This window comes from Lissotriton helveticus, chromosome 6 (genome assembly GCF_964261635.1).
Source record: "Lissotriton helveticus chromosome 6, aLisHel1.1, whole genome shotgun sequence".
Taxonomy (NCBI): domain Eukaryota; kingdom Metazoa; phylum Chordata; class Amphibia; order Caudata; family Salamandridae; genus Lissotriton; species Lissotriton helveticus.
The window spans coordinates 712187603-712331781 of record NC_136067.1 but is presented as its reverse complement, the minus strand read 5'-3'; the positions used below and the strand labels follow the sequence as shown (position 1 = coordinate 712331781).

The following is a 144179-nucleotide window of genomic DNA, read 5'->3' as shown; positions in this document are numbered from 1 at the left end:
CGCGGTCCAGAGGCTGGAGGCTTAAAGCCCAGTTGCACAGCCCATAATGGGGGGGACCATAATTGGTCATCCCAGGGCAAGCTTGGCCCCCTTCAATTCGGTGGACAAGTGGACGAGCAGCGAGGGGGATAAATAAGGGCAACAAGCCCAAGAAGAGCACAAACCCCCCCTTACAGAAGACTAAAGAGAATCCCACCCACCTATACCAGAAGGAAGCAGGCGTCGCAGCCGCAAGGGTAGAGGTGAAGCAGAAGAAACACAAGAAAGGTAGAAAAGAGAGATAAATTACTAAAGGTGGAGGGAAGGCTCACACAATGTCCTTGGGATGCCTCACGGCAGGGGCACTGAGGGAATGAAGGGTGGCTTACCGCCATTGAAAGAGTAGATGTGATGCTCCCGCAGGGCCCTTTGGATGCCTAATGGCAGGGATACAGACGGAGTGAGCTACCATTGCATTATATATCAACAGGCAATATGTGCCAAGGAAATCGCGTTTGATCATGTGATGACTCCTGTTGGTAAAATTATTAACTCATTTCATGCTAAGGCCAAGCAGCACCATTCCTTTAAGAAATGCCAGCCAAGTTTGGCCACCTTCTTGCGTACTCACATCCAATGGCTTTGCATGGTAAAACACTTTTAGATTCCTTTCACTATTGCTAGAAGTCAAAGTTTTCATGGAGTCTAGAAACAAAGGCCCACATGCATCAAGCATTTTTGCAGTCGCAGACGGTGCGATTCCTTAAAATCGGCCGTTTGCGAATGCAAAAGTGCTTGTTGGGATGCATCATGCCATTTTAGAAGTCGCATCTTTTTTACGATTTCTAAAATTGCATTAGCATTTAAGAAATCGCAATTGTGCGATTTCTTAAATGCTATGCATCATTGTAGAAAAATATGCTTTTTTTAAAATTGGAAGTGCAAATTACCACGAAGTTCAACTTCGTGGTAAATTGCGAAATTGATTAAATATGCACAAAAATGCATTTTTTAAACTGTAAAGTTACACACACACATGTCCTTAGGACATGTGTGTATGTAACTTATGCTGAAAAGTACATTTCAGGGGTGCATGGGGGGGTCCTTTGGACCCCCCCCTGCACCCATGAAATTTTCTAAGTGCCACTCGCAATTTCCATTGACTCCTATGGGCCTTTTGGCCCATAGGAATCAATGGAAATTGCGAAAATTAAGTTAAGAAATCGGTATTTCTTTGGGATTCGGTAAAAAATGCGATTTTTACCGAATCCCACAAGAATACCGAAAATATTGATGCATATCATTTTGCATTTCTTAATTTGCGATTCCTTATTTTTCGCAAATTAAGAAATGCAAAAAGACACAATGATGCATGTGGGCCAAAGCTACCACACATTTATCAAACACTGAGTTGTTGCTCGACTTAGCATTTTTGACAGGTGTGACAACAAAATTAAATGTCTTGAACCGCAAATTGCAAGGAAAAAACAAGACAATCATCAACATCATTAGATCTGTTAAAGCATTCAAATCAAAATGTAACCTTTTCTTACAGTATGTACAGAAAAGAAAGATGCAGAACTTTCCCTCTGTGCTCCAAATCCTTTCAGAAAACAAAGCTGAGACTGAGCTCCTGGACATTAAAAAATACAGTAGCCTCCTGATGAAGCTTAATCAAGAGTTCATTGACAGATTTAGTGATTTTGAGCAATTGGATGTTTACTCTAAACCTCTTCAAGGACGCAGATGTTAGTGACATTTCTGAGAAAATTTGTGTGCTTTTTAACCTTGACTTTGCCACCATGGAAATAGAAATTATCACACTTCAAAATGACATTGGATTGAAAGCAAGGCAATCTGACATTAATTTCTGGAGTCTTGTGGATGCTGAAAAATACAAGACCATCCACACAGCTGCAATTAAATGTTTTTTCCCTGTTTTGCTCTACTTTTCATTACGAAACAGTGTTCTCTGATATGAACTTTGTAAAATCTAAGTTTCGAACACATCTGACTGATGGACATTTAAATGACTCAATTAGAGTTGCCTTCTCAGTCTATACCGCAGATTATAATGGATTAATAGACACCAAGCAGTGTCAAGCCCCTCACTGAATTGGTTTGTATGTAGTTGAAATGAATACATTCTCAATGAGAGTTACTGGTGAAATCCCAAATTCAAGTATCTATTACGTTACTGAAACCAAGAAAAAAGTAACCGCAGAGAAGATGCTACAGCATCCTACAAATGTTTTATTAGTTGAACAAAAACAAAGGAATGTGCACAGCAGGCCTGCTTTACTAACATCAAGTAAAAGTAGCTGGAGAGAAGAATATTCAGCACCTTTCTAATGTTGTATTAACTGCACAAGATAAGAACAAAGAAGTGTTTATTGCAAGCTTAGTTTCTTGACATCAAAAAAAAACTGTAATAGAGAAGACTCTTCAGCATCTTTCAAAGTTTTTTATTAGTTGAACAAGAACAAAGCAATGCGTACAGCCAGCCTGGTTTATTGACACCAAAAAAGTAAAGAGAACATTGAGAATATCATTGCCAATATGACTGGTGCCATAAAAACCTTAAATTCAAAGCTTAACCTTTCCAAATAATTCAGAGTAGAAAATAAATTCAGTACTTTCCTTCATGCTCCCAATATCAGCATAAATCAAAGCTGAATTTCAGCTGACTTGGACATTGAAAAACACAGCAATCTTGTCACCGCTGCAACCATAGAGTAATATCTCTTTGAATCCATCTATACTTGTGATTCAGCAAAGCTTTGCATCAGGTGACTGCGACACGCTGTATCTCTTTAATGATTTCTTCGTAATTTCCCTCCAAGGTTTCCCGATTACACAATAGCAGTCAGGGTGAAAAACTCTGCATAGAAAAAGATAGGACAGGCCTATATTTTTATGTGTGGAGTTCCCCGCCCTGACCAGGGAGTTTCCTCCCTTGTAAACTTACTTTTGAAAATCAATTCTGAGAGTACTGAAAAACATATACGTAAACAAATGTGTAAGTTTACCTTTGTGAATAAGACCCTCAAAGTATACATATAAAAGATTAATTTTGCCTTGAAGGTGAAGAAAACAGAAGAAATGCTCAGGAAGCTCCATGCAAATGAATAAACAATGAGTCCTTAGATGTTTTATTTTTCATTCATTCTTGAACGTTTCTTGTTTTTAAATCCTTCTTCACACAAAATATCTGCTACCTAAATAGAAAACCTGGGGAAAACATGAAAGCTCTTCAATTATACATTAAAATGTGTTAGTACACATTGCTATACTATACTATAACAAAATGCATACACATTTTACATATTTCTTTGAAATACAACCCATCGCAAACCTTATATAACTTTTCACCTTTTGCCTTGATTTTCATGATTCCAAAAACAAGATAAAAACAATACAGAGATTTTCTTCGATCTTAACTTGCATTCTTTATTGTAACTGAGTGTGCACCCTTTGTATATATAGAGCCTCATTTATGACAAGTGGCACATCATTGGGCAAAAACAGCAATACGTTACTTTTCATAGTGCCATCCTTACAACACTATGGATGCGCTTCATTTACAATACGGTGCTCCATGGTGTGAGGATTTACAGATGCGTTAGGAATCCTGACATATCTGGTTGCGCAAAAATGACACATTGCTAGAGTGTGTCAGATAACTGATGCAACTCCAGTAATGTGTAAATACACTTGGGCGAGACCCATGTGAAAAGCTCTGCGTCACTTATTATGCCTGCTTGATGCAGGTGTAAGGATGTGACACAGTAAAGTGATAGAAGTAGCACAGTGAAATCACATAAATTTCACTGTGCCTCTTATGCAAGGCTTTTTTCATGGGGGAACGCCCACCCTGCATACATTATACCCGATGGTTATTAAAATGTGACAGATCTGCCTAGATGCATAACTTTGTAAATATGGGGCAGTGCCGGGCATTGTTTACGCCACCGCTTCGCCAATCTTCGGGATGTCACGCCAAACTCATTTCCATTGGGAGGATGCAATGTCGGCGCCAAGAAGAGATTGCCACCGCTGTTGGTAAGGATGAGGGTGAAGGCGTTGCGAGTGCTGAAGGACTTGATATATGCAAGATATTAATCTCCTAGTTATCAAATGTACAGGCCAGCCGTTTGAACGGAGTGAAAGGTCGTGTAGCCGCTTGTGATAGGGAGGACGCCTGCTCTCAGTGCCGGAGTTGTACATATTGAAATCTCGTCCTCTTCGATAATTGGAATTCCTGTTTGCATTGGTCAAAAGTTCTGGTGTTATCCCCTATGAATAAATCTCATATCGTTCTACAACCCCTGTCCGTCCATTCTGAGAAGTAAGGAGGGCAAAGAGCGGGGAAACTGTGGGTTGTGAGCAATTGGAGTATGCGGATACGGGAAAGAGGTGAGACCCCTACGGTTGGCCAGTTGGTCCCAAATTTTGTGTACAGTACTGGTAGGGTCGGCCATGTAAGCACTGCGGGAGTGTGCTTCACGAGAGAGCCACGAATGGTCCCAGACAGGGCGACAGGTGACCACCCTGTCCATATGGAACCACACCTTCTTGCTTTCCCAGGCTGCCACTCTGGTATAAAGCAGAGATGTGATGGCCAGTAATACTCTAACAGATTAGGGCAGGCGAGCCCGCCTCTATCTCGCGGAAGCATAAGGATTTTGCTGGAGAATCGTGGTCTCTTTCCTCCTCATATGAACCCAACGAGTTCACGTTGGAGGCCCTGGATTTGGTGTTCTGGGATGGGCGTGGGCAGGGTCTGGGATAGGTAGAGTATCTTTGGGAGGATGGACATTTTGACTGTATTGAGGCACCACAGCCAAGAAAGTGGCAGAGACCTCCATGCCCTTAAGTCAGCTACGACTGCAGTTTTATATTCTTGCCAGTTAGCTTAGGACCAGGTGGCCAAATCAGGGGTCAGGTTAAGTCCCAGGTATCTAATAGAGCTGGTTGCCCATTGGTAAGGGACAAGAGCTTGCAGGGCCACAATTTAGTTCGTCGGAATCGTGGGGTTGAGAGCCAATGATTTCGTATGATTGATTTTAATCACTGAAACTCGCACCAAGAGCTTTTGATTAAGTCGCATACCAAAAGAGATCTATATCTATAAATGCAATTTATTTTAGAAGGCATTAATTTAATTGAGTCCTGAGGCATGGCTATAATTATCCCACTTTTTAAAAAGGGTAACCAGAATTCTGCAGCCTGTTACCACCCAAAATCACTCATAGACATGACAGGCAAAATTCTGGGGCAGAAAGTTTTAGAAAAATTGGAGGATTGGGCAGATTCAACCTTTTTTTTCACCTTTCCAATTCGGTTTCTGACCACGTTTAGGGGATGATAGAACAAGTTATAAACTTAAATCTTATTTGGGGAAAGTATGTCAAAACCAGGTGAGGTACCCTTTCCATGGCATTTATGGACCTCTCCTGTGCTTTTGATTTAGTTGATAGGGATTAACCGTGAATTTTAATGGAGCAGGCTGGTGTGGATTCCTCTTTACTAGAGCTAATTAAGCATATGTATTGTGATAGAACTATTAAAGTACCCTACACACTGAAATGGGATAGTACAATACCAATAAGGGTGAATAGAGGAGTGAGGCAAGGATGTATAATGGCTCCATTCCTGTTTTAATCTTTCATTAATGCTCTTGATACATGAGCGGCCTGTAGCAAAGACATCCAGTGAATCGGCTCTCATGTAGTGCTAGTTCTCTTGTATGCAGATAATGCAGTTCTTCTAGGGCTAACTGAAAATGGTCTACAAAGCTTATTAAAGGGTTTTTAATCATCTTGTGGATAATTTAAATTTTAAGGTAAATCACCAGAATTCTTGTATAATGGCTTGTGGTCCCAAAGGAATGAAGACTAAGTATTTAAATATTGGAGGAATCCCAGAGGAAAAAGTATCCCCTTTTATTCACTTGGGTCTCCTGATTGATATTAAGGGCTTCTGGGATAGTTTGATTAACCAAAGCTCACAAAAGATTAAAGTAGCTGGGGATGCGATCTTGAGGTTTGCCCAAAAATTGGGCAAAAACCAATCAGGGAGATGACTCATCTATATAAACTCAAGTGCTTATCTCTATTGGGGAGCTGTGCGAGGTTAGACAGCTGCAAGGAAGCAACAGATAGTAGAAAATACGTTTTTATGCTGACTTTTAGCATTACCTAAAACTACCCCAAAATTGTATCACACATGCAGAATTTGGGATGGGATTTCTGGAAGACTCTATTGGCATAGCACCTCAATTATTATGTGTTAAAATATGGAGCACTCATCAGGCTGGTTTCTCAAGGCAAGTTTTGAGGGACTGTTTGAACCTTGATAACATTAATGCCATTTCATGGATGGCCTGCATAAAGAAGGGTTTTAATAAACTTGAGTGCCCATTTTATTTCCCCAGAAGACATCGGCCGTCAGACAAAAGGAAGGGTTCAAGAGATTTCTTTCTCCTACAGAGAAGAAAACAGAATTGAAAAGTCTTTTACCTCCAGTGCTATTAATAATTATATGCACATTTTTACTGCTCCTCAAACTGACTCCTATTTATCCTTGATAAGCATCCCACAGCACAGATTTTATTGGGCAAGGCTAAGATTAAATCAAATCCATCATCTAGTTGCCTTCCCTCTGGCTGGTTCTAGGGTAGACCTGGATATGAAGTGTCCATGTGATGCCTGTTCCAATCAGTCTACTGCACACTTTCTGCTGTTTTGCACATTGTACGGCTCGATAAGAGCTTGATTCCTATGCCCAGTCCTTTTGCAAGTCACTTTACTTCATACAAAGAGGGATTAAGATGTTTACAATCCCTGGCTACCCTAGAGATCTGCCATGCAACACTGAGGGGCACAAGCATCAAGCTGTTTTGCGATCACAAACTTTGCGAATCGCAAAACTTGGCAGTTTGTGATTGCAAAAAAGCCATAAGCAATGCATGAAGGAAAACATGCAGAATCTTCCTTAAATTCACAAAATTTAGCGATTACCGATTCTCAAATAGCAAATCCGTAATTGTAATCGCTAACCTATGCATGAAAAATTCGCAAAATTGCAAATCAACTGGGAATTGCAAATTGCATTTGCTAAATACTATCAAGTGAAATCATGTGGTAACCATTTCAAAGTTAACAGCTCAGGTAGCAACCATTCGCAAACTACTTAAGCAGGCCCAGAAGGCCTTAGAATGTTTCACAATGGCAGCACATTTTCAGAGTGCGTGTTACATTGTTGGGCAGACAGAGGAAGAGATATATGACAAATATAGGTTGAATGCAAACATGATCTATGATCTCATAGCTGAATTAAATCCACAACTGCAGCGTCAGACTCGCAGGACACATGCCATCCCAACTCATGTGCAGGTCCTATGTTGTCTGCACCTCCTAGCGTCAGGTAGCTTCCTGGGAGTAATAGCTGCAGCTGTCTCCCAAAGTGCCCTATTGTGCTTTTTCAACTGATTCCTTGACGCCATGTTGCAGAGGATACACTACCACATAAGGTTTCCACAACACCACAGGAATTGCAGCAAACCAAATGTGATTTCGATCAGGTAGCCTATTCTGCCCATGTAATTGGTTGCATTGATGGGACACATGTAGCCACTTTTCCACCCTCAGTGAATGAACACATTTACAGGAACAGGAAATCGGGCCATTCATTGAACATACAAGTCATCTGCAATTCCAAAAACATCATCACAGACATAGTGGCTAGTTACCCTGGCAGTACACATGACTCCTACATCTACAGACACAGTGGCATACACACACGTCTCCTTGCGGGTGAATTTGGCGAACGATACTGTCTTGCAGACTCTTTGGCCACGGTGACACAGAGCAGTGAGTAATCTTTTTGCTTTACACACTGTAGGTGATAGCGCATACGCTGTGGGCTCCTTCATAATGATGCCATACCTAAATCCAAGTACCCCAAGTGAGCAGCGATATAATGAGGACCATATTTCCACCTGCAACTTGATTGAGAGGACATTTGGATTACTGAAATATAGGTTCCGCAGCCTCCACAAAACTGGTGGTGCATTACAGTACAGGTCCGATACCTGCTGCAAAATTGTGGCCACTTGTGCCATGTGGCACAACACTGCTACTACTAGAGGCATACCCCTGGAACTCTCTGACAGCAAGCCTGAGGAAGACAATAAGCTAGGACAACCATCACAAGCAGCACGCAGTCCAAGCACAGCAGAGGGGAGACAGAGATGTGCAGAAATCACACAGCATTATTTTAAGGTGGGTAATGATGAAACAACACACTACATGCTCAATTGTTTAATTAAGCAAAATGTGGTAGTGTTAACGCACACATACCAGGTGGAAACTTGCATTGTGTTTCATAAACTTAAACAGCACAACATTGCCATGGTACTTTAATGTCAGCCCAGACAATTTGCATGCTACTGGTTACCTCACCAGATTTCACTTGGCCCCTCTCTTACCTCCTGCGGCCACGCACTCCTGGGGGCCTTTCTCTGGGCTCTGCCACATCCCTTGTGGAGCCTTCCGAGCCAGTGGTGCTCTGAGTACTGCGCCTCCTGATTGTGGTTACAGGTGCCAGGAGACTACTTAGTCTGGAGGCCTCCTCACTCCCCTACACCCAGTTCATTGTTGGCACCAACTGCAGCATTCTGAAATTGCTCTACCACTTCGGTGACCTGTATAAGGCCCCTGGCCACATCCCCACAGCAATGGGTCATCTCCTCCTGGATCCCCACAGCATGTCGGGACAGCTGGGCTGTGGTTGTGCTCAGGCGATTGAGGCCCTGGTGTACTCATCTAGGCGCAGCATCAAATTATGTTGCCTTTTACGTTGTGATGCATGGTCATCCTGCATCACCCTGCACAATTCATGCATGGCTTTGGTGACATTAGTGAAATTGTTGTTTGTGGCCGTCTGTCCTTCTTTAACTGCAGTGGTGAGCTCCTTCATGCTGTCCCTGATTTCTGCCATGTTTGTGGTCAATGTACCAAGTTGGGCCTGCATTAAGTGCATGTTCTTACATTGTAGGCGCTGAACTTTCAACATCTGTCCCTCCAGGCCACCCCAGACAGCAGACCCATCATCTTCCACAGCTGCCATGTTTGCCCTTGTCCTGCGCCTATGAAAATGGACGTTTCTGCGCCACATTGGTACCTTTGCTCTTGTTGTGGGGGTATTGCTAGCCTGTGATGTTGGAGGGTCAGGTTGGCTCCCCTCTTCAGTTTCAAAATCTGGCAGTGGTGGCACTGTGGTCCTACGTCTATTGGATGTTGGTATCAATGTTGCTGGGGCCACTTGTGTATCCTCTTCTGACTGGGCCTCAGTATCCTGGGTGTCATGGACTTCACCAACATCAGACTCCTACGCAGCTGCATCTGTGATGTTAAACAGTGCAAGTTCAGTATTTTTGCATGTCACATTGCGCATGGCATTGTTTAATAAAGTTATTTAGTTACACAAAATGTCTAGTTTATTCACTTGCTTGTTGTACTATGATGCAAAATTCTGTTTTGATCCCTCCTTGCCTTTCATATTGTAGTTGCTGTCTGCTAATACCGTAATGCATTTAGGTGTGGCAAGTAAAATGTGGACTGGAGTCAGATTTGCTACACTAAACCTGATCTGCATAGAGGGGACATTGAGCCTGACCCTCTGCATTAAGTTGCGACAACAAAGCCTCTACCCCCCAACTCAGAAACATCTGTTTGGACAATACATTGCTTGGAGTAGTCAGGACTCTGCAGAATGGGAGCAGTGCACATGGCCTGCCTGAGATCAACAAATGCCTTCTGACAGCTAACTGTCCACTGAGTCTTCTTGGGCATTCTTTTTGATGTGAGATCATTCAAGGGAGTCAGTATGGACACATATCCTTTTACAAATCTTCTGTAGTACCAAGTCAGGCCCAAGAAAGCTCTCACCTGAGTCTTAGTAGTTGGAGCAACCCAGTCCACCATGGTCTGGATTTTTCTCTGTAATGGTTGAACCTGGCCTCCACCCACAAGGTGGCCCAGGTACACAGCCTTGATCTGCCCTATCTGGCACTTAGTAGCCTTAATTGTGAGACCTGCTTTCTGCAGAGCCTCCAAATAATTCTTCAGGTGGACCAGGTGATCCTCCCATGTGGAGCTAAAGACAGCTATATCATGAAGATATGCTGCACTCTAGGCTTCCAGGCATGTCAGGAGCCTTTGGAATGTGACAGGTCCATTCTTCAAAGTAAAGGACATCACAATAAATTGATAATACCCACTAGGGGTTGAAAATGCAGTTTTTGGTTTGGCATCTTAAGCTAGTATGATTTGCCAAAAGCCAGCAGTGAGGTCAAATGTGCTCAAGAACTTGGCGGAGGCTAAAGTATCAATAATCTCATCTGCCATAGGAATTGGAAGGGCATCAGTCCTAGTGACTGCATTGAGTCCCATTTATCAACATAAGACTTCATCTCTTTTACCACCCTGGGTGTGAGGTTTTGGTACCACACCCATTGGGCTGGCCCAAGGGCTATCTAAGGGCTCAATAACTCCCAACTCTAGCATCATTTGGACCTCAATCGTGATGCAATCTCTGACATGGTCAGACTGCCTGTAAATCTTATTTTTAACCGGTAGACTCCCACCTGTGTCCACTTCATGGGTACACCAGGTGGTCTGACTAGGAGTCAGAGAGAAAATGTGTCTATATTGATTGACACTTTTCTGCAATCAATCTGCTGTTCAGTGAGGCTGCCTGTCAAGGCTACACCATCAACTGACCCATCATCAGGGTTCTAAGAGAGGAGATCCGGGAGAGGGTCACTCTCTTCATCCTGTTCCTCATTAGTTGCCATGAGCAAGCCCATGACAACCCTGTCCACAAAAGGCTTGAGCCTGTTCACATGGAGCACCCTGTGTGGGCTCCTAGGAGTGCCAAGGTCCACCAAGAGGGTGACCTCACCTTTCTGTTCAGTTAAGGTATGGGGTGCACTCCACTTGTCTTGGAGGTCTGCTGGGGCCACAGGATCCAACACCCATACCTTCTGCCCTGGCTGATAAATAGTCAGAAAAGCCCTTTGGTCATGCCAATCTTTCTGTAATTCTTGCCTCTAGGTTTTCAAGGCCTTCTCCATTTACTCAGCCATCCTGGAGCAGAGACCAAGTACATAGTCCACAATGTCTTGTTTAGGAGTTTTGAGAGGTTCTCCCATCTCTCCTTCACAAACCCAGGGGACCCCTAACTAGATCCCCAAACAGAAGTTCAAAAGGGCTGTAGCCAACCCCCTTCTGTAGGACCTCTCATTAGGCAAAGAGAAGGCAGGGCAATAAAACATCCCATTTTCGCCTAAGCGTTTCTGGGAGGCCCATGATCTTGCCCTTGAGGGTTTTGTTGAACCTTTCAACTAATCCTTTGCATTGTGGTCGATAGGGTGTGGTGAATTTGTAGTTCACTCCACACTCCTTCTACATTGCAGTGATATAACTTGACATGAAGTTTGTACCTCTGTCACTAAAGACCTCCTTAAAGGGAAACCCACTCTGGTCTGGAAAAGGTGCACAGGAGGGCCTTGGCCACCACAGGGGCTGTGGTGGTTCTAAGGGGTATTGCTTCTGGATAACTAGTGGCATGGCTCACCACCACTAGACCATAAGTGTGTCTAAAAGCTGTTGGAGGGTTCATTAGACCAATGAGATCAATCCCATTCTTTGTGGTACCACCTGACTTACGACTGGCTTTAAAGGTGGTACAGGAGCGACAAAACTACTTGGTGTCCTCAGACATGTGAGGCTAGCGAAAGTGAGGGACAAGCCTGTCCCAAGTCTTACTTTGGCCTATGTGTCCTGCTAAGGGAATATCATGTGCCAAGGCAAGTAGGAAGACCCTACACTTTAGAGGTATGGCCAACCTCCTGGTGCCACCAGGTGGGGTCTCTACCCTCTGAGTAAAGGAGTTCCTCATCCCAATAGATCCTGTTGTATCCACTGACACTCTCAGCAGCCTCAGCAGCAGCTTGCTATCTGAGGGGGTCCAAGAGAGGGGAAGGTTTGCTGCTCCAAACTCAGTTCTGCCCTTGAAGGGCCCCCTGTCCCCAAGAACTCAACCTGATCAGGTTCAAGTTCATCTGAGACAGTTCCTTCACTGGGACTAAGACCATCTCCCTCAAGAGACTGATCCTCAATCTGAGTCTGGGGGGAAGACACAGTCTTACACCTCCTACTCCTTCTCTTGGAAGACCCTTGGTCCATTGTGACAGGATCCAGGGCCTGTTCAGTGTTTGTCAGTTTGGCCGGGGCCTGTATAAGGCCCCTGGCCACATCCCCACAGCAATGGGTCATCTCCTCCTGGATCCCCACAGCATGTCGGGACAGCTGGGCTGTGGTTGTGCTCAGGCGATTGAGGCCCTGGTGTACTCATCTAGGCGCAGCATCAAATTATGTTGCCTTTTACGTTGTGATGCATGGTCATCCTGCATCACCCTGCACAATTCATGCATGGCTTTGGTGACATTAGTGAAATTGTTGTTTGTGGCCGTCTGTCCTTCTTTAACTGCAGTGGTGAGCTCCTTCATGCTGTCCCTGATTTCTGCCATGTTTGTGGTCAATGTACCAAGTTGGGCCTGCATTAAGTGCATGTTCTTACATTGTAGGCGCTGAACTTTCAACATCTGTCCCTCCAGGCCACCCCAGACAGCAGACCCATCATCTTCCACAGCTGCCATGTTTGCCCTTGTCCTGCGCCTATGAAAATGGACGTTTCTGCGCCACATTGGTACCTTTGCTCTTGTTGTGGGGGTATTGCTAGCCTGTGATGTTGGAGGGTCAGGTTGGCTCCCCTCTTCAGTTTCAAAATCTGGCAGTGGTGGCACTGTGGTCCTACGTCTATTGGATGTTGGTATCAATGTTGCTGGGGCCACTTGTGTATCCTCTTCTGACTGGGCCTCAGTATCCTGGGTGACATGGACTTCACCAACATCAGACTCCTACGCAGCTGCATCTGTGATGTTAAACAGTGCAAGTTCAGTATTTTTGCATGTCACATTGCGCATGGCATTGTTTAATAAAGTTATTTAGTTACACAAAATGTCTAGTTTATTCACTTGCTTGTTGTACTATGATGCAAAATTCTGTTTTGATCCCTCCTTGCCTTTCATATTGTAGTTGCTGTCTGCTAATACCGTAATGCATTTAGGTGTGGCAAGTAAAATGTGGACTGGAGTCAGATTTGCTACACTAAACCTGATCTGCATAGAGGGGACATTGAGCCTGACCCTCTGCATTAAGTTGCGACAACAAAGCCTCTACCCCCCAACTCAGAAACATCTGTTTGGACAATACATTGCTTGGAGTAGTCAGGACTCTGCAGAATGGGAGCAGTGCACATGGCCTGCCTGAGATCAACAAATGCCTTCTGACAGCTAACTGTCCACTGAGTCTTCTTGGGCATTCTTTTTGATGTGAGATCATTCAAGGGAGTCAGTATGGACACATATCCTTTTACAAATCTTCTGTAGTACCAAGTCAGGTCCAAGAAAGCTCTCACCTGAGTCTTAGTAGTTGGAGCAACCCAGTCCACCATGGTCTGGATTTTTCTCTGTAATGGTTGAACCTGGCCTCCACCCACAAGGTGGCCCAGGTACACAGCCTTGATCTGCCCTATCTGGCACTTAGTAGCCTTAATTGTGAGACCTGCTTTCTGCAGAGCCTCCAAATAATTCTTCAGGTGGACCAGGTGATCCTCCCATGTGGAGCTAAAGACAGCTATATCATGAAGATATGCTGCACTCTAGGCTTCCAGGCATGTCAGGAGCCTTTGGAATGTGACAGGTCCATTCTTCAAAGTAAAGGACATCACAATAAATTGATAATACCCACTAGGGGTTGAAAATGCAGTTTTTGGTTTGGCATCTTAAGCTAGTATGATTTGCCAAAAGCCAGCAGTGAGGTCAAATGTGCTCAAGAACTTGGCGGAGGCTAAAGTATCAATAATCTCATCTGCCATAGGAATTGGAAGGGCATCAGTCCTAGTGACTGCATTGAGTCCCATTTATCAACATAAGACTTCATCTCTTTTACCACCCTGGGTGTGAGGTTTTGGTACCACACCCATTGGGCTGGCCCAAGGGCTATCTAAGGGCTCAATAACTCCCAACTCTAGCATCATTTGGACCTCAATCGTGATGCAATCTCTGACATGGTCAGACTGCCTGTAAATCTTATTTTTAACCGGTAGACTCCCACCTGTGTCCACTTCATGGGTACACCAGGTGGTCTGACTAGGAGTCAGAGAGAAAATGTGTCTATATTGATTGACACTTTTCTGCAATCAATCTGCTGTTCAGTGAGGCTGCCTGTCAAGGCTACACCATCAACTGACCCATCATCAGGGTTCTAAGAGAGGAGATCCGGGAGAGGGTCACTCTCTTCATCCTGTTCCTCATTAGTTGCCATGAGCAAGCCCATGACAACCCTGTCCACAAAAGGCTTGAGCCTGTTCACATGGAGCACCCTGTGTGGGCTCCTAGGAGTGCCAAGGTCCACCAAGAGGGTGACCTCACCTTTCTGTTCAGTTAAGGTATGGGGTGCACTCCACTTGTCTTGGAGGTCTGCTGGGGCCACAGGATCCAACACCCATACCTTCTGCCCTGGCTGATAAATAGTCAGAAAAGCCCTTTGGTCATGCCAATCTTTCTGTAATTCTTGCCTCTAGGTTTTCAAGGCCTTCTCCATTTACTCAGCCATCCTGGAGCAGAGACCAAGTACATAGTCCACAATGTCTTGTTTAGGAGTTTTGAGAGGTTCTCCCATCTCTCCTTCACAAACCCAGGGGACCCCTAACTAGATCCCCAAACAGAAGTTCAAAAGGGCTGTAGCCAACCCCCTTCTGTAGGACCTCTCATTAGGCAAAGAGAAGGCAGGGCAATAAAACATCCCATTTTCGCCTAAGCGTTTCTGGGAGGCCCATGATCTTGCCCTTGAGGGTTTTGTTGAACCTTTCAACTAATCCTTTGCATTGTGGTCGATAGGGTGTGGTGAATTTGTAGTTCACTCCACACTCCTTCTACATTGCAGTGATATAACTTGACATGAAGTTTGTACCTCTGTCACTAAAGACCTCCTTAAAGGGAAACCCACTCTGGTCTGGAAAAGGTGCACAGGAGGGCCTTGGCCACCACAGGGGCTGTGGTGGTTCTAAGGGGTATTGCTTCTGGATAACTAGTGGCATGGCTCACCACCACTAGACCATAAGTGTGTCTAAAAGCTGTTGGAGGGTTCATTAGACCAATGAGATCAATCCCATTCTTTGTGGTACCACCTGACTTACGACTGGCTTTAAAGGTGGTACAGGAGCGACAAAACTACTTGGTGTCCTCAGACATGTGAGGCTAGCGAAAGTGAGGGACAAGCCTGTCCCAAGTCTTACTTTGGCCTATGTGTCCTGCTAAGGGAATATCATGTGCCAAGGCAAGTAGGAAGACCCTACACTTTAGAGGTATGGCCAACCTCCTGGTGCCACCAGGTGGGGTCTCTACCCTCTGAGTAAAGGAGTTCCTCATCCCAATAGATCCTGTTGTATCCACTGACACTCTCAGCAGCCTCAGCAGCAGCTTGCTATCTGAGGGGGTCCAAGAGAGGGGAAGGTTTGCTGCTCCAAACTCAGTTCTGCCCTTGAAGGGCCCCCTGTCCCCAAGAACTCAACCTGATCAGGTTCAAGTTCATCTGAGACAGTTCCTTCACTGGGACTAAGACCATCTCCCTCAAGAGACTGATCCTCAATCTGAGTCTGGGGGGAAGACACAGTCTTACACCTCCTACTCCTTCTCTTGGAAGACCCTTGGTCCATTGTGACAGGATCCAGGGCCTGTTCAGTGTTTGTCAGTTTGGCCGGGGCCTGGTCTCAGTAAACAAATCTGCAGAGATGATCTGTATTATTGCGTGAATCCTAAGTTCCACTTCAGCCCAGGCTGAAGTCTCCAAATCATTGCCCAACAAATATTCTAATGGTAGGTCTGAGCTAACCACAATATTCTTAGGGCCAGGTACGCCTCCCAAGCTGAAATTAACAACTGACAAGGAATGGTCAGTCCTGACATTGTTTGCAGTGGTCACTTGGTACATTTCTCCAAGTATGATTTGTTCAGGGGCCACAAGATCTTTTATCAGCATAGTGACACTTGCACCTGTGTCCCTGTATGCCATGGCCTCCTTACCATTGATTAAAGGCTGTTGTCTGTATTTGGGCAGATTACTGAGACTGACAAATAGGGTGTTAATATCCATACCACCATCACAGACAAGCACAGCCTGAGCTGGAGTTCTGATTAGGCCAGAATCCACCTCAAAGCCTAAGGTTAACCCTACTAATCCCTTGTACTTGTGCTAAGGGGCGCAGTTGCCTTTAAGATAGGAGGATTTTCCTTGCCTTTTGGACAATCAGCATCTTTTGTCCAATGGGTCTTTACCGTACAAAAGCAACACTAAGGTTTCTTTTTGCCTTTATCTTTGTTGGATTGTGACCCCCCCAGATGCAGGTTTCTGGGAACCTGATGAAGATTGTTTTGATATTTACCCTTGTCCCCACCCCTATCTGAAGTTTTTGAATCTTGATTCTTTTGGTCACCACCATTGTTCAGGTTGTTCTGCTTCACCCTGGTTCTGACCCACGCATATGTCTTCTTTCCCAATTCTTGGGGAGATGTCAGATCAGAGTCAACTAGGTATTGATGCAATAACTGATTTTGGCAGTTATTAAGGATCTGCTCCCACATAATCAAATTATAAAATCCATTTAAATCATTCACTTTGCTGCCAAGTAACCTGCTTTCCAGAGCCTTAATGGCACTATCCACAAAGTCTACCCAATCCTGAGTTTGTGTCTTCTGGGTGTCTCTGAACGTAATCCTGTACTGTTCAGTGGTTAAGCCAAACCCATCAATGAGAGCACTCTTCAAGATTGAGTAGTTGTCAGTATCCTTTTCTTTAACAGTGAGAAGCGTATTTCTACCTTTGTCAGCAAAGGAGAGCCTTAAATAGCTTCCCAATGCGTTTGAGCGATCCTCTGAACTTTACAAGCCCTCTCTAAAGCAGTTATTCATTTATGGATATCATCCCCAACATGGTATGGAGAAACAATCTTGCTCAGGTTCCTATTATCAAATTAATGTTCCTTAACTCTAGGGACACTGTTGCTGCCACCAAGGGACTCTAGTCCCAACTTTTTTATAGCATTCTGGACTTCTAGGGATTCTTTATCAAGGGCCAATTGCTCTTGCCTGAGCCTAAGCCTAGCTTTCTCAAGTTCAAGAAATTGGTACTCCCTATCATAAGAGTGGTCCCTCTTGCTAGATACAGAGGTCCCTATTGACTGTCCTGAGTGATTAGCCTCTGAAGAGGGTGATCTAGATCTCCTTGGTAAACTCTGCCATCTTCCAGGAGGCGTAAAGGGGGGAGCCTCATGGCCTCCTCCATTCTCCTCTTGAAGATCTGAGTTATCCGGGTGAGAACCATCAGGTTTGCCATGGTCAGGGTTAAAGTCTGGGTCATAAAAGGTGTCACCTCCTGACCTGTCTTCATTGCTTGTCCCACCCACTCTCTGGTGTTCATCTGACCAAGGGGTTTCCTTAAATAATCTAGAAGTAACACCTCTGTCAGGCGTTGAGTGTTGGCACTTCTCCCTGTCTTCAACTTTCTAGAGGCACACAGGGCTTTAAGTTCTTGGAACGAAAGCTCACTGTATCTAGAAGGCAGAGAGCCACTGGCATCTCCTTTAGCAGATATTCTAAATGCGGTGTGGTGTTGCACCTACCTAACGTAGTGGGAGCTAAACTCTCCTAGGTTGGAGAAAGGGTGTGCTAGACCCTTGATTTACCTAACCCCAAAGTCTGTAGAACTTACTTATTCTAAGCTTGTATTATATGTACCTAGTGGACCCAATGGAGGACTTCGAAGGAGAGCTGTTGCTGGAAGGAAGAAAAGTGTGGATTCTTGTCGAAGAGTACCTGAAAGCAGAGGGGACAGAGTCTGGGTCACTCAGGAGTGACCAGGGGCTCGGTAGACGAACGCCCACCAATGTTTGGTGCTTCATGTGCATTGATGGAGTTCTTGACACTGCAGCTACGGGGACTAGGAGATGTTGAGGATGACCAGGAACCAGATACGCTGACCCACAAAGGATGCCAAGTACTGAGGGGTTGGTGTCTGGTGGGAGCACCAACAAGCCTTGGCAACTTAAACCCAAGCAGTAGGTTAAGGATGTGTACGGTTTGGACCAGCAAGGTCCAGGAGACTAACCACAGCAGGGGGAGTCAGGGCAGGCCTGGAGCAGCCAGGGGAGCCCAAGAAAAGCAAAGTTGACCCTCAAGTGGACCCACAGGATGGAGGCACAGGAGTCGCTAGAGAACCTCAAGCTATTTCACAAAACAGCAGCCCACAGAGCACTCACTGCTATAAGGCCGGAGTTCTTGGTAGGAAATGGTGCCAGAAGTTAGGGCTACCTGGAGCCGAATGCACTTGTTCAGAAAACACCAAAAAATATGTGCACTTTCAAATGTACGCGGTGCGTTAGGGTTCAGGTATTAAATCCCCCAAAAGAGATTCTGACCTCAAACTTGGTGGGAGGGCAGCTCGGCCCTCGGGAGATATGGAACCCCACCACCTGTGTTGCTGTAGCCTTCAGAGTGTGTAGGAGCTCAGGGTCAGCAGATCGGACAGCAGTGTTGCAGTGCCTGCGAATGCAGGGGAGAGACTACTTCACTCAAAGGGAGATATCTTTGGTTGTCCATGATGCGCTACAGGTCCTGCATGGATCCTGTATGGTGCATGGCCACAGATGATGCTTCAGACTGAGAGGGAGATGAAGTCGGGCCCAAATGAAGTCCATCGAAGTCCAGAGTGTCCAGATGGTCGAAGTTCGACCCTTGACCCTCGAGTAGGTCGCTCCCCCACCGCTGCAGCCCCGCCTGCCTTGACCGCTGTTCCTGATTTCATCCTGCTCCTCTGATCGGCGCTGTACTTCTGCCGCGCGATCACCGCCGTGCCCCTACTTCTATAACTCCGTGTGCCTGCCGCCCCCGTGCTCTTCTGTACCCCGAGTGACTGTCCCCGAAGTTTTTTGGGTTTTTTTGAGCTTCTTGCCCATTCGTGCCTTTCTGTTGTCTTTTTTGTAGATCTTCGCGATCCCCGCCTGGCTCCTCAGCCCTGTTTTTCGCGCCGCTGACTCCCGTGCGGCCCCGCCCCCCTACACCCATTGGCCAGCCTACCCTCCGCCTCCTGCCTCCCAGCTGACCCCTCCTCCCCTCCTACCCTCTTATGGCGCCCGCTGCGCGGCGGAGACAGCAACCCTTGACCCTCGGGTAGGTCGCTCCCCCACCGCTGCAGCCCTGCCTGCCTTGACCGCTGTTCCTGACTTCATCCTGCTCCTGTGATCGGTGCTGTACTTCTGCCGTGCGATCACCGCCGTGCCCCTGCTTCTGTGACCCCGTGTGCCTGCCTCCCCCTTTCTCTTCTGTACCAGGAGTGACTGTCCCTGAATTTTTTTGTTTTTTTTGGGCTTCTTGCCCATTCCATGCCTTTATGTTGTCTTTTTTGTGGATCTTCGCGATCCCCGCCGGGCTCCTCGGCCCCGTTTTTCCCGCCGCTGACTCACGTGCGGCCCCGCCCCCTTACACCCATTGGCCAGCCTACCCTCCCGCCTCCCGCCTCCTAGCTGACCCCTCCTTCCCTCCTACCCTCTTATGGCGGCCGCTGCGTGGCCGCGCCGCTGGCGCGTCAAAGGCAAGCCCGTCTGCGCCCGTCCGCGCCTGGACCGCGCCCAGCACCAGAACCCCTGGCCCCCACCGCTCACAAAGCACCCGACTGAGATACGACTCCGCCTCCCTCAACACACTCAACACCGGACGAACAACCGCCTGCTACCAAGCCACCCCTAAGCGAACCCATGGACCCTTCACCTGTCAAGCCTGCAAATACTCATGCCTCCGAACCTGCAGACCACCCACCGGACCCCGCAACAGCAACAACCACCTCAAGTGCATCCTCCTCAACACACGCTCCGTCCACAAGCACGCCATCGAACTATGGGACCTCCTGGACACAACAGCACCAGACGTCGCCTTCATCACGGAAACCTGGATGAACGCCTCCTCGGCCCCAGACATCGCCATAGCCATTCCCGACGGCAACAAGATCACTCGGAAAGACCACACCAACCAAACCGGAGGAGGAATCGCCATCATCTACAGGAACACCATCAACATCACGGCCACCACCAAAGACACACCCTTCGCCGCCGAACACGTACACTTCCAGATTCACACCGACCCCAAGACCACCCTCAGAGGAACACTCATCTACAGACCCCCGGGCCCACGCGCACAATTCAGCGAAACCATCGCCGAGTTCATCAGCCCGCACGCCCTAGCCTCACCAGAATACATCCTCCTCGGGGACCTGAACTTCCACCTGGAGAAAAACAACGACAACAACACCACCACCCTGCTCGACAACCTCGCCAACCTCAGACTCAAACAACTGGTGAGCACCCCCACCCACATCGCTGGCCACACACTCGACCCCATCTTCTCCGCCAGCAACCACGTCTCCTTCAGCCACTCTTCCGGACTACACTGGACCAACCACAGATGTGTCCACTTCACCTTCAAACGGGACACTCACCACCATTGCACTCAACAAATCCCCTGCAGATGCTGGAGCAAAATCACCACAGTCCAGCTCCTTTCAACACTGAACCAGAACCCACCAGCCAACATCACCGACGTCAACAACGCAGCCCTCAACCTCTCACACTGGATCACCAACTGTGCCAACAACCTTGCACCAATTAGGAACCCCCCAGGCGGGACCAGCAACAGGAAAACCCCATGGTTCACGGACGCCCTCAAAGAATCTAAGAAAGCCTGCCGTACCCTCGAAAAAACCTGGGGCAATGAACAAACCACAGAAAACATGTCATCCCTCAAGATCGCCACCCGTGAACACCACCGGCTAATCCGCTCCACCAAAAGGACATCGTTTAAAGAGCGACTAGACAACAACAACCACAACAGCAAGGAACTCTTCAACATCGTTAAAGAGCTTTCCAACCCCAGCACCAGCTCCAACGACATCACACCTACTCAAGAACTCTGCAACTCCCTCGCCTCGTTCTTCCACCGAAAGATCGCAGATCTACATGACAGCTTTGGACCCCAACCCCCGCCTCTTACCACCGAACCAGTAGCCCCCACCACTACCCTAAGCTCCTGGACCCCTATGAGCTCCGAAGAGACCATAAGCATCATGAACTCCATCCACTCCGGCTCCCCCTCGGACCCTTGCCCCCATCACATCTTCAACAAAGCCGATACCATCATCGCTCCCCATCTCCGGAACATCATCAACAGCTCGTTCGCATCAGCCACCTTCCCCGAGAGCTGGAAACACGCAGAAATCAACCCCCTCCTGAAAAAACCCACGGCAGACCCCAATGACCTGAAGAACTTTCACCCCATCTCTCTTCTTCCCTTCCCGGCCAAGGTCATCGAGAAGACCGTCAACAAACAGCTGACCGCTTTCCTCGAGGCTAACAACTCGCTCGACCCATCCCAGTCTGGATTTCGAGCCAACCACAGCACAGAAACCGCCCTCATCGCAGTCACCGACAACATCAGGACCCTGATGGACAACGGAGAAACAACCGCCCTCATCCTCCTGGACCTCTCGGCAGACTTCGATACCGTGTGCCACCGCACCCTAATAACCCGCCTCTGCACCACTGGAATCCTTAGAAAAGCCCGGGACTGGGTCATCTCGTTCCTCTCCGACAGAACCCAGAGTGTCCGCCTCCCTCCCTTCCGCTCAGAACCCACCGAGATCATCTGCGGTGTACCCCAAGGTTCGTTGCTCAGCCCAACCCTCTTCAATATCTACATGAGCCCCATCGTCGCCATCACACGCAAACACAACATCAACATCATCTCCTACGCAGATGACACCCAGCTGATACTCTCCCTCACCAAAGATCCAGCCACGGCCAAAACCAACCTTCAGGAAGGCATGAGAGACGTCGCAGAATGGATGAAGCTCAGCCGCCTTAAACTGAACTCAGACAAGACGGAGGTCCTCATCCTCGGACAAACCCCTTCAGCCTGGGGCCACGCCTGGTGGCCAACCGTGCTGGGCACCGCACCGACCCCCTCGGACCACGCAAGCAACCTCGGGTTCATCCTGGACCCCCTCCTCACGATGACCAAGCAAGTCAACGCCGTCTCGTCATCATGCTTCAACATCCTACACATGCTCCGTAAGATCTTCCGGTGGATCCCCGCCGAAACCAGAAAGACGGTCACCCAAGCCCTCGTCACAAGTCGACTGGACTACGGAAACACCCTATACACAGGAACTACCGCCAAACTTCAGAAACGACTACAACTCATTCAGAACGCCTCCGCACGCCTCATCCTCGACATTCCACGCCACAGTCACATATCCGCCCACCTGAAACACCTGCACTGGCTCCCCATCAACAAGAGGATCACCTTCAGGCTCCTCACTCATGCACACAAAGCACTCCACAACAGGGGCCCCGAATACCTCAACAGCCGCCTCTCGTTCTACAGGCCCGCCCGTCAACTCTGCTCAGCCAGCCTCGCCACCGTCCCACGGAGCCGCAGAACCACCGCCGGAGGAAGATCTTTCTCCTACTTGGCGGCCAAAACGTGGAACTCCCTCCCCACACGCCTCAGAACTACCCAGGACCATCTCGCCTTCAGGAAACGCCTCAAGACCTGGCTCTTCGAGCAGCAGTAACCCCCCCCCCTCCTCCAGCGCCTTGAGACCCTCTCGGGTGAGTAGCGCGCTCTACAAATGACCTGATTGATTGATTGATTGATTGAGTTCAGTGGTTTTTGGTTCAGAATCTTGTCCACGTTCAATCTAAGGTCTTACAGCCAGGTAAGCCCTTATGTACCAACGGAAGAGGGTTGGCAAGATTCAGGGGACCCTCCCAGGGGTGGGCCCGGATGGTGAGGAGGTTAGTCCCATGTCCATTGTCTAGTTTCACGCCAGAGCGGGAGCCACCAGCTCCCATTACTGGTTTGAACTGGGCTATGCACAGGGACACAAAATGTGCCCCTCATGCAGACTTTCAAGTGCACCCACCCAGCCCTAATACACTAAATCCTGTCTGGGAGGTGGTCACACCTCTCTGTAACAGGATGCCTATTGTTTTGCCTTACCCTGCCCAAGCTTGGCTCAGCTTCAGGAGGGCAGAAATGTGTCTCTGGGCAGCAGCAACCATTATCTGCTGCCCGGGGCTAGAACGCTTGTGCTGGGAACACCAGGGACCCCACGAAGCTCGCTTCTGAGGGGTTGAATCATACCTCCCACACCGGCTACCAGTGTGGGGGTATGATTCCTACATGTTTGAGACCAAAAATGATAGGGTTAGTTTCAGCTGTTTTAGAGTTGGTCATCATGCGGTCGCATTTTGCCATTCTATATGTCGTAAATGGCTTCCTCACTGACAATCAGGGAGAATGGACTCCACAGGCTGCAAGGGTGTTCTGCTCATGCAGTGGCACCCTCTCACTTAGAACCAAGCACCCTGCCCTCAGGATTGTAAAGGCCTGCTAGAGGGGTGACTTATAGGTTTTAAGTGCAGTGACCCTTAGATTTAGTAAACCTATATCTTAAGTAAGTGGTGCATGCACCAACTTACACAGGCTGGAATGGCAGACCTGTAGTTCCATTTTGCATGGCCTCTCATAGGTGAGATAATACATGCTTCAGCCCATGGAAGGCCTCTGTGGTACCTATGCTCTGGGTACATGGGTACCATAAACTAGGGACTGACAAGGGTACCCCAGTATCTAATCTGGAGTGTACCTAAGTACATATCATAACAGTTTAGGGAGAACGCAGCTATACTGGGGTCATTATTAGCAGGATCCCAGTCATACTAGTCAAAACAGTATCATATTTAGCAAAAAGTGGGGGTAACCATAAGAAGCAGATCCTACTTTCCTACATATATTATATATCTTTTTTGGCAATATGAGAGTGAGTTGTAACAAGATATTTTTAATTTATTTTTAATGTATTCTGATTACAGCTGCAAGTAAAAGGGTGTGTCCATGAAACACATCATCTATTTGCCCATATAAAATAAGGCAAGAGGAAAATTCTGAAAACAAGAGACACCTAAAAATAATTGAAACGAAGAATCAAATGACGACTTATTGCTATGTATTCATGTGCCTCCTGAGCTATACTTGTATTTTCTTTTCTGTTGAAATTTTGTATGAAAGCTAGCTGATTGTGGGGAGTTCACTTAATAGGCACCAGTCCATAGGTTGCCAATTTATCCAAATCATTTTATAGATGTCCTGCAGGTAAGTTCTGCTTCATGAATATCTTTTTGAGGAAATGTTTAAAAACAGAATGGATCAGGGCTTCCATGATGGCGATTGAGTTGTTTTAAAACCAAACCACAGTGCCATCAAACACATGACACCCGTGTTTGGCTATTAGAATCCATTAATTAAGGGATTGTATTGATGAGGATTAATTTATATTGAGGGACACTCTTAGAAATGGGGGTCTCTAGTTGGCAGTAGTATGCCCCCTGTCCAAGTAGGGACCCTTCCTTCTATTCAGGGTAAGGGAGTTACACACCCAAGATAATCCCTGCTCACTCTCTTGATAGCTTGTCATGAGCAGTCAGGCCTATCTTAGAGGCAATGTAAAGTATTTGTACATAAAACACAAAGTTTAAAAAAATTACAAATGGACACCAGAACAGTTTAGAAAAATAGTCAATTTTTATCTTAACAAAACAAAACCAAAATGACAAAAAATCCAACATACACAACTAAAGATAGCACTTTTTAAAAGGTTTAAACAATTCAGTCCATTGAACTCTATGAATGTGTTTATTTTAGCACTAAGTACCTTTGATGTATCAAAATCAGAGGTGAAAAACAGCTGCAGAGGAGGGAAGCATCTGAAAGCACAGCAAAGCATTGACTCTGGAGTACCAGGGGAATGGAGACGTCAGTTTTGCTGCATGCAGAAGAAGTGTTGCGTTGATTCCTTACTGCAAGGAGAAACAATGCATAGAATTCCGAATGCGATTGCGCTATGCGGTGCTCTGCACTGGACACCTTGGTGCATAGTTATGATGCGTGGGAAATCTGAATGCACTGGGGTTGATGCGGCAATTGTGAAACAAACATGCACTGGCCAGATTCTTCCAGCTGCGGGCAGGTGATGCATCAATTCCTTCAGCCTCACAGCAGAGTCTGCGTCAGAGTCGGAGCAGGCACGATGCTCTGGACTCGGGCTGTGGCAGTTCTTCCAGCAGCGAACAGGCGCTGCGTTGAATTTTCTGGTGCACTGCGATGCATTGGTTTTTCAACTGCACGGCAAGCTTGCAGCAGGAAAAACAGCACTGAAGAGTGATGCCCTGGAAGCAGCTGAACTGGAGTTGCCACCTACTTTGCAGGCCAGAACTCCTAGCAGAGGAGTTCAGGGAGCTGCAGATGAAGTCTTGGATGTCCCTGAGACTTCCAACAGCAGGCAATCACCCACAAGCCCCTGGAGAACATTGCTAAGCAGGATAAGAAAGTACAGTCCAGTCCTTCCTCTGTCCAAGACAGAAGCAGCAAACAGTAGGCCAGCATACCACAGAGACAGCAGAGTGGCAGTTCTCCTCCTACAGCTTCTCCTGCTGTTCTTCTTGCCAGAATCTTGGCATACCAGAAAGTAGGCATACTTCAAAAGATAGTCTTTGTAGTGCACAGACCCTGCCTTGCCCTGTCCGGGCTCCAGACACACTACAGGGTAGTAGCGACAACATTTTGTGAGGACAGGCACAGCCCTATTCAGGTGTCAGTAACAACTCCTCCCACCACTCTGGCTCAGGAAGGCCCATCAACCTGGTGATAGGTAATCAGGATATGAAGTGCACACCTCAGCTACCTTTGTGTGACTGTCTAAAATGAATGCGCAAACAGATCAACTGTTAATCTAAACCAGATGTAGATTTCACAGGCAGGCAGAGGCACAGGATGGTAAAGCAAGAACATGCCCACTTTCTATAAGTGACATTTTCAACCTCACAAATTAAGAAACTCCTTCACCAAAAGATGTGTTTTTAAATTCTGAGTTCAGAGAACCCAAACACCAAATATCTATCTCTTCCCACTTGAAAATTACACTTGTAAGATGTTACTAGGCAGCTTCAATGAACCTATGGGAAAGATAGTCCTTGCGATGGTGAAAAACAAAATTAGCAGTATTTCACTATCAGGACATTTAAAACACGCGACTACGTGTCCTATCTTTCACATACACTGCACCCTGCCTATGGGTCTCCCTTGGACCTATCTTAAGGGTGCCTTACATGTAATAAAAGGGAAGGTTTGGGCCTGGCAAGGAGGTGTACTTGCCAGGTTGATATGTTAGTTTAAATCTGCACTTGCAGACAATACTGTGGCAGGCCTGAGACATGTGTGCAGGGCTTCTCATGTGGGTGGCACAATCAATGCTGCAGGCCCGCTAGTAGCATGTACATCAAATGCTACTAGTGGGCCTGCATAGTGCACCTTACTAGGGACTTACACGTAAATCAAATATGCCAATCATGGATAACCAAATGCCCATGCAATTTAGACAAAGACCATATGTATTTTAGCACTAATTAGCAGTGGTAAAGCGTCCACAGTCCAAGAAACCAACAAAAATAAGTCTGAAAAAAAGAGGTAGAAGGCAAAAGGTAAAGGGATAACCCTGCAAAAAAAGCCAAATCCAGAAGATTTTCGTACTGAAGGGGAGTATAGTTAATAAGTGATATAGAGGTGCCTATAGATTTAGCCTGGATGTCTGGGATGACCGCAGTGTTCGCTGACTTGTGAAGGGGAGGACTACAGAATTTGTACTTGCTTTGTGGAGAGGGAAGTTTGCATAAGAATCGTACTTGAGGTAAGCACTTGCAAAACAAAATGCTAGTGAGTTTTCTGTGATAGCTTGAATTTCTGGCTGCTAACAGTTTGTCTGTACTTTATGTTATACTGAAAAGCTTTAAGACAACTTTTGCCATTTTTTGTATTTTTCATAAATAGTAAGAGGTCTGTGTTGGTTTTGGCTGTTTTTGTGCTGATATAACAACTTAACAATAACAACAATAAAGGTCTCTGGCTGTATTTTCAAGGGTGGCATCTTATTAGCGTACTTATAGGACACTGATTCCAGACACTTAATAAAGCAACTATTGGGACCGCCTTTGTTAAATTGACCTTTGGCTTAGTTTCAGTGGTGGGGGGATTAATATAGATACATTTAGCATGACGTGCAAGGAATTGTAGAAAGAAATATGTTTGTCTCCCACTAAATCTAACAAGTAACCTAGATTATTTGGAGTTCAATACACAGAAGGGGATCTCCATGTACATGAATAATCTCACACTCAAGGGGAATTCTGGGGCCCTGTCATCACAGATGACTTGCATTTGAAAAGAGAGAATCAGCAGCCAGTCTCACCACTGTAATGTGCTGGTTAAAAAGCCTGCACAGTGATACTATAGATTGGCTGGAAATAACTGTTAGTCATGTCATATGGATGAAACAGAGGAAACCCATGATAAAAGGAGTACCATTTTGAGTGGACCGAGGTACAACATATAAGCCAAGAAGAACAGCTTTCAGTGGACCTACAACAAGAGTATCATACACAGGCAACCATAATGGGTCAGTCATAATGGTAAACTGAGGAGCAAGATAGCATATGGTAGCATGCCTGGGACTAATGCCCCCTTAACCTACCCTCCCTGAATCGCCAGAGGCCAGTTCTGTCAAGGAGACTTTGACTCAGCTGCCTATTTTGTTGAAAGCGTCAATTAGGATTTTCTATGTAATAGCCTGGCCTTAAATTCTATGCAGACATCTAGATCTTTTTAGTATATATTTCACATAAATAATCTTAATAGTAAATATTTCACATAAATAACTGCTGTGCATGAGCCCTCAGCCATCCCAGCAGTCTGACTCAACAGCACACCGTGCCCCTTCACAAATGGTCGCAGAATCTCTTTCTTTAAATTGTCTCCCATACTTCTGTCTGGGAGAAAAGGCACTGGATGCTGTTTGCTCATGTCATTTGTTTAAGCTAGTAAGACACCAACAACCTTATCAAAGGCATTTGATTATACTATAAATGGCTTGCTGTTGTGAGGTGTCTAAAGTAGGGGGTCCTCACTAAGAGGCCTTTTAACCTGTCAAAGACTTATTAGCAAGCCAAAGTCCAATTGACATGTTTAGGTTGCTTCTTGGAAGTCAAAGCAGCTAGTGAAGCAATTATAGCCCAATCATTTTTTTGTGAGTCATAGAAATTCTTTCTCTTTGGTATGGGTCTCGGTAAACTTCCAGCTCAACACAACTTGGAGTTTCCCTCTAGAGATGGAATCTTTCTTCTGTCTAAGTGACTCCGAAGGTAGACCTCATTCTGGCACTTTTTTACCCTAATTACCAACTTCACTTTTGCACAGCCTGCAGAATCTTCTTCATGTAGACCTTCTGTTAGCACTGAAAACCACCAAGATATTCAGGTAGACAAGTTGAAAGTCTTACAGCTAGTGAGAATGCCATGCAACAACCATAAGAAAGTAGGGTAAGAAGGTTGGTCATCAATGCAAACCTGGGACTGGTAAAGCCCATTAGGTGTCCAAAATGAATTTTCTCCTTTACCCCAAGGGGGATTACAATCTGCCACTAACCAATTGTTAGATCAAAAGTTCTGAAAACTATTGTAACACCCAGCTTGTCCAAAAGCTTGATTACTGTCTCAGTACTGACTCCTATACTTCCAGAAGGGCAGGATGTTTGATCAGGAAATATATTTAGCCCCTCCTCAGAGTCACAATTGTCTCAGTGGAGCAATCTTCTTGTAGAAAGTTACGAAAGGGCTCCTTCTCACTGTATTTCTCTTCAGCTACAAGGATCACTGCTGTGGTGGCACAGATTCAATCAGTTAGGTTGCTTCTTGGAAGTCAAGGCAGCTAGTGAAGCAATTATAGCCCAATCATTTTTTTGTGAGTCATAGAAATGATTTCTCTTTGGTATGGGTTTCGGTAAACTTCTAGCTCAACACAACTTGGAGTGTCCCTCTAGAGATGGAATCTTCCTTCTGCCTAAGTGACGCTGAAGGTAGACCTCAGAGTGGTGTCTATTCGAGCACTTTTTTACACTAATTGCCAACTGCACTTTTGCACAGCCTGCAGAATCTTCCTCAGATAGACCTTCTGTTAGCACTGAAAACCACCAAGATATTCAGGTAGACAATTTGGAAGTTCTTACAACTAGTGAGAATGCCATGCAACAACCATAAGAAAGTAGGGTAAGAAGGTTGGTCATCAATGCAAACCTGGAACTGGTATAGCAAAACTGAATTTTCTCCTTCACCCCAAGGTGATTACAATCTGCCACTAACCAATGGTTAGATCAAAAGTTCTGAAAACTATTGTAACACCCGGCTTGTCTACAAGGTCATCTGCGAGGGTAAAGTGGCCACCAATTTTGGTGCCCTATTTGAGATTGTGGTAGTCCATGTAAATCCACAGTCGGTGATGATCTTTTTGGAACCAGCACAACTGAGCTTGCCCATGGATTCAGAGATATCTCAATGACTTTCAGTTTTATTATCTTTGCCATCTATTCATCATACAGTGTTACACATTACCTGACATCTGGTATATCTGCACCTTAACAGAAGGACTGTGCACTGTGTCCAAGTTGGGTATGGCAACAGTGTTAGTCTTAGGTTCAACTAGAAAAGCTTGATTACTCTCTCAGTACTGACTTCTATACTTCTAGGGCAGGATGTTTGATCAGGAAATATATCTAGCCCCTACTCAGAGCCACCATTGCCTCAGTAGAGCGATCTCGTTGTAGAAAGTTGAGAAAGAGCTCCTTCTCCTCACTGAATTTCTTTTCAGCTACACGGATCACTGTTGTGCTGGCACAGATTCAATCAGTTGATGTAATATCCAATGCGGGTCATGGCCAGCAACCGAATCAACTGAAGCTTTGAATTCATCTTCTTTGACAGAGTTCCAGTGTACTCTTCCCTGTTTCATGACAAAGACTACTTTTCCTTTGTGATACTCTACAGGTGTAGCCTTTTATGCTTACTATTCCTCCAGTATATCACTGCTAGCCTGCAAATTGCTTTAAGCTTTGTGAATTAACAGTGCCCTCTTGTACCTGAGGGCAAGCCGAATGTCAACTATGGTATTCATGCACAACCAAGGCTTTCCTTTCTGTCCAAAACCAATAAGAGAAAGCTGCAAATAGGGTGCCTGTACAAATGTTTAAACCCACATCTTCTTTGGCACTTCTTTACTGATAAGTTGTGCTACGTCCTTCTAAATGGTGTCTTCAAAACACTGTCTATATTTTTGAGCGTCCTGTTAAATCTCTCAGCACATCCTTTGGTCTTAGGGTGGCTTAAGGTTAAGACATTGCATAGTACATCACCTCTCCCCACAAGGTCTTTGTGTTTGTAGATATGAAGTCTGATGCACACTTATAAAGTACTGCTCCAGGGAATGCAAACTGAGGACATATGTCCACTCGGACGGTAATGCTTCTCAATGTAACATCCTCTGGAATTTGTAATGCTGTACTTCTTCATGGAATGTGATGCAGGGTCTAGGGGACCAATATTTTCAGCCCCTTGCAGTATCAAAAGATAAGAGTATGCCCAGACGTGGGTCCCTTGCTTGCTGCACCACTGGATTCAAGCTAGCCTGGCTGATGAGGGGTGAAACCCTGGAACCAGTTGTAGGATGCTTATTTCGAGTCCAGGGAGGACCTACCTTGGCAGTTCGACCTGGACTGTTCCCATGGGAAGAAGGGTCAAGACTGATTTGCATATGACTGGGTCCAAGCTGGGTTCTCGTGACAAGCAAAAATAAAGAGGGATTACACCCAGATCTGTGACTGGGGGTGAGTGTTTAAAAAGGTTTTCGCACTCCGTCCATCATTTTATTTTGTGATTTTGCAGTCTCAAAAGATACACTAGTAGTGGTAATAAGTGTTTGTCTTTGATAATTACCATTCATCTGCCAAGTAGGACACTAGAAGCAAATGTTCCTGAATTTATTCACCATTTGAAGGCTTTTAGAAATAAGTGAAATGCTACTCCTTAATATTTTTATCCCGGAATCCTGATAAACGAGTCTCATGGGCCATGGGCCGATGGTATTAAAACATATAATTGCACCTGGGGCCCATCAGCCATCTCTGATTCCACATTCTGGATCTAAGGGTTCACTATACTCTAGCTCACACTCACAGGCAGCTAAGTGACCTTCTATTTGACCTTGTGTGAGGACATTCTAATACACCCTTTTCAGAGAAGAATAGTCTAAATATCCTGTTGCATGCTCAGCTTTCGGCCTCCCTCATAAAGCAAGTATTGAAACTCTGGAAGGCTCCTTAAGTCCAGTATTCAGTCTGCTTTTGTGAACTCTTACTCCTCTTCCAGAGAATCTTATGCTTCTGCTGTTTAATTTTGCATACTAACCATGGGTCGGTTTCCAAAATTCCAAATTGGAGTGGCTGGCAATTCACAATACAATATTAATATTCAGTGACTCACTCTGGCAACAATCACAGGTATGGAGGCCTACAAAGGTCAGTAGAACATCATGTCAGCAATTGTGTTTGAAACTTTTTTTAAAAGCATCCTGTTTTTCCAGAAGAAATACATGTAAAAAAGAGTTTTTGGAAACAAGTTTCAATGACAATTGCTAGGAACCCCATGGACCATTGCCAGCTCTCTAGGAAACTTTTGTTAACATTCACAAAGGGAAAGAATCCCTTCTCTTTTGGAAAAGGGCTACAACCAGATCTTGGTAACTTTTCAATGGTTCGCAGCTTGGAATTATTGTTTTGTCTCATAACGTAGGCTATTTGGAAGGGAGTCCCACAACACACTCATTTGAAAAAGCGATTTGAAATGGAGCTGCAAACCTAGTAAAACTCCTAATATGCCTTTAGTTGTGACAAACATTTATAGGGTTGTAAAACAACTAATCAGACTGTTTGCAACTGTATAAATGTTTTTAAAAAATGGGAACCTAGGGCCACCTGTGTTCAAATTGTAAACTGCGATCACCTAATTGCGATTTTCTGAGAATCGCAATTAGGTCATCGCAATTTCCAATATATGAAACTCCAACAGTTTCATATACCAATTTGTAGGGGGTCGTAAATAGAGCTACCTCATTAATATTAATGAGGTAGATCGCAATTTGCGACCTCTTAGGAATCACTAAAATCAAGGGGGATGGTGGCCTGCTGGGGTCAGCAGATCACCATGTCTGTGATTGCTTATAAATAAAGCAATCTTTGTTTTAAATGCAGCTCGTTTTCCTTAAAGGAAAACGGGTTGAGTTTAGAAAAAAAAAGAATGAAAAGTTTTCTTTTCACTCTTTAAGAGCAGGCAAAGGTCCCGTTTTACAACCATTACCAAAGGGGAAGGGGTACGTGGGGATCCCTTTACATTTGCGAATGGGTTACCACCTCCTTGAAGTAGGTGGTAAAATGCAAAACATTTATACATGCCATTAGGATTCACTATTCGGAATGGACGCTCTAAACCCACCCCCTTCAACTTACTGAATCACAAACACGTTCTTTCTTTCTTTCTTTCTTTCTTTCTTTCTTTCTTTCTTTCTTTCTTTCTTTCTTTCTTTCTTTCTTTTTCCGTCTTTCATTCTTTCTTTTGGTCTTTATTCCTTCTTTCTTTTCATCTTTCTTGTGTTGCTTTTTTCTTTCCATATTTCTGTCCTTCCTGCATTCTTTCTATATTTGTGCCCTTCCTGCATTCTTTCCATCTTTCTGTCTTTGCTTTCCTTGCTAGTTTCGTACTTTCTTTCCTTTTTGCCTTCTTTCTTTCTTGCCTTTTTCCCTTTCCTGCTTGCCTTTTTCCCTTTCCTTCTTTCCTTCTTTCTTTTGTGTCTTATGTCACTTTCTTTCTTTCCTTGCCTCTTCATTTCCTTTCTTCCTTCATTCCTTCTGGTTTTCTAGCCTCTATTTCTTGCTTTCCTTCCTTCTTTCCTGTTTTCTTTCTTTCTTGCCTACTTTCTTTCCTCTTTTCCTGTTTTCTTACCTTCTTCCTTTGTTTCCTAAAGACAAGAGGCTGGCAGTCAAATTATGTAGCAGTACCATCTGTTCTATCACAGGTGGTGAGTGTAAGTGACAGACAGGTAGATTGTGAAATCCTAACCTAACCGCCCTGCGTAAACCCCAATGTCTCAGATATTGACCAGAGTAATAGTCTTGTTTACTCATCAGACTATATAACAGCTCCAGATAATTCCATCTGTGAATGGAAGGCACGCAACATGTCTCTGTCATAATATGCCCATCGTCGAACAACAGATCAATAGTAAGGATGCCAACTAAGTAATATGATTACATTGGAATTTGCAACGACTTTCTAGACACTTGAGTCCTGTGCATTCAAGGGGAAGTTCTTATCACAAATCTGGCAGCCTGGATTTGCAACATCCATAGGCAATAAAGCATTTGAGTATAAAGTGCAATATACAAGTGTTCAAAAAGTATAATTTAGCAGTTTTGTGAGACAAGTTTGGACAGTGAGATTTAATATACATTAAGCATACAGCAAAGATCCACAAGAGATAACTTTTACCACACTAAGCCTGGATACAGCATGTGGTCAAACTGAGCAATGACACATCTACACAGCTAACTCATTTGATATAATATATTCTTAGAACACCACTTAATTTGCATTCCATGAATTGTAGCTCTAACCTTACATATAGCAATTACAAACTGGTAAAACAGCCACACCAGTTCACGTCATAAGATTAGTAAGTGCCTACACTTAGGTGTGATAACAACTTTAAGCAAATATTTCAGTTCAAAGGTCACATCATGGAATTTGTTGTTCCCTTTAAATTCATTGACTTCTTTCCATCTTCTGGTCGGGAAAAAGATTGTAGCCTGGCTCACTGCCGTACCTGTCAATAAGCTCTGATTGTGTATTGAATCTAATCACAATACACACAAATTATATGGAAAAGGGTTATCAAGGAAGATATGACAAGCATTGAAGCATGGCCAAGGGCAGAAAGATTAATGCAAAAGTATTCCTTCAGTGTTTAATAAGAGAAATTGAAAATAAAGACATCTGCTGGGCCCTTCATGGTGGGAAAGGGAAAAATATAAAATTAGTAATAAATCATTTTAATGTGTTCAACCATTGTAATTTATTGAAGAACTCTATTCGAAATTGAAAGAAGGCCTGATGAACAAAATACCTTGCAGGTGGTAGGCTCTGGAGACTCACAGGGCTATTCACAAAGGTAACTTTCACTTGTGAGTAATTTACACATGTAATTTATTCTTACAATTTTGAGTAACCTTACTACTTTTGGCTATTCACAAAATCTTAGTGTAAAGTTACTCAAAAGTAGAGACTTACATATCTCCACCCCAGTTTATGGGGTTCAGTCAAAATTAAACACAATTTATGAATGTAAAGTCACTACATGTAACTTATGACTGTATTTTATGTCTCATGGAAACTGCACACTTGGGTGGAGATTTAGGCAATTGAAGACTACCACACATGGGGCAGAGACTTCTCTAAGGCAGTGAATAAGCAATCTCTGCATGGCAGTGAATAGGAAAATGATATTTACTTGCCGGAATCCAGGCACACCTGTCATAAATTCTTTTATAACCACTTTAATATAGCCACACCATAAGATCTGCTCCTTTCCTCTTCAACTTGTGGGTGCTGAAGCAACCACTGCTTCTTTCACACTCAAGAATGGTTCCTGTGTTGAAGAGGAAGAGAAATTTAATTGAGGATGAGATAGCCCTTGTAGTTAATTTAGTGATTAAATCATACAAACAAGTAGAAGAGCTGCCTCCATTCTCCCTCAGTGGAACCCAGAAGACAGTCTAATGGCAGGAGGTCACTGACTTTGTAAAGGCATTAGGGGACGAAATCTAGACCATGGGGGACCTTAAGAAAATATGAAAATATGAGAGGAATCGGGTGAGGAAGAATTTCTCCAGGAGTCAGTTGGCTCAAATTGTTCCTGGTCAGCCAACTGAAACCCATCTTCATCTCACCCTCTCCTGGAGAAGAATGTCCTCTCGACAATGCACACCAACCTGCTATATGGGATGGCACTTGAGGATAACAGTGATGTGGTGCAAGTTAGGATCATAATTACAGATGAATGTAATTCGCATAATTTCGTGTAGCATAATCATAAAGAAATACTTTAGGATTCTGCCAGATACAAAGAATCATTCAAGAAGATTAATTCTGCATTAAGTACTATTTTCTCAGCACCCAAATGCCTCCTTCTGTCCAAAATGGATGTGAGAATACTTTTGGTGTTTAGAAATAGCGCTAAATGCAACAGAATGAAAATAGCAGTGCAAGCTGCCATTCGTGCTCGATAAATATGGTCTTGGGACAAGATTTCCCCCCTACTTACGTCTGGTATTTAGCACTAGTTTCTTATCACAATATGCACTTTCACAACACATCTATAAATGGCCACGTGTATGCATTTTGCACTACGATAATAGTATTAAATGCAAAACAACACATAGAGAAGTTAAATTTGTTGTCCCTGTGCTAAATCCTCCCCCAAAATTTGTCTTATTTATGTGAGCAGGCATAATCACATAATACCGATTATGATGACGGTGGGACCGACACCGATAGCCCGTCTGAGGTGCTTCCCCCACCATTGGAACCATGTATTCCCCCTGCCATATTACCATGGCGGGCGAATGGTGGGCTGTCGGAAAGATCGATGCCACTCATCTGACGGGCTCCTTAAGCCCACCGTTGAGTCCGAGGGGAATCCAAGCCCTACAATGGTGACGGTGCCTGCCAGGCACCCCCGTATGGATTATGATGTTCCATTCTGCCTGCCTTTTCATGGCAGTTATCCATTCTGACCGCCAAAGCAACAAATTTCTCCTCTACAATTTTGTCGAACTTCTAATCGTACAAAAGAGATTTTTTCCATAGTAAATGAGCTATCTAATCCTGACAGAATCTCTATCAAACCCGTCCCCTCGCAAAATTTCTGTAATTCCTTGAACTCCTTCTTTATCGACAAAATTGCATTAATAAAGGCCAGCATTCCAGTCTATAATAATCTGCCGCTCAGCCCTACTGTCGTCCAAAACCACAGCACCTTTACGCAATTTCCAAGTATCACTGAGTATCAAGAGCTTGCTTTTGTGGACTTGCTTTCTAAGATCAAGACAGCTTCTCCTACCGACTGTTGTTTCCCCAGCATTCTGAAAGAAATTTTCACTACCCTTCCCAGTCCTGCACTCCATCTCCTGAATCAGTCACTATCCCAAGGCACTGTCCCCGCTACCTTCAAGGAGGCTATTGTCATTCCCCTCTTGAAGAAGCCGGGGGCTGACCCTCAATTGTTAACAAACTATTGCCCTATCTCTCTTCTTCCCTACCTTGCTAAAGTTCTGGAAACTTATGTCACGAGATGCCTTACTGAGTTCCTAGAAGAATCTGAATTCCTTGACTCCAACCAGGCAGGGTTTCGCCCAGCTCACTCCACCGAGGCAATGATTCTCACAGTTTTAGACACTCTTCATGACAGGGTTGACAGTGGTTCCCTGCAGGCTCTTATCCTGCTTGATCTCTCCGCGGCCTTTGACACAGTCGACCACACTATTTTGGTTGATCTTGTTAGAGACGCGGGAATCACGGGACCTGCCCTTGGCTGGATTATCTCCTTTTTGGAGAATCGATCTCAGGTAGTTAGTACAGCACCTTTTATCGCTCCCAGAGTAAGCATCTCCTGCGGAGTCCCTCAGGGCTCCTCGCTCTCTCCCCTGTTATTTAATCTGTACCTCCTCCTTCTTGTCCGAGCCTTGAAAGAACGCAAACTTCAATTATGCAGACGATTTTCAACTCATCTTTCCTATCAGTAACTCCTCGGAGTCGGTTCACACTTTCCAGTCCACCATGCTGTTCATCAGTCAGTGGATGAACAGCAATCATATTAAGCTCAATCCAGACAAGGCAGAGTTAGCTCTTACTAGTGGCATTACTAAAAACCCCTGGGGCCCTCATTTCTGGGCCAGGGAACTTGGCCAACCTCCCTCGCCATCGACTTCGGCCAAGAGCTTGGGGCTCATCATCAGCCAGGACCTCACGATGAAGGCTCAGATAGGGTCAGTGATTTCCACCTGCTTTTTCCAACTTAGGAAACTAAAAAAGATCTGCAGGTTCCTTACCTATGAAGCTCGAATCCAGGTGATTCTTGCTATGGTTATGTCTCATGTTGACTATGCCAATTCACTTTACTATGGCATTACCCTCTATCTTTCCAAACATTTACAACTGGTTCAAAACAATGCGGCTCGTTTGCTTGCTCATCAACCCAGACATCTCCACGTTACCCCCCTCCTGAAGCAGTTCCATTGGCTCCCAATAATCCAGCATTGCCCCTTCAAGGTTGGATGCCTTATCTTTAAATCCCTCAATGGGAAAAGTCCTACATTTGTAAACAATCTGATTCACAAGCACGTTCCCATGCGTAACCTTTGCTCAGCACACAAGCAACTTCTGTCTCTTCCTTCCTACAGACTAAAGCACACTGGTGGTGCCAGGTTTGCTGTCCTGGCCCCCATGTTCTGGAACTCTCTCCCCTCCGAAATACGCTTCTGTCCTACTCTTCTCAGTTTTAGAAGTTGTCTTAAAACTTGGCTATTTCATCAGGCTTTTTAATTGCGCACTCGAACTTGGGTTCTAAAAACATTGCAGCGGCAAGAAACCTGTTCGATGTATGTGCACTGTACAAATTTATTTTAACATAACATAACATAACAGTTATCCTGCCATAGAAAGGCAGGCGGAAAGGGAGTTTGGGGGCCTGTAGTGGCCCCTCTTTGACCCTAGACCTAACATGTGAGTTTTGGGGAGAACCTATGGTGCCCCCTTACACATCCCTGCACCATGTTGCAAGCACCGCATGGTGTCTGCCATGTAGAGCAGGTATATGTCAGGTGTCCCCTTTTTGCATTGCAGCATGCTGCTGCTGCAGCCAGCATCACCCACTACAATGCGAAACATGGGCATTGCGACCACCGTGGTCGCATCCTAAAACCTCTGTCGGAACCTCAGTCACCCTGTCAGGTGGTCCCGTTTACAATACGGTGGTGGGCGGACAAAAGTCCACCTGCCATTTTAATCAGCTCCAAAATTATTATTCAGCATCAAAATGTGTTGTGGAATGACCAAAATTACAAATTCTACTCCAGCATAATTAAAATTGCTCCCAGGCTGGATCACTGACAGAATATGAGAAACGCAAACATCATGTAGACAGAATATCGTGTCAAAAATATTGAGGACCAAAATATCAAGAAGGTAAGCTCAAATAGGTAAATAGAGATTTACCGTTCTTAACTCCACATCTAGATACCTTGAAGATATATATATATATATATATATATATATATATATATATATATATATATATATATATATATATATATATATATATATATATATATATATATATATATATATATAATGTTAAGGCATATATATGTGGAGCTGTATAGTTTAAAACTTCACTTACCTAAAGAAACTTGCCTTCACAATATTTTTTACCTCGATATTTTTGATATGTTATTTTGGCCCACGATATTTGTGTTTCCAATATTCTGTCTAAATACCTCCTGGCCTAATCATAATCTCCTCCTGCCTGATGTCTCCCCATGGTTGCCAATTTTCCCAGGTCCATGCTTGACTAGGTTGATTTTATATATATATAAGTGAGGTCCCAGATTTCTAGGAAAAAAAACAGGCACTGGCATACCTGATGTGGAAAAGCTTTGCAGGTTTATGTTTATGGGCATCAGTAATAATGTGTGCTATACTTTTTCACACATGATTTCACATATATGGACTGAAATAACATACTTGATTTTGAAACAAACGTCTTAGGATTTACAGAAATGGGTTTATTAATGTGTTTTAGTTAGGCTACATACTTGTGTATCATTCTATTTTGAACAAGATGGAAGCATTTTCTATCAATCACTAATTCTTCGCCACTGCGTATATCCTTTCCCCACAGGCTCCAGAAAGCACAGTCAAACTGGTGTCATATTAGTTTATTTCCGCTGCTGTTGTTGTCTTGCTGGTGTTGAATCTTCCATGGTGTGGATGTAAAATTGTAACAAATACATACATTTTTCCTTTCTTCACTAGTCCTGTTCATTCGAAGGAAGTCTATTGTTAAATGTTTCATATTTGTTCTTACATCTCTGGATTACATTAGCATGGTGGGCGTTAAGTAATATTGGAAGAAAATGGCATGGTGCTTAAGTGTTAAGATAAAGATGTTTATTTTTTTGTGTTCTGATTTGCTAAAGAAATTATACTTTTCTCACACCATGATGAAATTGCATACATGTAAATTTTCTATGCAAGAAATGTGTATGAAAACCCTTTTATTTGGGGGGGGGGGCAAGAAGACTTTCCTATTCTACTAGGAATGCTGCCCAATTTCATTGTGATTTTGCTGCTCATATTTGCTTACTGCCTCCATCATCCTTATGGCCAAGGTATGTTTTTTTGCACTCTCATCCTCGAAAGTTCTAAGATGTTCTTTGTGCATCTATTCTATTTATGGCGAAAGCATGTTATCTTGCTGTCTCTTCCTTAAATTTTGTAAGGTGTTTTGGCACATCTTTGCCATGTCTTGGAAACATTTTGCATCATCATTCAAGGCACGAATCTGCTGTCCTCCTGCACATTATTCTGTTGTTGATAAAAGGGTGACTCACTGTGGGCCAACCTCCTGCATGCATGACCATCTGTCATGGCTAACTGGTTGTCCAGCATTGGCAGGGGTGTAAACTGGAAAGCTGAGTAGGGAAGATTGGTGAATGGCGGATGTCTCCTCCACAACAGGGGTGTTATCTATTTGCGATGATTGAAAGAAGATCAGAAATGTACCTTCCTGAGATGAATGTGTAATGGTTTTACAAAGATACCTGTTAATCGAGGGCTCTGTGGAGGGGAGTGCTTCATAGGTAGATGAAGCAGCTGTGGCTTATAAGCTAATGGATTGGTACTGGCAATATCCTGAAGTGATTTGGGAGCAGCACTGTTGCTCAGCCATGAAATGGCCTTTTTCAAAATGTTCTGTGTGGGGGCAACAATGTCCTCTTACTCATTCAGGTCTTCCTCCTCTTCCTTTTCAAACAGCTTCAGCTCTTGCTCCTTCTACATCTCTTCTTGTTGAGCAGTACTGACCACTGACAATATATTTCCTGGAGAAGGATTGGTTTGTGTCCTTGGTATGCTCATAGACTTCCACTTCAGCATTTTCGTCTGATGCAATTACCCTATTGCTTGGTAGAAGATGTCACCAGCTGAGGTACATTAAACGAGTTTTGAGTCAAAGATCAACCGATTACTTAAGTAAACTTTGTTCTACAAATAATTAATTAAGTTAGTACTATAATGATAAGTTTAAGAGCATAAAACTATTGAATTAATATTTGATCAATGGATAGAATTATTACCTCTCTGATATACAAATCATAAACTCAGTCTTAGAGATTAGATTTCTGGACCTCAATGAGATCAGCTGTTTTGTCTGTGCCCTTTTATTTGGTGTTTTTCAAAATACTTATGGAATGATCTGCTATAAACATTTATCATGACCAGAAATACTTGCGTATTAAAGATACATAAAATGAAGGAAAGCATACTAAATTACTAAAAAACTTATAATATTAGATAGTCTTCAGAATTAGGATAGTTAGTGAGAGGAATAAGGATGAAATGAGGAAGTTAAGAACAGAGGTTCTAAGACTTACCAAGTGTACATTGGTAAAGTTACTTGTGGTAACTGTACTGTCATAAATTCAGTTTTCAGACTAAACCCCCTGTTTCAGGGGGTGAAGACATGTAAATGAACACATCATGAATAATTTTTTACTTGTAAATGGTGAATAGCCCAAAGTAGTAAAGTTACTAAAAAGTGTAAGAGTAAACTTACAGGTGTAAATTTCCTGATACATAAGTTTGCCTATGTGAACAGGGCCCAGTGTGTTTAGGTTGGAGTGTTCCAAAGGTTTGGTGGTAATTTGTTGTTCAATGAGCTTTGGGTTTGTTTTGGGCTTTTTTGGGTGACTAAACACCATAAGGGTTAATAACATACCTATTGACCTTCGGTTAATTTGTTTAAGTTGTTGCTGGTTATGTGGCATTTTTTAATAAAAGTGGTAGGGGCCTAGACATATTAATTCAATGTGAGCTTGTAAAAAAATGAAACCTTCTAATTTGAGGTCAGGTTGGTGGGGAGGGGGGTGGTCACAGTCTGTAAGGTAGATATTGCAACCCACTAATATTAACTGACTATGATGATTGTTGACCTTAGGGGATTTTCCAGTCTCATGTCAAACTCTATCATACTGGTTCAGGCTTGTGATGCTGCTTTCAAATATACCTGAGGATTTATTTGAGTGTTGGAGTTGTTCTTGGCTGTGGGTTGCTGGTGCTGCTAGCCCATGAAGGCTATTTTTAATTTTATCTTAGATTCGACAAGAGGCCTGAGAAAAGTTTTAAAATGTTGTTTTGCTTGGTCGTACCTTTGCAGGCTGAAGTAGAGTTTGGCACCATGATTTTTATATGTTTGCCATCTGTTTATAGTTTTTTGGGAGATCTATGTAGCTCACATTGAAGAAATCCAACATCATATAACTGGGTTACATCCCACACAGTGACTTGTCTGAATTATAGATGGTATTTTCTTCAGAATATACTTGTTTGTTAAGACCATTGACTCCGGACTTAAATTGGTGAGCAATTTAAAAAGATGTATAGAACATTATCCCTATATTTCTACTTTTTAATGTGTGGATGGTGTAGAGCCCTGGTCATTGATCATTCACAGACAAATACGCCTATTGTGATCACATCCTCCTAGTACCAGGATTTCTGCTTTCACTTTGTTTAGGTAAATGGAAATTTGACTTCATCCACTGGAACGTGAGGTCAAGGCATTACATAATGTTGAACTGACTGTCACTCCCATAGTGTCATCCTACTAAATATGTATTTGGGTGTCATCTGTATACATCTACTGGGAGGAATCAGATGGGATACCATACTACCCTTCATGTTGATGTTATGCAAACAAATGGTAGAAATGTGCTGTGCATGGGCTGATCATATCACATAACCATTTCCAAATTGTACTTTTTTACATTTGCCCAACAAATATCTTCAAATCTCAGCAGCAAGTAATAATCTTATATACATTCATTTTCTTCACTTTAGCAGCATATATGTATTAGCTAAAACACAGTAATGTGAAAGTGCAAGGGATATTTACCAGCAGCCTGTTTTTGATCCAGCCCCCAGTATGTTTGACACTTTTAGCCTCATGGCTAAAAGTGTCAAATGTTGATTTATGGTTCAATGTTTATTTTTACTAGTTTCCTGAAGTGTGACTGTATCAGATCAGTTTGGTACCCCTTGCTTCAACTTTGAGAAATTGTTAAATCATGGGTGACATAAAGAAAAAGAGAAGTGCAGGAGAGTTCAGGTGCTTTTAATACTTTACTTCAAACAAAAGAAAATGCAAATGTCAGGAGGGAACATTGGGACAGATGTATTAAACACTGGTCGCAAAATAGTGGTCTCAATTTGCGAACAGTATTGTTGCAACCAGTGTGGTATTTTCCGAAACAATCTATGTACTAATAGGTCAGGTCACAAGAAAATGAGTCACCGGAGACCCAATTTGTACTACCTTATTAATATTAATGAGGTAGGTTGCATATTGCGACCCACTACAATTCACTGCCGTCACAAGGACGTTGGCCTGCTGGGGGCCACCAAACCACCATGTCTGTGATTGCTTTTTAATAATGCAAACTGTTTAAAAAAATGCAGCCCATTTTACTTAAAGGAAACAGGATTGCGTTTAAACAAACAACAAAAAAGAAACCTTTTTGTAAAAGGAAGCAATGGTCTTGCGAACCACTAACTTCTCTTAAACAAACCCTTTTTTTTACATTCACAAGTCCCAAAGAGACCCCTGACCTTTTGCAAATGGGTTACCTCCTCCTGTGGGGTGTCCGTAATAAAAATAATGTTAAGCGACTGGATTTCCCCTGATAACAATTGATTCATGCCTTTAGAAATGGATACCAATTCAGTATTTGGTAAACACACTTAGTAATCTAGAAATACTTTTTTAAATAATTAAATTATTAATATTAATGATTTGTAAAGCTCAACATCCACCTGGCAGGCATCTTGGTGCTATCAATGTTCATCTGTAAGATCAAGGCTTGGGTAACAGTGTTATTCTTTTGAATAAGGCGCACTCTGACCTAATTTATTTAGGAAAGAGCCATGTTTTTAGGCCCTTCCTAAAACTAAGTAGATCTCTATTTGTTCTAAGGGAGATGGGCAGCTTACTCCAAGATTGTGCTGCTTTGACTTGAAAAGTTCCCCCTCCTACCCTAGTTTTCCTAAACCTCGGTACACATACAAGATTAGCTGACACTGATATCAGCCTCCTTGCCAGTTTTGTAGTAGGTGAAATTTTTTTGTAGGAGTCTGGGTCCTGAACCAAGGCTTTATGGACTATGCCCATTTTTTAAAAAATGCCACTCTCTTTTTTACTGGCAACCAGCGAAGTTCTTTTAGGGTGTTTTTTTTGCAGGATCACCCATGATTTATTAAGTGCTAGTTTGCCCGCCATTACCTGTGTTCTATGGAGTCTTTTAAGCAGATAATCTGAGATTTCCAGTAGGAGGACATTGCAATAGTCATTCCTATTTAATATTGTACTCTATACAATCATCTTTCTTGCTGGTACTTAAGCAAGAGGACAATTTTCCTCATATTTCTCATAAGGCATGCCAGGTGGCTACTATCCTATTAACCTGAGCCTCCATGGAGAGTTTCATAACGATCTGCACCCTTACATTTTTCACTGATTGAGCTGTAATTAGATCCACACATTTTGTCAACGGTTAAAAATTATTTAAAAGTTGGCATGGACCTTTCCTGGGGGACAGTACAAGAACTCTGTCTTTCTTCCATTACATTGGAATGTATTTTTGCTGAGCCACTTTGCCATTTCTGATGTGGATATCATCCAACTTGCTCTTGTTATCAAACTCCCAAGATATAATTAATGGGTATTTGTCTGCATAATTTATAAAAGACAACCCACAAGATTTGATGTGGGTTAGTATGAGGCCTAGATACACAGTGAGTAGAATAGGGCTTAATGTAGACCCTTGTGGCACTTCATGCAATGACTCTTTAAATTCTGATCAAAACGGGGGAGAGAGATAGCTTGCCATCTTTCGGATAGATAAGATATAGGAAAGTGCCTTCCACCCCTATTTTCTTTAATCTAATGTGTAAGATTCGGTGGTTGAAAGTGTCAAATGCTGCTGACAGATCTAATAAAATCAAAACTGCAGTCTGCCTACCATCAGCCCGCCTCCTTAGCTCATCTCTTGCCATAATCAAGGCTGATTCCATGACATTGGCCGTTATAAAGCCCGTCTGTTCAGGGTCCAGTAATTTATTAGATTAGAAGAAATTTACCAACATTTTGTTGGTGTGCTTTTCTACTATTTTGACCAGATAAAGGAACTGAGGGATTGGCCGAACATTTCTAGGGTCCTATTTATCAGCGTGTTATTTCTTCAGTAAGGAAGTAACCAGTGGTTTCTTTCAAGCTGCTGTTACCAACCCTGCAACGAATGATTGGTTACAGATTTTTCTTACGTCTGGGAATAATTAATTCCCTCTATCTTTCGGGATTTTATGTAGTACGGGGTCTAATACGGAACCAGAGGAGATCAGCATTGATAAAACACTGAAATCTTCCTTATTTAACCCCTTCTGCACTCATGACGAGCTGAGCTCGTCATGAGTTGTGCCGCTCGCACGCTCATGACGAGCTCAGCTCGTCATGTAACACGGCTTTTTGAAAAAGGCCGCGCAGCGCAAAAATAGCGGCCGCACGCATGCGGTTGACAGGTCTATTTGGCCCACTTCATATCTGGCTCAACTTGCTGTAGGGTCACCTAGGAACTGGAGTTGGAGGGTGAATCCATGGTTTTAGAGGGTTCCCCTTGCTCCAGTGAGTTCTCTTTGCTAATGTCTTTTAGAATTAGGCCCACTTTAATATGAAAGAGGTCTGACAATGTATTGCATAGTTCCTGTAATGGTGCGACTATTTGCTTTTTAAAATGGGCTTAGTACTTATGAAAAACAGTTCTAGCATTTAGATATCCTCTGATTTACCAAAGCTTTGATAATTGTGAATGCTCAAACCATGTGTATTCTGGCCCAAAGTACTTTAGGGATAGAGTACAAAGATAATGGTCTCAGAAAGTGTTCGCAATTTGCGACCTGACTTTTTGCAAACAGTATCCTATTTCTTTACCTGACCTAATTCCTACTATGTCAGTTCGTAACATGCTTGCAGCATATTTACTAACCTTGCATGCAATGCAGCATAGCAAGTGAAGTTACGGTTTTACATGAAAGGGAGAAAGCAGAACAGTGCCATATTTTCAAATATATGACGCAGTTCTGTTCTCTCTGTGCACTTGCGCCCTTGTGGCTGTTTAGCTCCAACGAAGGCACCCTGCATTATTGAGCAATGGTGCCTGCTTTGAGGTGTGGATAGTTTTTGTGCAGGAAAAGCATACCTTCCTGAACAAACACTATCCTTTGAGGTAATTTCTTGTTTACATGTTTGCTACATATGCAAAGGGGAAAAACAAGAAAAAATTAAGATAGTTCTCTTCATTACGCAAGCCTAAGGTAAGTGCACCCTTTTGGGGCAAACCCATGTTTACAAATCATTGCATATGGGTTTGCTTCAAAATACATGGATGATGCACAGAAATGTTCATACGCCACCCACATAATGCCTACTTGATGCAAGCCATGCAAAGCCATGCAAATCAGAACTTTCATGACTTTGTAAATCCCAATTTTGCACATTGGTTGAGCTAAAAAAATGAGGTAAGCCTGTTGCAAAATATTAGTAAATCTTGGCCTGAGCCAGAGAGATGGAAAGGCAAGGATTGCGGCCTGCAAGTGATAGCAGACCACCAGGCCTTTCTTTGCATTTGAAAACTCAAAGCTTTTTCATTTAGGCACCCTGATTTCCTTAAGGTTCTCAGTTTTCAAAAACTTCAGTGAAAGTTGCCAGTGGTCCCTTTACCAATGGCCAATCCCATGAAGCTGCTATTACAATTTCCAAGGGGTAAAAAGGCCCAAGTAGACTCCCTCCCTTTTCCGAATGAATTACCACCCCTCCTTGGAAGTCAGCCATTTATCAATGGTTTGTGGCTGGAATTACAGTCACAAACCATTGATATATTCGGTAGTTATTCAGTATTTGGAAAGGATGTCCAAAGAACGCCTCTTCTAAATGATAAATTGATAAACTTTTCTAAACCTATTTTACAAGCTTGAAAAACGTTTTTGACTCGTAAAATGGGTGTTATAAATAGGAAAATGATTTTTACCATTCACAAACCTCCTGATTAGTCAACTAGAGAGTTTATGGCTGGTAAAATGTTAAATACATCTAGTGATTTGTACTTACAAAATAGTGTGTGTGATTGTGTGTGCGTGTGTGTCTGTAAAATCTTTCAGATGTATGCACAGACTCACAGTAGTCTTGATCTCAATGTCACCCTAACCTGAGACTGTTTGCTGTTCACGTATTTACTGCAAAGTAAACACTTTCTTAATACATTAAGTGTTTGTGTTCCCTTTGTGTCTCTGGAATGGGGACCATTATTCCCTTTATATGTGGAGGGGTTTACCTTTGCCAGGTCATAATTTGAAAGACAAGGTGACTCAGATGCGGAATAAATAGCCCGATTAGCTCAAATTCTAGGAATCTCTGACGCAGGACATACAGAAATGAAACATATATAAATGTTCCTTTCTGGGTGTAATAGTTGTGAAACTTGGTCAAGCACCATAGCCTCGAGATGAAGCTCTTTCTTCTGCTGGTTCTGGCAGTCTGGCATCATGCAGGTAAAAACAACCAAGAGAGAGAGTCAGTGCACTGTTCTACTGCCACGAAGCTTGAGAAACAGGTTACTTCCATGACAACCAATAGAGCGAGGGGAGTTAGGGACATTCCTAGGTTTGAAGTAGAGTTATTTACTTGATTGGCAACCTTGCTGCTTCTTGATCATGTGTTGGGTAAGTGCAGTGTGCTTCATTTTCAGATTGTACAGGTGGACCTGACAGGAGGAGTGTGAACTAACAAGCCCTGTCTTAACAAATTAAGCATTTAAGATTTTTCCAAAATGGCAGATCATCTTGCCCCTGGATGTGAAGAGCAAGATCATAGCTAGCGAGCATAGATGGTCGACCTGTGGCGAAAAAACTCACCAAATTAGAATCTATTGTTCTGGACAGGCTGTTATTTTAGGGAGGCAACATATTTTGTGTCAATAACCTCATGAATTAGTAGTAGGTTTTGTTTCCTTGATCTCGTTTTCATGGAACGTCAGGCAGAGGACGCACACATTTGCTTTTAGACAGCTGTTGGCTTGAACATTGAGTAGTGGTATTATATTATTAAAACTACCGGTATGGTGAATGATAACTAGATCAGTGTAGTGTTGGTAATACATCTTTGAAATTCATTAAAGGAAATCCGCAATAAGGAATGGTAAATCATATCAAATCTCCATTATTATTATTATTATTATTATTATTGTTATAATTGAATTTATAAGGCGCAACAACTACCCAAAAAGGGTTTCCCAGCATGACAGGAATAATGCACCCTAATGTGCTAGGAGCAATGGTGGGTCAAAAAATGATTACCTAGAAATTGACCAGTGAGGCACGGTGCGGCTGCATCATACATGCACATCACGTCACATGCCGTTCCTTTGTGGGCAAAACAAACATAACATAGTGGACTGATTAGCACTGTTCAATATGCAAAAGGGGAAGAAGCACTTAGGTGGGACTGCCAGTACCACTTGTTGATAATTAAATGACTACAGGGGGGAACTGCCACTTTTCCTCTCTGGGGCACACTGCCCATTGATAGAGGGTGCTCAACAACCATTACACGGAGAGTAGGAGCAGTGACAGGGATTCTAAGGTCCTGAAGAAAACCAGTAACATCTTCTGGCTTGACAGTTGACCAGAAGATGTGGTGAATGGATTAGATTCCCCAATATCTAATTCTTGTTTTTTAATGGTACAAGTGGCTAGCTTATTAAAATGTATCTGACCGTCCACTAGATAATTGCAGCTTCATAATATTCTGGATTCCAGGATTTACAATATCCTGGTCTTTAAAAAGAAATGATCTCCACAAGAGCTTTTCCATGAGGAGCCCGTTCAAACAAGCATGCTGCCTTTTCTGGATGAAGACAAGACCCAATGATGAAGCATGCCACGGCTGGCGGCTTAGGGTCCTGTGTCCTAAAAAAGAGATACCTTTTGGACAGTCAGGATTCCATGAAGAACCTTCTTATTAAGGTTTGGGATACCTTTTGTTGTTAGGGCTCTGCCAAAAGTACTTGGAAGCCTGCCTGCTCGCTGAAGGAAGGAGTGTGTCTAGCCTTGTAGGAGGGGGTTACTGTCCAGAAAGAAATGCCCAGAAACTATCACTGTGTTGTCTTGCAACTGCCAAGTGCCGGAAAGACAGGTGCTGCCCCTGCTGATGTCAGGAAGAGGAGCTGAGCTACAGGCAAAGTGGGGAGTAATAATTAGCCCAGAAGCCACAACTGCTGAAGACATGACATCACAGAAGACGCGGCCTGGAGCCTCCAACTGCTAAACTTGATTACATCTGCACTTGGCCAAGGAATCCACCTTTGCCGAAGGTGTGTGCTGCTGAACAGTTCAACGATGCCAACTACTTTCACCAGTCCCTGTTCCAGTGCTGGGGCCACAGAGAAAAAGAATACACCACTATGAGGTTATATGTGTGAACAGTAACTGCTGTACTGCTAAAACTGCAATGCCAACCAGCAGATAAAAACAGGGCTTAGTCTTCAACTGGGAGGAGACACTAAACCTGTACACAAGTCTGCCACATGGACTTGCAACTTTGTCACACAAATTAATGTAGGGGTACAGAGACTTTGAGCTCAGTTGTGGAATGATAAATGGTGGTACTTGAAGTAAACCTGCACCTGTGCCTAATTGATGCCTATACCCACAGTATATTCGGGCTTTTGTAATTGGAAATTTCAGATAATAAGGAGGTAGGACACCGGAAGGGGTGTTGTAGCATCTTACTGAGAATTGTAACTTCAGGTGTAATCCTTCAAACCTGACTCTGGAAGAAAGTAGCAACTTGAAGGGTATTGGTCTTACTCCTGAGTCTTTTTTTTAGAAAGTTAATATTTATTAGGGATTTTTAAAAATTGTAAATGTCAAAATGAATACCTAACCATAAATCAGAAGAATTTTCGCACACAGAACAACCACTGGGCAGTGGTTAGAAATTAAATGAAAAAACACTTTAATTTTTTTCTTCTGGAAAATATTTTCAAAGGTAGTGGAAGGTCTCCTATTTAATGACCAGTAAATTTGGTGGCTTAGCTGTGTTTTTAACTATGAATTTTGATTGTGAATTAATTGCTCAAATTGGGTGTAAAATGTTATGGGTAAAGTATTTAAATGCTCCCAAAGTAAGACTTTGTAGGTGACTGTCACTTCCCTAACATTTACTACCAACCATCGCCACGAAACGCTCATGTTGGGTACATCCATCGCAAGATGATTCTTGCTTATATTCTTCATCCATAGCTTACTTGTGGGAAGTTAATGTTTGGAAATTCTGATTCCACGAATCACCCATAAATGGCACATTTTTACTCACTTAAGTTGAACCTAAATGCAATTAAAAAATATATAAATGAGACTCTTGAGATCAGCTGTCCCATGTCATTTCAATTTCTCTTAATTTGCATTTTACAGCTGCCTACCCGACAAAGGTCGAAGATATCAATAATATTGTCAATGGCTACAACTGTCCACGAAAAAGTAAACCTTGGCAGGTCTTCCTGAAGTTTCAGACAAAGAAAGGGAGCAGCATTTGTGGGGGATCCCTGATCAATCCGAATTGGATTATATCAGCAGCACATTGTATGGGCCGGTGAGTGTCTTTCTTCTTCTGTTCAATCCTCTTATTTGATGAAATAGACAGTGTCTTAGTATGTTTAAAAGAAGAAGTAAAAACCATCTATCTGTCACATGTTTCCATTAACATAGTTTCTGAAATGTAGCAATTATTAAAGCTCGTTCGTGGCCCGAAGATGGTAAAAGGAGCCAGTATTTAAGTCAATTGCATTGCTTGGTTATTACTGTGATTGAATAAAATGTATTTGGAGTTGTGTTATATTTTGTACAGACTTACATTGTGTGGCATACTCTAGATGTGCAACAAACTGTCCATTATCATTATGTCGAAGTTATAAGTACAACCACCAAATTAATTAAAAATCTTAAACAAAAAGGAAACATATACAATTATATAATATTAAACAATCTCCAATAACCACTGAACTTTAGTAATTTAGAAATCTGGGCTGTGAGACAAATCACGACTCCAACTTCATCTAACTCCCACCTCCCCACCAAAGGTTCAGCACCTGAGCTGAGCTAGAAAGATGGAATACTGACCCCCCCTCCTACAAAAATAGAGCTTATGAGTCCTCTCTGTCCCTGCCTCAGCTAACCCTCTACAAGGTGCAGTAGTATTTTGGGGACAGAGGGTACTCGTTGTGGACTACAATCAGTCCTAATAACACAGCATGATATGACTGCACAACCGACAGCTGTCAATAATGGCAACCAGCAATTCCTGTCACGAACCAAAATAGAAGCAAGGCCACATAATGGAGATCCTAATTCAAATATATTGACCACATGTTTGCAAACTCAGAAATGAGATGTTTTCAATATGAATTTCTTCAAAGAATGATGGCTGCTCCACTGCCTTGAACCTCACCCGGACCAACAATTCATATTAGTGTTTGACAGGCATATTTTTAGTAGTACAAATCTCACATAGATATATATGTGCTCAATAAGAAAGAAAAATATAAAAAGAGTAATTGATTCTAGAAGACTATCTTATGTGATGCCCTGTCCCACAGCAGTCTGTCAGTGCAAACTAACTGCTAGTCTTCGATAGGTGTTTTACTCTGCTTTAATAAGTCAGATTTCACCTTGAGAGTTCCTAAGTACACTAAGTATAGATTTTCATGTTGATGGTGCATTAAGGCTTTTTTGTCTGAGACTTATAATACAAACCATGGGGTTACAATACCTCTTAAACGAGCTATGCTACTATTCAGTCTGGCAACTGTGTCTTTTGTTTCCATTCTCCCCGCCCCCACATATCTTTTACGCCGCCCTTAGGGTATCTGATAGACCCCCTACGACATAGTCCACCCAGTGCGAGTGTTCTCCCTGAAACTCCTTTCTTATTCCCTGTGTTTCAAAATGCCTCTTACCTCTTGTGTGGGTAAACAAATCCCCTATTAGAAAGCCCCCCTTCCTTTTTATCCTCTCTCCCCTCCTATCCTACCAATAGGCACCCATATAATTCTCCATCATGGTTATCGAGTTCCTCCCTTACCCTCCGGCCCCCCTTCCTCATCAGTGCCATTCTCAATATGCTCCCTGGGGGCATTATTTTCTTCCCTATCATATGTAGGTTGAGGGACTTCTCAGTCTACGGATCTTCGACTGCCTCCATATTTACACGGTGGGTTCCAAAGCCTTCCCACCTCCCAAACAGCCAGCCTCCTTTTTAGCTGCCTCAATCTCTTTTTATCAGTGCCATTTTGTTCTCTTTCCTGCTATGCACCATTTGCCATTGCCTACCCTGTGCATTATTTTTCGGCTCTTCTCTTCATCGGGCTGTGGGTCGACCTGTAGCCCTAAAATTTGCTGTGCCTCCACCACCGTTTTTGCAAAAATGTTTGTTTAATTCCAGGCAAATGTGGAAGAATGTGGCGTCCCCATTGATACTAGATTTTGGGCCAGATGTATGACCCTTTTTTGCGGCTGCAAACGGGAGAACCTCTCGTTTGCAGCCGCAAAAAAAGGGCAATAGTATGTACAAATGCTATTTTGTGATTCGCTGACTCGCAAAATAGCATTTGCGACTCTCGCTATTGGGAAGTGGCGTCCCTTCCTAATAGCGAGTCAACATGTTATGTACTAGTGTTTGGCAACCGCATTTGCGGCCGCAAAACACTCACAGTTTACCACCTATTTCAAGTAGGTGGTAAACCTCTCGCAAAGGGTGAAGGGGTCCCTTTGTGAGTATGTTGGAAAATACTTTTTTAAGAGCAGGCAGTGGTCCCAGAGAGCACTGCCTGCCCTTAAAAAAATGAAACTGAAAGGTTTAATTTTTCTTTTTTAAATGCATCCCGTTTTCCTTTAAAGGAAACGGGCCGCATTTAAAAAAGAAAAAAGCAGCTTTTTTACAAAGCAGCCCCAGACATGGTGGTGTGCTGAGTCCAGCAGGTTAACATCTGTGGGAGGGCTGTCACTCCCAATGGGCTTGCAAATTGCGAGAGGTTCATTAATATTAATAAGCCTCACAATTTGCGACCCCATCGAGAATCGCAAACAGTGTGAAATACACTGTTGTACATCGGAAATTGCTCCTCGCAAATTGCGCCTCGCAAATTGCGATGCGCAATTTTCCTGGTCGTACATCTGGCACCTTGTGTTTACATGGGAGTTTTGTTAGTTTGCGACAATCCATGCATACTTTTAGTTTGAAGGGTGCTAGAACATGAGAGAAGCTCAACTTGTGCCAGCCAGATTCGATCATCTCCTTAGGTTGACAAGCACCATAGTTTTCCAGTTCTCTTCCAAGAAATATACTCTAATCTGTACATATGGGAGGACTTCTCAGCAGGGGCCCAGGTGAAACCCCTATGAATACGATGGAGCCTGTGGTTTGCCTCTAATGGGATGTATCGTTTGCTGGGATTTCATGTTACAGAAGTGGTCTATCCTGTAACTCATGAAACACTCACTAGTGCAAATACCATGGCTTTAACTAAGAAAGATTTGTTGGAGAGCCTCAACACATTCAAGGTGGAATTACGGGACAAACTACATCACAACTTCAACAAAAGTATGTCTAACATGAGAGCTGCCTACGCTCAAAAATACATAACTTACACATGGATTAAGATTCTGTGAGGCAATGCATTCTGGATGCCACCGCTAGACTGGACACTTTGCGGGAGCTAGTGTTGGGGATCAAAAGCTTAGGTCAGAGTTGGATAAGCTCTAGTGCCAGGAAGGTCGTCCTTCAAGGGAAGATTTGAGGATTCACAGCCTGATTGAAGAGGTTATTACTTCAACTTAGATGCATTTGTGACTGCCATGTTCTCGAAAACACTGGGTGAAAGTCATAGTCAAATATGCCTGCATAGCATCCATAGGGCTGGCCCTGAAAAATCTGGACAACTGCAACAGAGAGATATCCTGATCAAGTTCTATTACTTTTTGGAAAGAAAACAGGTTTTGAAAAAACTAAGAGAGCTGTACGCTCTCTCTTTTCAAGATCACACCTACTCTATATACCAGAATATCGTAGGTGAGAAGTATTTATGTCAATGTTCTCCGGCACTTGTTGTACCTGTTCCAGGCCCTTCCGGTAAGGGTGGAGAGGATATTACAACAGATTCAACAGCAACTAGTGTGGTTTGTATGGCAGGGTATGGCACCCAATGTGAAGTAGAGAAGTGGGCCAGCTGGTATTGCCTAACATCTCCTTGTATTATGCAGTACCCCAACTGAAAATATCATCGGAGGGGTCTATGGTGGAGTTTGAGAAAAATTGAAGGCACACTGATCATACTATTGTCAATACTACCTTTTGGGACCTGGTCTTGTTAGATATTAAACTTAGGCTCTTAAATGCCTACTTGAGAACCCTGGTGGGTACGGCATTTGCGGATGTGAGACACCTTTATGGATGCACACGGCATATTGTCATACCCATCCCCCGATGCTCCCACTCACTTTAATAATGACTTCACCCCAGCTGCAGAGGGCCAAGCACTTTGGAAGTGAAGAGAGGGGGTTTTCAGGATGATATCTGATACACCTGATTCCTCTATACCTAAAACATATCTATAATGTAAAACTGAATTTCCCGTCTCTAAGACCTAACTAATACTCTATGTGTAACTCAGACAGAAGATCATGACTACTACACCCCACATGTCATTTTTAGAGACAAAAGCACACTTGAGTTGCTTTTCACTAGACTGGTAGACACTAAAGGTACCATATCTATTATATATTGTGTGATGCTTTGGCAGGAGGTCCCCTGAGCATTGCCACATAACAAGAAATGAGATAGAGCTATAGGCATACAAATATCACAGTGGGAATGGCTAGGAAGAGACATGCACTCCTCCATCAAGTATGTTTTAGGCAGGGAGATCCAGCACAAAACGTGCAATGGCTGGCACTATACTCCCTCACTCCTACATCAAATGTTCCATTATGCAGATGCTAACTGTTGGAGGGGCTATAAGGATGAAGATGATGAGATGCACATTTTAATGGTCATGGCTGCTGGTTCACCCCTTGAGGGATAGAGTCTCTACCTTACTATAGGATATTTCGGGGTGCTCAATTACCTTTACTCCTGGGGAGAGTAGTTTGCCTGACGGCTAGGGCGGTCGACCTCGAATCTGTTGAACTGGGTTCAAGTCTCGGCGAGGACGCGCAACAATCTGTGATTCTGGGCAAATCACTTAATCTCCCCGTGCCTAACAAAAATTCATGTAACCTCATGTAATGCAACTGGTGCTATGTAAAGTGCTCTGATACCCGATTCAGGTCAAGTTCGCTCTATATAAAAAACTCTGTAAGTAAAATGAAATACTCTGAAAGGTATGAGGCTTAGCTTGAGACCATTGAACTTTAAATGATACCTAAAAATGATTGCCATATGATGCTCCAGTGCCAGTGGCAGGCATATTAACTATAGGTTTCCACTAGAAGAAAAAGGATACTCTACTGCTATTTCAATGGTACCACAGGCTCGGATGTATGATGTTACCACGCGATCAAAATGATTACGGTACATCACAACGCAGCTTTTACAACGCAAGTCGTTACCACGACTTGCGCTGTAGGGTGCTGGACTTAGGAATAGTATGATTTATTATTCCAACTCCAGCCTACGTACAGTAGGGAAGGTGTTGGAATAGTACATCTACTATTCCTTAGTCTAGAACGCCCTCCAGTGCAAGTCGTGGTAACGACTTGCGTTGTCAAATTTGCGTTGTGATGGCACAGCGGTGTCTTGTTGGAGCTCTTTTACTGGGGGTAGGTGAGCATATATATTGGTGAAAAGAGCTGAGTTGATGTGAGGTGGTTATGTAGCTATGCAATTCTGTAAAGTTACATGGGACAGATGATTGAGATACTGCATTCACTTGAGAGGCTGGGGGTGTGTGGAGAACTGTAACAGTTGGAAGGGGAACCCCTTAAACCCATATCCACCTTAAACCCTAAAAATTCCCTTGCCACCCAAAATCCCATAGCCACCCTAAAATGTACCCTAATACACACACGCAAATTTGCGCATCTGACGTTGTACAAGATTTTTCTGCTGTGCTATTTCAAAAACTACAACACTGCTTGGAGTGCCGCTCTGTAATTGAATGCTTGTTACGGAAGTTGTTCGCATTCTTATACGCCCGAGAGTGGGCGTCCGACAAGCACCTGGGGTGATTAGGCTGCATGTCATCTACACACATTGGATGGAGAAAATATATGTGATCAAAGCCTTGTTTGGCCGAAACGCGTAGTGGTGGTGTGGTGGAGAGCGAAATAAAAATCTAAGCACCATTACCTGGGTTTGCCTCGTCTGTGACGCTGCGTGACTGCTGCGAGACTTCCTTCTGCCTGATATATATATATATATATATATATATATATATATATATATATATATATATATATATATATATATATATATATATGATACACTTACCTTAATACTTACATATATAATACACTTACCTCTATACTTACGTTTTCCATGGTAATGGGATGCATTGTAAAGGCAGGCCATGGTAACAAGATGTGTGCTAAAGGCATGTGTGGTAAAGATGCATGTATTGTAAAGCTTTCGTTGTAGTGGCATGCATGGCTTAGACTACATGCATTTGCTGTTTCCCATCCCTGGTACAAAGGAAGTACTAACAGCCATAAATCTCCCAAACACATCATCATTTATCATTTAAAGAGCAGCTTTAAAAATATTTTGGATTTTCAATCATTTTGTTTTCAAACATCATCATATCACTTTCTCCAAGTACACATTTTTCTAACAAATATGCTCATCTCATTTTGGATAAAACACTCCAAGGGCATCTCATCCTCTTTAAATACACTGCACGACTGATAAAGTTAGCCTTTCCAAGTGACAAATCTCCATGTGACTTTTCAAATCTGAGAGTAGATACAGGTGGCCAGTATGCAAGCCCTGCAGGTTGTTACAGTATGTTTTTGTGGTCAAGCATATGGCCCTGCCATTAGTTTGTCTGGCTGCCACTATAAGGGTCCTGAGATGTGTACTGCTGCCTTATTCAATGCAGCTAGACCCTGTAAATTACATATTGTGCTAGACTGTGTTTCTGGGTCCTGGCAATCTACCAGTAGCTCCAGAGCTACTGGTTGGTGACTCCTATACTAAAACAACCATCTGATTTCAAGAGAGCAAGCAGATCTCCAGGAGAACCATTCAATAGTTGTTTTGCCCTATGTGCCATGCCACTAAAATCACCAAAACTAGCTGCAAAGCTCAATCGACTGTTTATGGAATTTCCGATGATCATTAACAGCCTGATTCATGAAGCAAAATTGCACTCGCAAAGGGCAAGATTCTCAGAATCTTGCCTTTTGCGAGTGCAATTTTGGCATTTGGGATTCACAATCCCAAATGCAAAAATCGCTAATGAGGAATTAGCAAATATGCGAGGATTAGCATTTAAGGAATCTCTATTAGAGATTCCTTAAATGCTATTCATGACACTTGCAAAAATTGCGATTTAGCAAAATTGGGCCGCTATTTACCGAGAGGTCAGACCTCTCGGTAAATAGCAAAAACATAGAAAAATGCTTTTAAAAGCATTTTTCTAAGTTGCATGTTGCACACACACATGTCCTTTGGACATGTGTGTGCGCAACACCTGTTCAAATGTGCCTTTTAGGGGTGCTACAGGGTGTCCTTTGGACACCCCTGGCACCCTTAAAATCGCTATCTGATTTGCGAGTAGCAAATTGCTACTCGCAAATAAGGGATACTCCCCATTCATTCCTATGGGCCTTTTGGCCCATAGGAATGAATGGGGAGTTATTCCTTTTTTTGCGAGTAGCAAATTGCTACTCGCAAATAGAGAACATGTAGGAATCGCTATTGATTTAGCAATTCCTTCATGAATGCCGTTTTGCGTGTCCTCAATAGCGAGTCGCTATGATTCGCTATTAGGGCCACGCAAAACGGCCCGTACATGAATCAGGCTGTATGTCCCTAAATTGCTGTAATTTTTGTATAAGTAAAACATTTTAGAGACCCTCACACGGTTTAGTACCAGTAATTCAACCATTGCCTTTCCACATGGGGTTACCAGCAGTGGTAGATAGAGGTAGCAAGGTTACGTAGCAGATCACTTTAGCCACCCAGCTTAACCAACAATGTCCTTACCCTTATCCTTTTTAAATTGTTTCTGAGGAATCTTCCTATAAAAGTATGAAGCCTATTCACAGTGGCTTTTTCCTGAAAATTCCTCATTTACACTTTCTAGGTGTTCACAAAAGGATTCCTGGCAATGGTAAATGAATAACTCCACTTCTTGTGTTGAAGAGAAACGGCTTTCTCCAAGGGGAACACGTTTTCCTCATGGAGAAACAAAAAGAAAAACATTTGGATTTGGACTGCAGTCTCTATTCCCTTCAAATCTTCCCTAGACTGCTGTCCTGCATGCAAATGTAGACGTGGCAGCCACCTTTGAATTGATTTTTTGTTTGTTTGTGGAATATCACTCAAAGATGGTGGCTGTGAACAAGCCTCCTGCCTCTTTCTGTCACAATTAATTTTGCAGAGGCTGCACACGAAGGGGGCTCAAGAGCCGGCGCCACAACGATCGCCATCCCCCCGTGAAAATACGGCTTGCTGCCAGTTTTTGGCACGCAGACGCACAAGGCGCAAAAACTGGCCTCGCCTCCACCCCCACAATGACCTCCGAACAGGCGGGCGCTGCCCCCCCCGGCCAATGGGGGCCCAAGCAACATACAAACCCCTGAATGTGGAAAAGACAGCAGCTAGGCAGAATGACCAAGGGGGCGATATAAGGCCTGCTCCCCCAGGTAAGCTCCATGTTCACGGCCGGAGCGGGGGAGCAACACCATGAAGGGGTGGAGGCGGAAGGAGGGCCCTAGGAAAGACACTAGACACCCCATAGATATAGATTTCACAAGGCTTTGTTCACTGCTCAGCACACTTGGGGACGTGATAACAGAAGAATATGAGCTACTACTGTTTAAGGCAGCGTTTTCCACCACTTTCTTAGGGGCGTTCCGCCTTAGCGAGCTAGTAGCACCAGCAAAGGTGGGACCGGCAAGGCGATGCATACAGGCAGGCGATGTGACACCCACTGTGGCGGGGGTAGAGATCCTACTAAGATGGTCAGAGACCGACCAAGCAGGGAAAGGAGCTATGGTAAGACTTCAATGAATTGAGGACCAGAGGTATTGCGCCGGTACGGCCTGCCGGGGAGGGTCCGCTGTTAAAACACAGGGACAGAACACAATTGAGCAGATTCCAAATCACGGCAGTCATGCGCCTTGCTCTTGGCAAAGCAGGGCTGCCTCCGGCAGCGTTCGGGTCCCACTTCTTCGGGATAGGAGCAGCCACGTTGGCATCACTGCACGGGATGACAGAACCAGGAATTCAGGCAATAGGGAGATGGAGGTCACGGGCCTACAAAACATATGTGAGACCCCAGCTACTCTGAACCACAAGACAGATCAAATCGGGAAAGGGTGGTTGCCTGCAACGTGTAGAACTGGGAGTGACTTGTTTTCCTTGCTTTGATAGGAAGGAGACCACGCCTGGTATGGGTGGTGGGGCATTCATTCATATTCTGGATGCAGACCTGGTGGCGGCAAGGGGATCACAAGGCAAAGGAGGGACCCGCGGATACGTACATTTGGTGGTTTGGCCGACTGGGATTGAGATGGCACCAGCTGCCGGCGACCCTCAGGGAGCTGCGGGCGGACACGGCATGGCACCCGGATGTGCTGATCATCCACCTAGAAGGCAACGACTTGGCGAGACCCGGGAGGAAACGCCCCTTCACGACATACAGAAGGAACTCACGGAAACGGCCAGGGCATTTAGGAACTCTGCGATTGGGTGGTCAGAGGCAATCAGCAGACACGAATGGCGCGGGGCAAACTCGCAGAAGGCAGGTGAAAAAATCCTGCAAAAAACGGAACCTCACGGTAAGCAAGTTCTGCAGGGCAAATGGTCTGGCGACGGTCAGGCATGGGCTCATTCACACGGGCCACCCGGAATTCTATGCCAAAGATGGTGTGCACCTGACGAATGAAGGCATGGGAATTTTCTGGTGCAACCTCTGGGGCGCCATGGCATTGGTGGGATGCAAGTGAAAGGGCACAGGGCGTAGTCGGGTTTGAGCCGCCGGGAGACGGAAGCCTCCCAGATGGCGTGGCAGAGAACTACGCAGATAATGGTTGGTAAGGAGGCACACCGGAGGGCAGTGTGCCAGATGTGGACCACTAACCTTGTCATGCCTCACGGCTGGGAGAGCTGGACTAAGGGCAGTGGGTAAGACCACTCACCTTCAGATGCCTCAAGGCTGGGTGAGGTGGCTTAACAAAGAGGAGGGATAACAAATGGAGACGGCGCTCGCTGCCCAGCCTCCGCCAGATGCAAGGGCACAACAAGGATTGGACCACAAAAGAAATGTGTACGTTGGTTCTTTTGCAGAATGAGGAATACAGTATGGGGGAAATGTGCGGATGGGGAGGTATGGGGCAAGTGCGAGGGTTATTGCAGAGGCTGCACATGAAGCGGGCTCAAGAGCTGGCACCATAACGATCGCCGTGCCTCCCCGTGACAATCCAGCTCTGGGCCAGTTTTTGGCGCGCAGTTTCCGTTCTGGGAAGGACATGGCTTTTGTAGTTCGGACTGGACTGTTCCCATGGGGCACAGGGTCAGCGCTGATTTGCATATCGCCATTGTCTAACCCAGGGTGGTGTGGAGTGGAAAAACGATGGATTTGGGCCCAGATCTTTGGACTGGGGTGAATGTGTGACATTGATCCACATTCTGTCCATCATTGTTTTGTTTGCAATTACCGCTCTAAGTGTACTGGGGATGCTCAGACGTGAGTCCCAGGCACTCCACACCACTGGAATCAAGCTAGCCGGGCTGATGAGAGGTGTTACCTCGAAACCGGGCCGGTCCTCGGATGCTTGTTTCCGTTCTGGGAAAGACATGGCTTTTGTAGTTCGGACTGGACTGTTCCCATGGGGCACAGGGTCAGCGCTGATTTGCATATCGCCATTGTCTAACCCAGGGTGGTGTGGAGTGGAAAAACGATGGATTTGGGCCCAGATCTTTGGACTGGGGTGAATGTGTGACATTGATCCACATTCTGTCCATCATTGTTTTGTTTGCAATTACCGCCCTAAGTGTACTGGGGATGCTCAGACGTGAGTCCCAGGCACTCCACACCACTGGAATCAAGCTAGCCGGGCTGATGAGAGGTGTTACCTCGAAACCGGGCCGGTCCTCGGATGCTTGTTTCCGTTCTGGGAAGGACATGGCTTTTGTAGTTCGGACTGGACTGTTCCCATGGGGCACAGGGTCAGCGCTGATTTTCATATCGCCATTGTCTAACCCAGGGTGGTGTGGAGTGGAAAAACGATGGATTTGGGACCAGATCTTTGGACTGGGGTGAATGTGTGACATTGATCCACATTCTGTCCATCATTGTTTTGTTTGCAATTACCGCTCTAAGTGTACTGGGGATGCTCAGACGTGAGTCCCAGGCACTCCACACCACTGGAATCAAGCTAGCCGGGCTGATGAGAGGTGTTACCTCGAAACCGGGCCGGTCCTCGGATGCTTGTTTCCGTTCTGGGAAGGACATGGCTTTTGTAGTTCGGACTGGACTGTTCCCATGGGGCACAGGGTCAGCGCTGATTTGCATATCGCCATTGTCTAACCCAGGGTGGTGTGGAGTGGAAAAACGATGGATTTGGGCCCAGATCTTTGGACTGGGGTGAATGTGTGACATTGATCCACATTCTGTCCATCATTGTTTTGTTTGCAATTACCGCTCTAAGTGTACTGGGGATGCTCAGACGTGAGTCCCAGGCACTCCACACCACTGGAATCAAGCTAGCCGGGCTGATGAGAGGTGTTACCTCGAAACCGGGCCGGTCCTCGGATGCTTGTTTCCGTTCTGGGAAGGACATGGCTTTTGTAGTTCGGACTGGACTGTTCCCATGGGGCACAGGGTCAGCGCTGATTTGCATATCGCCATTGTCTAACCCAGGGTGGTGTGGAGTGGAAAAACGATGGATTTGGGCCCAGATCTTTGGACTGGGGTGAATGTGTGACATTGATCCACATTCTGTCCATCATTGTTTTGTTTGCAATTACCGCTCTAAGTGTACTGGGGATGCTCAGACGTGAGTCCCAGGCACTCCACACCACTGGAATCAAGCTAGCCGGGCTGATGAGAGGTGTTACCTCGAAACCGGGCCGGTCCTCGGATGCTTGTTTCCCTTCTGGGAAGGACATGGCTTTTGTAGTTCGGACTGGACTGTTCCCATGGGGCACAGGGTCAGCGCTGATTTGCATATCACCATTGTCTAACCCAGGGTGGTGTGGAGTGGAAAAACGATGGATTTGGGCCCAGATCTTTGGACTGGGGTGAATGTGTGACATTGATCCACATTCTGTCCATCATTGTTTTGTTTGCAATTACCGCTCTAAGTGTACTGGGGATGCTCAGACGTGAGTCCCAGGCACTCCACACCACTGGAATCAAGCTAGCCGGGCTGATGAGAGGTGTTACCTCGAAACCGGGCCGGTCCTCGGATGCTTGTTTCCGTTCTGGGAAGGACATGGCTTTTGTAGTTCGGACTGGACTGTTCCCATGGGGCACAGGGTCAGCGCTGATTTGCATATCGCCATTGTCTAACCCAGGGTGGTGTGGAGTGGAAAAACGATGGATTTGGGCCCAGATCTTTGGACTGGGGTGAATGTGTGACATTGATCCACATTCTGTCCATCATTGTTTTGTTTGCAATTAGCGCAGAAGCACAAGGCGCGAAAACTGGCCTCGCCTCCCGTCCCCCTGCGGTGACCGCCAAACAGGCACTGCCCCCGGGCCAATGAGGGCCCAAGCAACATACAAACCAGCCAATGGGGAGAAGACAGCGGCTAGGCAGAATGACCAAGGGGGGGATATAAGGACTGCTCCATCAGGTAAGCTCCATGTTTACGGCCGGAGCGGGGGAGCAGCACCACTAGCAGAATCTTTGCCCACACTTATGGAACAGCAATGTCGCAGTGCTGTTGAGCAAATACAAGCGAATAGAGAACTATGCGGATAATGGTTGGTAAGGAGGCACACCGGAGGGCTGTGTGCCAGAATTGGACCACTAACCTTGGGATGCCTCACGCTAGGAGAGCTGGGCTAAGGGCAGCAGGTAAGACTACTCACCTTCAGATGCCTCACGCTGGGTGAGGCGGCTTACCAAAGAGGGGGGTAGCAAACGGAGACAGGGCATAACAAGAGTCGGACAAGGTAGCGAGTCGTGGCCTAACTCCGGGGACGGAAGCTACTCCCTCAAATGCACAAAGAGAGCCCAAACCCAACCTACCAAAGAAAAACGACCCAGAAGGGCCAAGAGAGACTAGACAGCAAAAAGTACAAAGTTTATGCATATTGTCATTGTATTCCAATGTATTTTTTTTTTTTTATTATTATTATTTTTTTTTTACTCATTTATAGAGCGCAAGCGAATCATCCCCAGGGGGATCTCTTGGCGCTTCGAGAAGTGGGTAATCCTTGGTCATACTCATCTAAAACAGCCAGGTCTTAAGTAGTTTCCTAAAACTGGTTGGTTCCACACAGGCCCTAATGTTCTGTGGCAGACTATTCCAGTGACTGGCAGCCAGATGGGAAAAGGCTCTTCCCCCCATCTTAACCCTGTGAATTCTTTGGATGACAGGAGATTGCAGTTACATGATCTTAGCTGTCAGACCGGTTGGTACAAAATGGGTTTATTTTTAAGGTCGGCGGGTCCTTTTCCCTGTAGTGCTCTAAGACCATGCAGAGCATCGTAAAGATAGCTCGCTTCCTAACCGGGAGCCAGTGGAGCTGGCTCAGAAGGGGGGCAGAAGGAGTCCGCACCAGTTTGTTGAGAGCAAGGTGGGGTGCTGTGTTCTGCACCACCTGTAGTCTAGATAGTAGATCTTCCCTTATTCCCACGAACAATGAGTTGCTGTGATCAAGTCGACTCACCAGGAGTGACTGGATAAGGGTTTTCGTGGTGGAGAGGGGAATCCAAGGGAAGATCTTCCTGAGCATCTTCATTGTGCCGAAGCAGGTGCCTGACAGTGTCTTCACCTGCTCCTCCATTGATAGTTTGTTATCTATCCTAATGCCGAGGTTCTTAGCCCAGTTTTTAGGAGAGGGAGCTTCTCCCATCTCAGCAGGCCACCATTCGGGGGACCAGATAGTCTCGGCCTTCCCGAACAGTAATATCTCCGTTTTAGAGGAGTTGAGCTGTAAAAAGTTCTTCCTCATCCATTACATCATGTCCTCCTCAATGGGGACAATTAGCTGTGTGTCGTCAGCATATGAGATGGTTTCAAACCCTTGGCCTCTAATGATATCAGCAAGGGGAGTCACGTACACATTGAATAGGGTGGGACTCAGGACCGATCCCTGAGGGACTCCCCTGTCCATCCCTATCGTCTGTGACGCGAAAGAGTCCAGCTGGATGCTCTGGGTGCGTCCCGATAGGTAGCTTTGAATCCATTTGAGAGCCAGGCCCCTGACACCAATCCCTCCCAATCTGTCCAGCAGTATCTTGTGAGAGATGGTGTCAAAGGCTGCTGACAGATCAAGAAGAACTAAGATCACTGGAGTCCCTCTATCCAATGTCAGCCTTATGGTGTCCGTGACCTTTAGTAGTGCAGCCGTGCTATATGACGCACGGAAGCCGGACTGGGAAGGATCCAGAAGGTTATTTTGCTCCAGATGGTAGGATAGCTGTTGATTCACCAGTGACTCCATTACCTTGGCGCAGCTAGGGAGGAGCGAGATTGGTCTGTAGTTTTGTAAGTCAGTTGGGTCCGCTAGCACTTTTTTAAGCAGTGGTTTAACCAGTGCATTCTTCCACTTGCTCGGGAATATAGCAGTATCTAGCAAGATGGTATATAACTTAGCAAGCACGTCAGCTAAGACCGAACTGAGTGCTGACACAACCATCGGTGGAGCAGGATCTAATGAAGAACCTGATTTTACGAGGCTGAGTAAAGAGCCGACTTGCTCGTTTGTGACGTGCAAGAAGGAATCAAGCCCAAAAGGAGAATCCGTTTCATGCGGCAAGTCTAAGGGCAGATGGTCTTCCACCCGATCTCCTTCCGCTAAGTCAAAAGATCGATAAATTAAATCGATCTTCTGGGTGAAATGTTTGGCTAGATTGACACACAGTTCCTGAGTGGGAGTTGGTGATGGATTGTTAGCCTTCGGGTTAGTAAATTCCTTTAAGATAATAAATAATTCCTTAGAGGAGTTTTTAGCCTCTATAATACGCACGCCCAGATGTGTTCTTCTTGCTGCGTTGCAGCTATTAAGATAGGCTCTATGTGCCCTCCAGTAGAGTTGTTCATCTGACTCTGCCTTAGATTTCCCCCATTTCCTCTCCAAGGCCCTACCGTAGCCTTCTCCTTCTTGAGGGTGTCCGAATACCAGGGGGCCAGTAGTTCTCTCTCCTGAATTGTTACCCTTTTGAAAGGAGCTATAACATCCAGGGCTTCTAACATCGCGCCCTCCAGCTTTGTCCAGGCTGAATTAGGGTTATCATCCACTTTAAATGAAGGGGCGCTGTAGACTTGGCCAAAGGCAACAGAAGTGACCCTTGACCAAGGTCTACGAAGTTCCTTCCAGCCTTGCAAGCATGCGACTGGGGTAACAGACGACATCATGAAGCTTAATGCTGCATGATCAGTCCAGCCTAAAGTTTGAGGGGGTCAACTCCTAGCTCAGGTATGTTAGAAAAAACAGCATCCAACACATGTCTTGCACTATGAGTGGGGCCAGTAACTTTCTAATGACAGGTCATGAGATTCCATAGCTGCCACTAAACTGGCAGAATCTATATTAGAGAGAGTCTCTAGATGATAGTTAAAATCTCCAATCACTAGGAGTGTGTTGGTGTTCAAGGTGTGTGGAGCCAGTCTATCTAGTAATGATGTGCAAAACTCTTTCTTGCTGCCACCCGGAGGGTGATATACTAAAGCTCCCATCCACTGAATGACTTGATCACACTCTACTCTACTCTAAATATCAGGAGCTCTAGATTTGGGGAAGAAACTGTATCCAAAGTCTTAATGTAATAAGGGAGTCGTGTGGTGATAACTTATCCCCCACCCCGTCTACAAGGTCTATCCACCCGGGTGACCACATAGCCTACCGAAAAGTCCACTGCCAGCACCAGAGTGGCATCCTTATTGAGCCATGTTTTGTTGAAAAGACATATATCAGGATGAGTGTCATCCAACAGGTCCCAGATTTCAGCCACATGCTTAGGGATCGATCTGGCATTCAAATATAGCCCTCGCATGCATCAGTGATCTCTGTCCTTCCATACTCTGTTTCTCTGTGCTCCCATTCTGAGTGATATATATTGGCTGGTTGCAGGATGAAGGATAGGAGTTGAGGGAGGCAGATTGCTGTGTAACCAAGGCCCACCCACACCATGCACACTCCTCAGCTCCTATCAGCCGGTTGCCATCGGCTACCTGGATTTTATTATTACCCCCCCCCCAGACAGGGAGATCGCCATCTAAATGTCAGTAGTGAATCTCGTGTTTAGATTATTCTGCAGATGGAAGATACCGGCTGCAAAACCGGCAGCATTCTTGGTCAGCTGGCAGCATCCCGGCGCGGATGGGCGCAGACGGGCTTGCCTTCGGAGCGCAGGTGGCACGCCCGCTGCGCGTGCCCGCTGCACACGTCCACTGAGCGCTCGCTCTGGCTGATAAATTTATGCCCTAGCTACTAGAGTGCTAACCGCTCTACAAGTGCCCACTGTCAAAAGACTCAACAATGATCTCTCTCCACTCAAACAATCACCGAGTGCGGGTGCAATGGACCAGAGAGTCGGCTAAATTGCTCTGGAAGAGGTGAGAGCCAAAACATACAATTAGACTTTCCCCCAGACAGAAAAACGAAATTTAAAACTGCGGGTTAAAAACAGAATGAGCAATGCTGCCCAGAGTACCTTGTCCTCGAAGCGCGCTCGCTCAGCTGATGAATTTATGCCCTGGCTACTAGAGCGCTCCACTAGTGCCCACTGTAGAAAGACTCAACAATGATCTCTCTCCACTCAAACAATCGCCGAGTGCGGTTGCGGTGGACCGGAGAGTCAGCTCTATTGACCTGGATGAGGTGAGAGCCAAAACATACAATTAGACTTTCCCCCAGACAGAAAAACGAAATTTAAAACTGCGGGTTAAAAACAGAATGAGCAATGCTGCCCAGATTACCTTGTCCTCCAAATAAATTGCGGCCAACAAATGACCACCACAAAAGAAAAGTGTACGTTGGTTCTTTTGCAGAATCAGGACTACAGTATGGGGGAAATGTGAAATGCGCGGATGGGGAGGTATGGGGCAAGTGCGAGGGTTATGAATATAGTCTCTTTTGTTAGTGCATTTCAAAGGTTTTCAACACATACAGACCTGCAGATTAAATTATGGCCATGCTCACAGTACACTGTGCGTGGTCTGTGGGTACTAAGTGCAGGGAGTAGGCAAGCTGGCGGTACCCATCGAGTATGGCCTTTGTCTTTTGACCTTTGTGTAAATATCCAGTTCTTCCTTTATATAGGTCATAAGCCGTGCACATTGAGCATAGCTGCTTGATGTGGCAGACGTGGCCTCTAGCCAAGCCCTTGATCCAGATTCACTGACTGCAGACCAGACCCTTCTCTTGGCCAAGCAAAACTTGTGCAGCAGGTACTGGGCACAAGCGTTAATCATGGCCCGGTTTTATGGTATTTATTTTGTTAACATTTCCGTCTGTATGTATCTGTATTTATTTTTTGGCCACCTTGTTGGTATTTATCGTATTTATTTTGCGTTTTGAGAATAAATGGAGTTGTAAAATGGTACACTTCTACATTTATTCAACTGATGAATATGCACTCAGCCTTTGATGTCTGTCGCGTTTTAGCAAATTAAGCTGCCAAATATAACAAAATATTTCACCCACAGGTAAATATTATCTTTAAACTTCATACCTGCATTAACATATTTTGTGTTTAAGCAAATCTCATCCTGTTTTTTAACTGGACATGCACTCTGCCTGCTCAGGCAAAAGAGCATGGCGAGTCAGTCACAAGAAGCACAATTTTCAGTATTTTTCCGCTTTTAAAAATAAATACAGTCAGGAAGCATATTCTTTCCTGTCTGTAATTATCAATAAAAACCTGTAAAAACGGAAAACTGGGAGCCTAATCATGGGCTTTTGTCACATTCTCCAACCCATTCTCAATAACCTGAAGCCTTTTTCAGCAAATGACTAAGATTATTAAAACAAATCATACTTGACAGTGGATAGTTTGCTTTCTGCCCACTCTCAGGGTCAGGAAAACTGCGCATAAATGAAATTTCAAAAAGAGATCAGTACATTTCAAAAGAGGTATGCAACAATTAAGATAGAAACTGGCATAGTGCCACCGTTAAGCTGAGCTTGTTTCTGTTTTAGTGCTCTCCATTGGACAGATTTTATTTTAAAGAAAAGCTGCAAGTGGGCTGTTTCCTACGAAGGCCTGTCATTTACAGTTTTTCATAAAATTGGCTATGTTAGGGAGAGCATGCCATGCAGAACATTTGGCATTTTACTGTCATTTTATTGTGCTTCCCACATGTCAGTCTTTTTCTGTTCTTGTTTTTAAGTTCCTGTATACAGGAGCTAAAGTTATCTGCCCTAGTCATCTCCATCATAAATTGTTGACCAGGGTTTCTGGAGCAGTTGGCTGATACCCCAGTGTTCCCATTAAGGCCACTTACAGAACATTTATATAATCCTACTTCTGACCTTCTTACTTTTCCCCTAATTTTTCGTTTTTTAGGTCTCGCCTACGCATCGCACATGTGAGGCATAGGTCAAAGACCTTTTGGAATCTATTCACTTTTCGCCCTAAAAACGAGCACTCTTTGCAATGCTTTCAATGGCAACGCATGCATGTTTGGCAATTCCCTTGTGGGAGCGAGCTTTGGCACCATGTGTTAGCAATTATCGCTCTAGGTGCTGCTCGCTCCTGCAAGGGAAACGCATTCACTTTTGCCACCAATTTTTTTTTTTACTTTTAGCGCGAGGTGCGTGCACCTAGACTTTGTATAACTGAAACATAGAAATACTTGCATTTTTAAGCAAGGATGCAAAAACTGTAAACATTGCAAATAAAATGAGATACTCACACACAAATAAGAGTTTACAGATAGGGATGAGTGTGCCAGGTTTGCTGCACCCCAGCCTCTGGAGATGCTGCAATGACCCCCTCTTCATCTTTAAGGCAGGAAAAAAGAAAAGAAAACCGCCCGCACTTGTTTGCATGTCCGCCCCACTTTCCTGGGCAGCTTGTTTTTATTTGAATGGAGTCTGCAGTAGCACTCCCTCGCCGCCCCCTGCCCTATGAAAAAGCAGCCACAAGACAGAACAGGCATTTAATTCAATGAGCGGGCGAAAAGTGTATTCGCTTCCTTACAAAAAGCTACATGGAGTTCAGCTCTGAGCAGGATAGCTCAGCACTCCTTTCTGACGTCACACAAAACAACTTTTAAAGAAGAGAGTTTCCCAGAAAACCAGAAAGGACTGGGTATCAACAGTATCAAAAAGAAAATTTCTTTCTGTGTTGTTAGCTTTTTAGGTGGCCTATGGGCCTACACACATATATCAACTTTTTGTGCTGTATAGTAACACAGATAATTATTGCAGTACGACACTGAAATTCATTTTAACTCTCAAATTGTATTCTTTAAAAAAATAAAATTATATTAAAACCATTTTGTAATCCACATATTATATAAAATTTTTCCACTCATATACTCTGGTACAAGTTCCACACTTCCTGTAACATTTCCTTTTACAATGCAAAACTAAGAGTAAATAGTTCATACAGTGTAGATAAATTTGAACATGAATCACAATTCAATAAATAACATCCTAATAATCAATATTAAAACCAGCAGAAAAAATCGTGTGAGGGAAGGGGTGGACTGCATGACTTATAACGCGATCTAACCCCAAGGGGATGCCTCGTCATAACAGTCCATAGAATGACCCTGGATGTACATACATATTTAACATAGCACGACTTTATCTTAAAAGGATGCCTTGTTCGCAAAAGTTCATAAAACGCGGGGACACGGCTCGGGTTTTAAAGAAACACGAACCGGCATAGTTTGGCTCATTAACTTTAACAACGTGATTTTCCTATGATCTTACATCAAGGGGACGCCACGTCTGAAAAATTCTAAATGCGCAGGGCTCCGACCCTGGATTCATATATATTTAAAAACATTGCGCGATGTTATCTCAAGAGGATGTCTTGCCTCAGAATTGTATAGAACGCCGAGCATCTGTTTAGGCTTTAAAGAAACATGAACAGTGTTCTAATGGCCCATGACCTCAATATGCCTAATAATAAGCAGCGATCTTATCGCTGGATTGAGGCAAGGCAGTAGGAGGAGGCGCGTCTTAGAGCTGAAATATCCCTGAATATGTTAAATAGGACTAGACGCTCAACAAGAATGCTTCATGTCCTTAGGAGATAACAGGAGCACTCAGAAGCAGAAATCGATCGAATAGAGGGAGAACAGTGAAATAACCTTCGGACGATATCGAGATGCGAGGAACTCCTAAGAAAGTCAAGTCTTGTCGAGTGACTGCAATAAGATTTTAACGGTATGTAAGATCATGAAGTAGTGCTCAGATAAGATACAGATGACCAAAGAGACACAGACAAAAATGAATAACAGGACCCTTTAAATTTCGCAGGCATTAATTGGGCCCGTATTGACACAAGACCCTGCGCAGATTGAAAGTCGCAGTAAAGAAAATAGACACAGAGAACATTAGTCTCTCCATTAAAGTAAGTGTTACTAAACGGAATCAAAACTCTTCCTCTTATAATTTACAAGAGGTCAAATCACTAAAAAGTCTTCCCTCATTATTATAGAAGCCGTGGAACATACACATTGGTAGCGTCCACGAGGAGGACCATGAATACATAAATACTAAAGGTCCAGAACCCCAAGTGAAGGTTTTATGGCAAGATAACCTAAGTAAGAATGCTGATTTACATAATATGAATAAATACATAGTAGTGACACGGTAAAAATTATGACACGCAAAGATAGAATGAAATTCTCTCTCAATGAGACAAATCATACTAACTGTATCTATTCGTTTTTTTAGAATGAAGAAACACTGTTTTTAAGTAAAGCTCTGTCCTGAACAAGGTGTTATAAGATTGAGAACAAAGCACCGAAACGCGTCGACAAAGGATTTTTTCTGCTGGTTTTAATATTGATTATTAGGATGTTATTTATTGAATTGTGATTCATGTTCAAATTTATCTACACTGTATGAATTACTTTTTCTGAGTTTTGAATTGTAAAAGGAAATGTTACAGGAAGTGTGGAACTTGTACCAGAGTATATGAGTGGAAAAATGTTATATAATATGTGGATTACAAAAAAAGAAAATGTGTAAAGAATAAAATTTGAGAGTTAAAATGAACTTCAGTGTCGTACTACAATAATTATCCGTGTCACTATACAGCACAAAAAGTTGATATTTGTGTGTAGCCCATAGGCCACCTAAAAAGCTAACAACACAGAAAGGAATTTTCTTTTTGATACTGTCACACAAAACAAGCCACCCCTCACAACACAGCCCCTACTAGGGGCCTGTGTTGTGGAATTATATGTATCCCCTATCTTTTTCGTCATTGAATTAAGACGACGCACCACCTGCAATGGAATCCTGCGTGGAGTCTGACTCACCTCCCTGCTTGGCATCGTTCATCCCGCGCGCTCCATGCAAACTAAGTCAAAATATCCAGTGTCGGCCAGTCAGAGCCGACAGGGATGCATCTGTGAATGGGTATGTGCACCCTTTGCTTGCGGGGGGGCCTCAGCCCCTGCTGCGTTCTCCTGAAGAACCCCTTGTCTCGCAGGGCAGTGCGCGCAGACCCCCTTTGTAGCAGCAGAGATAAGGCAGCAGCCGGTGCGGGCTGCTTACAGTTAGGTATCCCATAAGCTTGTTTTGCATCCTCCCTCCGCTTCCCCCTCCCTTCACTGGGCTCCCTTGTCATGCCTGCGTACACCCAATACACACAGGCCATGCGTCCCGACTCAGAGGGGGTGGGAGGGGCAGTGAGCAGAGAGGGCGAACATCTGCGAGAGTGAGAGAAAACGCTAGTACTGCAAATTAATGTTCAGGTAACATCCACGTGCAAGAAGGTGCAACTAGGGTGCTTTAGACTTCTTACTTTTATTTTATTATTGCAATTTAATTTTGTGCGGACGTGGCCCAAAGGCATCAGAGCGCTTTATAACAGTAGCAGGACACATGGGCTACAGCGACTTCCTGTTCCAGTCAGGGCTTTAATTGTGATGAAAAAACTGGGAAGTCTCGAAAGGGGCGTGGTCGTAATTAAGGGTGTAGCTTAAAAACACATAAGCTAACAGTTTGTGCTTAGCATAGTGTGCCACCTGACTGGTACTTTGCTGTTTCTGTCATTGCATCCAGATATATATGATACAACAAGTAACATGGCACCTACAAGTCGGGACTATTGGCTTTGTCAATGGTTGTTAGTTGCATAAGATAAATAAGCAGCAACTATGGTTTATATATAACATTGAAAAAGCTTCCTCTTAAAGCCCTAGTGACACCACGACAATGTTGCTGCTCCTGAGTTTCAACAAGCATTGGCATAGCCAATAGGTCTCGCCTTTGGGATCTTATAGGTGTTTGGTTATCCAGCCCAATATCCTTGGTCAAACAACATGAATTGTTGCATGGCTAAACACTTATAAGGTCCCAAAGGCGAGATCTATTGGCTATGCCAATGCTTGTATTTCTTGCCCTCTGCCTCCTTGACTATTGTTGGACCCTACTGCGTTTATTAACTCCTTTTATTCCACAATGTATTTTCTCCATGATGTTTCTCTCTCTCTCTCTCTCACTGTCTGTTTTTCTCTCTCTGATTTGTAATCATATTTTCCTTTGCTAGACCTGGCACCATGGTAGCCCGCCTTGGTGAACAAGTCCGATCTAAGCCTGATTTCACGGAACAAGACATAGCTGCTGTGAAGCAAATCAAGCATCCGAATTACAATACCAAACCTATGGATAATGACATCATGCTGATCAAGCTAGCTAAGCCGGCACAGTACAACCAGTATATCCAACCGATTCCGCTGCCGACCAACTGTGTGGCCGCCGGCACCCGGTGCACTGTGTCTGGATGGGGCGTAACAATATCTAGTGGTAAGATAACCAATGGATGTAAACTGGCTTTAAAATGGAATAATTCTTGTGTGGTAATATGTATGTTGTAAAAAGGTGCACAAACCATGTTTTTCGTTTGTGCCTCAGTATAACCTTAATGCTTCATTACGTTTCTGTGTATGGTCCTGTCTGCCTGGCCTGCATATTCCCTTCATTATAACATTTCTTTAAATCCAATGACCACATTTTCAAATGTGTGCACGGACGCATGCAACGTAATGCAGTGTTGCCCATCATTAAGTAAATAGACGCCATGTTTTGCATTGTCTTGTGAAGGGTCCCCAGGCAATACTTCAGCAGATTTGGGCCCCAGTATTTTATGTTTGGCTCAGCAATAAAGTTGCTGGGCTGTGTAGCTCAGGGAGTGAATACATTAGAGAATCATATTTATTGACAACGGCCTCCTGCTGCTGACATCCCATGCACTGATGCATTAGAAAGGATGAGGTGAGTGTGTGCTGCCCAGCATACGATTTGTACTGGAGGCATACCCCTCCAGTAAAAATTCCAAAGCCTTGGGGCCGTATTATCAAGAACGGCGATAACATTATTGCCGCTTTAGCGGCAGGAAACTGCCACTAAAGCGGCGATAAGGGGCTTGATAATATGCCCTTGGGAATTCCCATAGAAGCCCAGGTTCACACCAGAACCTGGGCTTCTAGGGGAATTCCCAAGGGCATATTATCAAGCCCCTTATCGCCACTTTAGCGGTAGTTACCTGCCACTAAAGCAACAATAATGTTATCGCCCTTCTTGATAATATGGCCCTAGAGGCGCTTTGAATACGTCCCACAAATTAGAGGTTACGTCATTGATATTTGCCTGGGGAAGAGGCTGCCATTAGTATGTCCTGGTCTGGGGTGCCTAGGCACTAGGAGCAGCTACTGCACCAGAAAGATACAAAAATGCAGCCACCAGCTAGGACTTCCCCAAGGGGCACTAGATTGGAGGTTTACCAGCTACCTTGGGATTACATGCCCTCGACTCAGACAAAAAGGAACAAATATAAGGATACAAAATAACTTGTGGTAATGGGGTTACTGGAGTTTCAGCTGGGGGTTTCATCTCTACAACAGCAATCTACATTTACAACTCTTGGACCTTCATTAATATTCTGATAAGAAAGCTGAAATATGATAATGCCTAGGTAACATTCACTTCATACTGTGATGTATATTATGATGATGAAACAAGCTTTATTTCGATACTTTGCACATATCTTAAAAAGCATTACAGACAAGCAAATTTAGAAAGATAAATACATATAAAAACACTTCAATTTCATAATTTACATCATATGCATAGAGCTGCTAAAGGCAGTAAGACAGAATGTGCAACTTGCTAATTGTGTACTATTTTTAGCTTGAGAGACCTAATCCGCCAAGCCCATACTAAGAATTTGGCTAAACAGAAAGCAAACAAAGGGCGGGGGTCAGATCTTAGGATGCGAAGAGCCTCAAGGTGAGATCTAGTTCCAAGTCTCCTATATTATTGTACACAGTCTAAATAATCTGTAAGGTTACATGTACTCCTTTGTTACTCTCAGATCTTTCTCCTACCCGATATTAGTGCACGCTGCTGACATCTGGTGAAAATTGAAGGTCATGTGTTCAAAACCCAGAGGCACCAACTCCGGATTTTATCCTTTAGTAGTCGACACTTTGCATCACTTTCTTTAACACCTGTTATTTACAGTGCTTATAAATTACAAAAACGATGTCACAGAGCCTTATGTAAAAATAAGCTTTATTAGAACATTGCAATTTTGAGAGCTCCATTAAAGACGGTTGGAGAGGACATGAGAGTCCTTCTTCTCCCAGCCTACGAGTAGCGTGCGGCTGGGGAGCGATGTAGCATGGTGGCTCCTGTCTGCCCCTGCCCTTCGATTTAGGCTTCCTGCGGATGGGTCCTAGGACCATCATTCCAGCACCAGTCATGGTGATGGGGTTGCCGCCGGTCTGAGAATGAGTATGGGGGAACCACGCACACCCCTTACTTGGTCAAAAATATTCAATTCATCTTGTGCTAAACCCCAGGCACTGGCACACCCAAGGGTGTATTTATTGAGGATGCAATATAGTGCCACGTGCTCTGCTTCATTCCAGGGATCAAAGGAAAAAATCCTTATGGGTGGCTACCTCTCACCCCATTGGGCTGAAGACTCATTGTACTCCAGGGGCTACTCTAGGGGGTGAGCTCTAGCCACCATGAGCATTTTAACAGGTGTCCTTGCCTTTAAAGGATGCACTTTGTGGGAACTGCTTTTATTGACTTCCTGTGCCAGTCTCCTCCTCTCCTGACTGCTGGCCTTCCCCTTGCTGGTCCTCAGGAGGTGTAAGTTTGCCAGCATCAATGGCCCTGGAGACACCCAGCTTGTCCTTAAGGTCAGTTGCAAGCAAAGCCTTTAATCCACCAAAGGCATCAGGTGGTTTGCCCTTGCAGCTGTCCATGTTGCTGCTGCCATCACCTTTCAGATCCGGGGCCTTACTCATTGTCACTCCACTCACACTTGAAACTCCCTCTAAAAGTGAAAGTTCTACATACCAGGCCCCCCTGGCCACTCCTAGGGTGCCACATCATCCCTCCATCCCTGTCCCAACCCTCCTGCATAGCATTCTAGTACAATCCAATATCGGACTGGCAAGTCTGTGAAGAGCTCCTCTGAGGGCCTTAGCCCCACCCCTAGCTGGCATCACTGCCGGATACCTTGCCACCAAAACGTCAAAGGGGAACCCCTCCTGTGTTGGCTCCAAATATCTGGGGTTCTTCTTTGTTCAGTGGGCCTGGGCTGTCTCAACCCATATGCAGTCAGACAGATAATTAACAGTTCCTGAGTAGGAATGGTGGGTGTGAGAAGTTGGTCTGGTATATGATGTCCACTAATTAAAGTTGGCACCTTGAATAAGTACAAACAATTGGTGATTTAAGAGGTCTCAGACAACCTAAGAAAGCTATCCAAGTGGTAGCTGTGGAGAGCAGCCTTCGGGCTTAGTCTTGAAGGAGTGTAAAGCAGTGTGTTTACCGGAATGCAATCTTATAGTATAGATTAATGAAACGAGACCCACAAAGTAGCTATAAAAAATATGTATTTATTATGTAACACTATCTAGTAAGTTACAGTATCTCCTACACAGAGATAGACACAAAGCACACAATACTTCAGCAAAGAAATACCAGTAAATAGCCCTAATACACAGTGGGCCCCTCGGGGGGACCAAACCATATACTAATAAAGTGGTATAAGAACCATGACTCAAATCAAGACAGTGTTGAGAGTACGTAGAATTGCTGGGACCCCAAGGAACCACCCAAGGTGAGTAGATAGGGACCCCACGGAGTATGTGTGCAGTGTGAGAACACGACCGCGTGCTCTGTGCAAATTTATGTGAAAATGAAGGTTGGAATTTTAAAGTTTAAGGACCCTTCCCAGTGGACTTTGAAGAAACCTCATGGAAGACAGAAGGTTGGAGAGGCACCTCACCCGTGGATACCGAAGTACCCAAGTTACCTATGTCAGGGAAGCCGGGTGCATAAGTCTGAAGTGGCGTCGGAAACCGCAGTGGAACCCAATGGAGGACTTGGAGAAAGTGCCGCTGCTGGAATGGAGAATAGTGTCCGTTGGAATCCAAACATGGATTCTTATCAAAGACAACTTGAAAGCAGAGGGGACGGAGTCTGGGTCACTTGGGAGTGACCAGGGGCTCAGCGGACAAATTCCCACTGATGTCGGGTGCTCTAGGTTGGGTGACGGTGCCCATGACTCTGCAGCTGCAGGGACCAGGCAACATCGAGGATGACCAGGAGTCAGATGCGAGCTGTCCCACGAAGGATGTTGAGTGCTGAGGGGTCGGTGTCTGGCGGGAGCACCTACAAGCCTTGGCAAAGGCAACCAACCCAGGAGACCAAGAAAGAGCATGGTTCAGACCAGCAAGGTCCAGAGGAGTCACCAAATGTGGGAGAGTAAGGACAAGCCCCGAGCAAGCAGGGGAGCCCAAGGAAAACAAAGTTGACCCTCAAGTGTACCAACAGGCCGGAGGCACAGTAGTCTTAGAGGACCTTAAGCAGTTTTACAAAACAACACGCCACAGAGCACTTGGAGTGAGGTGGTTGAAGATCTTTGTAGGAGAAGTTGCCAGAGACTGGGTCTACTCTGAGCCCAATGCACTTGTTGCAGAATTGTCAACAAGCACTTTCACTTGTAAAAGTACTCTGTGCTACAGGGGTTCAAGTATTGCAGCCCCCACAAGGAATTCTGACCTCAAACTGATAGAGAGTGCAGCCCGGGCCTCGAGAGACGGAGGAACCCCTGTCCTGTGTTGCTGGCCCCTATGGAGTCCATAGGAGCGCAGGAACAGCAGACCAGGCAGTAGTGGTGCGGTGCCTGCAAATGCAGGGGAGTGACTCCTTCACTCCAAGGAAGATTATCTTCAGTTGTGTTGGATGCTCCACAGGTCCTGCACAGATCCTGTATGGTGCACAGGCAATACAGCAAACTGAGAGGGAGACGGAGTCAGGCCCCAAACGAATTCCAGCGAAGTCCAGAGTGCCCAGATGGTCAAAATGCAGTGGTTTCAGGTTTGAATCGTGTCCACGAAGAATCTCAAGACCTACAGCCAGATAAGCCCTTAAGTACACATGGGAGAGGGTTGGAAAGATTCAGGGGACCCTCCCAGGGTAGGGTCTGGACAAAGGGGAAGTTACTCCAATGACCTTTGTCAAGTTTCGCGCCAGAGCAGGAGCCAATAGCTTCCAAGTCTGGTTTGAACTGGGTACCGGGACCACCGAGAGCCAACGAGGGTTGCTCCTGATGGGTGGAATCATACCACCCACACCAGATACTGATAGGGTTTGTTTCAGCCATTTTAGAGTTGGTCATCACACGGTCGCATAATGCCCCTCTATGCTGGTGTATGGCTGTTTCACTGACAACCCTGGAGAATGGACTCCGTAGGCTGCAGGGGTATCCTGCTCATGCAGGGGCACCCTCTCACTTAGAACCAAGCACCCCGCCTTTAGTATTGTAAATGCCTGCTATAGGGGTGACTTATAGGTTTTAATTGCAGTGATGCTTAGATATAGTAAACCTATATCTTTAGTTAGTGGTGCATGCACCAACTTACACAGGCTGCAATGGCAGGCCTGTAGTTCCATTTTGCATGTTCTTACATGGGTTGCATACTACATGCTGCAGCCCATGGGAGACCTCTGGGTACCTATGCACTTAGGGCCTCATTAGGATGGCGGTTTTTCCGCATCCTCCGGGCCGGCGGAAGTGTCCGCCGGCCTGGAGGATGCGGAAAAACCGAGGCGGAGACTCCAAAGACCCACCGCCAAATTAGGATGGCTGGTGGGTCTGGAATTCCGTCCGCCGCTTTTCCGCCGCGGTCGGCTTCCGACCGCGGCGGAAAAGCTATAACATGGCAGGCGGTGTCTATGAGACACCGTCCGCCATATTATGATGTTGGTGTAAATATGCTTTTCCACGGCGGCTTTTCCACCATGGAAAAGCATACGGACATTCACTTTGGGGGCCCGTTGCGGGCCCCCTGGGTGAATGGGGGGTGGGGGGTGCACATGGGGGGTACCTATGGTACCCCCCTGCATTTGCGTACACAAAGCAGGTGCCTGCCGCTTTGTGCATGTAAATGCAACACATGCATTTTTAACATTTTTAACATTGCGGCGGGTGCAGCTTGAAGCTGCACCCGCCGCAATGATAAAAATAGAGGATGTGACCGCCACCCTGGCGGTCACATCCTAATCAGCACGGAGGGAACGCCGCAGCCCCTGCGGACGTTCCCTCCTCCTCAAGGGTGGCGGACGGACGCAAGTCCGTCCGCCATCCTAATGAGCCCCTTGGGCCAAAAATTCGTTCCGCTTGCAAAATTTGCGGATTTTCGTCAATTTCGCGATCCGCGAATCTCGCGAAATTGCAGAAAAATTCGCAAATTCGCTCGCGGGCGGATTTTTTTTTTTTTATGGCCAGCTCACTCAAGGGGCCAAAGTTACAGGCACACACGGTCACTGGAGGCAAATCTTCTGGCCCTTTACACAGCTGCAGTGTAGGAAAAGCACTATACATTTACCCAACGAGGTAGCACTTACTGATTAGCCGGTAGAAAGTACTCCAGTTGATTAGAGGTATTGCACAAAACGGTGGCATCTTCGTGGATAAAATATGCAGAGCAGGATTCATTCTGACATGAGGCTCCTGTCACAACAATTAAACCTCAACAGGAAGCACTTACAGATTATCAGGTGCCCGAGTTGAAGCGCAAATTCTGTAATGTTTAATCAGCCCAAAACATTAGTGAGCACGGTCGAGGCTGGGCAGGTGTGCCTTATCCCCGTCTCTGCCGTCGAAAATGAGCTGTAATACTTCGGGGAGGTCTGTGCATCCATGAGTTTCTCAAGCTTGATCTCCGTGTAATTCCTGTCACCAGGAGGCTGCTTTCTCCTCATATGATGCCCTGCTCGCTCTCTGACCCACACAAGAGGCATGTGAACACGCATCGAAGCCCCGTCCATTTGGCCCCGCACACCACACACTAGCTGTAGGAAACGTCTTCCCGCCCTTTCCCAACTATGATGGACAGCTCACTCAAGGGACCCAGGCGCCTTTTGGCGCGGTGGCAAAGTTACAGGCACACATAGTCACTGGAGACAAATCTTCTGGCCCTTTATGCAGCTGCAGTGTAGGAAAAGCACTATACATTTACCCAACGAGGTAGCACTTACTAATTAGCCAGTAGAAAGTACTCCAGTTGAGTAGAGGAATTGCACAAAATGGTGGCATCTTCGTGGATAAAATATGAAGCGCAGGATTCATTCTGGCACAAGGCTCCTGTCACAACAATTAAACCTCAACAGGAAGCACTTACAGATTATCAGGTGCCCGAGTTGAAGCGCAAATTCTGTAATGTTTTAATCAGCCCAAAACATTAGTGAGCACGGTCGAGGCTGGGCAGGTGTGCTTTATCCCCGTCTCCGCCGTCGAAAATTAGCTGTAATACTTCGGGGAGGTCTTTGCATCCATGAGTTTCTCAAGCGTGATCCCTGTGCAATTCCTGTCGCCAGGAGGCTGCTTTTTCCTCATATGATGCCCTGCTCGCTGTCTGACCCTTTATACACAAGAGGCATATGAACACGCATAGAAGCCCAGCCCGTTTGGCCCCGCACACTAGGAAACAGTCTTTTCTGGGCAAATCCGAAAGTTCACAAATTTTTTCGTGAACTTGCGGATTTTTTTCGCCGATTCTTGGCCAATTTGCGGATCGCAGATCCACAAAATTTGCCCATACTTACTATGCACTGGGTACATGGGTACCATATTCTAGGGCCTGACAAGGGTACCCCAGTATCCAATCTGGAGTGTACATAAGTACATACCAAAACAGGTTAAGGAGAAAGCAGATAGACTGGGGTCCTGTTTCGCAGGATCCCAGTCAGACTAGTCGAAAACAGCATCACATCAAACAACAAGTGACACCCGCGAGACTAGAAACAAGCGCGCGGTGGGAGCGTGCGAGGCAGAGAGGAGACAAACCATGTGTGCGTACATCGCCTGTCTGTGGCGCACATGGTTTGTCTCCCTTCGCTCACCAAGGCCACAACAATAGAATCTCGCCAAGCAAAGCAGCTCATGTGCTGCGTTCACTAGGCGAGACCTAAAAAGTGGGGGTAACCAAAATAAGCAGATCCTACTTTTCTACACAACCCACCCAAACATAAGGAGGTGAGACTAACCTTGCCCGGTTGAGTCTTCATTTTCTCACTGGAAATATGTGGTAAGTCCATCTGCATTGGCATGGTTACTCCCAGGTCAATGTTCCACTATATAGTCCATTCCGTGTAGGGAAATGGACCACTTCAAAAGTTTGGGGTTTTCACCCTTCGTCTATTTTATCCGTAAGAAGGGCTTATAGTCTGTCTGAACAATGAAGTGAATGCCAAACACGTATGGCCTCAACTGCTTCAGGGCCCAGCCCACAGCAAAGACTTCCCTCTCTATAGCTGACCAACGTTTCTCTCTGGGGGTCTAACTTCTGCTTATAAAAGCTACTGGTTGATCCTGACCCTCTGCATTAAGTTGTGACAACACAGCCTCTACCCCCAACCTAGATGCATCTGTTTGGACAATACATTTATTGGAGTAGTCAGGACTCTGCAGAATGGGAGTAGTGCACATGGCCTGCTTGATATCATAAAATGCCTTCTGACAGCTAACTGTCCACTGAACTTTCTTGGGCATTTTCTTAGAGGTGAGATCATTCAAGGTACTCACTAAAGACCTATATCATTTTACAAATCTCCTGTAATACCCAGGCAGGCCCAAGAAAGCTCTGACCTGAGTCCGGGTAGTTGGAGCAACCCAGTCCATTATGGTCTGGATTTTGTTTTGTAGTCGTTGAACCTGGCCACCACCCACAAGGTGGCTCTGGTACACAACCTTGCTCTGCCCTATCTGGCACTTAGTAACCTTAATAGTGAGGCCTGCTTTCTGCAGAGCCTCCAAAACATTCTTCAGGTGGACCAGGTGGTCTTCCCCGGTGGAGCTAGAGATAGCTATATAATCGAGATATGCTTCACTACAGGCCACCAGACCTGTAAGGACTTTATTCACCAGCCTTTGGAATGTGGCAGGTGCATTTTTCAAACCAAATGGCAATAAAACAAATTAAACAAATTAATATGCGACGAGCTGATCCACATCAATCAAGGAGATTTTACTTCTGAATTTAAGGTGCCTATTTTCTGTGAACAGTCAGGACCTATGCGACAAGCTGATCCATATTAATCAAGACTCCCACGTCGCGAGGGATATTTCGAAGACAGCAGCCATTACTAAAGAAATTCTGCTTCACACTCATCTTAAGGGGCCTTCTGATATATCTTCCTTTTTGTCCTGAAGATGGTCTCAGCAATTAATTTATAGAGACCGAAACGTCGACCTACGCTTTTTCTTTGTCAAATCCACTGTACCAATTGCAACAAAGAAGAAAAGCGCATGCAATTGTTACAATGAAGTGTTTTTATTTATTTTTATAATATGTACTTCTTGCAATATTGTTGATATTTTTTGTACCCTATTTTGACTCATAATATGTATTAAATACAATTTCTCTACATACACCCGCTTTCTTTGCTCTTTATGCTTTGATCACCTATTGTGACTACTTCAAATTGAATTAATAACTAGGATTGCTTAATTCCACAATAGACCAACATTTATCTGGGTCTTAAAATTGTATTTACAATCAAATGTTACAAATAGTGTCAATAAAATCCGTTGAAGGTACATTTACCCTTCTACCATCACAGTCAAACACAGCCTGAGCTGGAGTTCTGACTAGGCCAGAACCCATCTCAGGGCCCAAGGTTAACCCTACTAATCCCTTGTTCCCTTTATCACCACATGTACTTGTGCTAGGGGGAGCAGTTACCTTAGGGGCAGTGGTGGTAGGAGGATTTTCCTTGGCTTTTGGGCAATCAGCATCTCTTGTCCAATGGGTCTTTTGTTTACAGAGAGAGCACCAAGGTTTCTTTTTGCCTTTTCCCTTTTTGGATTGTGACTCCCCGGATGCAGTTTTTGGGGCCCTGATGAAGACTCTTTTTTTGTCTTTACCCTGTCCCCACCCTTATCTTGAGTTTTAGAATCTTGTTTCTTCATGGTCAGCACCAGAGTTCTGGGTTTTCTGCTTCACCCTGGTCCTGACCCACTTATCTGCCTTCTTTCCCAATTCTTGGGGAGTAGTAAGATCACAATCCACCAGGTACTGATGCAATTATTAAGGATCTGCTCCCTCATATTCATCTTATACAATCAAAATCACGTACTTTACTGCCAAGCAACCAGCCTTCCAGAGCCTTAATAGCACTATCCACAAAGGCTACCCAATCCTGATTCTGTGCCTTCTGGGTGTCCTGTCCCGTTCAGTGGTTACGCCAAACCCATCAATAAGAGCACTCTTCAAAACTGAGTAATTGTCAGCATCCTCTTTTCTAACAGTGAGGAGCGTATCTCTACTTTTGTCAGCAAAGGAGAGCCACAAGATAACCACCCACTACTCTTGAGGGACCCTCTGTAATTTACAGGCCCTCTCTAAAGCAGTTATCCATTTGTGGATGTCATCCCCAATATGGTAGGGAGGGATAATCTTGCTCAGGTTTCTAATATTAAAGGAATGTTCGTTAACTCTAGGGACTCTGTTGCTGCCACCGGGGAACTCTAGTCCCAACCTTTTTCTAGCTTGCTGGACTTTTAGGGACTCATTCTCAAGGGCCAACTGCTCTTTCCTGAGCCTACGCCTGGCTTTCTCAAGTTCAAGAAGTTGGTACTCCCAATCTAAAGAGTCGTCCCTCTTGATAGATACAGAGGTCCCTATAGACTATCCTGAGTGATCAGACTCGGCAGAGGGAGATCTATTTCTCCTTGGTAAACTCTGCACTCTTCCAGGAGGAGTGAAGAGGTGACCCTCAGGGCCTTCTTCCCTGTCGTCTTGAATATCTGAGTTATCCAGGTGGGAACCATCAGGTTCCCCCGGTCAGGATTACATTCTAGGTCATGGGGGGTGTCCCATTGTGGCCTATCCTCATTCCCTGTCCCACCCACTCTGTCCTGTTCATCTGACCCAGGAGTTTTCCTTAGGTCATTTAACTGTAACACCTCTACCAGGTGTTGAGTGTTGGCACTCCTCCCTGTCTTTAACCCACTAGAGGCAGACAGTGCTTTCAATTCCTGGAATGAAAGTTCCCTGTATCCAGAAGGCAGACAGCCACTGGTATCTCCTTTAGCAGATATACTAAATGCGGTGTGGTGTTGCACCTACCTAACGTAGTGGGAGCTAAACTCTCCTAGGTTGGAGAAAGGGTGTGCTAGACCCTTGACTTACCCAACCCCAAAGTCTGTAGAACATACTATTCTAAGCTTGTATTGTATATACCTAGGTCTAGTGGTTTTTCAGTTAATCAATACAAAGTGTTATCAGGTAAAACAGTGCGGGCTTGAATCTCTACCTCTGCCCACCAATATGAGAAGTTGGTCTGGTATATGATGTCCACTAATTAAAGAAGGCACCTTGCCCCAGGCCAAACAACCCTTATAGTGATTTGAGAGGTCTCAGACAACTTTAGAAAGCTATCCATGTGGTAGCTTTAGAGAGCAGCCTTCAGGCTTAAACTTGAAGGAGTGTAAAACAGCTTGTTTTACCAGAATGCAATCTTATACTATAGATTAAATGAAAAGAGAACCACACAGTAGTTATAAAAATATGAATTTATTACATAACACTCTCTAGTACTTTACAGTATCTCCTACACGGAGATAGACACTAAGCACACAATACTTCAGCAAAGAAATAACAGTATATAGCACTAATACACAGTGGGCCCCACGGGGGGACCAAACCATATACTAAGAAAGGGGTATAAGAACCACGACTTGAATGAAGACAGGTGAGTAGATAGGGACCCCACTGTGTACGTGTGCAGTGTTAGAACACTACCGCGTGCTCCGAACAAGTCTATGTGAAAGTTGCGGTTGGAATTTTAAAGTTTAAGGACCTTTCCCACTTTGAAGAAACCCCATGAAGGACAGAAGGTTGGAGAGCCACCCCACCCCACCCGTGGATACCGAAGTAACAAGCTACCTATCCTAGGGAAGCTGGGTGCATATGGCTGAAGTGGCGTCGGAAACCGCTGTCGAACCCAATGGAGGACTTCGAGAAAGTACCGCTGCTGGAAGGGAGAAAAGTGTCAAATGTGGATTCTTGTTGAAGAGCACCTGAAATCAGAGGGGACAGAGTCTAGGTCACTTGAGAGTGACCAGGGGCTCGGTAGACGAATGCCCACTGATGTCGGGTGCTTCAGGCTGGTTGACTGTGCCCTTGACTCTGCAGCTGCCAGGATCAGCCAATGTCGAGGATGACCTGGAGCTGGATTCGGGGTGCCCCACAATGGATGTCAAGTGCTGAGGTGTCGCTGTCTGGCGGGAACACCACAAGCCTTGGCAAAGGCAACCCACGCAGGAGATCAAAGAAGAGCACAGTTCAGACCAGCAAGGGTCAGGGGATTCACCAAAGGCAGTGGAGTCAGGTCAGGCCCAAGCAAGCAGGGGAGCCCAAGAAATGCAACATTGACTCTCAAATGGACCCACAGGCCGGAGGCACAGGATTCGCGAGAGGACCTCTAGCAGCTTTACAAAACAACAGGTCATGGAGCGCGAATTGTGAGGTTTGATGAAGATCATTGTAGGAGACGTTGCCAGAGGCTGGGGCTACTCGGAGCCCAATGCACTTGTGGCAGAATTGCCAACAAGCACTTGCCCTTGCAAAAGTACTCGGTGCACTAGGGTTCGGGTATTGCAGCCCCCATGAGGGATTCTGACCTCAAACTGAGTGAGAGGGCAGCTGAAGCTTGGAGGGACATAGGAATCTACTTCCTGTGTTGCTGGACCCTTTGGAGTCTGTAGGAGCTTTGGAACAGCAGAACTCTCAGCAGTGTTACGGTGCAGGGGTTTCAAGTTTGAACATTGTCCATGACGAATCTAATGACCTACAGCCAGGTAAGCCCTTAAGTACCCACAGGAAAGAGTTGGAAAGATTCAGGGGACCCATCAGCGAAGAGTCTGGTCAGAGGGGAGGTTACTCTCATATCCTTTGTCCAGTTTCATGCCAGAGCAGGAGCCGACGCCTACCATGACTGGTTTGAACTGGACTATGCACAGGGACACCAAATGTGCCCCTCATGCAGACTTTCAGGTGCTGGCAAGTGCCCCCACCCCCTCAGCCCCAATACACTAAATCCTGTCTGGGAGGTGGTCACACCTCCCTGTGACAGGATGCCTATTGTCCTGCCTTCCCCTGCTCGAGCTTGGGTCACTCCCGATGGGTGGAATCATACCTCCCACACTGATTACCGGTGTGGGGGTATGATTCCAACATGTTTGACACCAAACACAATAGGATTTGTTTCAGCCGTTTTAGAGTTGGTCATCATGCGGTCGCATAATGCTCCTCTTTGCTAGTGTATAGCTGTTTCACTGACAACCAGGGAGAATGGACTCCATGGGCTGCAGGGGTGTCCTGCTCATGCAGGGGCAGACTCTCACTTAGAACCAAGCACCCTGTCTTCAGGATTGTAAAGGCCTGCTATAGGGGTGATTATAGGTTTCACGTGCAGTGACCCTTAGATATAGTAAACCTATATCTTTAGTAAGTGGTGCATGCACCAACTTACACCAGCTGCAATGGCAGGCCTGTAGTTCCATTTTGCATGGTCTCTCATGTGTGGCAGAATACATGCTGCATCCCATGGGAGACCACTGGGGTACCTATGCCCTGGGTACATGGGCACCATATACTAGGGACTGACAAGGGTACAACAGTATCCAGTTTGGAGTGTACCTAAGTACATAACATAACAGTTTAAGGAGAAAGCAGATAGACTGTGATCCTGTTTATCAGGATCCCAGTCAGACTAGTCAAAAACAGTGTCACATCAAGCAAAAGGTGGGAGTAACCGTAAGAAGTAGATCCTACTTTCCTACAGTGGGGAATAAAATCTGCATCTAAGTCAATCCCTGATAATTTCTTCCTTTGGGTAGGGAGGCCTTTGTTCCCTCTGCTGGTGAGCAGAGTAATTACTTAGGCCCAGCATTGGGACTAGAGGCCTGGAATTTGAATCTGAACTGATCCAGAGAAATATGACAATCCTTTATGACCAATAAAATGTATATGCAAGTTATTGGGAACCAGTATATTCCAATTTGACATTCATATTTCATCCGAGTTCGATACTTCGCTGGACTGGGTAGGCCCAAGTGGAGTGAAACTACACTTTAAGGAAGATTTCAACTATGTGTATAATACAGTGACATTACGGATTTTCAAGTAAAACCTACTGATCTATCTATGCATGCTCACTAAATTATAAGGCCTACCATAGGTGTGCATCTATCCTGGCAGGGTTCCTTCTGCACCAGGCAACTTGTGTGCAATTACTGGGCTGCGCAAGACAATCGTCTAAAACAAGTTTGCAGACTCGTGTGCACACACGCTCACATGTGATTAGCCCAGTGCCCCTGAACCTGGATGTTCTTCATTGGCCTTGTCTTAAATGATGGACACTAGTAGTAACATGCTCAGTCCATTTACCAGGAAGTTACAGTGGGTGAGACTCAGCTAGAGAAACTTACCCAAAGTAAAGGTCCAAAAACCGGGTGACCAAAAAAGCAAAAACTCCTGGCAGACTAAAGGCTGGAACCTATTTGCAACACCAGTGGTATCATCTTGTGTGAATGGGAGGTCATTGGTTTGAATCTTGATAGAGATAACTCAGCCTTTCATCCTTCAGGAGTCGCTAAATTGAGTACAGATAAAATATACAATAGTAAAACCTGTCTAGAAACAGCAAAACTGCATATGAAATGCCATGTAAAAAAATAAGGTATTAATATTCCTCTCAAATCAAATCACTGAATAAACACTTAGGTACTACTTTATTGCTATTACAAGTTTTTATCCAAGAAATGCTTCAGCTCCAACTAAATAAATAAATAAATGTTGCCTTCTCATTTCAGCAAAGCCTGCTGATGTTCTCCAATGCCTGAATCTGCCAATTATTTCCAATGCACGATGTAAGAAGTCTTATCCAGCTGTCTACACGAGCAACATGATGTGTGCCGGATTTATGCGCGGTCAACAGGACTCCTGCCAGGTAAAAATAACAGTAGACTCAGCTCATGCCTGCACTATAGAACTTCATGCTAGAAATTGTAGTGAGGAAGGCTTGCCTAGGAAGGTATGTGATTAGTGGCAATCCTCAAATTGTCCCCGTCACTCTCAAGGTGAGAAATTGTTCAGTGCTTTGCTCCTCAGCTCCAGACTGTTGGAGTGACAGAGAAGACCTATCTGTGGATTGGGTCATCAATCCAGGGGAGCCATTACAGTTATGCAGGTTCTGTAGAGCAGTGTCATTTGAAATGTCATGAGTGATGTCATGAGTGATGTCACTGACCATGTCATGAGTGATGTAATATGTGACGTCATCAGCAGTGCATTGCGGGCGCGCGAGTTATAGTTAACTATAACGGGGAATTTCAATGGTTTTGTATGAGTGAAATGTCCAGCTAACTATAACATGTGTGAAACCTATGGTTTTTCAGTGCATTTTTAATGTTTTTTAAATGCTAATTTTTAACTATAACGTGTGTGAAACCTATGGTTTTTTCAGTGAATTTCAAAGGTTTTTTAAATGCTAATTTGTAACTATAACGTGTGTGAAACCTATGATTTTTTCAGTGAATATATATATATATATACATACATACTAAAGGCAAAGGTCGAAAATTAAAAACTTTAAAATGTTGTGTTAATGTGAAAAAATACATAATTAGAAGCTAAACATTAAGTTGGTATCATTATCCTAATCATTGGGGGCAGTGAACGTACCGCAAATGGAATCTAGTAATGACTATTGGAGACCTCAACTGAAGCAATACTGGTTTGTGCCAACAAAAATAGAGCATGTATGACACTGACATGGTAGAGCCCAGCATCTTGTCTTTTAGAAATAAAACACATTTTCTAAAAGCTCCAAGTTTCCCATTAAAATGAAAATGCTGATGTTCATGAATGTATTGTTTGTGAATTAAATTAAGTATTCCACAGTTTGTATATTTATTTGATCTGTACTTGTTTCTGGCTTTTTATTTATTGTTTTAGTGTTCAAATCATAGACATTCTTTAGGCCAGTTCCCAGCTTCCAGTAGTGGTTCAATGAAAGACCACACATGTCAAAAGGTTAAGACTTGTTTGGAGTTCGGATGCACTAGAGCTCTGCACTAGGAGTGAAGCTTCATTCTGCTCCCAGCAACTCTCAAGCAGATAGTGCATGCATCATATTTATAGTGTGATTGACTGTGCAGGGCCAGTTTTGGGGCATTCAGAGTATACTGCTGCTTAGCATTAGTGAGGTGGTGGTAATGATTGGTGAACTACGGGCCTCTATAGCATGAGATGATAAACATGCAAGGCAGAAAAATGAATGGAAGTGAAATGAAGAGGTGAAGAAAAATTATATGACACATGATGGGCCACAGACATATTTTAGTGAAATTACTCTGAGGAATTCCCCATTTTGCTACCATCATTTCAAACTTTTCTTGAGGTTATTGATGAGAAGGGTCAGACTTGCATTTTAGTGGGATATTTCATGACTGTGACTTCAGAGCCTACGGCTTTTTACAAAATGTGTTTGATTTTAAAAGTGCATTAGAATGCATTATTTGCATCAATTTACATTTGTTCTTGGGGATAGAACCATTGCTGCCCTCTCTGGATGAGGTTGGGCTCACACGCTTTGCTCTGTATCTGGCACGCGAGTGGATATTTATGGTCCACCACTTTCACAAATCTCTAGATGCCGCTTGCTAGTGTGAAAGACGAGAATAGTCAATACTGTTTCCATCTTAATAGAAAACTGGTCAGCACATCGGCATTACAATCATTAAAGTAAGCTTTAGGATATCAGAGGATATAAAGCTAATTTGAGAAAAGCACTGCAAAAAATAAGGATTATCATCTGATCACTGAACAAAACAAGCAAAAAAAATCCGGTTAAGGGAAATTTAATAAGCAAAAAAGTTATTACTGGTTCCTATAATATCCACTTCCTACACACGTTGTCTCCACCATTGCACTGTGAATGAATTCTTGAAATAAAGGCATTAGTGATTATTGATGCCCCCTTCAGGGACTGACCAAAGGATGCGTTATGCATTAAGACCATTAATATAGGACATTTACCACCCTGAACTGCATTCTTTGCAATTTCTCATTGTCTCATCTCAACATAATTCCCATATTTATATTATTAGATGCTTCTTTGTCTCTTTCTTATTCCCATTTCTTACATACCATGAGTGTTCACTATAATCTCATATAGGAGTGTGTATTTATTATCACACATATTTCACACAATGTTCAAATTTTTTTAGAGCATTTATATCCAAATTCAATTGTGAATTTCGTTTTTAACTTTTGCCATCTACACTCTTTTTCTATTTTATGGTGAATGATACATTTATCAATGTGTTTAAAAACTATGGGATTTATTCTTTACCATGGCATCTCTTCACTGTGTCCCTTGCAGTGTATGTATGCATGTCAATTTTTGCTGTTGCTTACTTATGGTATGTGAGGGTTAGATTTACCTACATGAGTCCTATAAGTATGTCATAACACTGATGAAGAAATAAATTATAGTGTAGTTCCTATATTCCCAATAGGCTCTGCGCATTGGAATAGTGTATCCTGTAGTTTAGACGTAGGAGTGAAGTCAACTAGGTCTCTACCGAATATATACTAAACTTAATTGTGTGTGTGCCAGCTAGCTCAGAGGTCACTAGAAACTTTCTCAAATAAACAAGAAGGGATCCGTTTCTGACAACCGCTTAAAACATGACAACTTTGTTCCCCAAGAATAAGAAATATATCTCTAGAGTCGCGACAACAATAGATAGTTATTTCACTTAGTCAATCGTGCATGCTTCCTTTCACCAGAGGTGCAGAGAAATAGAGAGACGGGCGTTTTCAATAAAAGGGTATTTATTGAATAGTCTTCTTGCTCAAGCATAAGAAATGTACTGCTTCAATCGTAATACTTGCTGTAAAGTACAGAGCATATAATATGAAGAGTATTATAAGATAGTACTGTAAAAGCATGATATGGTTTCTAAGCCATAAGATACCTAAAATGCATAAAATACAAACAGTGATAAATAACGACTAAAAGTACTCAACTGGTGCTTCTAAAATACGTCTACCCCGGTGTACCTAACCTAAGTCTAGTACAAGGGAAAAAGTAAGTGAGGTGTAGCCTAGTTTTAGTATTATTTGCCAAAAATCTATTCCAAGAATTTTCTTAGGGTCTAATCAGCTCCGTACCTTGGTTTTAGAATGTAGGAGGTCTTGTATCGCTCTCTCAGGACTCGATTTCCCAGCAACCCGCAAGGGTAGCCTGGAAACACTGGAGCTGGATTTCTCGGAAGGAGAAAGTACAGCGTCTCTCAGTGCGTCAGCTGAACGGTCGGCTTCCTTCGGCACTTGCTGCAGAAGGGCACGTCAGGCAAGTAGATAATCGAACTGCTCCAAACCACCGTGTGTTTGTTTGGACAAGTGTGGGCATATTTATACCTTGAACGTGCCGAGTTTGATGTAAAATTGGACATAATAACGTCACCAGAGACTTACTTTTCTGAAAACTCCATGATTTCTTGGATAACTTAATATTCATGCAGGGGGAAGTCCCTGACTGCTGAAAGTGGGTTTTTCCAAGAAATCGTTGTAGATTTTCGGAACTGGTGGAAGAAGCCAAGCCATATTAGGACTACTTGAGCTTTGTTATGGTTTCTATGCCTATATAAGGATATGATATTTTATACCTATATAAGGGCATGAATCGGTAAAAGTACACTAGGGTCCTAAAACGCTAAACAACACCCACTCCACGTATTATGTCATAAAAAACATAACTAAAGCATGTGTTCATAATCCCACTCAAAATACATAAAATGCATTAAACATGGTTTATAAACCTACATAAGTATTTGTGAAAAAATGTTATTCTAAATGAAACATGAATTGACAGTCATGAAATGGCTCTAAGTTTACAGAAAAAAAAGTCGAGACCATTCCATAGCATAATATATAAACAGTTAAAGTTAATGCCAAATATTTGTCTATAGGAAGTATCAAATGAATCTCTTGTTCTCTAAGAATAGTTCTACCTTAAGCAGATTACTTTGTGCCAAGTAAAAAGGGTTTATTCTGGGATGAAGAAAAACGTTTTCAAATGTAGATTGTAGAAACATAGAGTTCCCAAGTTAGAGAGTTTGTTTTGAAAAACCGAAGGCCGAATTTCAGAGTTCATGGAACGCTATGTGCACTTTCAAAAGTTATTCTCGTGTCGGGAGAAAACATCAAATCATCTAAGCTGGCAAAGAAACTGTCTTTCATAGTTGGTGAAAGTGGAACTACTTCATCAAGTAGATCAAATGTGCAAAGATGTGAAGCATCGCCGTCAGCGCCAGTCGCATTAGCAATGTTCAATGTTGATGGTACCTTTGTGCCTGTTGTTCCACGTTCCTCACCAAGAGCTGAATTTGCTGGTGAGATCTCAATGAATGCCGTCATCAGGATTGGCAGCTGTTGGGGGCAACACGATGCATGAGTCGTTACCGGACCTAGCAAAGCGTCAACATCCGTTGGCAGTGCTGATGGAAGTGTAAGACAGATGTCTAACACGCATTCTTCTCAGCAAAGCAGGCATCGTAGAACAGGTAAGATGCAATCTTGCCAGATTGGTCTGAATGAAAGGAACGAAGTGGTATTCAGATCTCTTAAACGAGCCAAGCCAAGAATCTGTGTAATTCTGTCACGATACCGCATGGCAGGGAGAGCTTGTTCCATGGTAGTCTGGGTATTGTTGTTGCCTGGACTTGCCATATCAGAGCAGGAGAAATAAAAATAGAATTCCTGCTACGAGTCCCAAAATGAGAGGCAGACCGTCAAACAAAGAAAAATGCCGAGGACTACTTCGAATGGTGTTAACAGTCCCGAAAAGATCGTCTTAAATACATGTGCGCTGCCACTGGTATCAGACATGCTTAAGATTTGACCTAACATTTCTGCGAAATGTACTGGGCAGTTTATTGATAATAAGGCATGTATCTCTACAGAAGTCCTTGCAACTTGCAGATCATACATTTCTCTAGACGAGGTCAGTGGCACAGATTTTTTTGTAAAAGAATGGTTTTCATTCTGCTTAAAGTATTAATTCGTATAGAAGAGATATTCAGTGAAGGCCATAACGCCGCCTCCCTGTCTGTAGTAGTCTTTGGATACAATACTGGCATACAACAAGTGACCCTGGCTGACACACTAACCAGATAGGCTCTTCCTGGCAACATGCCACAACAGCTGTGATCGTTAAGCATAACATAGCTCCCATTGGAAAGCTGCCTAAAAACAGGTTCTATCACGGCCGCTGGAGTACCGTGCATGTGGCAAGAAAGGTTATTTAAAGAACCTTCGCAGGCTCCATGTAAATTAATACCTTTAGGGAAAAGTGTACCGCTTAGTGAGTTTTTACAGTTTTTTGTACTAAGAAATACCTCCTTTCCCCCACTCCAGCATTTGTGTGTATATGGTAAATTCCAGGTTGACTTAATGTATCCTTTACCCAACCTTTCATACAGGCCTGCTGGTATGTGCTGTAGACAATACTGAAATTGGAAAATCATCACTGGTATTGAGATGGTACCATGTATTAGCCATTCAGTGACAGGTTTCTCAGAAATTGTCAATGGTAATCTTCCCAGTTTTTCAATGCTCAGCACGTATAGTCTGCTCCTCTTTGTGCCAAAGAGATTTGTTTATCGGTAAGGTTAAGGACAGTAAACAATGACGTGGTATTGATTAGACGCCATGGCACATAGCCTGAACGGAGATTTTGCAACGTCAGCCTAGTAGCATTATAGAACGCAATTGAGACTGGCCATGTTGTAACATTAGCAAATCTTGTTCTATTATGTCAATGGCAGATGATACAATGCTGTCCAAAGAATAAATTCTGGAGGACGGAGTCGTTAACCTATTGTCCACTACAGAGAGTGCTTTCTCTAAATTAATACGATCAATTTCTCGTATTTTTTCTGCAGTTTCCATTTGCGTTGAAACGTTTTCGTCATTGTTTTGCGAGGCCCGAGTAAGAAGTCTCGCAAGTCAACGCCTTCCTTAAGTAAAGTCAATTGTTGTTTAATTTCTGGGAGTGTGGATGTCTGTAGCCAATCAAGGCATAGTTTCCAACATTGTATGTGGTGACTATCCCTAGATGTTGTCTCTGGGAGTACCTTGGGTCTGGCCTATTCAATTTGAACCCTTCTGTTTTGTTCATGAATCTATCTTGACAGCTATTCGTGTCTATTGGCCAGTTTAACCATTGTTTCCAATCAGGATTGGTTCTGTTGTGTTTTAAAATCTGTTTTACGTCTACCTCCTCATCTGCAGTGCTATTTCTGTCAGGTGTGGCTTTTTGTATGGATGGTTTGTTAAAATCTTTTATCTTAGCTAAGCCAAGACATGATGTGTGTTGAATAGTGTCATTCAAAAATATAATTTGTTCTGGTATAATGCCGGCTCTGAACAAGGCTTCTAAACCCTGCACCTGCCATTCTTTTGTGCCCCAGACAGTTTTTGTCTCAATGTTGTCTTTCCAAAAGTTAAAACCTAATGTAGAGAGCTGAGCATAAAAGTTTGAAGAATAAATGTGTTTAGTATTGGTCAACATGGTTTTCATTCCTGTCCTATTTATATTTTTAAAATAAAACGTTTCTGGATTTGTCACATTAAAACCTGTAAAGTATGGAAATTTCTCATAAAATGTTTTAGAGCTGCCTTTTGGAGGCGTTGTACAATGTTCCCATTGATTATAAGTAAAAACATTTGTAGGATTTACAGATTTGTGCAAATACCGGTGACCAAAATGATTATAACAATACAGTTCTTCATAACTTGTTGAACCTTCTAAGTGTTCATGTTTTTGAAATGTTGCTGGCATTTCTAAGTCTGACATCATATTATTAACAGTTTCAAAGTCCCAATAATCTGAAAAGGTGCTTGATGAAACAAAATCACTTAAAGAAACCTTGAACTGGTGTGGAATTTTCAACAGTTCCACCGGGCCCAAAATGTCATAGTCAGTTGAGTCCCATGCTATACCACAAGGTATAGGAACGGCTGTGATGCTCACTGATGACAGGTCTCTTCGCTCATGATGAGATGATTTGTAAGGTTGCAGGAGTAAGTTGATGTTCTTACTTGCTGTGTCCATTGTACTGTATTTTCCATCTATCATTCGTCCCAAACTTAAAACCAGAATGAGCCATAGTAGTAAAAAAGTACACCCAGTCCTATCCAAAATTCAACCCATGGTGAAACCAGATATGTTTTCTCAAGTTGATGAAAGAGTTTTGTTATTTTTTCTTTGAAAGTTTTATTAACTGGCATTGTTTCAGGTTCACTGGGATCCTCAGAAAAGTTATCAAAGTTGATAAAATAGCCAGAGGCAGTTCTGTCAATTGTTGGTATTGCATCCGGATTCTTTGAAATCACTGGAGTTGCTTTCTCCTTTGACATGTTTGTATAGTCAGATGCTACATCATTGTAGACTGGAGTTTCTTGACAAACTGTTATTTGGGTATCAAGAGGGACGAGTTCCATAGCTTTGTTGCTTAGTCCTTCTTTTCTCACTGTAGGTTTATCAAAGGTGATAAGTCTTTCAGTATGAACCTCTTGAATAGTAGCCAGATTCGGTTGTCTGCTACTTCTTGGGAGTCCACTGGGCTACTACTTATTATCGGCCACATGATGTGATTTTACCAGGTCAATTGATACTGTTCTGTTCTCCCTTTTACCAGCAAGCGCCGGTAGTAACACTGATCTTGTTCCAAGAATTGCTATGACAGCTACTGCTTTTCTATAAGAAGGCCCAAATTCCTTCTTCACCGCTATCTTTTCCCTGACTAGATCCCCAATCTTTGGAATCCAGAAAGGTCTTTCTGGGACAGGTGGTTTTTCTTCAGTGGTCGTTGGGCTTTGTGTTGTGTTACTCAGACTTCTTCTTGTTTCACTTAAGTCCTGTAAAACAGCCACACGGTCTTTGATATCAAAGGCTTTCTGTTCCACCACTGAAGTGTGACAATCAAGGTCCTGGATAAGGGGAACATCCTTTACCACAAAACTTTTACAATGTGGTACCATTACCACGCAACTTTTAAACGCAATTCGTTACAACAAATTGCGCTGGGGGCGCTCTAGGATAGGGAATAGTTTAATTTACTATCCAACACCTTCCCTACTATCCACGGGGACTGGAGTTGGAATAGTGAATTAAACTATTCACTATCCAGCGCCCCCCCAACGCAAGTCGTTGTAACGACTTGCGTTGACTTGCGTTGTAAAACCTGCGTTGTAATGGTACGCGTGGTAATACCATGCGTTGTACCGTCATACATCCCGTGGATAACCATTCTAGTACCAAATAATAATTCATATGGAGTGATTACCCCCAGAGAATTTCTTGGCAGATTATTAAGACTTCTTTGGACACTATTTAGATGTTTGACCCACCCGTCACCCGAACCTAATACCCTAGCTGTTATAGATTGCTTTATGACACGGTTTTTTCTTTCCACTACCGCATTTCCCTCAGGATGGAAGGGACTCGAAAACTGCAATGCAACGCCCAAGCTGGCCATGGCCTCCTTGTAAGCTCGAGAGCTAAACGCAGGACCCTGGTCAGAATGTAGCGTGCCGATTGCGTATGTGCCGAAAGACTCGCAAATCTTTTATAACAGTTCTGGCGTCAGCCGAACGCTGGGGCCACATCCACATGAATCCAAATGAATCTTGTGCAGGAATCCACTGTGCCCATGATATATTTATAGTTACCATCCCTCTGTAAGGGACCACAGTGGTCCAGGTAAACGCAAGCTAATGGTTTATCTGAAATTAGAAGGGGCGTCTGCGCAGGTTATTTCACTGTAGAAACTTTCATTTTTTGGCAGATTTCACATTCTAGAACATAGTTTCTAGTTTGTTTCCTCATGCGCGGCCACCAGTATCTCTGTTTTAACAATGATAATGTGGCTGAAACTCCTGCGTGTGCAGAGGCGAGCCCTTCATGTGCTGCTGAGATTAGTCCTAACCTATGTTCCATGTTTGGGATTGCCCTATACCCCACTTCAGGGATTTGAGCAAAAGAAACATTGTTTGCATCAGTTATATATGAGTACTTCACTGGAAAGCCTTTTACCACTGTCGTTTACTGAAGCAGTGACAGCTTGCATTATTTCGCTGTCTATTTTAGTGTTTAAACGAGTGATTGCAGCTACGGAAGCCGTTTGCACAGCTGACTTTGCGGCTTCGTCAGCCAATGAATTCCCTTCAACGTGAACGCCATCACGCTGATGACTCAGTGTTTGAATCACGTGAGTCTTTTGTAGTTCTTTTTGCAAAAGAACTACTTGTTCCCATAGCAGTTTATGCTTAATTGTTCCACCTTTAGCATCTTTGAAGCCATTCTGAACCCAGTTCTGCAAGTATTCATTGTAAGATTGGATGCAGTAATCCGAATCGCACACTATCAGTGTGGGGAATTCGCGATCGGTATTCTCAAGCGCCATCTTGAATGCCTGTAGTTCAGCTCGCTGAGCTGGACAGTCTCCGAGTGATTGAGTTTTCAGTGACCAAAGGTCTGAATTTACCTTCGCGTTCAGTTGGCAGAGGACATTCTAATTCGTATTGTAGAAATTCTTGTGTCTTCAAGTATGGGTCAAAAATGTATTCAACGTCTGTTGCAGCAAGAGAATTAACCCATTGTATCCATCTCGGATGTAAAGCTTTAGCATTTGGAATGCTTGCCTTTGTCACTGCCTCTAAGGCAGGTACAGGTGTAACAATTTTTATGCGTTTACCCTGTGAGAGGGCTCTTTCTTTTGCTACAGCAGTCTGAACCGCTGTCAGTATCTTTTCTGTTGAAGTGAATTTCATTTCAGCTTGTGTGTACAAGTGTGACTTGTATGCTATTGGTACAGTTTCACCTTCGTTAGAGGTTAGGTATGTGAATCCGCATCTCCCTGGGATGATTCAGATCACTAGGTTACGCACGTTGTCGCGTGTTTCTAACTGTGTTTTTGCTAACGTGTCTGTTTGCACTGAACGCAAAATTTCTGTGTGGTTTTGTGTCCAATTAGTAGGTTTGAAATCAGGTTTGATTAGTTCGCAGAGAGGTTTAACCCTTTCTGCGTAGTTTAGAACATAAGTTCTTCCAAAATTAAGGAAACCTAGAATTGACTGTAAGTTTATCAGTGTTTTTGGAGGTTGGAGCAGCGCACATTTCTCTAGAAAGTTAGCTGCCAGGCTTTTGACTTCACTTGACAACTCGTAGCCTAAAAATAGGACATTGAGATGGGAAATTCGTGATTTCTTGAAATTGAATTTATACCCTTCAGAAGCAAACCCAAGTATTATGGTGTTCACTCTTTTCAAGTGTACGTCCAAATCATCATCAGTAAGATTGATCTCATCGACATAAGATAATGCCTCATCATCATACATTTGCAGTAACTCTGTTACTCTGGCGGAAAATAACCCTGGACTATTCTTGAATCCCTGGGGGAGACAGCAACATTGTCTCTGTGCCCCCATTATGGAGAGAGCGGTCAAATACCTGCTTTCTGGTGCAATGTTTTGACAAAAGAAACCATTTGAGATATCTAATGTAGTTTTATATTTTTTGCGCACAGTGTTATTCATCAGTGCTGACTATGTGTGTTTTGTACTGCAAATGTTTTGCAACAAGAGTTTAGATGTCTGTAATCCAAAACTAGATGATATGAATTGTCTGGTTTGGAGACAGGAAACAAAGGATTGTTCATTGATGAGGTGCATGTTTCAATCACCCCTTGGTATTCAAGTTGATTTAAAATCTCCCAGACCTGTTTTTAGCTTCCTGTTTTACAGGATATTGCCTTTGCATTGTTGGTTGAGTTTTCAAGTGGATTTTATGGTGAGGGTAATCCTCATCATATCCTACATGATGTTTGTATATTGCCGGGGCCTGGGCTACAGACCATTTCCTAGCATTTGTGTATTTTTTATGAATTGGAATGTGATTTGAGAAGGCTGGCATAATGATATCTTCGCCATGTGGGCATTCCCTGACAAATTCAGGTGGCCACTCTTGTTCAGCTAGTAGGATGTCATAACCCTTAGAGAGCTTCTCCCAAAAGAGTGCTCTAATTTTTCTTGGTTTGTCCCCCTCCATCCGGAGTGTTACTTCATATAACTTATGGGGTACACTAATCCTGGTATCTGCAGTTTCAACTTGGATACTTTAATTCAAGTCCACTGTCTTCAGATGATCCTTCAGGATCTTGCGAGCTATGGTTACCTCTGCTGCGCTTTCTAGCATTGTTTGGGCCCACTCCCCGTTCTTGAGTTGTGTCCTCACGATCCAGTCCAGGGAAGGCATGGCTTGGCAGTTCGGGCTGGACTGTTCCCATGAGGCACAGGGTCAGACTGATTTGCATATAGCCATGTCTGAACTGGGGTGGCAGAGTGGGCTAAAGAACGGTGATGGATCAAACCCAGATCTTTTGACTGGGTGTGAGTGTTTGATTGGTTCAGATGCTCCGTCCATCACCACCCCCTTTTGTACTGCTTTTGTCCGCCATATGTGTGGCAGGGTATGCTCAGACGTGAGTCCCTTGCTCACTTTGCCACTGGATTCAAGCAAGCCGGGCTGAAGACGGCTGTAATGCCAGAAACCGGTCCTCGGAAGCTTGTTTCCGGTCCAGGGAAGGCATGGCTTGGCAGTTCCGGCTGGACTGTTCCCATGAGGCACAGGGTCAGACTGATTTGCATATAACCATGTCTGAACTGGGGTGGCAGAGTGGGCTAAAGAACGGTGATGGATCAAACCCAGATCTTTTGACTGGGTGTGAGTGTTTGATTGGTTCAGATGCTCCGTCCATCACCACCCCCTTTTGTACTGCTTTTGGCCGCCATAAGTGTGGCAGGGTATGCTCAGACGTGAGTCCCTTGCTCACTTTGCCACTGGATTCAAGCAAGCCGGGCTGAAGACGGCTGTAATGCCAGAAACCGGTCCTCGGAAGCTTGTTTCCGGTCCAGGGAAGGCATGGCTTGGCAGTTCCGGCTGGACTGTTCCCATGAGGCACAGGGTCGGACTGATTTGCATATAACCATGTCTGAACTGGGGTGGCAGAGTGGGCTAAAGAACGGTGATGGATCAAACCCAGATCTTTTGACTGGGTGTGAGTGTTTGATTGGTTCAGATGCTCCGTCCATCACCACCCCCTTTTGTACTGCTTTTGGCCGCCATAAGTGTGTCAGGGTATGCTCAGACGTGAGTCCCTTGCTCACTTTGCCACTGGATTCAAGCAAGCCGGGCTGAAGACGGCTGTAATGCCAGAAACCGGTCCTCGGAAGCTTGTTTCCGGTCCAGGGAAGGCATGGCTTGACAGTTCGGGCTGGACTGTTCCCATGAGGCACAGGGTCAGACTGATTTGCATATAGCCATGTCTGAACTGGGGTGGCAGAGTGGGCTAAAGAACGGTGATGGATCAAACCCAGATCTTTTGACTGGGTGTGAGTGTTTGATTGGTTCAGATGCTCCATCCATCACCACCCCCTTTTGTACTGCTTTTGGCCGCCATAAGTGTGGCAGGGTATGCTCAGACGTGAGTCCCTTGCTCACTTTGCCACTGGATTCAAGCAAGCCGGGCTGAAGACGGCTGTAATGCCAGAAACCGGTCCTCGGAAGCTTGTTTCCGGTCCAGGGAAGGCATGGCTTGGCAGTTCAGGCTGGACTGTTCTCATGAGGCACAGGGTCAGACTGATTTGCATATAGCCATGTCTAAACTGGGGTGGCAGAGTGGGCTAAAGAACGGTGATGGATCAAACCCAGATCTTCTGACTGGGTGTGAGTGTTTGATTGGTTCAGATGCTCCGTCAATCACCACCCCCTTTTGTACTGCTTTTGGCCGCCATAAGTGTGGCAGGGTATGCTCAGACGTGAGTCCCTTGCTCACTTTGCCACTGGATTCAAGCAAGCCGGGCTGAAGACGGCTGTAATGCCAGAAACCGGTCCTCGGAAGCTTGTTTCTGGTCCAGGGAAGGCATGGCTTGGCAGTTCGGGCTGGACTGTTCCCATGAGGCACAGGGTCAGACTGATTTGCATATAGCCATGTCTGAACCGGGGTGGCAGAGTGGGCTAAAGAACGGTGATGGATCAAACCCAGATCTTTTGACTGGGTATGAGTGTTTGATTGGTTCAGATGCTCCGTCCATCACCACCCCCTTTTGTACTGCTTTTGGCCGCCATAAGTGTGGCAGGGTATGCTCAGACGTGAGTCCCTGGCTCACTTTGCCACTGGATTCAAGCAAGCCGGGCTGAAGACGGCTGTAATGCCAGAAACCGGTCCTCGGAAGCTTGTTTCCGGTCCAGGGAAGGCATGGCTTGGCAGTTCGGGCTGGACTGTTCCCATGAGGCACAGGGTCAGACTGATTTGCATATAACCATGTCTGAACTGGGGTGGCAGAGTGGGCTAAAGAACGGTGATGGATCAAACCCAGATCTTTTGACTGGGTGTGAGTGTTTGATTGGTTCAGATGCTCCGTCCATCACCACCCCCTTTTGTACTGCTTTTGGCCGCCATAAGTGTGGCAGGGTATGCTCAGACGTGAGTCCCTTGCTCACTTTGCCACTGGATTCAAGCAAGCCGGGCTGAAGACGGCTGTAATGCCAGAAACCGGTCCTCGGAAGCTTGTTTCCGGTCCAGGGAAGGCATGGCTTGGCAGTTCGGGCTGGACTGTTCCCATGAGGCACAGGGTCAGACTGATTTGCATATAGCCATGTCTGAACTGGGGTGGCAGAGTGGGCTAAAGAACGGTGATGGATCAAACCCAGATCTTCTGACTGGGTGTGAGTGTTTGATTGGTTCAGATGCTCCGTCAATCACCACCCCCTTTTGTACTGCTTTTGGCCGCCATAAGTGTGGCAGGGTATGCTCAGACGTGAGTCCCTTGCTCACTTTGCCACTGGATTCAAGCAAGCCGGGCTGAAGATGGCTGTAATGCCAGAAACCGGTCCTCGGAAGCTTGTTTCTGGTCCAGGGAAGGCATGGCGTGGCAGTTCGGGCTGGACTGTTCCCATGAGGCACAGGGTCAGACTGATTTGCATATAACCATGTCTGAACTGGGGTGGCAGAGTGGGCTAAAGAACGGTGATGGATCAAACCCATATCTTTTGACTGGATGGGAGTGTTTGATTGGTTCAGATGCTCCGTCCATCACCACCCCCTTTTGTACTGCTTTTGGCCGCCATAAGTGTGGCAGGGTATGCTCAGACGTGAGTCCCTTGCTCACTTTGCCACTGGATTCAAGCAAGCCGGGCTGAAGACGGCTCTAATGCAAGAAACCGGTCCTCGGAAGCTTGTTTCCGGTCCAGGGAAGGCATGGCTTGGCAGTTCGGCCTGGACTGTTCCCATGAGGCACAGGGTCAGACTGATTTGCATATAGCCATGTCTGAACTGGGGTGGCAGAGTGGGCTAAAGAACGGTGATGGATCAAACCCAGATCTTTTGACTGGGTGTGAGTGTTTGATTGGTTCAGATGCTCCGTCCATCACCACCCCCTTTTGTACTGCTCAAGATCCTCAGCATGTCTGATCTTTAGACTTGCTACCTTCTTTTTTGGTCATCGGCTTTTCTTATTTTTTGGAACGTGCTGTTCATCTTTGGACTTCACTCGTTCTTCTTTTTGTTCTAACGTCCTCTTCTTTCGGATTTCTGCGAGGAAGTCTGAAAGGTACGAGAGGAACGTGTATCTTTATCTTGATATCTATCAGGTTTTCTCAAATTTTCCCTATTTCTAAGGTTGTACCTTTTTTCGGAGGGTTCCTGCTGAGGAGACCTTCCTCTGGACTGGGAAGGCTTCTCTTTAGGAAGTGTCTGTTTAGTTATTTCCCACTTCTTTTTAGGAATAGTAAGGTTATTTTTAATAAAAAAAATTCCAGGATTTTCAGTTAGTTGGGGTTTTAATGGTTTCCCACCCAAACTATCTCTACCTTGTTCTTCTTAGGATTTTTCAATAATTCTGGCAAGCTCATATGGTTGCTCAGTAATATCTGTTTCTTTCAGTTTTTGGCGAGTTGCCACTGATGCTGCTTCACCTTTAATGTTGGCTAATAGTATAGCCGAGACCTGTTTGAAATCCATCAGTAATTTCATAACCAGATTCAAAGCCGGTTCTGAAGCGTATTCATTTTGAATCTGTCTTAGAACGTATGGTATTACCGCCATTGACGGGACACCGTGTGTTTTTGTGTAGATTGAAGCAAGGACTGAACCCCAAGTGTGGCAGTCCTCTACGTGTGGTGCAATCCCCATTGGTAAACAGATTGTCAGAATCCTGTGTTTCTCATGAGGTGTACTATCAAGGAATACTGCCTCTATTTGAGTAATTTTTTGTGCTAACCAGAACGGAATTTGTTCTCGTTTTGCGGGCAATTTACCAATGACTGACTGTATAGTCTGTGGTGTAATTTTGTTTGTGTTCCCTTGATAAGGGATGTGCTGTGGAATTCTTATAGCTGGTTGGACTGAGTCCTCATGACATATTGAACCAACTGCCTGTGTATTTTAATCAGCTGTTTTAGTTGAGCTAATAGTTCAGGACCTGTCATTGTTCCAATGGCAGGATGTGGTGTATAGCTGGCTAATACCGGTCATGTGGCTCCTGGTCTACCTAGTGGACCGAGCCTGGTAATGTTATTTTGATGTTGTAGGGCGCCTTTAAACCAGAGCTGATGCTCTTGGTAAGTTAGTGGAATTTTAACGTTCTCGAAAGGAACGTATTCCGCTGGAGGTTCCTCTTCTTTGTAGTAGTGGAACATATGTGTTGTTGGATTTGCTCGTGGAAAGATAATCTATGAAAAGAATACCTCTGTCTGCCAATATTCATGTGCCTCTATGAGAAATATAACTTTACCACCTCTGGGTGATAGACCATTTTCTATAAGTTTTATAGCTATGGTTTTACTTAAGTTTTCCGGGATGATTATAGCATCATCGTCTTCTTCATTAAACCCTGTAACGTCTACACCCGGCTGGGTTGCATTTACTACAGCCCCACTGGTTGCGTTATTGTCGCCGTTATCCGGCATTGTTTAATGAAAGTTTTGCAGAGCAAGTTTTCAAGGAAACAAAGATTAGGTGCACAATATTTTGGAACACTGTATCCTTCAACATTGAACAAACTAAAAACTAATACATAGGATTTTTCGTCCTACTCAGTTTAAAGCGGATATTTTATCCTTTACCCCACTCCAGACGTCTATTGGAGTATTTTACGGGAAAAAAGGGGTCTGTGTGAAAAGCACGACTGAGTTACTCTAGTATCTAGCGTTAAATTATCACCTTACCAAACGCTGGGCGCCATTTTGGCCATTTGGATTTGGCCATTTTTTTCTCCCAGAAAATTCAGACTATTTATTCCTCTTTCTCCAGGGGTAGTGCTGATCCCATCCCTGCAGCCCCCGACCATTTTGTTCCCTGTGTACTTGATAAAATTCCTCTCCTTGATCCTTGCACATTAGATAGGTTAATCCGTAAAACCACCTCTGGCTCGCCTAGTGACCAAGCACCTCCTCAAATCCTTATGAAAGCCAGGGAGGTCATCTGTCCAGTGGTCCTGGATGCCCTTAACGGATGTACCATGTTACTCCGCATACTTTTACTCCGCATACCGTTACAACGCGACTTTTACAACGCATACCATTACAACGCATAGCGCTTTGGGGTGCTGGATAGTGGTAAGTATAATTTACTATTCTAACTCCAGTCCCCGTGGACCCTAGGGAAGGTGTTGGATAGTAAATTATACTTATTCCCTATCCTAGAGCGCCCCCCAGCGCAATGCGTTGTAATGGTATGCGGAGTAAAAGTCGCGTTGTAATGGTAGTGCGGAGTAAAAGATGCGTTGTAACGGGTGTATACCCCCTTAACACCTCCATTTCCTCTAAAACTGTGCCATCTTCATGGAAGTGTGCGGTGGTGAAAGCTATATTGAAAAAGCCTACATTGGACCAGAACAACTTGGCCAATTATCGTCCCATCTCATTGTTGCCCTGGTTGAGTAAACTTCTGGAAAGGCACGTAAATACCATCTTAGTTGACTATTTAGAATCCAATAGTCTGCTCCGGGCATCTCAGACTGGGTTCCGTCCTCAGCACGGAACTGAGACTGCTCTTCTGGCAGTGACAGAAGAAGCCAGAGCGGTGCTAGACCGGGGAGGAAAGGCCGCCATTATACTACTGGACCTCAGTGCCGCGTTCGACACGGTCAACCATGCCACATTATTACATCGAATGAGTGGCTTGGGCGTGTCGGGCGCGGCCCTGGAGTGGTTAGCCTCCTTCCTTGATGAACGGTTTTTCCAGGTCTTCGAGGGTGAATTAGTCTCCCCCAAGCACCCACTGAGTTGTGGGGTGCCTCAGGGCTCCTCCCTGAGCCCCACTCTTTTTAATGCCTACATGGAACCTCTGGAAGGGATAGTCCAACCCTTTGGTGTACGTATTGTAACCTACGCAGACGATACCCAACTGGTGGTCTCTCTTGACCACCCGGAGGGATCGTCTTCCACCCTAGGTCCCTGTCTGGAGGCGGTGGCTAGGTGGATGCAATCCTCCTATCTTAAGTTGAACGGAGAGAAAACTGACATCATGTTGTTGGGTAACCCTTCTCCGTCCTCCTTAATCTCCACCTGGCCCCCTTGTCTTGGCACGCCTCCTCCTCCCAAACCCCCCTTAAGAGCTTGGGTGTTTGGTTGGATAAAGCGCTTGACTTCTCAGTCCAGGCTACCAAAACCGCCTCCACTTGCATCGGGCTGATGAAGATGCTTCGCAAGGTGCTACCTCTGCTCCCATTCCAGGCTAGGAGGATCTTGGTTCAGGCCCTGATCCTCTCTCGCCTGGATTATGGGAATGCCCTTTACTTGGGTGCTCCGGCAGCAGTGACCCACAGGCTCCAAGTCACACAAAACTGTGCTGCTCGACTGCTATATAACATTCCCCGCTGGCAGTCAGCCAAGAAAGCCTTGAGGGAACTTCATTGGCTCCCTGTAGCAGCCAGAGTGCAGTTTAAAGCTATGTGTGTTGTGTTTAAATCTTTTCACCGCTCCGGCCCTGCAATTTTACACTCTATAGCAGTACCTCATGCCCCGACCAGAGCTCTGCGCTCCGGTTCCTTACATCTAGCTACCATCACCAAAGTCTCCAAGGCCCGGTGGGGTGGTCGCTCCTTTTCCCATTCGTCAACTAAATTGTGGAACTCCCTCCCCCTGTCCCTCCGAGAGAGTAAGGACCGTATGTCTTTCCGAAAGGCTTTAAAGACCCACTTGTACGCAGTGGCGTGGTAATCTACCCTTAGTCCGCCACCAGCAATCGGTTAAAGCGCTGCGAGGCCTCCGGGTAGTTACGCGCTATATAAGTGCAATTTTTCATTTCATTTCATTTCATGTAGTGTAGTTCCTATATTCCCAATAGGCTCTGCACATTGGAATAGTGTATCCTGTAGTTTAGACGTAAGACTGAAGTCAACTAGGTCCCTACCGAATATACTAAACTTAATTGTGTGTGTGCCAGCTAGCTCAAAGGTCACTAGAAACTTTCTCGAATAAACAAGAAGGGATTCGTTTCTGACAACCGCTTAAAACATGACAACTTTGTTCCCCAAGAATAAGAAATATATCTCTAGAGTCGCGGAAACAATAGATAATTATTTCACTCAGTCAATCGTGCATGCTTCATTTCACCAGAGGTGCAGAGAAATAGAGAGACAGGCGTTTTCAATAAAAGGGTATTTATTGAACAGTCTTCTTTCTCAAGCATAAGAAATGTAATGCTGCAATCGTAATACTTGCTGTAAAGTACAGAGCATATAATACGAAGAGTATTATAAGAAAGTACTGTAAAAGCATGATATGGTTTCTAAGCCATAAGATACCTAAAATGCATAAAATACATACAAGTGATGAATAATGACTAAAAGTACTCAACTGGTGCTTCTAAAATATGCCTACCCCGGTGTACCTAACCTAAGTATAGTACAAGGGAAGAAGTAAGTGAGGTGTAGCCTAGTTTTAGTATTATTTGCCAAAAATCTATTCCAAGAATTCTCTTAGGGTCTACTCAGCTCCGTACCTTGGTTTTAGAATGTAGGAGGTCTTGTATCTCTCTCTCAGGACTTGATTTCCCAGCAACCCGCAAGGGGAGTCTGGAAACACTGGAGATGGATTTCTCGGAAGGAGAAAGTACAGCGTCAGCTGGAGGGTCGGCTTCCTTCGGCACTTGCTGCAGAAGGGTGCGTCGGGCAAGTAGATAGTCGAACTGCTCCAAACCACTGTGTGTTTGTTTGGACAAGTGTGGGCATATTTATACCTTGAAGGTGCCGAGTTTGACAGAAGATTGGGCATTATGACGTCATCAGAGACTTAATTCTCTGAAAACTCCATGATTTCTTGGATAACTTAATATTTATGCAGGGGGAAGTCCCTGACTGCTGAAGGCGGGTTTTTCCAAGAAATCGTTGTAGATTTTCGGAACTGGTGGAAGTAGCCAAGCCGTACTAGGACTACTTGAGCTTTGTCTTAATATGGTTATGATTTCTATGCCTATATAAGGATATGGTATTTTATGGGAGACAACCTTTACAACGCAACTTTTACTACGCAGTGCCATTACGACGCAACTTTTACAACGCAAACCATTACAACGCATTGCGCTGGGGGGCGCTCTAGTATAGGGAATAGGTTTAATTTACTATCCAACACCTTCCCTACTATCCACGGGGACTGGAGTTGGAATAGTAAATTAAACTATTCACTATCCAGCGCCCCAAAGCACTATGCGTTGTAATGGTATGCGTTGTAAAAGTTGCGTCGTAATGGCATGCGTTGTGAAAGCATGCGTTGTGATGTCATACATCCGTATTTTATACCTATATAAGGGCATGAATCGGGAAAATTACAACAGGGTCCTTTAACGCTATACAACAAAATATCACACCGCTGGAGCACCATAGCAAAGACATGTCACATCCCAAACAAACGGTTATTAAAATACATAATTATAAACAATTTTAACAAATGATATCATATAAGTGAATTTTACAAAGGATGTTTATCATTTCCGGTGCTAAGGGTACCACATTGCTCTGAATAGAAATACCATGGAGGGTGAGATATTTGTCATATCATTGGAGGTGACATGTCTATATAATGTAGGCCCTTTGTATTCATTCTCCTAATGGGCAGTCTAGGATATCTAATCCCTGTCAATTGTTAAAGTACACATTTGTGGAATGCTCAGCAAAGAGTAAATTTAGGCCTATACAGGGCAAAAACCGGGTCCCTGAAGACGTCTTAGAGCCAATGCACTGTACATATTCACAGAATAGGAGTGGCTTCAACTTTCCAGACATAATCTGTTAACCACAGTAGGCTTTTTATTAGTTTGGCCACATTGTTAATGTATGCAGTGGATCGAATTGCCACAGTTCAAGTAAAAAACACAGAATGTATAACATGTTATATTGCATGGCAAACTTTAACCTTGTAAGGCAGTGTATGAAATCCTAAAATTTAATTGACTCTGCTTCCATCTTTGAAAATCTCAAATTTGGTTTTCACACCTCTCTTAGCATTTGATCTCTTTATGTATTTGTAGGACAGATGTATTGGCACGGAACTCTCGCGGTTATCTCTCTTTGAAAATCTTGTAAATGTAGCAAAATTACCTTTAATTACTATTACTCTTTTTTCCAGACAAATATGTATTCTAGAGGTGACATATCTTTGCCACCGTATTTTGACTAAAAGAGCTCCTTCATAAACACAAGCAAGCAATTCAAATACAAATAAATAATGACAGTTTGTGAGTAGTTTAAAGGATTTTATTTTATAATTAAAGATAGAGTTTTCTCTGAGTCTGTATTGAATAGTCAAATACCAATCAGGTTACTGAATTGATAGTAGAAAAATACAATTCATTCAGATCCTGATATAATAACTATACAGCACATTCCATTAAGGAAAGAATTCCTATTCTAAGAATTAGGCACAAATGATGTCAGTGAGAACCCATTAAAAGTTCAAAAACAAAGGCAAGATTGAAATTAGCATGAAGCGGATGAATCAATATTTAATAAAAGTTTCCCATAAAGAGAAAATAAAGTATAGAGTAAATAGGTCTTGGTAAAGCCATTTAGTCAAAACATAAAGCTTGAGATTTTAATAAATGTCAAAAAGACACACAGCCTGTCGTTCTACTCGACCCACTCCAGCTGAAACTGTTCTCGATCTATAGGAAACCCTCTTCTCCCCTGCTCGCGTCTGAATCAAAGTCTGCACTGCATCTCTTTTCCGTCTCTCTCAATCTCAGGTCTGCAAGTCAGTCCCCCCTCTAGTTCTGTTCCGTTCTTTTCTTATCTAAGGCAGGCTTCTCCCCTCTAGTGCTGCAACTCCCAAACTAGGAACTTGTTGATAAATGGTAAAATGTTACAAAACATGTGGTCTGGTCTTGTCTTTCCAATTGAGATCCAGCATTCTCTAGAAGGGATGTGCCCTCCCCCTTCTTCCTATCCACACATACTTCATCAGGCTTTGGCTATCTCTTTGTCCTCACTCCACATGTGAACCTTATTTAAAATGATCTAATTTCCTAACCTTCTTATAGAGAAAAGTGTTGTTTATTTATTTATTTATTTATTTATTGGGCTTGTTAAGCGCGACAGATACCCAAAAAGGGCTTCCCGGCGCTGTGACAGAAAACTGAACCAGAGAGACAGGAAAGGGAAAGGGAAGAAAACCTAAACAGGTCACTGATTAAAAAGCCAGGTCTTAATGGCCTTGCGGAAGTGGGTGTACCGAGTTTCTAAACGGAGGGGTTGTGGCAGGGAGTTCCAGAGCTTCGGGCCTAGGAGAGAGAAAGATCTTCCCCCCCATCCTTGCACGGGATATATTGGGGACACAAAAAAGGCCTTGAGTAGCAGATCTCAGACATCGGACAGGCGTGTAGGAGTGTACGAGGGTTTGAAGGTATCTGGGTGCATTGCCCCACTTTATCCTATGCATGAGGCCGAGTGTCTAATTTGTGTCTAACTAAACGCATTTCATTAGCTGCAAGAGAAAATTATAATTAAAACAGAAAACATTAGAACAGAGCCTGGCACTGCATTTTGAAACGTGTGTGCAGTATATTCTTACAGTAAATAAAAGAGTCTTTAAGTCAGTTCATGAATAGTGTGCTTGTTTAAAATAACATTTTACAAGCAACTAAAACCATATCAGGTTACATTCTGAGCTTCTCTATTTCACAGCTCGTTCTGTTGTTATCTACATGTTCAAATGAAGCTTCTTCCGAGCAAGCTATAATTTCAATGTGCAATTTTTTCAAATGTTGAGTTAATTTATTAGAAATTATACACTACTACTGCATACATGTTTAATAATTTGCGTAAGATCAGAAAACACATTCTATAATTAAAACAAACTCTAATTTAGTATTAACTATGAATTATACTTGGCCATGTTTTAACATTTGAAAAGAGCATGATTCAGTAGCGGTCAGTAGTAGGGGTTTCAGCAGGGCGGTGACGTGGGCAGGGGGAGGGGCAGGGTGGGGGGTAGTAATGTATGGATTACGGAGTTTTACAGGTAAGTAAAAATTTAAATAAATAAAACGAATTTCGTTGCGCGCACTGCATCACATTTGGTGATGCAGTGCGTGCAACAAAATTTGTACATACTTACAACAGCCTGCAGTAAAGCTTTAGGAAAGAAACTACAGCGTTTTCAGGAAAGGCATTTCAAAACATAATATATATATATATAAATGGTCTTTACTAAAAGGTGGCCCTCAATGTCCTGAGCATAAACATATCAAACTCGAAGTTCCTATCAGGTTTTTTGGGCCGGATAGGGTGATAGAAAGTACCCCTATTCACACAGTCATTTATATATAGGGAGCATTCGCGCTGTGCCACTGATTAGCAGTGGCACGGCACCCAGAACATCTACATTCAGCCAATCATACAAGACAGGAAGAGTAGAGGGGAAGGGAGACTCACGCCAATGATGCCAGGTCTAACAGTGCCCCCCAATGACCATCTCCGGTGGTGGTTCTCTCACAACCACCCTTCAACAACGCCCCTCATGTCTCCAGAACCTCTCTCAGGTGTATTTAATTAGTTTCATAGTGCCACTCCTACCGTTCGTAGGGTGTCAGAGCAATTTTCATCACACACTCTACACAAAGACAATCAGTGCAAAGGACATGTTACATAGGGCAGAGAACTACAAGGTATAGGAGTCACATGCCAGCCATACTGGTAGGCAGGATAGTTTAAGAGTGCTTGGTCTGGAGAAGCACAAGGTAAGAATTTAAAAAGTAACACCATGGTTGGAGGTTCTCTTCAATAATCAGAATTGATTTCTATCCAAATGAACTATTTTTCCAACATTATGATAATGAAAGACTGGGGAAAAAATCATAAAGCTCTAATCTCTACCTTCCAGATTGCATGCAGCTCTTTGATGACAGTTAATAGCTCACTATTCTATGTTTGGATTATAACTTATAAACTACAAGTAACAAAGGATCACACAGACAAAAGCAATAACCCGCTGATCTATTTACAATATATGCACTTTGTGATCTGAATGGTACATGTTCTTTGCAGCAGGCATGTTAACCCTCTGCGCTACCTTACCATGAGTCAAAACTTCAACTAGACAAACCTCTGATCTCTCTCTAGGAAGAACAGTAATCACTGGAGTTATCCTGACATTTTTATTCTTGCCTGAAAATTGCTGGAGGCCAGGAATGCGGCAGCTGGAGCTTTTAAAAATATAATATACTTCAAACACAACACCCCACCTGAAGTTAGCACCCGGTGAGGTCACACCGGTCACACTGCCCTGGAGCCACCTTTGAACATGGTAGTAGGGTGCTCAAAGAGTGCGACAAACAGTAGACAGATACATTTTATTCCGTACCATGCAGTTTAGTTCCTGGGTGGATCCATGTCCCTGTGGACAATGCTCAAGCAACAGGCTGTATTTTATTAATCTTATTTCTTTTTAGCCAATCATAACATTGGATTATGATACTGAATGATATTGGTTTCTAAAATATTAGAGCAAGTTGTCTAGTGTGCATGGAGGTATCTGGTAACCCCAACTGAACAAGTTTAGTCTGCAAAATTTCAATGATTTACAGTTTTATTTGACACGGTCCTTGTGTAGAAATTAGCTTTTTAATAATGCACCTTACATTACACCAACAAGAATCCCTTATTTGAGAGCAAGATAAACCCTCACAACCGTCAGAGATGTGCTTGCACACTTATGTCATGTTAAGGCTTCTCATAAGGACTAATGCCCCTTTCCATACCATAAGTCCATTACACCCCATAAGTCCTTTAAGCCCTATAGGGCCCACAAGGTGTAACATGGGACATTTTTGTTGTATGTGGTAACAGGAGAAGGGGGCTAACTCTCCCTCTGGAGTGAGAGTAGGAAATGTTTTGCTCAATACTTTTGATCATCCAGTGAATAGCAGTGTATGTGACACAAAAACTGATATCATTTTCACTCATGTTTGCCTCTGCTATGTTCATTATTTTATACCATTTAGACAAGGATATCCCTTCTGTGTCACAATAACAAGAAATTCATTGTAAAGGAGACACACCAAAGGCAATGTAGGTTGCCTATCAGTTAATCATTTTTGTTTCAAGTTATTGAATATTAAACTCTTTATTTAGTCACATTATATCTGAACCAAATTGCCAATTGACTCAGCCTACCAATTTTTCCTGAGGCAAAAAGGAAATTTCGTCTTCTTTCCTACGTGTAGGTGCGATAACACCCTGCTCTGCTGACTTTCCAGATCAGTACATAACACAAGTGCATCATAGGCATTCTGGTTGGAAACGAGAAAGCATTAGACTTTAGGAATTTACAACAATGTCCCCAAAGCAATACCTTTGAATTTCATTTCATTTAGCCTTTTTGGCTGTGACCTCAGAATGGAACCTATAGAGAACTCTTCATCATCATTGTGACATTGCCGAATACATTACAATATGTATTCTGTGAAGCAAAGAGAAGCAGAGATGAATGAGTGCATCCAGCTGACACATCTCCGAGGAGTTACATAACAACACCAAGTTGTCATTAGGCATTACCTTGTCATAAGGTTTGTACCTAGGGTGAAAATCCACTTAAACAGAGTCGTTATTTATTTTGTCTGTCAGGGAATAAAAAAATATTGCCTTCGGTACAAGGGAGACTCTTCAAAGTCCATTTATTTCCCAGCCCATTTACAATAGTAAAAGCAGTCTCTACATCAGTAACATGAGGTGGGATTCATGTTACTGATGTTTTAAGCAAAAATTATTTTGGCATCTTCTATAGATTGAGGGTCCATTTCAAAGTACTAGAGAAGACAGAAAGACCCCATACTTCTTTTTGATACCCCAACCATCTACAATCTGCCTCACTCAGTAAAAAACACATATGCTCTATCCTGAATATTGTAAGACAACCTCACCTGCCTAAGAAGCTGATGTCACATGATCAGAGCAGCATCAATCATAATCACACAAACCCAAACACACTTAAGTCAAATGTTGTCTCAAGGATAAACCGATCAGTGAAACTGCACAAAAGTAAAGACCTGAAAATGCCTTGTGTAATCTCCTGCCCACAGTCAGGCATATAGATGTGTATGAATGTCCTCACACTCCCACCTCGGTATGCAAATATCCAGGTCACAACAAATGGACTGTCAGTATAAGATCCCTCCCAACTGGGCCCTGGTGTTGTGGGCTCATGTCCATGCAGGCACAAACATGTTGAGCTCCCCCTGAGCAGTCGGTGAAATCACCCTCTCGGCAGAACACTGTCAGTGTGTGATCTCTCCAGAAATGTCTGACTGTGAGTGCTCCCTAATAGCCATACCCTACTAGTATAAACCCCAGGGGCTTAAAGCAGGCCCCTGTAGGCCCTCTGGCACAAGCAGAGCCCTAAAACTTCAGGGGGGTCCTAAACATTCATTGGCTTTGGCCTGAATAGAGGCCCACTGATTATCTGTGAACGCCTATAGACTCAGGGGTCCTGAGACTCTGGAGCCATCTGAGCCATTCAGACCAAGGCCAATGGATAACTGATGGATATGAAAGACTCAGAGGGCCCCATAATTTTCTGTTACACCACTGACAAAGCCAGTAGGGCTCTGTGAGTGTGAGCTCTTTTTCCATTAGAACACATGTGCTTTGATGGTGAGATTATCCCCAAGCTATGCTTTGCAGTGTGAGCTCCTTAATATTAATTCCCAGCTATTTTCTAAATTGTACTAATAGTGTTCATATAATACAGAACACAAAGCTGAGGTGATTAATCCTTTAAATGGAGTAGTGAGGACTATACACAATCACATCTGCTACTGAAAAACATGCTGCGCTACTCAATATTCAATATTCACTCATAAATGCCTCCCTGCTGTGGTAAAACTGGGAACTTTAAATAATGAACCAATGTGTTCACAGAGGTTTTCATAATGAGTCTGGATGTGAATGAATGCTGGGAGATACTATTAAACTTAGAAATGTAGGGGAGCTTGTCTTTATCAGAGAATGGGATGATTTGTGCATGCCTTGCATTCAAAGACTATAAAGATGTTTATAAGGTCAATGATTTTAGCTTCTTTTTGGTGTAGACAGTTACCAACCTTTATTAGCACTCAGTACAAAATCAGGATGGTCAGCAGCAGTGTAAGTTGAAAAAATATATATAACACCTCTTCACAGCCGCCGTGTCTTCTCCATTGTCTCTCCTCCACTTCTCTTCCTGACACCCGGAAGCAAGAAGCACACAGGCTCACCTAAGCCAATAACAACGCTGATGTTACCAGCATGACAGCATCATCGTGATTGCCTGAGCAGTCTAGTTTGGTGCTCAGACGGGGCTTGAGAGCATGTGCATGTTCTCCACCCAGGCTGTGCAATACGGGCAGGTGGAGAACATGCTAAGTGCTCATGACTGTTTGGCCAGCCCAAGACTTAAGTGCACATATTTCCTCCTACCCCTGCTCCTTCAGCTCAGCCCAACCTGGCTCACACCGAAAAATAAAATGATAATAACATTGTGTTAATATCTTTTTATATTTCTTTTTTTGCACTGCTGAAAAGCAGTGGGACGACGCTCCACCGCCTTAGCAGAGGCGCCACCTCTGAGTTCATGTCTGCTAGATGCTGTATCTTCTCAGGTTAATGGTGTATCCAGCCCTGAAGCGTGACTTGGTGCCCATGAGTCAGTGTCTGCATGTGGGATGTTAAGTAACCAGTGTCAGGATCCTAAGATCCTGTTATCACTGGTAGTACATAATCACTGGGCTTCACTTTTGACAAAAGACTAAGAGGCCAATTACAATGTGGTCGGAAAAGGCTCCGACTGACAGTTGGTGCCTTTCTGACCGCATTGTAATATGCCAGTCGGATTCCTTGCTGACCGCCTCATTACTAAGGAGGCGGTCGGAAAGGAATGCAAACTGTCATTTTGACTGACTTCTGACGGGTTCGGAGAGCCTGCCCGCCAGTCGGAATGCAGCCAATTAATCCCAAGGGTGTCTCTTTCCGTCCTTGGGATTACGATGTTGGGTTTTGGCAGCCTTTCCATGCCAGCCTATCCGACACAGAAAAGCAGTCGGACCTTGACTTTGGACGCCACCAGCAGAGCCCCTTGGGTGCACTGCCTCTGGTTGGAGGCTGAGGAGGTACCTATGGTGCGCCCTGTTGATCCCTGTACAGCGTGGTGGGCACCTTGAGGTTTCTGCCACGGGGGCATAGGGATGAACTGCACCTCCTATTGTATGGGAGCATGCATTCTGGCCAGTTCGCGGCTGGAATACATGCTCCCATTGTATAGTATAGGAATGTGACCGAACAGTGTTCGGTTGGATACTAATTAGTTGGTCATCCAAGAACAAGATATCAAGCCTATAGTCCAATACCTTGTCCTTTCAAGACTTGATTCCGGAACATCTCATCTCACCGGCTTACCATGAGTGCATCTTGCACCTCTCAGGGACGTTTTACCTGCAGCAGTTTACACTCGAAGCAAGATATTTTATCACATAATTCCTGTCTTAATAATGTTTCAATGGCTCCTTCTGAAGCTCACACACCTTATGAGACAGTTAGGATCACTTACAAAGTCTTACACAGCTCCACTCCCTTTTCCCTGGCTAATAATCTCTACCTGACCATTGATAGGCTTCACATTCTCTATGGTGTAATCCATCTCACAACAACCTTTCATGTAACGGCTCTTGCTCCTTCCTCTCAATTGCATATTTCCCTTTTCTATTCCCTCTCTAGGGATGTTTGTAAATAAAATGTTGTCTCTGCAAATATTCAATGTATATACATGTTCCTCTGTTAATTGCAGTACTCTGGTAACTCTGACCCACTGTTCTAAAGTGTTCTGATGGACGTGAGCCAGGATGAAGCTATAATAAAATGTAAAATTATTTTGTTAATTTATTTCACATTTGTCATAGAGCATGATTGACAAAAGCAAGGTTTCAGTGTGCTTTACAAGTAAAACAACATTGGAGAATGTATATTTCCTTACAATGACATGGGGAAAAACAATAGACACGTTAATACAAACCAGTCACTCAGAGAGGATGCATGTAGAAAATATTGAAAGAAAGAAGAGCGAGAAAGGTAGACATGAAGGATGCAGCAAAGAAGGGTTATCCCAAGAGAGAAATTTGTTTGTACGTTCTTTGGTGGAGGTTTTCAGGTACATATTTCCAAAGTGAAAAATTGGGCCACAAATTGGTGTGTTCTGAAGTCAATTCCAGAACCTTCCTGCTCCTGAGGTTTTACAGCCTTCAGATGTTTATAAGGAGGAAAATAGGTAGTGTGGGTTTTGTTAGTTGATGGCTTCAAATTCTGGCTTCTCCAGGAAACCTCTGTAGATCACAATAGATTGGAATGATGTGGTCGAGTTTCTCTAAACTGAAAACTAGTCTGCCATTAGAGGTAATTAAGTGAAACCAAGGAAAACATTTGATACTAATTAGAGTGGAGTTGCAATAATCCAGTTGTGAAATGGGAAATAAATAGATGATCAGACGAAAGACTTTGGTTTGGAGAAGAGGATTAGGGAGCTTGTTAACAAGCCCTGTGCACCACCAGAGTGCCACTTTTGACGCTCCGGTGGCACAGTGGGCAGACCCATATCTATGAGTTCATTCAGAGCCACCCTGCCTGGCTTCTCATGGCCTCATAGATGTAGTGGAAGGTAATACAGCGCAAGTTGCTCTGTTGCCTCACACTGCATCAGGTCAGGGAGGCGTGCCGTCGTTCTGCGGTGGGTATTGTGACACATTCCCAAATTTACAACATAGCGTAAGTCTCGGAGTTCATCTAAACCATGCACTTCCCTAGGGGTTGGCGTAATGAAAAGAAAAAACTTTATTCCTCCCCGTGTTTTCCTCTTTCTATGTGTGCTGCATCTTGAAGCACAGATAGGAAGAGGAAAACACCTCAGTTAATTGTTGTTGTGCAGCAAGGGACACCTTCCTGCACAAAACCAATAATTTCAGCAACGCATTCCTCTGCATCTTGCAGCACAGATAGAAAGAGGAAAATGCCTCCATTGATTGTTTTTGGGCTGGAAGGTGTCCCTTGCTGCACAAAAACATTTAACAACTCAGACACCCTTGCATCATGGTGCAAGTGTGCCTGCATTGGCACAAGGCAGCCATTTGTGTGCCAGTGCAGTGAAAGAGAACAGGAATGTACCATATCTCATAGATACAGTGCATTCATGGCCTTTTGTCTTTTGGCACTGCCCTGTGCAAAAATGTTGTAAATGAGGCCCTCAATTTTGTCAGGGAAATGAGTTGGTTTTGGAGATCTTACAGTGTGCTTAACCCCTTGGGCGCGGCCACGATTCTGCGCCTGTGCGGCGTTTTTCCAAGTTGGCGGGTTCATGATGGCCCCCAGCCGTCATCAGCACATGCCCACCGCGGTGCATGATGGATGAGGGCCGTCATCAGCACCGAAGGGATTAATATGTGAGGAAATAGCGAGTGTAAGTCTAACCTGATTCCATGAGATCTGAAATAAGTGGTAATGGTCGTAAAGGCAACGGCTGAATCTCTGAAAACCATTTATCATCACTTTTTGTTTTGTGTTGTCTGTGAAATAAAATATATTCTGGTCTATCAGGTATTATATCTGTCAATGGTTCCATGTACAGATTAAAAATAGTTGCAGCTAGGCGTGATCCTTGGGGACTCTGCAGAAGATTGAATGTAAATTGTAAATGTAAATTGACACCCGCAAGGGTCTCAAGGCGCTTGCACGAATACCGCTGTGGAACCCATCCTGGCTTTCCCTGTGAGGTGTCCACTCCTGGGCACCCCCAAGGTGGAGGCCAGGCATCCTTAGCGCTGTGGGGGCCGTTGTGGAGATTAAGCAAGCTATTGCCCAGAGTTGCAGAGTGGGACTCCATGATTGGAATAGGTACCGAGACTTTTTGAGCCCAAGATCCGCCGAGGCGGGGAATTGAACCCTGGTCCCGGGATAGACCTCAGGGTCTGCCACTCTAACCATTGAGCAAAAAGGGAGATAGGTCCTTGGCGGGGCTGAGGGAGGGCTGGACCCTTTATAAATCTAACACACACAAAAGTGCCCCCTTCTCAGTCTACTTATAGTTTCAATTCAACTAGGACCAAATAAACAATTCCATTAAATCTGGTCCGGTATATTTATTTATACCTCTTAGTCATATGATTTCATACAAAAATTATTTCTATTGGCAGAAAAAGAATACACAATACAAAAAATTACTTACAGTCTTACACAATCAACAATTAACATAAAAACATTACAAAAATGTCCAAAAAATAACAACAATAACACATCCAACGAACAATGCAAATTACAGTTGATCAATTTTGCAATATGCTAGATCATTTTTATAATCAAAATTATTTTTCTTAAGAAAAGACTGATTCATAACAAGAGGGACAAAACATGTATCACTTTATCAAAAAGGCACTAGATGTAAAAATTGGCTCTTGATGGATTTGCCGCCGCGTTTCAAGTTCGGGCCATAAATCCCCAAACCATCATCAGGGCTCTGTTATTCGTCTGTTTAGGATGCAAAAAAACGGAGTTTTAATGACAACCTAATCGCCTCTTCTCTAAAACACACCGTTTGGATAAGGTATAAATGTACCTGTATGTTCCTATGTGGATGACCTGTGGTAACTTCTATTAATGGATGCAATCTTTTCTTCAGGTCTCAGGTGGAACACCTTTTTTTAAAGGAAAATCTACAAATGAACAACAAATTGTCCACATTTATGGGAAATACTCATGGGGCGTTGCAACAACTTATTGGAATATTTAAGGAATTCGTACCTCAATCTGAGCGGGCTTGCGCTGCAAAAAGGGGGAGGCGGAGGAATATCTGTTTCTTTTGTACTTTAATCCTATTTAAACAAAAACACATAACGCGCTTTTAGCAACCTTATATATATCACAGTAAGATTTTAGGCGCGTTTCTATACATTATGTGCCGTCATACCTGTCGTGTAGTCCACTGTAGTAATACAGGTGAGTTACTTCATCTTTTCATCAATGGTGGCCGTGTTCACCTGTTTGAACAATGCACTCGTGAGGGCTCGTTTGTTTTACAGCAAAGCAGTTTGTGTAACATTATAAACAGGTCTCAAGGGCTATCATACCTGTTTTAATATAGAACGAGGTTCCGCCTCTCGCCCCCGTCTGCGGCCCCGTCCGGGGCTGCACGTATATCGGGCTCGCCTTTCTTTTGAACTCGCGAGTTCCGATTAAACAAAGAATTCCAAGATTGAATACATCACTATATAAGAAACCGACGGACAAAAATACCATCCTACACCACAAAAGCTATCATCCCAGAAGCCTGACGGCAAATTTGCCGTATGGACAAATGTTGCGTATTCGGAGAAATTGCTCTGAGATAGGGGATTATGATTATCATGCTCAGGTATTCTGCAATGAGATGATCGATAGAGGGTACCCAAGGAAGCTTTTAAAGCACTCCTACAAAAGGGCTCGGTTTACCCCTTGGGAAACCTTATTGCTAATTAAAGAAAAGAAGGAACTAGACCGATTAGTATGCGTCACCACCTTTGGGCCTGACACGCACAAGCTTAGACAAGCGGTGCTTAAAAACTGGCACCTGTTGGAGTACTTGGAATGTCCTTTTCCTCGCCCTATTTTTGCATATAAAAATAACCAGAGCTTGGGGCAACAAATTGTGAGAGCTGATCTTCCGAAGTCCCAACCAAAACATGATCTCCTGGCTTTGTGGGACATGAAACCAATAGAAGGGCACCATAGGTGTGGTAGTTGTGTTTCATGTGGCAGCACTATCGAAGGAACCGAGTTCCAACATCAGGAAGTGAAGTGGAAACATCTTGGTTTTTCGAATTGTAAAACCAAAAACGTAATTTACGTGATCATTTGCCCTTACCCGAAGATCTATATTGGCAAAACAAACCAGCAGGTTAACCTTCGCATAGGCCAACACAGGTCAAGAATAAAAAAGAAAATACTCACAGCCCCCATGGTTGAACATTGTGTCGAAATGTCCCATAATGAGAATGACTTTAGATGGTCTGTACTTCATACAATGAGCAACGTACAGCGCCCTGCTGACATTGACAGGATGCTACTCGAGAAAGAGGCATACCTAATTTTGAAATTTAACTGTATAACGTCTGGCTTAAACAATATGTCAGAATTGTCAAGAATTTGAGATTTGGAGTCACACTGTCTGCTTGTAGACGCTCAGCTTGCAGAAACAATCTGCAGTAAGTCGATAGTAATTATGTAACATCTGCTTTTTGCTATCACAATAAAGACTGTGTGAATCAATTTCTATTTTTAAACACGTCATTCAGCGAGTTATGCCTGTAACCATCTTTTTTCAAAGAATATTGTGGCCATTTGAACAGCTTCCTGCCATTTACGGCAACATCCAAAAGGTGTCTAAAAAACTTCAGTTCCCATAATGCATTTATTGCAATAGCGGACTCTTTATACTCCCGAAAATGGCCGCCGGCTTTACAAACGAGTAGGGAGTGATTGATAGGCACCGGCTTTATGCAGCAGAAGCAGACCGCACTAACAGGTATTGTGACATACACGGCTGTTCCGGACCAATTTGTGCTTAACGCAAGCCCAAAAACCGCGAATTATCTAACATTCCGTTTCTCTTCTCAGAGAACGACCAATTCTTTGTTTAATCGGAATTCGCGAGTTCAAAAGAAAGGCGAGCCCGATATACGTGCAGCCCCGGACGGGGCCGCAGACGGGGGCGAGAGGCGGAACCTCGTTCTATATAAAAACAGGTATGATAGCCCTTGAGACCTGTTTATAATGTTACACAAACTGCTTTGCTGTAAAAAAAACGAGCCCTCGCGAGTGCATTGTTCAAACAGGTGAACACGGCCACCATTGATGAAAAGATGAAGTGACTCACCTGTATTACTACAGTGGACTACACGACAGGTATGACGGGCACATAATGTATAGAAAAGCGCCTAAAATCTTACTGTGATATATATAAGGTTGCTAAAAGCGCGTTATGTGTTTTTGTTTAAATAGGATTAAAGTACAAAAGAAACAGATATTCCTCCGCCTCCCCCTTTTTGCAACGCAAGCCCGCTCAGATTGAGGTACGAATTCCTTAAATAATTCTAATTAAGTTGTTGCAATGCCCCATGAGTATTTCCCATAAATGTGGACAATTTGTTGTTCATTTGTAGATTTTCCTTTAAAAAAAGGTGTTCCACCTGAGACCTGAAGAAAAGATTGCATCCATTAATAGAAGTTACCACAGGTCATCCACATAGGAACATACAGGTACATTTATACCTTATCCAAACGGTGTGTTTTAGAGAAAAGGCGATTAGGTTGTCATTAAAACTCAGTTTTTTTGCATCCTAAACAGACGAATAACAGAGCCCTGATGATGGTTTGGGGATTTATGGCCCGAACTTGAAACGCGTCGGCAAATCCATCAAGAGCCAATTTTTACATCTAGTGCCTTTTTGATAAAGTGATACATGTTTTGTCGCTCTTGTTATGAATCAGTCTTTTTTACGAAAAATAATTTTGATTTTAAAAATGATCTAGCATATTGCAAAATTGATCAACTGTAATTTGCATTGTTCGTTGGATGTGTTTTTTGTTGTTATTGTTTGGACATTTTTGTAATGTTTTTATGTTAATTGTTGATTGTGTAAGACTGTAAGTAATCTTTTGTATTGTGTATTCTTTTTCTGCCATTAGAAATAATTTTTGTATGAAATCATATGACTAAGAGGTATAAATAAATATACCGGACCAGATTTAGTGGAAATGTTTATTTGGTCCTAGTTGAAATGAAACTATAAGTAGACTGAGAAGGGGGCACTTTTGTGTGTGTTAGACTCTAACCATTGAGCCACACTTCTCCACAATCAGGGTCGGAAGAGAAGCTTCAGAATTTTACTAGTTTTTTGCTCTGCAAACAGCATGATTGAACAAACTGAGGACTGTACCTTTAGTAAAAAATACAATCAAGTAAATAATGCCAAATCAATAGGAGTATTAAACATAACAAAACCATGTGGTTTCATCCAGAGTACAGAAAAGGACAATTCCTCATGTGAGACAGCAGCGGATGATGCACAGCTGATTACACAATCGCTCACATCGTGCAGGTTCATTTTTAGGTTGAGCCTAGGCAGTACATGTGCTGTCTCTTTGAGACATGTTGTATATACATTGTGGGCTTACAGCCCACACTTCGTTTGTCCTTTAAAAATTTTGTCATTTGTTTCCTCCAATGCAGCAGCGCCTAACTACTGGTATCTTTTGACTTGAGTGCTTATGTGCTATTCCTGCAGCTCTATATTTTCCTGTACGTGTGTGTCGTGAGCAGCGAGTGTAAGCATGTTTGAATTGTACAAACTTTGATAAACGATAGGATTTTGGAGGGCACGCAGCTTTTATTATATAAGGGTGCTGTGTAATATTAACTATCCCATCAGGTCGGTGATATCAACCTCAGTGCTACAGTATCTCCAAAACTCTTTCCAAGCCTCACTGATAGGAGTGTCTTAATCTTCCAGTTTCCAGTGGAATTAAGAGACAAGAGCAGCAGCTGGCCGAGCCAAGCTGTTTTTTCTTTTTTAAATCAATGTTGCTATGCGTTTTAAACCAGCATTCGTTTTATTAGCAACTATATGATAAAATTGCCCTTTGGTTCTTGTTCGAAGGAGTGTTGTTTTCCAAAGAGGCGTATTTTTGTCTGGAGGTCAGTATGTGCCTGTTTGCTTTTCCAGTAACTAAATAGAAGTCATTGTGCTAATAAGCTGCAAATGTAGAACCAGAGCATACACAAGAATGTCATCTACATTTCATGGTTGCTACCTTCACAATGTGTTGATTGTGCTCCTATCTGACTAAAAAAAGAAACGTCTGTTTTCCAAAGTAAAAAAATAATCACTTAGCAAACATCTGGCTTGCAGAAACATTGCTTTGACATGATTCTGGACTGATGTTTTTTGCTTCACTTCTATTGAAGCAAGGTTTGAGATCCCTCTTTAATGAAGTGCTTCTTGACATATTTTCGATATTTTGAAGCACTGTAAGCAAGTGTTTTAGCTCAATTAAGCAGCCCTCATTTAAGCAAACTCAAAAGGAGAGAAGACTGAGCTGACTCTGCCAGGATTTGAATTTGTGATCTGCAGGTGATAACGGATGCAAGTGGTGAGCATTTAAATCAGTGAGACACTTTTTCACTGTGTGAGGATTTTACTCTTCACCAGTAGTGGCCTCTACTAAGTGTGAGTAGTGTGGTGAGGTGAACAGAGTGGGGGGAGGGATAAAAAAACACATCTGCTCCATCTCCTCTACACTGCAACAGGAAGCTCCCAGCCTCCCAGAATCCCCTGTCCAATCACAACACTGCATTAAGCAGCGTTGTGATTGATCTGAGCGCTGTGGTTTGGCGCTTAGACAGGGGCTTGAAGGCTTTGCATTTTTCCTCATTAGGCTGTGTAATGCATCCTGGTGGGGAAGATGCAAAGTACGCTTGATGGTGTGACTGGCCCTCTTGGTTTGGGTCAATCATTATGTGCATTTTAGAGTGTGCTTTACACTCCTCCCCTTCCCCCTGCACTGGACAGCCTGGCCCACTCCGCCCGCCCTGCACCCGAGCAGGCAGGAGAACTAAAATGATAACAGTTATTATCATTTTAGTTTTCCTTTTTACACTGTGGGGTGAATTTCATTGCATGAATTTCATTGCGCGCGCTGAAACGCCAAATGCGTTTCAGTGCGCTCAATGAAATTTGTTTTATTTTTTTATTTATGTACATTACTCCGGTCAGCCGTGAGCCGGAGTTTACTACCCTGCCCCTCTCCTCTGTAAGCAAGGAGATCGCTCAGCACCGCCCGAAAAATGGTTTAGCAAAGCACAGTAACCCGACGCTCAGCATTCGTAGATTGAACATCATGACTTGGAACGTCGCAGGGATTACAAAGCTCGTGCAAAACCGAGCGGCATTGGCATTCTTGGAAGGAGCCGACTTAGGGGCCGATTAGGATTGCGCTTTTTCCGCATCTTCCGGGCCGGCGGAAGTGTCCGCCGGCCCGGAGGATGCGGAAAAACCGCTGCGGAGCCTTCAAAGACCCCCGCCAGATTAGGATGACTGGGGGTTCAGGAAGACCGTCCGCAGCTTTTCCGCCACGGTCGCCTTCCGACCGCGGTGGAAAAGCTCTAACATGGCTGGCGGTGTCTATCAGACACCGCCAGGCATATTAGGATGTTGGCGGTCCTATCCCTTTCCACGGCGGCATTTCGTGTAAAGGCATACGGTCTTTTCTTTGGGGGCCCGTTGCGGGCCCCCCAGGGGTGAAGGGGGGGTGGTGGTGCACATGGGGGGTTACCTATACCCCCCTGCCTTTGCGTGCACAAAGCGGCAGGCACCGCGCGGTGCCTGCCCCTTTGTGCAGGCAAATGCACTGCTTTCATTTTTAACATTACGGCGGGTGCTGCTTCAAGCCAGGGTGGCGGTCACATCCTAATTTGCACGGAGGGACCGCCGCTGCCCCTGCGGACGGTCCCTCCTGCTCTGGGGTGGCGGACGGACGCAGGTCCGTCCGCCATCCTAATCGGCCCCTTAATTTGGACCCAGGAGAAATGGGCAACAAAACCAATATCAATAAGAGGGTACGCAGAATATTGCAAACCAGCCATCAAAGACAATATATTTGGAAGACCCTCAGGAGGGATATCCATTTACATCAAGCACTCGCTGAAAATTCATTTTACAGAAATAAAAACCACATCAAACATGTTTCTGGCGGGCATTGTGAAAGGTCTCTCCACGACCAACGGCCCACTTCCAATACTCTTAATTAATGTCTACTACAACTCTCATGGGCCAGGCGCCAAGGATAAACTGACCCTGCTGATAAGACAGATAGAATCTCTGCTCTTACAGTTTGCATCAATGGAATCCATCATCCTTGGGGACCTCAACACACACAATATAGGGGTCACTGCAACACAAAACAACCATTCTGGGGCCACAGACGCTTACAATGCCCTAATACAGACTTACAACCTGTCAACAGCACACTCTCTGTTCACAAGGATCAAGCCAAGGGCTATCTTTGCCCCCACATACAACAATCAAACGACAATAGACTATATCATACTAAGCGAAAAAAATACAAAATTTAATGTCAAATTACACAGTGCACCCGCGAAATGAAAGTGACCATGCCTTAACAACTACATTGAACCTCACGTCAGACACACGCCACACGTCACGCTGCATTGGGGCATCTAATGGAGAAGAACTGCACAAACTACCAAGAAGAATTAAATGCGGGCCAGCGCCAACCAATAAGTTTGAAAAATGGAAAAAAACATGGGCAGGCTGGCCACTTAGCGCAAATAACAGGGGCGCTATAGAAGAATGGGATGGATCCGCCGGGAAACTAGCCTCACTGCTCCGAGGAGATACAATAAGCATAATCCCCCGACATCCACCACATACTTTTGGAATTATACCAGCAATTAAAGAGAGCTCCAAACAACTAAACGCCAAACGCAGAGCTTACTGGAAAACCAGCACAGCATGGGCCAAAAGGCTATTTAAAGAAGCCGCAAAAAGTCACTCGAAGAAGGTCTGGGCCGCGAAACGCGAATGCATCAAGGCAAAATGGCTGAAGATCTTTGACCTGCTAAGACCCTGCAAATCCCAAGAGTTCTGGAGATACCTTAACATCCTAACTCGTGGAGACAATCCCAGAGAGAACTCTCTTGATGCACGCACCTGGGTCGGCCATGTAAAAACACTGTACAAAGAAGACCGAAGTAGACCTTTCTCAAATAAAGGCCTTAACGCGAGCGAAGAACTAGACATCACCGCTCAGACATCAGAAACATTGGATGACGACGCTCCCCCAGGAAAAATCTTCTTTTGTACAACCCTAAAAAAAATTAGACATAATGGGGCACCGGGCCCTAATGGCTTGCCTGGCTCCCTCTTCAGGGCGGACACAGACTTCTGGACAGAAAATTTGACCCAGCTATATACAGAATGTCGGTTCTTGGGAGCTGTTCCAGACTCCTGGAGAGGGTCGCTCCTGCACCCAATACACAAGAAAGGGCCGAAATCCGATCCCAAAAATTACCGCATGATTGCCTTGTTGGACATCGAGTGCAAGGCATAAGTACCCTTCTGGCGGAACTATCAAGCTGGGTCAGCACTGAAGGCCTTTTGCCCTTCTTCCAAACAGGTTTTAGAACCGGGGCATCAACGGTGGACAACATAACTGCCCTCTCATATCTAGTCCATCAAGCAGTGTCTCGCAAAAGCCTCCCTCTCTTCGCTTGCTTTATTGACTACTCTGCAGCGTTCGATGGTGTTGATCATTCCACCCTCTGGCAGAAGCTGGCACGCTTGAACATTAACCCAGCTCTATTAAAAGCAATTCAATCACTGTATCTAAGAACGTGGGTCAGAATTAAACTCTCATGCGATTCTGCCACAGAGAAAATCGAAACGGAATGCGGCCTAAAGCAAGAGTGCGTCTTAGCCCCGTTGCTGTTCAATTTATACTCAGCAGACATGGGCCAAGCTTTGACTGGAGCCACTTTAGCAACACCAAGGATTGGGGGAATTAAGATCCAACTAATGCAATACGCTGACAACCTGGTATTCCTAGATCACACCAAAACAGGCTTACAAAAAGCACTCACGGCTCTGGCAACTTACAATGTTCAAAATAAGCTGGTGGCCAACCCATCCAAATCTAAACTAGTAATTTTCGGGCATCACCCCAAAAAAAACTAGCAAAATGGAGGCTCGACCAGCTGACTTTGGACTGCACACAGTATTATAACTACTTGGGAGTCTGGTTTAGTGAAACAGGCCGCCCAGGAGTCCATCTTCACAAAATTCAAACCAAAGGGAAAAGCATCACTTACGCCCTCTGCAAGCTACACGCCACTCTACATAGCCCCACAACAATGGCCATCCAAAGAGTTTTGAGGGAAAAATTAATGCCATCCCTTAATTACGCACAACAGGCGTTTCCAGGAAAACTAGCTACAGACCTAGAAAAAATCCACTCCACTGCACATAAAAAGCTATTCCATCTAACTGCCTGCACCAGGAACACTCTAGTGCGATTAGAATTAAATTTGAACCAACAAAAACTGGAGATGGCTTCTCTGAGTAAATATTTCTATCTTACCACAGCGGCACAAGAGAAAACAAGGAAGGCAGTTTTAAAAAGTATCTTCTTGGAACCTGGCAACCCTTGGTCAGCCACCCTCGCCACGGCCACAGACCTTCTGAAACTAGCACTAGAGAACTGGGACCCCGAGACAATCAAGTACTCTGCCATCAAAAGAATAATAAAAAAGCAAGTCCGTCTCTGCTCTCGCACCTTGGACTTGGAATCGCTGGCAAAAAGAGGCTTCCACGAGTCCCAAAGCCTCCCACACAGAGAGCACAACCCTAAACTTCACCTCACGCAGGCCGTGGGTAGAGAAGCCTTACACAGGATTTTAGCGTTCAGACTACACCCCCTACCCCTCAAAGAATTACACACCCCGGAGTCGACAAGAACGGCGATCATGGAGTGCCGGCTCTGCAAATATAAACGTGAGTCTTTGGCCCACCTCCTATTTTGCTGCCCGGCCCTGCGCTTAGCTCGCAGACTTTATCTTAGGCCCATCTTGTTACTACTGGGTACGCAAACTGCAAAGGAGGCAGTCCATCTACTTTACACGCTGAACATAGTAGCAGATGGCTATGTTTAATAAATTCGTCCAACAGACCCGCATGAAGCTGATGTCCACTCCCTGCTAAGGGACCAGATAAGCATCTGCGCCGAGGTCACATAACACCTTGTACCATTCGATTAGCTCAACTGGAGCACACACAGCCAGTGGCTAAGCTAAAAAAAACTATGTTGGACTGAAAGACTATGGACCTTTAGCCCCTCAGATTTTAATTGCACAGATTTTCTTTTAAAATGTTTATCCCTTTAAAAAATGTTGCGTTCTTTTGTACCTTGCTTTTAATGTAATGGTTTTGAGTAACCAAGCAATAAATTAGTAATTCATTCATTCAGTTATTATCATTTTAGTTTTCCTTTTTACACTGTGGGGTGAATTTCATTGCACGAATTTCATTGTGCTCGCTGAAACGCCAAATGCGTTTCAGTGCGCTCAATGAAATTCGTTTAATTTTTTTATTTATGTACATTACTCCGGTCAGCCGTGAGCCCGAGTTTACTACCCCCCGCCCTGCCTCACCGCCCTGTGGAACTCCCTCCCCGGGCCGTTACTGGTACTTAATGCAATTTTGAATGCATTCATTGAAAGATAATAAAATCATCAAGGGCATAGCAATATGGTGCCCCAGCTTCAACATTTCCAATTGATAAATGAGGTGCTCATGATACAGGCTAAAAGGTGCGCAAAATTTCCAATTGTGTAAATTTGCAAAATTTAGGACTAATTGGGTGAAATTAGGCTTAATTACGTGAAATGCAAATCCATCATTTAGTGCTATATTTTAGTGCAAAATGTGTCCTTGCAACGATGTAATGGTAAAGAAATGCATGACAAACACAAGTGGTGTGAGTAACAGTCTCTCAAGTTTTAGCCATTTGTGACATTCTCATGTGCTCGCTGTAAAATTTTGCCATGAACAGCGCGTGATTATGCAATGTGGCATTATGGCAGAATTTCGAGAATGTTGCATATGACGCTCGGCACGAAATTCCCGGCGTGATAAAAATGTCACCCAAACCTATACAGCTATAAACCTGGGGCAAGTTAACATGATCAATTTCAGTTTTTTCTTTTGGTATTACTTTTATTGACGTTTTATATGGTGTGGTTTACATGAGCACCAGTTACATTACACAAGAACACATTATTTTTGTGGGCTCAGAGAGATTATACGATTTGCCCAGATTTACAGGATGTTGAGCCGACGCAGAGACTCGAGCTCGTTTTCCCAGTTCCAAAGATGCCAGCTCTGGTTGTTATGACACATCCTAATGTAATCTATGTTGTAGTGCTAGTGCCCGAGTATGCCTGCCATACATTCTTTGTACAAAATATTACATTTGCAGATATGCCAGAGTCCATAATGAACTAAACATAGAAGAACGCTTTCCTGCATTTTATACAACAAATTATTGCATTTTCGAAAAAACATTTGAAAAACATTTCTTGTTGAAAAATTCCTAATGTAACTATCTAGCCTGAGGCCCAGTTTAGGCATGATGAATAGAAATTACATTTTTCAAACACAGTCTTTCTTTTTTCATTGTAGGGAGATTCAGGAGGTCCCCTGGAGTGCAACGGACAGCTTCAGGGTGTTGTCTCCTTTGGAAACGGATGCGCCAAGGCGGGCTACCCGGGTGTTTACACCAGAGTCTGCAACTACAATGCCTGGATCAATAAAACCATGTCTGATAATTAATGCATTGAAAGTGTATAGGCAATGTTAAAAGGGGTTTCCTGAAACAAAGAAATGTTATACTCATTTTTGAAACATACATGTGCACATTATAGTGTCCAAATCTTAAGTACATAAATTACCATGTGATAACTCAGGTGGCACCATCAGTAATGAGGCATTCACATGTGTTTCATACTCCCATGAAGTCATAATTTGTCTCAGAAACTTATAGCATGGTTGCTTGTGTCAGCTCTGAAAGAGAATCAGAGTTTTAATCAAACAACATACTTAAACATTTGGTGCCAACTTTCAGCACATTTGTGATATCAGTGAAACATATTGAGACATCCATGGAAAATATAAAATGTAACCTCATCTCTATAATTAAGTACTTGATTTACATTACAATGTATTGAAATGTAATTGTCCTTTGTAGTGCTTCGATAAATATATTTCTGCATATACACCAGTAAATGTATTAGTGAATGAAGTAATTGTGGGAGTACATGCTTTGTGTGTTGGAGGTGTTGGCTACAAGTGTGCATGCTGGACTGCAGGCTGTGTGTCTGTAGTGTCTGCAGTTTCTACTAGTGTATGGGGCCACATGTGTATGTTTGAGGAAGACTGCAGGCTTGTGTTGAGAGGTGCATGTTTTATATGTCGGATGGGGGGCAGGGTGTATATATATGTCTTGGGGTACAGGCTATGTTTAGTGGGCTGCTGTGTCTGGGGAAAGTGGCTATCTGTTAGAGGCCGAAGTTTACTAAAGCCAGGGGAGAAGCCAGAAAAAATGAATGCCCCACGCTTGGACCCGCATCCGAATGGCTGCGATTGAGACCATTTCTCTAATCGCCCCCTTTTCATCTCTATTCTCCCTTCCCTTCTTTTATCTCTCCGTCTTGCCTCTTCCATTTACACCCCTTCCCTCATTCTTTTGTCTTACCCTCCTTTTTTCCGCTCTCTCCTGCCTGCCCCTTCCCATTTACTACTGCCCCTTCTTCTCTCCTCTCCCTCTGCTTGTTTTACCCAATCTCTCACTTCCAATCACACATTTGCCTCTCTCCTCATCCCCCATCCATCTTTCTACTCCTTGTTATCTGTTCCCTTTTCTCACCTGTAAGGCCTCTTCCCATATATCTCTTTCTCTTCATCACCCCACTCCAGTTGGCCCTGTTTATCGCAGTCATCCTTCTGCTTTCCTTTATCTCTCCCCTCTCTTCTGGACATTTGAAATAACAATAAACATGTTTTGGCTAGGGAGGTACCCCTGATTTGTACCATATGTTTTCTAATTTGGACAAAAAACTAACGTGGTTGATTAGTAAAAGCAAGTTAGACTAAATAATGGCATGTTGGTATTTTTCTCCAGAGTAATATAATCATTAACTATAAAAAGAAAATGTCTTGGCAGATACAAATGAAGTTCTTACACTCTGTACAGTGAGCTATATGCATTTTTGGTGTTATAAAAAGTGAGTGGCATAGGGGCATATTACCAAGTATGAACGAAAAATATCGCTCAGCTTGGTTAGCGGCCAAAATTATATCGCCGAGCATCGCCGATTTTTATCGCTTAGGAGCCTTGATATTATCAAGGTTTATCTCCTAAGCGATAAAAATCGGCCGAAATGCATGAATATCGCTGAAAAGTCAGCGATATTCATGCATTACCGAGCAAATGCTCTTAGCCATGTTATCCACCTTCCATTGGATAACATGGCTATTTACTGCTCTGGGCAGGCGTTAGCTTTTGGAGATAATCGCGCTTAGCGCGATTATTTCCAAAAGTTGGTAATAGGGGATAGCGATGTTAGCAACATGCAAAGTGGGCCCCTAAATGCCCGCTATCGCCTATTAGCTGGAATTTTTCCCGCTAAAGAGGCGATAATTTTATCGCCCTATTACCTAGCTGTCGCTAACACCAGTTAGCGACAGCTAATAGGCGATAGCGGGCATTTAGGGGCCCACTTTGCATGTCAGCGATAATTACCGCTAATGACATGCAAAGTGGGCATGCCAAGATGCTAACATCGCTATCCCCTATTACCAACTTTTGGAAATAAGCGCGATTATCTCCAAAAGCTAACGCCCCAGAGCAGTTCTTAGCCATGTTATCCAATGGTAGGTGGATAACATGGCTAAGAGCATTTGCTCGGTAATGCATGAATATCGCTGACTTTTCAGCGATATTCATGCATTTCGGACGATTTTTATCGCTTAGGAGATAAACCTTGATAATATCAAGGCTCCTAAGCGATAAAAATAGGCGAAGCTCGGCGATATTATTTTGGCCGCTAACCAAGCTTAGCGATAATTATCGCTATAGCTTGGTAATATGCCCCATAGTTTCTACAGTCCTAAAAGCCTGGGAGTGAAAGAAGTTTTCGGTCTTATTCTCAGGTGTCATTTTCAACTTATTAATTACATAAGTATACTATTAGTGTTTTGTTTTGAAAGAGCAGAAATATATTTTGAGCCTAAAGGAAATGGGTTTGAAATATTTAGGTCAATCTACCCACATGGACAAAACACTGCAGCTGATGCACATTATCCAAAGAGTGGAGGGAGGCAACTTCATTTATGGCCTCGCTCACTAGCCTGATAAAAACAAACTTCTTTTAAACAGTAGTGCTGGAACAATTTTCTGAGTGGTAATGCTGCCATCAATGTTACATCACTAAACTCATGCAGATTGTGAAAAATTCAAGTGTCACACAAAGGACAAGTGTAGAAGATGAGCCACATCTATTCAGATAGAGGATGGTATAGGTCTGGTATGTAGCTGGTGGTGTGTTTAGGATCACACTGACACAAATACATTATTAAAGCATGGTGTGGTAGCACACTGTCATTTACAGACAGCACATTCTACATTGAAATGGGCACTTATTTGTACAGAAATCCACTATTACAACTATATAGTGCACAAATGATAATGTGTGCAATTGGTTTTCAGCAAATATTTGTCTTTTGAGAAACACCATAATTGATTTGTTTTGATCCTAATAAAATCATTGTTTCCATCACACATGAAATTAAAGAACACATTGACTATTGTATGCATTCAGGACTGCTAATGCATTTTAAACATGTGTAGAGTTCATTAATCGGTATTTACATTTTGTTGTGTGTTTTAAAAAAACGACGCCCTATAGCCTTTCTTTCACACCAGCAAAATTGCCAAAAGCCTCACTTTTAAAAATCCTCTGGTATTGTAGTCAAAGGAAAATAAACGCCTAGCTGCATGTTCAAAGAATAAACATCAATTTGATAGAAGCGAAATGCCAGGCTGTTTCTGTCTTTGAATCTGAAGCAAATGTGACAGGATAAAACCCCATCAAAACTGAAGTTATCCTGTCCTCTCCTAAAAGTAATCACCTTCCAATCCAAGGCTGGAATAATGACCTGAAGTCCCTAAATTGTTCGCTCACTCTATCCAACTCGGCTAAATCCTTAGGCTTCACCCTGGACAAATATTTGTCTTCGAAGGATCATATCAATAACTCAGCCAAAGGAGCATGTTACACACTAAAACACCTAAAATAATTAAACCATTCATTCCATCAGACGATTTCAAATGGGTTGTACAATCTCTGGTTCTCTCCAAACTTGCCTACGGGAATGCTATTCTCACAGGGACCCCCAAAACTCACCTCACCCCTCTCAGATCAGTACTAAACATGGCAGCCAGACTCATAACAGACTTTAAGTGGTATGAACACATCACACCTGCCCATAAGTCCCTAAACTAGTTTCCTATTGAAGAAAAATTCATCTACAAGACTGCCTGCATCACCCACAAAGCACTTCACTCTCATTCCCCTGACTATTTAGACAACAAACTCACAAAAGCAGGAAGTACCAGGACTATGAGAAGCTCCACCCCTCTTCTTCTTGTGCCTCCCAAATGACAAAGGAAAACTACCCAGGCTCACTCTTTTTCAAGGAATGCTCCAAGCATTTGAACGGGAACCCATGGACAAACTGAACCTGGTTCAATTAGGCTCTCTTGATCCGTTCAGTCTCCGTTGATCAGTTGCCTGTTTCTTTCTTTGTGTTTGCCTCTATTGTTCCAGATGTCCTTCTCTCCTTGAACTCTAATTTATTTTTGAATGGACCTCACTTCAGTAATTTTCACCCCACTGCCATACAATTTTCCTTTTTTGTGTATATATTCATGTGTGCTCCTCACGCTCTGTAGAACTATACTTCCCTTGTTTTTATATTTTATGTAACATGTGATTATTGCCCAGTAACTGATTATTGCCTTGCTCTCGATTCTGTAAAGCACTCTCATACCTCAGGGTCCAGCTAGCGCTATATAAAACCTTTTAAATAAATAAATAAAATATATCTCAGGTCACAGCACTTAGAACCAAGCACACTGCCTTCAGGATTGAAAAGGCCTGCTTTAGGGGTGACTTATTAGTTTTAAGTGTGAGGGTGCCCCTGCATGAGCATGACACCCCCTACAGCCTTCGAAGTCCATTCTCCCCGGTTGTAAGTGAGAAGGCCATATAACATAAAGATGGGCACCCCGTCATTACGCAATGACCGTCTCGAAACTGGCTGTAACGAACTCTATGTATCAAACATATTGGAATCATACCCCCACACCGTAAACAGTGTGGGAGGTCTGATTCCAAGCACTGTAAAGACCCTCCGTTAGGTCAACAGTGCTCCAGGTACCAGTCGTCTAGATCTGGACAGCACAACATGGCTGCTGCCGACCAGAGAAACGTTTCTGCACTCCTGCTGCTGAGCCAATCTCGAACAACAGAAGGCAGTACAATATGTATCCTGTCAGAGCGAGGTGTGACCACCTCTCAGACATGGTTTAGTGTATTGGGGCCGGGCGGGAGCACTTGCCAGCGCCACTCAGTCAGCAACTGGCTCCCTCTCTGTCACGAAACTGGACAAAGGACATGAGAGTATCCTCCCCACGGTCCAACCCCACCCCTGGGAGGGAACCATGAATCGTCTCTACCCTTTCCCTAGGGTACTTAAGGGCTTACCTGAGGGGGGTCCCTAGATTCGTCGTGGGACACAATTCAATTCAGACACCACTTCAACTTCGACCTTCTGGGTACTCTGGACATTGTTGGACTTCGCTCTAGGCATCAAGGCTGCTGCTCCTGATCTCTTCACCCTGCACGTCTGCTGCAACGTACATGCCTGTGCTCAATACAAGAAACCTTCCAAGGCCTGTGGGCATCCAAGATACTTGAAAGAATCTTCCTTGAAGTGAAGGAGTCACTTCCCTGCATCTGCAAGCTCCGCAACTAAGCTGAAGGGTCTGCTGATGCTGGGCTCCCACAGACTCTGAAAGGCTCAGCAATACAGGTGGTGGTTATCTACATCCCACGAGGCCTGTCCTGTCCTTTCACCAAGTTTGAGGCCAGTATCCCTCATTGGAGCCACAGGATCAGAACCCCTTTGCACCTCGTTGACTTGCTGTTGCAAAGGCTTGTTGGCTCCAAGTAACCCCAACCTAAAGCAGTTTCAGTGACCAGAATCTTCAACCACAACGCATTGCTTGCACCGTGGACCTCCTTCTTTGGTAAGCTGCTCGAAGTCCTCTTCTGACCCTAGTGCCTCCGGCCTTTGGGTCCTGTTGAGGGTCACATTTGAGTTCTTTGGGCTCGTCTGATTGCTCGGGGCCTGACCTGGCTCCCCTGCTTGTGGTAAGTCTCCTGAACCTTGCTGTCCCAACATTGCACCTTCTTCAACTCACACGTGGGTCGCGGTTGCCAACGCTCGTTGGTGCTCCCTCCAGATATGACCCCTCAACTCTCGACATCCAATGGGGGACAGCTCGTGTACAGCTGTTGGTCTTCCACAGCATTGCCTGGTCCACACAGCTGCAGTTCCAAGGTCATCCTGCAACACCCAACATCGGTGGGCATTCGCCTTCTTGCCTCCTGGTCACTCCTGCTTGCAGATTGTTCACATCTTGAACCCACCTTTGGGTTCCACCGGACACTATCACCTTCTCAAGCAGCGGCATCTTTTTGAAGTCCTCCATTGGGATCAACATCAGTTTCCTACGCCAGTTCACACCTATGCACCGATTTCCCTGGTGCAGGTATCCTGGTTCTTAAGGTATCCACAGGTGGAGTGGCTCTCCAACCTCATTTCTTCCACAGGATTTCTTCAAGGTCCACTGGGAAGGGTCCTCTTTCTCTAAAATTGCAACCGCGACTTAGATGGTGATTTGTATGGAGAATACGGTCATGTTCCTACACTGCACATGACCTCCGCGGGGCTCCTACATACTCACCTTGGGTGATTCCTTGGGTCCCCCTGCACTTCTATGCCCTCTGAGTATTGTCTTGTTTTTCACTTAATCTATACCTATAAGATTATGTTCTGGTAAAACAAGCTGCCTTACACTCCTTATGGACTAAGCCTGAAAGCTGCTCTCCACAGCTATCACTTAGACAACCCTAGCAAGCTCTCTAAGACCACTAACATCACCATAAGGGTTGCATGGATCAGTGCAAGGTGTCCACTTACGTAAGTGTACATCATATACTGAGCCAGCCTCTTACAACAAGTAATAAATAAGTTGTCACCCAATGTCCATGCAAAAATGGATCCATTTACAATTAATCATGAGTTTATAATCAATAAAAACAAGTCCAGTTAATCTGTTAGGATTTGACTTGCTCAGCAAATTAAATTGCATAATTTACTGGACACCGGATTGTGTCACCAATGAATGGTGAGGGCTCTGATTTTAAAATAAAATCACAAGAGTTGAGAGTTTAGATGTTCCAAGTTTTTTTTTAAAACAGATTTTATTGGGTTTTAAAAAAGACGTTTGGCCACATGGGAAGCGAAGTGCATAGAGGGTGTTGAAATATAGATGTTCACAATTTTTACAGGCCTCCAACTTGAAAACTCACTGTGAACAAGGAGGTTTGGGAATTTTGAGGAAAGAGATTGTTTTCATCAAATGTGCAAACCCAATGCAGAATACTGTGACACTAAATGCAGTGTATCCCCGTGCTCTTCAGTACAAGCTTACTCGGGTGCAATCCCCTCAAATGCATCATGTTATTTATACAATGATTGGACAAGGTATTCTAAAATAAGTTTTAGGGAGTACATGTAGCTCCCAAATCATTGGAATGAAGAAGCTAAATGGAAAATGGAGGATAGTACAGTACCTATGAAAAGTTAATGATTTCTAAATTCCTTGTTGTCCCATTATACTGAATCTTCCAGTAGCCCAGGCACAGAGGCTCAGTGATTTACAGTCATCGATTTGTGTCAAGCATTTTTCTCAATTACTCTTCATGAGAATTGTCAATTTATCTCTGAGACGAGATTCCATAACATAATTTGGTTTTGTCTACAATCTCACAAGGCTGTATGGAAAATTCTTCAATCTTTTTCCACATCTTTCTTCAGGATTTGGGAGGTCTAACTTTACCCTGTGGCTCATTGACACAATTGCATTGCCAAACCACCTATACGAAAATGGACAAAAAGTAATGAATGCTTTCAATCCTTCCTGCAGCTCAGACACAGCTTGTGTCGCGACCCTGCTGTAGGAATGCCAAATTATGAGAACTGTTTTTATTTATTGTGTCATGAAAGAGAAGGATGCACAATCCTCATGCTGAATCATGAGGGAGCCAACCGGCCCATCGCATATTTTTCGCGACAATGGATGCAGTAGCCACTGCAGTTCTTGGGTGTATGGAGACTGTTGCAGCAGGTACTTCCTTGGCAATTGTGCAAAGTGAAACAATTGTGATGGGACACACACTTATTCTGATAGCTCCTCATTCAGTTGAGACATCATTGACACATACTCACACTGAGAAGATTGTACTAGCAGAAGAAAACATTTAATTAATCGTTGCAATACTTTGAGACATGCAACACTTATGATTCTGCCCGGAGAGGAAACTGACAGCAAGATTGATGAAAGTGACCATAATTGAATTCATGTGACAAAATTGTGTGCCAAACCAAGCCAAAGTATTCAAGACGTACTACTTGAATTGGCTGATTTTATTGTATTTGTGCATGCTACTTGTCAGGGAGACTGTCAATCATAATTTTTTCCCATAGGCTACAGCAAGAAAAGAAACAAGTCCAGCACAGACAACATCCAAGTTTAAACAAGCATTCATTATTAAGTAATTTCCTAGAGCGGTGAGGGTTCATCTATAAGCTGTTTCGCAGGACACTCTCAAAAGACACCTCTCAGCATGTCATATTTATATGCTTTTGTCTCAATAGGGTTACATGTAACCCTGGGCATATTTTGCATAATGGGGCTATGCTGCAAACAAACTCTGCGGAACTCCGTGGAGCTCCGCAACACCGCCCGCCTCCACCCCTCCATTAAGAAGTAAGATAACAGTAATTAAAAATAAAGTTAAAACCAGTCACCTCTTTACAGCGGAGTCCCCGGGCTGCCCTCTTCTTCTTCCTCACCGTACTGGTAATGCTCAAGAAAACTGTGCATGCGCACGCCCACGCATTCGCATTTCTCGCAAGAAGGTAAATGACTTTAACTTTATTTGTTATTACTGTTATCTTACTTCTTAATAGGGAGGTGTAGGCGGGGGCTGGCCAACTCCGCTCTGGAGTGGGCAGAGATTAGCCTTCTCCACGTTCTCCGCTGAACGCGAAGAAGGCAAATCTCCGCACACTCCGCAGGCGGAGCAGAGGTCTCCGCCCGGGGTTAGTTATATGGAAACTGATGACATACATTCTCCAGTCTAGAGTTGTCAATGCTTCATTGTGTTTAGGCCTGGGTGGTGAACTCCGCTCCGTTTGCGCAGTTTGTGGAGTTTTCTGCACTCTGCTAGTTTTCTCCCTGCTTGAACTCACCAACCGTTAGTTGGCGAGTGCGAGCTGCACCTCGGGTAGAGTTCCTACCCGAGCAGCAGGCAGATCAGTATGAATGGCAGTTCATCGGCTAAGGGTGGTGAAGGATGGCACCACCCTCTTTTTTGACACGACATTGGATGCCTGGGACTGGCTGGAGGAGACAGGTCTGGTGACATGCTCCTGGCCTCGGGACTCGGAACTGTTACCAGTGCAAAATAAATGCAACCGATGGAGGGCACGCAGGGGAAGGGCGGGGAGCCGTGCTTCATCGGTGAAGGCACCGGACACCTGGAGCGGCAGGAGGTGCATCAAGTGGCAACGGCCCTCCAGTTTGCTGGCTCTTGGACCATCCAGGTCCTGTGACAATACAGACTCCATGCTGACCTGATCCGGGGACCCGGGGTTGCCTCGCCTTCTGGTTATTACCCCCAAACCTCTAACATGACAAGTTAGCATGCCTGGGTCAGCCGACCTTTACACACACTGATATGACATAATTGGTTGTGCTTCCTAGCCGAAAGCTGCGGCGTCCATGCTTAGATGAGTCTATATACAAATCCACCAAACACACTGGCTATTCTTCTATTTGCTGCTCTATACCGTCAGGATGCGAAATGGCTGTGCAGATCACCATTGTACATCCCACACTCATTAGCATCATCACTTAGCTATACGTTAGTTGCCGTATTTTCAGCTTACCAATTTGGGTTGACCCCCATTAGGGGTTCGCTCTTATGCGGGTTCCATGACACAATTGCTATCTTTTGTTTCTCCCAGTTCAAGCTCAATGGCTACTTGCAAGACGCTGCTGCCCCCTACACCCTTACCCACTGCGACATGCACTTGTTTACATAGATATAGTCATAAGCCACCCAGATAACGCAAGTTAACATCACCACATGGAATGTGCGGGGAGAGACAGTCCTTCGCGCAGGTATTCCATCTATGCATATATGCATCAAAAGGCTTCTGATATTGCCCTGTTACAAGAGATCCATCTGACCACTTTGGAGGCACCCAGATTGCGACATAGATAGGTGGGTCGAGTATACAGAGCAAACGTCTCATCAATGGCCCGGGGCATACTGGTCTGGGTGAGGGCAGGGGTTCCCTGGGACGAGGAGGCCGTGATGACAGGTGCAGACGGGCATTATGTGCTCCTTCAGAGCAGGCTGAATGGGCAATCTGCTGTGCTGGGCTCTATCTATGCCGCAAGCATAGACCAGGGCGCTTTTCTGAATGACTTGTCTAGGGCTTTGTCCTATTGGAGCGATGTCCCTTGGCTCCTTGGGGGCGACTTCAATGCTGTACTCAAAACTTCATTAAATCTTGCCTTCCAGCCCCTTGGACGCACAGCGGCATCTTCCAATGTGCAGGCTCTGTATACATGGTTGGAGCACTAGTTCCTTTCTGATTTTTGGAGGGCACATAACCCTGATTCTCGTATATATTCATCCTACTCACCAGTCCACAACCTGCATGTGTGTCATGTTCATATCCTCGTCTCACTTGCACTGCATCCCTTGATTATAAACACTGAGTATCTAGGGCGCACACACTGGGACCACAACCACAAGTATGTGTCAATCAGTTGGGTGAGGAGGCTCCCCTGGTCCCCACCTGGAGGCTGCAGCCCGCCACATTGGAGAACCCTGCTTTCCGTGCTTCGTTTGGTGCATCCAAGCTGGACTTTTTTTAGCTTAACGCAGACACTACACACTCCCCGTCCAATGAGTGGGAAACATTTAAGGTGGTGACACAGGTACATTGCCTGAGCCTGACATGGAGTGTGTTTGGGCAACTGGAGTACCCTCGAGAGGAATCTCCTACTGCAGGAGTCCCTAACGGTTACACATCCTGAGGCTAGGGCAAAACTACCAGCTATGCAGACTGAGTGTCTCACACTTTTGGAACAATTGAGATGCCATAACTTGTTATCTCACTCCGCACGTACACATGGCACAACAGATATGACAGGCAAGTTGCTTGCTTACCATATTCGTCACATGCATCCCCGCAATCCTATACACGCCACACGAGACAACTTGGGGCTCGTGTAAAACACCCAATTAGACGTTTACACAGCCATGACTCACCATTATGTTTCTCTCTATGCCTCTTGAGCGCAAGGGACTCCCCAGCGAATAAGTGCTTTCTTAGATGTGATCGACATACCCACATTGGCCCTTGACCACCGCCTGGTGTTGGACTCCCCTATCATGCTGGACAAGGTGCAGGATGTCCTGTCATCTCTGGCATCGGGGAATATGCCGGGACCAGACTGGCGTCCCGCTGAGTTCTTTAAGACATACGTAAGTGACACACTAGTGCCTCACTTACATACACTCTTTACCTCCAAAATCGAAGACTCTGTGCTCCCGCCTTCTCTATATAGCACAAACCTGGTCCCTCTGCTGAAGCCGGGGAAGGAGACCACATCCCTGAGTTCTCACAGACCTCTAGTGATCATAAATACCGATTATAAAATGTTGGGAAAAATACTGGCCAATAGACTTGCACCCTGCACCCCCTCATTGATCCATACAACTCAGAATGGGTTTGTCCCAGATTACAGCACTTCTCTTAATCTTCATCGCTACTTTCGAGTTGCTGAGTATGCCCCTTTCGATTGGCCTCGCTGAGGCTGCTTGGAACTGGACCTTGAGCAGGTATTCGATTCTCTTGAATGGGATTATCTGTTTGACGATTAGCTAACTTTGACAATGGATCTTTCTTTATAGGACCAGTCTGGCTATAATATAGGCATCCAACTGTCCTGGTCAAACCAGGCCCCTACATTTCGGAAGCCATACCGGTGGGGCGGGGGACTAGGCAGGGATTCCTGCTGTTTGCCCTGCTGTTTTCTTTGTCGTGGAGCCTTTGCCAGCAGCCATCCACGCCTAGTTGGACATGGGGATCACTCTGGGGGAAGCCATCCATACAATATCCCTGTATGCAGATTACACGCTGTTATATGTCAGGGACTTGCATGCTATTCCCCTTTCGTTGGATCTGATACTGTTGGAATTCTCCACAATGTTGGGCCTGCGAGTTAAGGCCTCAAAATCGATACTGTTCCCTTTTACAGTGAGCACCCCAGACCCAAACTACTCACTAAATTGCGAGCCGGTAACATGGTGTGTCAGCGCTTAGGGGTGCACATATACTGCAATAAAGTTGACTTGCTTGATGGTACAATTACCAGAGCGGTGACTGCCGTCTGACTCAGATCTCCTTCTGGAGGACTCTACCACTATCCATCTCAGGCACAATTGTGCTTACTAAGATGGTGATCTTACCTCAGCTTCTTTAATATTTCACAAATCTGCCCCTCTACCCACCTCCTGCCTTTTTTGGTAAGTTATAAAACACAGTCAGAGATTTCATCTGGGGGGTGTCCAGATATAGTACTCAGAATTAGGGGCAGCAAGGGCGCCCTGCCCGGTAAGTAGATAGAGCTTCTCAATGGAGATCCTATTACTTAGCTGCGCAGGTGCAGTAGATTGCCAAATGGCTGGCGTCTCACTATCTCAGGGATGCCCTGCCCTCCTCCACCTGTTCCACCCATGTGTGCTACCTAAACGGATGGACTCCCTGCTGCTTTGAGTAGTTTTTAAATGATTCCGCTGATGTTTGTTCATTACCCATGCTATACCGCCTTATTACCCCTCCATACCCTTACAGGGCACACCCAGGGGCCCGTGTGTCACTATGGCTGTGGAACTGCATGGCTGGGGCATGGCTGGTATTCAAGACACTGGGGACCTGTTCCGTGATGGAACTCTGATCCTGCATGCCCAGCTGGTGGAGGGAGAGGGTCTTCACCCCAGGAGTTTCCTCCTGCACCACTCACTTATAGTTTCCCTATCTGCCAGGTAGGGTGCGCTAGCCACAAATCCTCCTTTACACCACATGATTCAATATCTGCACATCATGGGAGATGAGGGTCATCTGGTCAGATGTTTTGCGGCATCGCTACGCCAACATACTGCATTCTCTCTAAGCCCTCTCTGAGTACACTGGGAGGAGGACCTGGTGCATGCCTTTAACGACAGAATGGACGGGTATCCTGGAGGGCCCCTCCAGTGTACCTCGTAACCAGAGTTTCCACCAAATAGAGTTCTTCATACTTTATTGGGCATGCCTTACCCTGGCCAGAATTAATAATCATCTGTCACACAGACTCACCCTGCCCCAGATGTCACTCAGCCGATGAAGACATTTTTGCTCTGACAGTGCTCGAAACTTGCTCCAAACTGGAGCGAAGTAACCAATATTCTATCCTACTGCACAGGGCGAGACACCTTTCACCTGGGAGGCTTATGTTCTTTACCTGTTTGGGAGGGGGAGGAAGCACAGATCACTTCCCACTTCATAGACCTGGGCCTAGCCATCGCCTAATCACCATACACTTTAAGACACCTGGTGCCCCACAGACTATGTTATGTTATGTGAAAAAACTTTTGTAGAGCGCTTGTTCACCGGTTGGTTTCTTGGCGCTAATGAGGCAGAGGGATCACCAGTCTGGAGCAGATTATTTATAGGTGCATGTGAATAGCCATTTTTTTTAGATTTCCTGAAATTGATCAGGTTTGTGCTTAGCCTAATTTCCAGTGGGATGGAGTTCCATAGTCGAGGGGCAAGGGTCACGAACCTGCATCCCCCTTGCCGCTTCAGCTTAAAGGTAGGTATCACGAGGAGGTGGAGATGGGCTGAGCGGAGGTTGCGCGAGGGGGTATAAATGGAAATGCGGTCGGTGATAAATTTGAAGCTGTGACCGTTAAGGGATTTGTACACCAGGCAGCAAATTTTAAAGGCACAGTGCTGGAGAATGGGTAACCAGTGAAGTTTCCTGAAGAGAGGGGAGGTGTGTTGCCATCTGGGTTGTTGGAAGATTAGTCTTGCTGCTTGATTCGTCTGGTGAGGCCAAGTGGGAGTCCCAGAAAGGTGGCATTTGCGTAGACACGCCGAGATAGAACCAGGGCTATCACGACCTGGACCAGTGCAGTTTGGGATAATAGCCGTTTTATTTTCCTTATTTTGCATAGCTGCAGGGAGCAGGTAGAAATCACGGTGCCTATGTGCGCTTTAAGTGACAGGTCATTGCTTATGGTGACCCCAGGCTTTTTACTGAGGTGGTGGGAGTGGGTGGAGGGCCCAGGTTGTTAGGCCAGTAGTGTGGGCCCCAGTGTCTGTGTGCAGCGCCTACCAGTATCAGTTCAGTTTTACTGGGGTTCAGTTTTAAATGATTGTGATCCATCCATTGGCGGATGAATGTCATGGTGTCTTGGAAATCCGAGATTGACTGGGGGGAGTTATTGATCTGGAACAGGAGTAGGAGGTCGACCGTGTTGAAGGCCGCCGAGAGATCAAGCAGCACCAGGGCCAGGGGCATGCCTGTATCCGCTTTTTCGCATAGGGAGTCAAGTACTGCTAAAATCACAGTTTCCGTGGAATGTGATGGTCGAAAGTCGGCTTGGCTAGAGTCGAGGAAGCCTGTCTGTTTCAGGAAGTTAGACAGGCATCTGGCCACGTGGGCTTCCAGTAATTTG

At 44.2% G+C, this 144179-nt stretch overlaps 1 protein-coding gene across 1 annotated transcript; it reads left to right on the top strand.

Annotated features, from left to right (window-relative positions):
• Positions 1 to 47096: 47096 nt before the first annotated feature.
• LOC144761501 (trypsin I-P1-like) lies at positions 47097 to 129795 on the top strand. Its single transcript, XM_078646830.1, has 6 exons — positions 47097 to 47142; positions 50065 to 50242; positions 72730 to 72986; positions 79976 to 79999; positions 87586 to 87722; positions 129646 to 129795. The coding sequence occupies exons 1-6, from the start codon at positions 47097 to 47099 to the stop codon at positions 129793 to 129795; spliced, it is 792 nt and encodes a 263-aa protein (XP_078502956.1).
• Positions 129796 to 144179: the final 14384 nt, after the last annotated feature.

Bases quoted from the DNA above. Each gene is read 5' to 3' on its own strand.
- LOC144761501 (XM_078646830.1), top strand. From the start codon at position 47,097: ATGAAGCTCTTTCTTCTGCTGGTTCTGGCAGTCTGGCATCATGCAG. The intron at 47,143-50,064 runs GTAAAAACAACC...TGCATTTTACAG, and splicing joins GGCAGTCTGGCATCATGCAG to CTGCCTACCCGACAAAGGTC. The intron at 72,987-79,975 runs GTAAGATAACCA...GAGGCTGGGCAG, and splicing joins GGGCGTAACAATATCTAGTG to GTGTGCTTTATCCCCGTCTC.